The sequence below is a fragment of the Apium graveolens genome, chromosome 11, assembly GCF_009905375.1.
Source record: "Apium graveolens cultivar Ventura chromosome 11, ASM990537v1, whole genome shotgun sequence".
NCBI lineage: Eukaryota > Viridiplantae > Streptophyta > Magnoliopsida > Apiales > Apiaceae > Apium > Apium graveolens.
This window is the reverse complement of record NC_133657.1, coordinates 67,727,768-67,871,946: the sequence shown is the minus strand read 5'-3', so window position 1 is coordinate 67,871,946 and position 144,179 is coordinate 67,727,768.

Here is a 144,179-nt window from a genome sequence, read left to right as displayed (position 1 = left end):
CCTCAAACGTGAAGCACTCCACCGGTATCCACCAAGAAAACGACCTTCAGGAGGAGGAGGAGGTGGAGAGAATTAGGTTTTTCTAAAAATTTGGGTTTTTGGATTAGAATAAAAATAGGGTTTATAATAGTATATTTATAGGCAAAATTTTCAGCTGAAATTTTCCCATAAAATATTATTATTATTAACCCATTTATTATTCTCATTAATAATTAAAACACCTTTTAATTATTAATCCTTTTTCTAAACACTTTAGAAATAATTCTCTCTCTTGATTTAATTTCCAAAAATTAAATTCTTAATTAATTATATTAAGAACTTTTCTTAATTAATTTATAATCAATTAAATCTCATTTAATCAATTATTAAATTTGCAAATTAATTATTTATTTCATAAATAAATAATTATCAGCCATTATTAATTAATTCCTCCACCATTAAATCATTCTCTTTTATGGTGTGACCCTGTAGGTTCAATATTAAGCTGGTAGTAGAAATAAATAATAATAAAACTATTTTATCATTATTTATATAAATTCTCTAATTTATTAAATATGATTAATTAATTAATCATATTTATTCTACATCGTGAGGGATACTTTTCAGCATATCGCGACTATCCGGATAATACGAATTCACTGCTTAGAATACCAAGAACCTATTCAGCGAATAGTTACCGTACAATAAACTCCTTCTACCCTACAATGTCCTGATTAAATACAAGGCATGGATCTCGTGTCGAGCCTATCTAATTTAATCACTTGCTTTCCATTTACTATGCTTAGTTCTATGCAAATTAGAAATTCCTTTCTAATTTCATTCACTCTGGCCAGAGATTCCTGAACTAGCATAAGTGGATCAGCCTTGAACATTCGCTTCCTTCACTGGAAGGGGTAGATCCTTTATTGATCATACACTATCTTCGTGTACAAATTCCTATACCCAGTAGAGCCCTAATAATTGTCCCTGGAGACTAAGAACTAAACCAAAACATAGTTCAGTGTACACAAGATGACTATGATGACCTCAAGTCTAAGGATACTTGTACAACTATCACTATGTGAACAACTGCTGACACGTGAGTGAACTCCATCAGTTGTTCAGCTGTGCGAGTCATGTTCAGTGAACTTATTGTATAATAAGCACCTACATACTAGCTATAGTGTCACCACACAAATATCTATGAGAACAGACATCCTTCATAATGAAGCAAGCATAGTATGTACCGATCTTTGCGGATTATTAATTACCAGTTAGTAATCCTATGACCAGGAACTATTTAAGTTTAGAGTTATCATCTTTTAGGTCTCACTATTATGATCTCATCATAATCCATAAAAAGCTTTACTCTAAACTATGGTATATCTTATTTAAACACTTAAATAGATAGAGCCCGTAATATAAACAAAACAAGTCTTTTATTAATATCAATGAAATCAAAACAGATTACATAAAAGTTATTCCTAAATCCTAATACATGATTGGACTTAGGACATATTCCTTTCAATCTCCCACGTGTACTAAAGCCAATCACTCTGGTATCTAATACCCATCTTTTCTTTATGACGATCAAAGTGACTTTCATAAAGTAGCTTTGTGAGTGGGTCTGCTATGTTGTTATGTGTGTCAACTCTATTTCAATACAACACAAGAAATGTTATCGCGCTCCCACTAACCCTTTTGTAGACACATGGTTCATCTATGTTTTTCAAAAAATCAAACTCTTTGATTGTCTCATCAAAACGGATGTTCCATCTACGAGAAGCTTGCTTTAAACCACATATGGTTCGCAGCAGCTTACACACTAGGTTTTCATTTCTCTTGGAAAGAAAACCATCTAGCTATTTGCCAGATCTCATAGTCGTAGTAAGCAGCATTCGCAAGCAAAATCCGAACTGATTATAACAGGGCTACAGGTAAAAGGTTTCATCAAAGTCAATCAATTGCCTTTGTTTGAATCCTTTTCCCAAAAGCCTGGCCTTAAAGGTCTCCACCTGGCCATCTGGTCTAATCATTCTTTTGTATCCCGTATACATAGATTTCATTCCGGATTTCATGGCACTATGCCATTTCACTGAGTCAACACTACTCATAGCCTCATTATAGGTCACAGGGTCGTCATCATCAATGATCGACAACTCATTGTCATTCTCAATGACAAGGCCATATTACCTCTCAGGTTAGCGAGACACTCTCCCTGACCTACGAATGGGCTGTTCCACAGAAAGTTGTTCAGTCAGAACAGGTGTTTCCACTTGATCCGTAGTAGTTTGTGCTTCTTAAACTTCATCAAGTTCAATTTTGCTCCCACTGTTTCCTTCAAGGATAAACTCCTTTTCCAAGAAGGTAGCATGTCTGGAGACAAACATCCGATGATCGGTGTAAAAGTAATACCCTAAAGTCTCTTTAGGATATCCCACAAAACTACATTTTACGGATCGATATTCCAGCTTATCTGGGTCAACTTTCTTGACATAAGCTGGACATCCCCAAATCTTAACGTGTTTAAGACTCGGTTTCCTTTCTTTCCATATCTCATACGGAGTTTGAGGAACAGATTTGGAAGGCACCTTATTCAGTAAATATGCTGAGGTTTCCAATGCATAACCCCATAGGAATACTGGAAGATTTGCATAGCTCATCATGGACCGAACTATGTCTAACAAAGTTCAATTTCTCCTTTCAGATACCAATCTGGAGGCGTCCACTGGGAGACTATACCATTTACTTTGAGATAATCCAGAAACTCTCCATTCAAGTATTCACCACCTCGATCTAATCGAAGAATTATAATACTATGTTTGGTTTATTTCTCCATTTCATACTTATACTCTTTGAACTTTTCAAAGGCTTCAGACTTGTGTTTCATCAAACACATATCCGAATCTAGATCTATTATCCATGAAAGTAATGAAGTATGAAAATCCACCCATGGCTTGCGTAGACATTGGTCCACATACATCTGTGTGTACCATTCCTAGCAAATTTGCAGCCCTCTCTCTATGTCTACTAAATGGAGACTGCAGTGCCACAATGAAGTGAGATTTTCATCATCCCTTTTCTTTTATTAGTTTGTTCAATCTGAAGTAAATTATGTCACATTTATACAGACCATTATTTAAAGTACCACGTCCATAAAGAATATTATCTCTAAGAATAGAACATTCATTATTCTCAATAATAAATGAAAATCCAGCCAAGTCTAACATGGGAATAGAAATAATATTCCTCACAATCGAGGGAACAAAATAACAATTATTTAAAACAATAGTCTTGCCCGTAGGCATATGTAAATGAAATGATTCTACATCTTCAGCAGCAACTCTTGCTCCATTTCCCATTAGTAGAATCACCTCCTCTTCCTCAAGAGTCCTACTTCTCCTTAGTCCCTACAACAAATTGCAGATATGAGAACCACAGGCGGTATCTAATACCCAAGTAGAAATTTGATTTAATGACATATTCACTTCTATCATGAACATACCTGAATCAGAAACGGTAGTCTCACTACCCTACTTCTTCTTCAATTCTGCAAGGTAAACCTTGCAGTTCCTCTTCCAGTGCCCCACCTTGTTACAGTGAAAGCAAACAACTTTGCTCTTGGGGTCTTCAGCTTTTGGTGGAACCGGCATTTTCTCACCTACTTTCTTCTTCTTGGAAGGGTTCCTTCTCTTTTTCTTAGGATTGGAACCTTCACCAATTAGAAGAACAGAACTCTTCTCAGGGGGAAAATTTGATTCCGCAGTCTTCAACATGTTGTGGAGTTCAAGCAGGCTGACATCCAACTTATTCATGTGAAAGTTCACAACAAACTGCGAGAACGAACTCGGAAGCGATTGCAAGACAAAGTCTTGGCTCAGCTCCCCATCCATGGCAAAACCAAGTTGTCCAAGACGTTCAATCAAATTGATCATCTTAAGTTCATGGTCATTCACAGATGATCCCTCAGACATCCTACAACCGAATAGCTCCTTCGATATCTCATATCGAGCTGTCCTCTCTGCCACATCATACAACTCTTGTAGATGCATGAGGATAGTGTGAGCATCCATATGCTCATGTTGCTTCTATAGCTCAATGTTCATGGAAGCTAGCATGATGCATTGAGCAACATTTGCATCATCTATCCACTTACGATACACAACATGTTCATCATTATGTGCATCACTAGCAGGTTCAGTAGGCTTAGGTGAGTCAATCACGTATTCCAGCTTCTCAATCCTGAGAACAATTCTCAAGTTTCGAAGCCAGTCAGCATAATTAGGACCAGTCAATTTGTGAGCATCCAGTATGCTCCTGAGTGATAGTGCAGAAGACATAATGTATATTGTAAATCTGTAAATAATAAACACATAACAACACTTAGCAAATATTCGATTTCATTTTAAAACACTATATGAATCGGGTTTTTATTCATAAGTGGCTCCCACTAGTTTACCTAATTTATTCAACCCCCTACGTGAAAAATTAAGCATTCATAATGCTAGTGGGAATATGGATCCTATATTCCATTACACAACCTCGGCTGTGGCACGAACCTCCATGTAATGTTCAATAGGTAGACAACTCTTGTCAATTACATCTTATGTTATTCCCAAATCAAACTTTAGCCTCTTGAATAATTGAGTCACGGCTGTGGCACGACAAACTCAATATTCTAAGTCAAGTCTAACCCAACATTCTGTACAATTGAATCAGTCCCCAAAGGCCCACGGCTGTGGCACGTACCGACCTTTAGATTCTTATTCAATGTACACATCTCTATGTAATAGACAAGTATTTCTTATTTCGAAATCAAAGCCCTCGGCTGTAGCACGAACCGACAATGATTCAAAAATAAGAACTACTTTCTATCATGTTGGAAGGCTATGACCGACACAAGCCCGTTGTATCATTGGCCAATTACTACTTGATATTATTTAATTTTAGAGGGATTATATTACGTTACAATCATAATCGTATGATAAAGAGATTCTTCCTTTAAAATTAAATATTTCAAATCAATAATCGATAATCAGATGATTCCCAGATCGGGTGAAGCATTGTCAAGAAGCGTCACTTAATAACCCTTTCTTACAGATAGAAATCTGTTGTTGACGGAATCATCCTTTCTCTCATATCGAAAATTCATATTCAATTACGTGTTTCATAAACACAAGAATCTCATGATTGTATTCATAATATTATTATTAAGGTTATGAAACAATTTCACTATACTAGGTTGTCTAACAAACGTCTTATGTTCATTTAAGTTCACCTAAATCTATCATCGCATGATAAACTAAGCATATATCACATATATCAACATGAATAAACATCAAGGTAGGCATGTTATATCATCTAGCATATTGGTCTAAGCATTATACATCTCTATGTATCACATGAAGCATTTAAAAGCAATTAAAACAGTCAAAAACAGCTTTAAAACACTTCTGTTAGCTATAAACAGTTCGAAACAATTTCTTAAACTATCATATAATATACCATTAGAAGCGTCTGGAAAAGACGAATCCAACGGCACCAGGCACGCCCAATTCTGAGCTCCCACGCGCCCGCACGCGCCAAAACAACATCTCCCACGCGCCCCCACGCGCACACGCGTGTCCGACTCCCGTCCACGCGCCCCCACGCGCACACGCGCCCGAAACCCTGTGCTGACGTCAGCATGACGTCATCTGATGACGTCAGCATGACGTCAGCATGTCATCTGACCTTTGACCTGCGCGTAGCAGACACGCGCCGCGCGTGGGCCTGAAGCGCGTGAACCCCACGCGCGCGTGGCAGACGCGCGGTCCTTCGCCTTTTTCACCAGTCGCCGTCTTTTCTCGTCTCGAACACCGTGCCTGACATCTGTTCTTTCTTTCCGTGCATTCAACAAACAGCAACAGAACAACACAAATATATATACATAATTGAATATATATATATATACTTATCTAATTACGAATTATTAATGATACAACTTCAAAAATTCATAATAAAAAATCTATATATCATAAAATTATGAAAAAACTACCCAGACGATCTACAACACTTGTAGAACCCAGATCAACATTCAAAATTATTCTAAGAAATGATTTCTCATCACACAAAATTAATCCATAATATAACTTGTAAAATTCATAATTAATTCATACAAGCACATAAAATTCTGAAATTTTTACCACAGATCTATATGCATACAACCTAAGCTCTGATACCATTGTTGGATTTTAATCACAGCGGAGGCATGGTAAAACACTTTTACACATATAAAATCCAAATAAAAGCATATAAATCGTGATTAAAACATATGAATCGATTACTAACCTTTAATAGCGATCCAAAAGCAACGATCGGAGATCCTTAGCAGCTGCTCCTCAAACGTGAAGCACTCCACCGGTATCCACCAAGAAAATGACCTTCAGGAGGAGGAGGAGGTGGAGAGAATTAGGTTTTTCTAAAAATTTGGGTTTTTGGGTTAGAATAAAAATAGGGTTTATAATAGTATATTTATAAGCAAAATTTTCAGCTGAAATTTTCCCATAAAATATTATTATTATTAACCCGTTTATTATTCTCATTAATAATTTAAACACCTTTTAATTCTTAATCCTTTTTCTAAACACTTTAGAAATAATTCTCTCTCTTGATTTAATTTCCAAAAATTAAATTCTTAATTAATAATATTAAGAACTTTTCTTAATTAATTTATAATCAATTAGATCTCATTTAATCAATTATAAAAATTTGCCAATTAATTATTTATTTCATAAATAAATAATTATCAGCCATTATTAATTAATTCCTCCACCATTAAATCATTCTCTTTTATGGTGTGACCCTGTAGGTTCAATATTAAGCTGGTAGTAGAAATAAATAATAATAAAACTATTTTATCATTATTTATATAAATTCTCTAATTTATTAAATATGATTAATTAATTAATCATATTTATTCTACATCGTGAGGGATACTTCTCAGCATATCGCGACTATCCGGATAATACGAATTCACTGCTTAGAATACCAAGAACCTATTCAGCGAATAGTTACCGTACAATAAACTCCTTCTACCCTACAATGTCCTGATTAAATACAAGGCATGGATCTCGTGTCGAGCCTATCTAATTTAATCACTTGCTTTCCATTTACTATGCTTAGTTCTATGCAAATTAGAAACTCCTTTCTAATTTCATTCACTCTGGCCAGAGATTCCTGAACTAGCATAAGTGGATCAGCCTTGAACATTCGCTTCCTTCACTGGAAGGGGTAGATCCTTTATTGATCATACACTATCTTCGTGTACAAATTCCTATACCCAGTAGAGCCCTAATAATTGTCCCTGGAGACTAAGAACTAAACCAAAACATAGTTCAGTGTACACAAGATGACTATGATGACCTCAAGTCTAAGGATACTTGTACAACTATCACTATGTGAACAACTGCTGACACGTGAGTGAACTCCATCAGTTGTTCAGCTGTGCGAGTCATGTTCAGTGAACTTATTGTATAATAAGCACCTACATACTAGCTATAGTGTCACCACACAAATATCTATGAGAACAGACATCCTTCATAATGAAGCAAGCATAGTATGTACCGATCTTTGCGGATTATTAATTACCAGTTAGTAATCCTATGACCAGGAACTATTTAAGTTTAGAGTTATCATCTTTTAGGTCTCACTATTATGATCTCATCATAATCCATAAAAAGCTTTACTCTAAACTATGGTATATCTTATTTAAACACTTAAATAGATAGAGCCCGTAATATAAACAAAACAAGTCTTTTATTAATATCAATGAAATCAAAACAGATTACATAAAAGTTATTCCTAAATCCTAATACATGATTGGACTTAGGACATATTCCTTTCAATCTCCCACGTGTACTAAAGCCAATCACTCTGGTATCTAATACCCATCTTTTCTTTATGACGATCAAAGTGACTTTCATAAAGTAGCTTTGTGAGTGGGTCTGCTATGTTGTTATGTGTGTCAACTCTATTTCAATACAACACAAGAAATGTTATCGCGCTCCCACTAACCCTTTTGTAGACACATGGTTCATCTATGTTTTTCAAAAAATCAAACTCTTTGATTGTCTCATCAAAACGGATGTTCCATCTACGAGAAGCTTGCTTTAAACCACATATGGTTCGCAGCAGCTTACACACTAGGTTTTCATTTCTCTTGGAAAGAAAACCATCTGGCTATTTGCCAGATCTCATAGTCGTAGTAAGCAGCATTCGCAAGCAAAATCCGAACTGATTATAACAGGGCTACAGGTAAAAGGTTTCATCAAAGTCAATCAATTGCCTTTGTTTGAATCCTTTTCCCAAAAGCCTGGCCTTAAAGGTCTCCACCTGGCCATCTGGTCTAATCATTCTTTTGTATCCCGTATACATAGATTTCATTCCGGATTTCATGGCACTATGCCATTTCTCTGAGTCAACACTACTCATAGCCTCATTATAGGTCACAGGGTCGTCATCATCAATGATCGACAACTCATTGTCATTCTCAATGACAAGGCCATATTACCTCTCAGGTTAGCGAGACACTCTCCCTGACCTACAAATGGGCTGTTCCACAGAAAGTTGTTCAGTCAGAACAGGTGTTTCCACTTGATCCGTAGTAGTTTGTGCTTCTTAAACTTCATCAAGTTCAATTTTGCTCCCACTGTTTCCTTCAAGGATAAACTCCTTTTCCAAGAAGGTAGCATGTCTGGAGACAAACATCCGATGATCGGTGTAAAAGTAATACCCTAAAGTCTCTTTAGGATATCCCACAAAACTACATTTTACGGATCGATATTCCAGCTTATCTGGGTCAACTTTCTTGACATAAGCTGGACATCCCCAAATCTTAACGTGTTTAAGACTCGGTTTCCTTTCTTTCCATATCTCATACGGAGTTTGAGGAACAGATTTGGAAGGCACCTTATTCAGTAAATATGCTGAGGTTTCCAATGCATAACCCCATAGGAATACTGGAAGATTTGCATAGCTCATCATGGACCGAACTATGCCTAACAAAGTTCAATTTCTCCTTTCAGATACCAATCTGGAGGCGTCCACTGGGAGACTATACCATTTACTTTGAGATAATCCAGAAACTCTCCATTCAAGTATTCACCACCTCGATCTAATCGAAGAATTATAATACTATGTTTGGTTTATTTCTCCACTTCATACTTATACTCTTTGAACTTTTCAAAGGCTTCAGACTTGTGTTTCATCAAACACATATCCGAATCTAGATCTATTATCCATGAAAGTAATGAAGTATGAAAATCCACCCATGGCTTGCGTAGACATTGGTCCACATACATCTGTGTGTACCATTCCTAGCAAATTTGCAGCCCTCTCTCTATGTCTACTAAATGGAGACTGCAGTGCCACAATGAAGTGAGATTTTCATCATCCCTTTTCTTTTATTAGTTTGTTCAATCTGAAGTAAATTATGTCACATTTATACAGACCATTATTTAAAGTACCACGTCCATAAAGAATATTATCTCTAAGAATAGAACATTCATTATTCTCAATAATAAATGAAAATCCAGCCAAGTCTAACATGGGAATAGAAATAATATTCCTCACAATCGAGGGAACAAAATAACAATTATTTAAAACAATAGTCTTGCCCGTAGGCATATGTAAATGAAATGATTCTACATCTTCAGCAGCAACTCTTGCTCCATTTCCCATTAGTAGAATCACCTCCTCTTCCTCAAGAGTCCTACTTCTCCTTAGTCCCTACAACAAATTGCAGATATGAGAACCACAGGCGGTATCTAATACCCAAGTAGAAATTTGATTTAATGACATATTCACTTCTATCATGAACATACCTGAATCAGAAACGGTAGTCTCACTACCCTACTTCTTCTTCAATTCTGCAAGGTAAACCTTGCAGTTTCTCTTCCAGTGCCCCACCTTGTTACAGTGAAAGCAAACAACTTTGCTCTTGGGGTCTTCTGCTTTTGGTGGAACCGGAATTTTCTCACCTACTTTCTTCTTCTTGGAAGGGTTCCTTCTCTTTTTCTTAGGATTGGAACCTTCACCAATTAGAAGAACAGAACTCTTCTCAGGGGGAAAATTTGATTCTGCAGTCTTCAACATGTTGTGGAGTTCAAGCAGGCTGACATCCAACTTATTCATGTGAAAGTTCACAACAAACTGCGAGAACGAACTCGGAAGCGATTGCAAGACAAAGTCTTGGCTCAGCTCCCCATCCATGGCAAAACCAAGTTGTCCAAGACGTTCAATCAAATTGATCATCTTAAGTACATGGTCATTCACAGATGATCCCTCAGACATCCTACAACCGAATAGCTCCTTCGATATCTCATATCGAGCTGTCCTCTCTGCCACATCATACAACTCTTGTAGATGCATGAGGATAGTGTGAGCATCCATATGCTCATGTTGCTTCTATAGCTCAATGTTCATGGAAGCTAGCATGATGCATTGAGCAACATTTGCATCATCTATCCACTTACGATACACAACATGTTCATCATTATGTGCATCACTAGCAGGTTCAGTAGGCTTAGGTGAGTCAATCACGTATTCCAGCTTCTCAATCCTGAGAACAATTCTCAAGTTTCGAAGCCAGTCAGCATAATTAGGACCAGTCAATTTGTGAGCATCCAGTATGCTCCTGAGTGATAGTGCAGAAGACATAATGTGTATTGTAAATCTGTAAATAATAAACACATAACAACACTTAGCAAATATTCGATTTCATTTTAAAACACTATATGAATCGGGTTTTTATTCATAAGTGGCTCCCACTAGTTTACCTAATTTATTCAACCCCCTACGTGAAAAATTAAGCATTCATAATGCTAGTGGGAATAGGGATCCTATATTCCATTACACAACCTCGGCTGTGGCACGAACCTCCATGTAATGTTCAATAGGTAGACAACTCTTGTCAATTACATCTTATGTTATTCCCTAATCAAACTTTAGCCTCTTGAATAATTGAGTCACGGCTGTGGCACGACAAACTCAATATTCTAAGTCAAGTCTAACCCAACATTCTGTACAATTGAATCAGTCCCCAAAGGCCCACGGCTGTGGCACGTACCGACCTTTAGATTTTTATTCAATGTACACATCTCTATGTAATAGACAAGTATTTCTTATTTCGAAATCAAAGCCCTCGGCTGTAGCACGAACCGACAATGATTCAAAAATAAGAACTACTTTCTATCATGTTGGAAGGCTATGACCGACACAAGCCCGTTGTATCATTGGCCAATTACTACTTGATATTATTTAATTTTAGAGGGATTATATTACGTTACAATCATAATCGTATTATAAAGAGATTCTTCCTTTAAAATTAAATATTTCAAATCAATAATCGATAATCAGATGATTCCCAGATCGGGTGAAGCATTGTCAAGAAGCGTCACTTAATAACCCTTTCTTACAGATAGAAATCTGTTGTTGACGGAATCATCCTTTCTCTCATATCGAAAATTCATATTCAATTACGTGTTTCATAAACACAAGAATCTCATGATTGTATTCATAATATTATTATTAAGGTTATGAAACAATTTCACTATACTAGGTTGTCTAACAAACGTCTTATGTTCATTTAAGTTCACCTAAATCTATCATCGCATGATAAACTAAGCATATATCACATATATCAACATGAATAAACATCAAGGTAGGCATGTTATATCATCTAGCATATTGGTCTAAGCATTATACATCTCTATGTATCACATGAAGCATTTAAAAGCAATTAAAATAGTCAAAAACAGCTTTAAAACACTTCTGTTAGCTATAAACAGTTCGAAACAATTTCTTAAACTATCATATAATATACCATTAGAAGCGTCTGGAAAAGACGAATCCAACGGCACCAGGCACGCCCAATTCTGAGCTCCCACGCGCCCGCACGCGCCAAAACAACATCTCCCACGCGCCCCCACGCGCACACGCGTGTCCGACTCCCGTCCACGCGCCCCCACGCGCACACGCGCCCGAAACCCTGTGCTGACGTCAGCATGATGTCATCTGATGACGTCAGCATGACGTCAGCATGTCATCTGACCTTTGACCTGCGCGTAGCTGACACGCGCCGCGCGTGGGCCTGAAGCGCGTGAACCCCACGCGCGCGTGGCAGACGCGCGGTCCTTCGCCTTTTTCACCAGTCGCCGTCTTTTCTCGTCTCGAACACCGTGCCTGACATCTGTTCTTTCTTTCCGTGCATTCAACAAACAGCAATAGAACAACACAAATATATATACATAATTGAATATATATATATACTTATCTAATTACAAATTATTAATGATACAACTTCAAAAATTCATAATAAAAAATCTATATATCATAAAATTATGAAAAAACTACCCAAACGATCTACAACACTTGTAGAACCCAGATCAACATTCAAAATTATTCTAAGAAATGATTTCTCATCACACAAAATTAATCCATAATATAACTTGTAAAAATCATAATTAATTCATACAAGCACATAAAATTCTGAAATTTTTACCACAGATCTATATGCATACAACCTAAGCTCTGATACCATTGTTGGATTTTAATCACAGCGGAGGCATGGTAAAACACTTTTACACATATAAAATCCAAATAAAAGCATATAAATCGTGATTAAAACATATGAATCGATTACTAACCTTTAATAGCGATCCAAAAGCAACGATCGGAGATCCTTAGCAGCTGCTCCTCAAACGTGAGCACTCCACCGGTATCCACCAAGAAAATGACCTTCAGGAGGAGGAGGAGGTGGAGAGAATTAGGTTTTTCTAAAAATTTGGGTTTTTGGGTTAGAATAAAAATAGGGTTTATAATAGTATATTTATAAGCAAAATTTTCAGCTGAAATTTTCCCATAAAATATTATTATTATTAACCCGTTTATTATTCTCATTAATAATTTAAACACCTTTTAATTCTTAATCCTTTTTCTAAACACTTTAGAAATAATTCTCTCTCTTGATTTAATTTCCAAAAATTAAATTCTTAATTAATAATATTAAGAACTTTTCTTAATTAATTTATAATCAATTAGATCTCATTTAATCAATTATAAAAATTTGCCAATTAATTATTTATTTCATAAATAAATAATTATCAGCCATTATTAATTAATTCCTCCACCATTAAATCATTCTCTTTTATGGTGTGACCCTGTAGGTTCAATATTAAGCCGGTAGTAGAAATAAATAATAATAAAACTATTTTATCATTATTTATATAAATTCTCTAATTTATTAAATATGATTAATTAATTAATCATATTTATTCTACATCGTGAGGGATACTTCTCAGCATATCGCGACTATCCGGATAATACGAATTCACTGCTTAGAATACCAAGAACCTATTCAGCGAATAGTTACCGTACAATAAACTCCTTCTACCCTACAATGTCCTGATTAAATACAAGGCATGGATCTCGTGTCGAGCCTATCTAATTTAATCACTTGCTTTCCATTTACTATGCTTAGTTCTATGCAAATTAGAAACTCCTTTCTAATTTCATTCACTCTGGCCAGAGATTCCTGAACTAGCATAAGTGGACCAGCCTTGAACATTCGCTTCCTTCACTGGAAGGGGTAGATCCTTTATTGTTTATACACTATCTTTGTGTACAAATTCCTATACCCAGTAGAGCCCTAATAATTGTCCCTGGAGACTAAGAACTAAACTAAAGCATAGTTCAGTGTACACAAGATGACTATGATGACCTCAAGTCTAAGGATACTTGTACAACTATCACTATGTGAACAACTGCTGACACGTGAGTGAACTCCATCAGTTGTTCAGCTGTGCGAGTCATGTTCAATGAACTTATTCTATAATAAGCACCTACATACTAGCTATAGTGTCACCACACAAATGTCTATGAGAACAGACATCCTTCATAATGAAGCAAGCATAGTATGTACCGATCTTTGCGGATTATTAATTACCAGCTAGTAATCCTATGACCAGGAACTATTTAAGTTTAGAGTTATCATCTTTTAGGTCTCACTATTATGATCTCATCATAATCCATAAAAAGCTTTACTCTAAACTATGGTATATCTTATTTAAACACTTAAATAGATAGAGCCCGTAATAAAAACAAAACAAGTCTTTTATTAATATCAATGAAATCAAAACAGATTACATAAAAGTTTTTCCTAAATCCTAATACATGATTGGACTTAGGACATATTCCTTTCAGTATAGACACTATGAGTTCTTAGTTAAGTCGTTTGGGTTAACCAATGCACCCCCAGCCTTTATGGATTTGATGAACAGATTGTTCAAAGAGTACCTAGATATATGTGTGATAGATTTTATAGATGATATTCTGATCTACTCAAAGACAGAGCAAAAACATGCAACACATTTGAGGATAGTCTTGGAAATCTTGAGGAATGAGAAATTATATCCAAGTTCTCGAAGTGCGAGTTTTGGTTGAGAGAAGTTCAGTATTTAGGACATGTGGTGAGTAGCAAAGGAGTTTTAGTTGACCCTGCCAAAATAGAGGCGGTATCCAATTGGGAAAGACCAACTAGCCCAATGGAGGTTAGGAGTTTTGTGGGTTAGCAGGATATTACCGAATATTCGTGCAGGATTTTGCTAAGATAGCCGGTCCACTGACTAGACTTACCCGGAAGACAGAAAAGTTTGTATGGACAGAGAAATGTGAGGAAAGTTTTCAAGAACTGAAAATGAGGCTGGTGTCAGCACCAGTGCTTGCTCTTCCCGATGGAAAGGGAGAGTTTGTAATATACAGCGACGCATCACTTAAAGAATTATGATGTGTACTGATGCAGCACGACAAAGTTATAGCGTATGTCTCTCGGCAATTGAAGGAATATGAGAGCAGATACCCTACGCATGATCTAGAATTAGCAGCCATAGTGTTTGCCCTGAAAATTTGGAGACACTACCTATATGGTGAGAAATGCGAGATCTACACTGACCATAAAAGCCTTAAGTATATTTTCACTCAAAAGGAACTGAACATGAGACATAGGAGATGGTTAGAGTTTATAAAAGACTACGACTGTGAAATTTTGTATCACCCGGGCAAAGCCAATGTGGTGGCTGACGCCCTTAGTAGGAAGGAAAGACTCAAGATGATAATGACATCGGAGGAGTTGATTAAGGAATTTGAGAAGATGCAAATTGACGTAAGGATAACCGGTAGGGGAACAGAAGGATTATTTGAGATTAAGCTAGTACCGTAGTTGACCGAAAAGATACGAGTATGTCAGGAAAAGAAGATGAATGAAGAAAGAGGAACCTTGACCGGTGAAGAAGTGAGATGCGAGAAGGATGAGAAAGGGATCATGAAGTATGCGTCCAGAATTTGGATTCCAAATGTGCAAGAATTAAAGGATGAGCTGCTGCACAAAAGGCACAACTCTAGATATTCAATCCACCCAGGAAGTACAAAGATGTACCGTGACCTTAAGGAATATTATTGGTGGCCTAACATGAAAAGAGAAGTAGCAGAGTGGGTCAGCAAGTGCTTGACATGCCAGAGAGTGAAGGCTGAACATCAGCGACCTAGTGGACTATTACGACCCCTAGAGATTCCGGAATGGAAATGGGAGCATTTTGCCATGGATTTTGTGACAGGCTTACCAAGAACAAAGACCAATCATGATGCCATATGGGTTATCATAGATAGATTGACCAAGTCCGCACACTTCCTACCAATCAACGAAAGATACACCGTAGACAAGTTGGTAGATATTTACTTGAAGGAAATCGTAGTAAGACACGGCGTTCCTGTAGCCATAGTGTCAGATAGAGACGCAAGGTTTAATTCCCGATTTTGGAGAAGCTTCCAGGAATACATAGGCACCAGACTAAACATGAGTACCTCTTACCACCCCCAGACTGATGGACAAAGCGAAAGTACTATTCAGACCCTAGAAGATATGCTACGAGTATGTGCCATTGATTTCAAAGGAAATTGGGATGACCACTTACCCCTGATCGAATTTGCTTACAACAATAGCTATCATGCTAGCATAGGAATGCCCCCGTATGAAGCTCTTTATGGAAGGAGATGTCGCTCTCCCCTATATTGGGATGAAGTTGGAGAACACAAGATATTAGGACCGGAGTTAGTCCAGCAGACCAGAGAAATGGTAGGACTCATCAGGAAAAGACTGGTAGTAGCCCAGGACAGACAAAAGAAGTACGCCGACCAAACCAGGAAGGATAGGGAATATAAAGTAGGAGATTATGTGCTATTGAAGGTATCTCCGTGGAAAGGAGTGATGAGATATGGAAAGAAAGGGAAGCTGATTCCCAGATTCATAGGACCCTTTGAAATATTGAGGAGAATAGGACCTCTAGCTTACGAGCTCGCCTTGCCTCCTAATTTGCAACAAGAACACAACGTGTTCCACGTGTCCATGTTAAGGAAGTACCATGCAGATGCACGACATGTAATAGAATACGAGCAGGTAGATTTACAACCAGACCTGACCTACATTGAGCAACCAGTAAGGGTAATGGACCAAAAAGAGCAAGTATTGAGGAACAAGACTTTGAAGTTGTTTAGGATCTTATGGAGAAATCAAAATGTCGAAGAGTCAACTTGGGAACTTAAAGATGCAATGAGGAATATATATCCCCACTTATTTTCTAATTGATTCCGGGACGGAATCCTTGTTAGAGGGGAAGACTGTAATAACTCGAATTTTTGAGACCTTGTAAAATATTTAATGAATAGTAACCCCGACGGACGGGAAAAATTTTTGAGCCCATACTATGTAGTGCATGAGAAAATGAGTTTCGGAATTGATATCACGACTATACGTATCGAATGAGTGTTTGTAAAGGCTATTAGTTTTCGAAGAAAACGAACTTTGAAAAATGACCGTATTTACGACTCATCGAGGAGTACGGGAATCAAAATATAATTACGAGATTAAAACCCTACGGATTTATATTCAAGTAGGATAAATAAAAATATAAGGAATAAATACGAAAGGAATTACATCGTGAACCATTTACGAGTAAGTATTACGAAGAACGTTTAAGTAACCGAGCGAACGCGTAAACGATTAAATAAATGTAACGCACTAACTAAACCATGGTAACGAAGTAACCATAGTTACTTCATCAAATAGTGAGCTAACCATTAGGATGATAAAGCTAGCTAGCAAAATAGTGTGCTAAGGAAGCTAACCTTGTAGTTTAGCTTGTATCCTGGTAAGCTATTAGGATTTATCCCTAAGATATGTAACCAAGAATCAACTTAGAATGCTATACTAGGAGAATAAAATCAATTGCAAAGATATCAACTCATTTTCCTAGAAGCAACCTAGCAAAGCATCCAAGAGAAGCAACCAAGAGTAGTATAAATACCCCCCTTGGAAGCTCCATTCGGCCCTAATGAAAAAAAAGGAGAAATCAAATTCAAATCTCCAAGTTCTAGCTCTTGTAAAATCACCCATTTAATTCTAAAGCCTCCTAGCAATTAAACTAAGGTAAGAAAACTCTTTCATCTCTTTTTATCAAGGTTTGATGGGTGAAATAAATTCAAAAAACTCACTAGTGAATAGTGTGAATAGTAACCTCTCTTTGGTTTCTTGATTTCAATGGTGGTTTTAGGTTCTAAATATCATACTAAGCACTTTCAAGCCTCCCCCATCCTTAAGAACACATCTCAAAATTTCAAGAAAGGTAAAAATCTTTGGCCCAACTTTATTTAAGATTCATTTTTAAGATCCATTTAGTATGTGGTAGTAAACCTGGTGTAATGAGTGTTATTGGTGAAATCTTGATGATTAAGTTAAGAAGATTTAAGGTTGGTTGTTGTTGCCTCAAGAATATGATGTTCTTGATAGGAGTTTGTGTGTTGATGATGATATGATGATTGTTGGTGGTTGTGTTAAGAGTTAGGGCGTAAACGAAACCCCGATCGTAAACATAACTTCGTTAAAACCAAAAAATCGTAACTTTAAGTTTCTGCAGAGAGTACTGAAATTTTAAACTGTAGTTTCTTGAAAAATAACCTTTGTTTAGGATAGAAAATGTTATAAGGATCGTTTTGGCGCTTGAATCACTTGATTCCGATTTACGGATCAAAAGTTATGGCTATTTTAGTAAAAGTGATTTACGCGACAAAAACTGCTACAAATTACGAACTTTGAAAATATAAAGGATAGACTTAAAAGTGTTCATAAATCATGAAATATTTACAGAGAGTAACACATTGAGTTTCCTAACTTCTATAAAAATTTCAAGGGAAAATAATGATTTCCCAATTTTATAAAAATGTCGGAGCCGACACCGCGCGAGTAGAAATCATAAGAATCCATAAGCGAAGCCGACGACGATAATGAGAATCAACCTACGATACTTAGAAAAATGAAGTGACCATAATGTGAATATGACTTAAAGGAATAATAAGGGTAGTATAAGTTGAGAGGATGCATAACAAGTAGCGCATGAGTGCGAGTTGCCGTAAATTAGAACGGGACCTAACGAAATGAATTGTGTTATGGTTATAGATTTCCAAGCGGAACCTAGAGCATCCTCCACCTCGAGATACCCAGGAAAGTTTACAAACCCAACTCCATTTTTACTATTGTGTTATGAAAGGATTGTTTTACTATCATTGTATAAATACCATGCTTGCCATGATACATAGTTGTTGAATTTCGCATAATATAGCGATGTTGTACGATAAAGTATATATCGTGAAATGTTATTTCGCTTTAAGCGTGATGTATTATATAAGACCGAGAATCGGTCAGGATATAAGATAAAACCCGGGAATCATTTCCGGTGATATTATAGGACGGTTATAAGTCCATAGTAGTACATTTTTTTAAAGGGACTCATCGTCCACTTACGAAACATTAAAACACCTCGAACTTCTATTAAAACGATTTTCCCAACGATCATATTCCCTTAACTATACTTTATTGTTCGAATAATAAATACTATATACTTATTCCTTATTATGGGAGTAGTATACTCCGATGATTAAATATTTCAAAACCGATTAATCATTATAGATTAATTAATTATGTAGACATAAACTAGTTGAGGAATATTATTTTAAATACTCTTTTGAAGAGTAAACTCATTCGAGGTTTAATTATTTATCGATCATCATTTAATTATTTATTATTTATGAAAGAGTTTATTATTGATTTAAAAATCATAGATCCTGATTCAAAACATACTTTTTGATTTCAGAATATCATTCAAATAATTTCATATTATCGGAGAACATTATCCCGACTTATTTAATATTTTGAATATAGTTTCAAGGAGAAACTTTTCCCCCTTATTTAATTATCTGTTGACAACGGTCAACTGACATCCTTAGTACTTCCTCCGAAACTTTTGGAAGTACAATATATATATATAAAGTAAAGCTATTCCTATCAACAAGCAAAACGCTTGGAGGAACTTCGATGTGGTTCGAGTTCTCGAGATATGATAGGATTTCCTAAAGGACAGGGGGGTAGGATCCAAGTACTTCATGTATTGGATAGACTACTGGTACCGTAGGAGACGGTACAATATGTACCTATGGACCTGCGAAGTGTGTGTATACCCGAAATGAGGACACATAGCCCGTATGCGGCAAGGGTGATAACCAAGATGTGAAGGTGTCATCCCTCTACTAGTAGAAAAGGTTACTATTATCGTATTACGACTGATCATCATATACGGTGGCTGCAACGAGTGTCCTAATTCTTCCAATTGGAATTGTGATGTAATACCGTAACCCAAGCCTAGGTGCTGGGATTACTATTAAGGTATTCGCAGGATATTAAAATCCCTTAAAGAATTGGTTTCATAAGAAGGTGTGTATTACCAAGGAAAACTATTTTCGAATAAAACGTAATTATCATAAATGATGTTATCATACAGTCATTTCCATACTGTACATTATCATGTTGGGCATTATAGCTCACACTTGTTTTCTTAAATTGACACAACACAACAGTGAATCAAGATGCCTGTCATGAGAACCACAGCCAGGAAACGGGTAGGAAATGGGCAGCTGTTCCGTAGATTGTTTGGTGTTGTACCACAGGTAGTCAGAATAAGTTGGATTAGTTTTCAGTTGTTTATAGTTCGGATTATTTATAAGTATGAAGGTAAGAAACAAGAAGCGTATATTTGGCCGGCGGACTAGCTTTACTTAAAGGTCACTCCCCAGTAAGATTAATTACTTTTGGGTTGTAATAAATATCACTTGATGGTTGACTATTACTCTAGTTATGATGGTTCGTTTCCAAGACAATAACCTGTAAGTGTGTGTGTGATAAGTGTGGGGTCGTGAAGCATGAGTATTTATATATTGTAGTGTGAGTTGTGTGAGTTTAGATGGCGTGGCTTCCGAGACTCCTGACCCCGGGTTTTGGGGCGCCACATATCATCAGTCTCAAAAACAAGGGTAGTCTGGGGTACCTTTTGTTCAGCATTATTAGCCTTTGTATCAGTATTTGTCATGAGAACATAGTTGACACCATCATCTGAATCTGATGAATCATCCCAGTTTTTCTTCTTTGAGATTAAGGCTTGTTTCTTCTCAGCTTTTGATTTTCTGCAGTCAGCTGCAAAGTGTCCAATTCCATCACAGTTGTAGGATCTTTCCTTTGACTTGTCAGATTTTCCAAACTTTGATTCCTTCCTATCAGTGTTTCTTCTATCATTCCTCTTATCAGAGTTTGAGGAACTGGAACCTTTTCTGGAAAACCTTTTCCCTTTTTTCAAGTTCTTTTATATCATCTTCTTGAAGCTTTTAACCAATAGAACAACTATTTATTCCATGTCTTCATTGTTTTTATGATCATTGTTAGTATCTAATTCACTATCAGTATTTGAGTAATCATCATCAGAGTTTGATGACTCAGTATCAGACTTTGCAATCATAGCTTTTCCTTTGGAGTAACCTTTTCTCCTAGCTTTCTCCTTTGGATTCTCTTCAATTTTAAGTGCAACTAGTCTAGACTTGGATCCTTTTCTCTTCTTCTTTTCTCGATCTATAGTTCATGACTTTTCAGTATACCATAGATCTCATCTAGAGGTGTTTCATCAAGTTCAAAATTATCCCTTTTTGATGTGACCTTCTCGTCCCACTTTTCAGGGAGTGCAAGTAGAAACTTCAAGTTTGAGTCCTTTAAATCATATTTCTTGTCGACAGGAGATAGGTCATTCTACAGCTTCTGCAATCTGTCATAGATCTCAGTTAAGGACTCATTATCACTTGAGTCAAAGTGCTCATATTCTTGAGTAAGAATTGTCCTCCTGTTCTTCTTGATAGCAGTAGTACCTTGACACTTTACTTCTAAAGCATCCCTAATTTCCTTTGCCATTTTACATCCAATTACCATATTGGACATAACACTATCAAGACTGCTATGCAAGATATGTCTGACTTTTTCATCCTTCATAATAGATGAAAGATCTTAGGAGTATAGTCCTTCTTGTTTTTATCAACCATCTTTTTTGCTTCTCCTGCTACAGCAACAACTACCTTCATTAGTCTATGAGGACCATCATAAATCCTGTTCAAGTATTTAGGCTATGTTTCTTCCAAGCACATGGACATCCCAACTTTCCAGATTGGATAATCATGTATCTTCAGGATTGGAACCTTGATGGCTTCATACCTACTCATATTACTGCTAATCAGTGAAGTGGTTGGGGGTGGTGGTAGTGGATTATGTGGTGCTTCCTTATCTGCCATTAAAGATTGATTTTCAGATCTTAAAATGTTTGTATGTCAATAGAAAGCTCCGATACCAATTGTTAGGTCCGTAATGAACTCTAGAGGGGGTGAATACAGTTTATGCAAACAATTCGATAATGCTTTAACATAATCAATAGTTTTTATATTAACAGATAAAAACTAATTACAAAAGTACTCTCTCAAAGGATGAACAATTATCCTTGAGAATTGTTAGGTTATGCGAATGATATATCAATGTACGTAATGCTTAAAGCATAAACCTAATATGTGTTTTATATAGAGCACAGTTACACAATCAATAAGGAATCTTATATTATTACAATAAGGAAACCTATTACATATCCATGTATGATTGCTTTTGAGATAAAGTCCTTCACCGCCGTGAATTTATGCTTTCCTTTTCCTCCTCAAATATCTACTGACGTGACAAATCTTGATGACTTCAACTGCTAATCATCAAGTACCGATATAAATACGGATGACGTCACTCTTCTGTAAATAATGATATTAAGTCCTGATAAGAACTCCTGATAGTTTATGTCATGATATCATCAATTATATCTAACAAATACTAAAGGACCTTCATCACTGTCAGTATCTGAGGATTCATCAATAACACTTCTTTCAGCCCTAGTTTCCTTTTTCTTTTCAGCCAAAGCCTGTCTAACCCTAGTTACTGATGGGATATGCTTCTTAATGCCAGATAGCTTCTTTTCTCCACCTTGTAACTCTTGTATTTTTGGTGAAGGTGAAACAATCCTTGAACTTGATTATCCTCCTGACATATCAGCCTCAGCTGGTTGTTTAGTTTTTACAACTAATTCCTTTTCAAAAGAATCAGAGGTTGAAATGTGTTTGGGTTGGTATTTGGAAACAGAAATGCTTGGGTCAAGAAAAGGGTTGGATGTGCCCTGTTCCACAGTGTCAGGATTTTTTAAAGAATATCAGTGTGGTATCTTTCTTTGTAGAAATTGCCACATCTAAAAAGGTAATTAGCTCCTCCTGCAAACTTTTCTTTCATTTTGGCTAAATCATGCATTAATTTTGATGTAATTTGAAATATAAATACAAGCTCATCATTGTCAAAACTTACATCAGGAAACAAATAGGTATTGAATTATTTGCAGAAACCTAGTATACCCTATCACACCATCCTTGGCACTCCATCTAGCTATCAGGAATTGCTAGACTTTAGTTCCATAATCAAATGCATGACCAAAGATTAAAGAATAGCCTAATTGCACAGATACTAGAGGCAGTGCATCAAAGTTGGATACCTTATTGAGAAGAGAAAAGCACGCCTAATGCATTTAAAATAGAATTTCCATTCCTTTATGAGCTTTGTCCTAAGAGCTCCCTAGCCTTGGTGAATTCTGTGCTAAGGCCAATGCCCTTACAAACTCAAATAGAGCGTTGGTATATGTCACCACTATTGTTTTACCATTCAATAAAGGTAGTTTTAAAGCCTTTTCAATAACATCAGCTGTAATCTCATACTCCTTCTCATCATGAGTGAAGAATATTGTCCCCTTTGTAGGATTAATTCTGGCAATAAACCAAATATGCATGATTTATTTAAACCAAACTCGAGAAGGGGATGTTAAAGCATGCCCAATTTCACTTTGCTCAAGAAACTCTTGAATCATATGAAAATCAGAATGAATGTCAGCATGATTCAATTGAGATTTAAAGTTATTGACAACAAAAGTTTGATCATGCATGTACTTAGTAGAAGCAAACTTTGAAACTGAATTAGTATTTTCCATTTGAAAGAATTAGGGTTTCATAGAAAAATTCAAGTTTGAAAGTTTTACAGAGAGAAGGAAGAAGGTGAACAATTTGTGTGTATTGTGTATATTGAGAATATGAGTAGTTTTGTCAAAAACTGGTAGAGATGTAATTACAGAGGAACTGTGTTCTATGAGGTTGCGCCCTTTCCTTTTTAGGAAAGAGGGAAAGCCCTAATTTACCTCAATTTAGGTATTATTTGCCTTAATTGATATCATTTTACTTGGATCTGACCCGAATATTCTTTGTCCCAAATTTTAGGCATAGCAACTACCCCACAAATTCCATATATCATTGAAAAATGGGAGTTATAGTTGTGAGTTCAACTGTGATTTAACTCACAGATACCACCATACCTTCTATTCCCACCACTTCAACTCAAAAAATAATAGACCTAAACCAACCTTTCACATCTGTACAACCTTCACACATTCTCTCTCAGTGGCTACAAGATAGAAAATCTCAAACCCAAACTATAGATGAGATGGTGATATATCAAATTAAGGGGTTTGCTAATATTGCTCCGCAATTACTCACATCAAACATGAAAAACCAAGACTATCAAGCCATCTTTCTTACCTATAGGGAGAAAGTTGAAAAATAGCAAGACAAGATTGTAGATGAAGCTGACAGAGATGGAAATGTGGATGCCTGGCTCTTCAAAACCTTTTTAATCAACATGAAGGAGGCACTTTCCAGATTTAGGGAGGAGTACATCATTATTCTAGGCAGCAATGCCAAAATACTCACTCCACAGGAGGCCTATAATGCCATCACAGGAGCTGGGCCATATATGGAAAACTATAAACCTAATTCTTAAAGTCAGCCAACTAATGGCACGGCTCAACCTAATTCTCCTGAGGACGCACCTGGTGAGAATTTTCCAGCTTTGCATGATGGATGAATTTCTTCGACGATGATACATACCAACTCTCCATTTCTCCAGAACACTCCCCAATACCATATGAACATTGTGAAGTTTTTGATAGTGAGATAGATATTGATTGGAGCAAATACAAGGTTTGTTCAGAAGCTGTAAAGAACTGCTTCAGGAAAGAATAGGGGAAGCTTTTTTGCATAGGTATGTCATCAAGTTGTTCAAATGAACAACTGGATTAGGTGATGAAGTTTTATAACATGGAGAGTATTTGGGCTTGCCCTATTAGCATTGTGCACCCCCGCTTATTCAATTATGGAAGGAATTTTAGAATACCTAGGATGGTTACAAGCCCAAAACCGGTGTCACTTGGAGTGGGCGCGCCCTTACATCCCTATTTTAGGGAAGTTATTGAGTTATATGATGTAGCACCACTGCAGCTCTCTCCAAACAGTTTCAAGCTAGTGTGTTAGGTCACACAACACTGTAGAAGGGGGTTAAATATAATGTAGAATACAATCAAATTGATTTAAAGCACAAGTAACATAAAATAGATGTATTCGATATAACAAACTCTGTTACAATGGAACTGTTCTCTCTCAGTGATGAACAAATATCACGAGAGCTGCTAGGTTACAATATATGATCTTCTCGATGATCGTAACTCTTATAGAGTAAACTTATGTCTGTGTTTATATAGACACACAGTTACAAGATAACTTCTAGTTAATATGGAATATAATTCTATCTCCTAAAATATATCAACCAGATATCTTATATAATTCTTCTAGTCCTCGAACTCTTTCCATGCATATCTTATTCTGTATTAGTTTCGATCTTCTTTCCTATAAATCAGCTTCCTTCCTAAACTGTTAGTTCTCCAGTACTTAAGTTCTGATATCCATCTTCTGATATTATCTTCTGATAATCTATGTACTGATATCCTTAAGTCCTGACTTCCAGTAAGTCCTGATTTCAGTAAGAACTGATATTTCCTGTTAGTTAAGATCTAAAAACTAAACATGAAACATATTAGATATGACATCTCAAATATATCCAACAATCTCCCCCAACTTGTAAATTATGCAAGAATATACAAGTTAATAGATTTGATGATGTCAAAAACATTTAAGTTCAAATGCAATAAAAGTTTAACAAGACTATAAATTACAACTTACAAAATATCCAGCTTTACCAACATCACTGAATCAATATGAATCCATAATGATTCTTAACAAAATCATTTATCAGATTATCTTCAGCTTTCTTCAGAACATCAGCTAACTGTGCTTTGACCTGCATCAGTTCTTCTTCTTTACTGTCACCAATTTGATAAATGGCTGTTCTGAGAGCTTGAATGGATGTTCTTTCAAGTCCATCACCAAGTCTGATAACCTTAGGATGTGAAGAGTTTTCATTATAACATAAGCATCTTCCTTTCAGAATAACTTCCACCTTAGCAGAATTCTTCAGCATAGGAATTTCTCTTCCATCACCTTCAGTAATCATTGGACTGTAATGAGAAGTCTTTGTACCAGAGATTCTGAATAGATCTCTTATAGCCTTCAAAATATATTCTGACCATCTTCTTGTAACATCAGATTTTACTTCCAAAAGATAATGAATATGTTGAAGTTCTCTGATAGACTTCTTTAATACATCAGAATCAGCTAATCTATAAGTCCTTCCATCATCGAGAAATAAGATTAATTTCTCTTTCAGATTCTCCTTATCATGAGCATCTATCACAACTTGAGCAGACAACACCTTGTCAAGGTGCCTTTGTTTGATTTGTTCATATGGTTTCTCTGTCAATATGAAAGGATCTCTTAGAGTAACATCTACTCCTATTTGAATCTTCTCTTCGTCAGAACCTAATCTAGCTCTATCTCTAGGTTGCTTGGCTTTCAACCCAAATGTAGCAAGTTGATTAATCATGAGATTGGATTTGTTCAACTGGAGTAGCTTTTTTCCATAACAGCTTCTTCTTATCATCAATTGTCAATTTATTCAAATCAACTTGAGCATTGTCAGCAGTTGATGTCTTGATAGCTTGATCAGAATTTGTTGTTTCTTCTGTACCTTCCTGTCCTTTATTCTGAACAACAACTTGAGCAGTGTCAAAGGTTGTTTTAGAATCTTCACTTATCTTTCTTCTTTTCAGAATTTGAACAGTTTCATCTTCAACAAGATTATCATCAGATACTTGAACCATTTTACACACTGGTTTCATCAGATCTTGAGAAGTTTTCAAGTCCAGTGACTTGGTTGGTTCATCAATTTTTCCTTTCCCTTTGTCTTTGGGATTACTCTCAGTCTGTGATCTAGTTCTGAACTTTGAAGTTTCAGAATTTGACTTTTCCTTGATCACAATGCCCTTTTCCTTTGGCCTTGGAGGTTTCTTTGCATCAGAAGCTTTAGACTTAGGATTTGTCTTCTCAGAAGCAAATCTAGCTTCTTCCTCCTTGAGAGTTTCTAAATCCATTCCTGGATTGTGTTTCAGAAATAATCTTTTTGCTATCTCCTCATCAAGTGTCTGGATTTTAAGATCTTTGTAATAAACAGTAGTCTGCTTCCCCTTTAACTTCATAGTTTGCAAGAACTTCTGAGAGTCTTCAGATCCTGTCTGAATCAGAATATCAAAACTTGATATCAGACTTTGCTTATCACCGCTTGACTTCAGTCTTTGAGCATTCACATCATCAGAACTTGACTTGTTCTGAATAGAAGATTTTCCTTAAACTTTTCTTTGACCTCTGCTCTTTTCAGAGTTTTCCTGGTCATCACCTTTATCATCATTTTTCTTCAGTTCTTGAGTAGGTGAGCATTTGGACTTAACTACCTTCTCCCCCTTTTTGGCTTCATCAGGAAGTAAGAGAGAAAGAAGAAGTTCAACTGAAGATTGGAATTCATCAAATTGAGCTTTCTGAGAAGCTTGATTAACCAGAACCTTAGCAATTTGGGAAAGTTGCTTCTCTTGAGTTTTCTCAATGGCTGCAACTTTTTCAGAAATAGGTATGATATACCTGTTTTTGTCAAGGTTGAGCACCTGATCGAGCTTATCAGCTTGTTCTAATAGTGTATCAACCTTTTCATGAGTAGCAGTATATAGACCTTGAAGATGTTTTGTAGACAGAGCTGTGATCTTGAGTTGTGTCTTGAAATCAACATTTGTGAGCAACTCATCAGCTTTTGTAATATGCTCTGTCAGAATTTTAGAACATGGAATAAAATCTGATTCATTCCACTTCTTGGTCCACTCAACACCTCTGTGAGTATCCTCCCAAGGAATAGGTGCTTCCTTTTCAACAAATTTCTTCACCAATTCTTCCTTGCCCAGAATAGGTACTGGAGTCTCAGCAGAAACACTGTCATCAGAACTTGAGGAAGACTCATTCTGTTCTGAGAGCTCAACAGTGTGTGAAGCAACTGGAGATTCAGGAATAACATCATCTAAATTCTGATCAGCAGAATTTATCTCCATAGCTGGTGTCTTTAATGTAGATGGAGCTTCCAGATAAAGAACTTTAGGTATATTCAAATTATGAATATCTATTTCAGAATTATCAGTTTGTTCTTTAGAATCATCTGTAGCTTTAATAGGAGAGATAGGAGGGGTAAGAACTGTGTCACTAGCAGTGTCTTTGGCTTGAGCTGGAAGGGCTGCAATAATAATTGGTTCTTATGAGATCAGAGATTCCTGATCCCCTTCCTCAGCTTCTTCAGTATCTTCTAATATAGCCGTAGCCAAATACCTCCTTGCCTTCATTTTATTTAATCTCCTTGCCAATGAAGGAGTTGCTTCAGCAGCATCAGAATTTACAAATTTCCTTTTCAAAGTATCAGAACTTTGAGCTGTTGTTTCTTTCTGAGAAGTAACATTCTTAGCTTCAACTATCACAGGTTCAGATGTATGAACTCTTGCTTCAATTGTTTGCTCTTCACTCTCAGACTCATCTCTGAGAATCATCTTCCTTCTCTTTTGTGGAGGTTGAGGAACATACTTTGTTCTCTTAGAAGGTTTGGAAGATGAAGGTCTGGTTTTTTGTGTTGATGGTTGAGAAGTCTGAGGTGTTTGTGTAGAGGTGGTAGGTGCCGATGGTTGAGGTTCTGATGGTTGGACATCAGGATATAATGCAGTGTATTTCACCGGATCATAGATTATTAAGGCTTGTTTGACATATAAAGGTATTTGGAGGGGTCTCAACACAGCCTTCTTATTATCAGTAGATAATAAGTCGTTAAAAGCTCTTTTGGCTAGTTTGAATGATGCAAGTAATTCATGAGCTACTTGGGGCTTATTATCACAACAAAAGCTATAAATAAGCTACTTGGGGTATGAAGACAGTCTTCCGTCATCCTATCCCCAATAAAACCTAAAACATCACTTGCATAATCAAAATTAGTTTGATTAATGAGAGCATACCCGATTTGTTGACTCAGGATGGGGATGGCATCAAAATTAGAACATTTGTTTGCAAAAGCCTTGGTGATGCAGTCAAAGAAGAAACTCCATTCCCTCTTTATGTAAGGTCTCTTCAATTGACCCAGCTTGGCCAATGTCCTTTCATACCCCAGACAGGCCATCATATTTTAAAGAACTGGCTCCTCAATAGTGGAATATGTGCAGTTCTCAGGCAGCTGCAGTGCTTGGCGTACTGTAGCCAAAGTTACGACATGCTCGTCCTCCCCTGATGAAAAGATTATACTTGGGGACCCTTGAGCACCATCATCATCATATACTCCACTTCTCCAGAACTTCGGAACTTGAGTTCCAGACACTGTATCAGGTTGGGTTAGAGCGTACCCAATATCAAAATTAGTGAGAAAATCCTGAATGAAGTGAAGTTCCGATGGAGCTTCAGCCTTGCAAAAAATGGCAGGGTAGTAGTTAGGAACAAAGTTAGCTCCACTGAAAATCACGTCTTTTGGTGCCATCTCTGTAGAAAATTAAGTGAGACAGGGAGTGTTTGCAAAGTGTTTGATAAAAGTCCTGAAAGAAAACCGCTTCAGAGAATATTAGAGAGAGAGAATAAGAGAGATGAAAAATAGAAAAGTAAATAAAAGACTAGAAAATCTTTTCACTCCCATATATATACTCTATCCACTCTACAATTATATTTTTTAAGCATGGGATACACTTTACACCTGGCAACCCATGAATAGTCAGTAAAAAGTTAAAACAGGAGTTAATGGGCACGTAAAATAGGCAATAATTATCGTGCACATGTAGTTATTCGAAACCAACACGTTAACCACTAACCCATAATGATTATGACTATTTTTAACTTACCCAAATTTATTCTGATTTAAATATGACTGTTTCAGATTTTACCACAAATAAGTCAAGTAAAGAAAAATGCCACGTAAGCATCAAAGATTCCATCAGGATTTAATATCAGAACTTAACTTATATCATATTTTAACAGTCATCAGAACATGGCTTTTGTACTCAAATAGTGAATATCTTTTTATGTGATTCCTCATACAAATACTGACTTGTTTTCTTCAGAGTTTAATCATCAGAACTTTCATCAGAACTTGTCCTCAGAATTTATGCAAATGACACTTAACTGTTTTTCAGAAACAAGTTAATCACCACAGTAATTTTCATCATTCATATGGAGTGAAAGTGTTTGCATTCAGCAAAATATCAGATAAAGATTAAAGTCTGATCAACTTCAGTACATCTTAGAAATAAGGCATAACTAAGAAAAATGCTTAAAATCTGTCATCAGTCATGATGTCTACTATAGAACAAATTTATACAAGAGTCCACCTCAACTATTTCTGCTCATTTTATGCATCTTTTGAAATTCCTTTTTACAGTGGCTTCTCAGTGTAAGTGAGTCACGACTGCTTATCAGAATTTATGCTATTATCAGAGTATTTCTCCAGTAATCATAGTTTTTTTTTGCTTTTCTAATGCATATTACTTAATACCAGCAATGCACTTAGGTCTTCCCTTCCATATTTTTACTCTAGATCTCAAAAGAGTACATGACTTTTATTATTTTCTTTTCTTTTCTTTTGATAAGTGAGGCTTATCAGCACTTAGTTCATTCTTAAGATTTACTGACATCAGAATTTGACAGATAAGAAACAAGAATCTAGTTTGTGACTTAGTAATAAGAAGTAAACTTGACTAAGCTCAATATCAGAATCTGCTTGTGTTAATGAGTTTCCACATAAACAACTAATTTAAACATGGGATTTCTAGTATGTTAAAGACTACTAGGTCAGCATCTAGCACAGTTATCCTCATTGGATTGAATAGCCACAGAACGTTCAAAACACTTATCAGAGTATATAAATCCAAATTAGATAACAATCAGTATTTAATGAATTTTCAAATTAAGCACATATTACATATAGATATACAATCTGTAAACACTGATCATAAAGTCTGATGCATGAGAACAAAAACTAAGCAGATTTAGAGAAAGAACCTGAAACCATTCCAAGTTCATTTACCAATCTTATAAAAGTAGCTTCACATAGTGGTTTTGTGAAGATATCTGCTAGCTGTTGATCTGTTGGAACAAAATGTAATTCCACTGTACCTTCATCCACATGTTCCCTTGTGAAATGATACCTAATGCTGATGTGCTTTGTCATTGAGTATTGAACTGGATTACCTGTCATAGCAATAACACTTTAATTATCACAGTAAATAGGGATTTTAGAAAATTCTAACCCATAATCCAGTAACTGATTCTTCATCCAAAGAATCTGTGCACAACAGCTTCCTACAACAATATATTATGCTTCTGCAGTTGATGTGGAAATTGACTTTTGTTTCTTGCTAAACCAAGAAACCAATCTGCCTCCAAGAAATTGGCAGCTTCCACTAGTGCTTTTCTTGTCTATTTTGCATCCTGTAAAATCTACATCTGAGTAACCAATTAGCTTAAAATCTTATTCCCTAGGATACCACAATCCTAGATCAGCTGTACCCTTAAGGTACTTGAAAATTCTTTTCACAGCTAATAAGTGAGGTTCTCTTGGATCAGCCTGAAATCTTGCACAAAGACAGGTAGCATACATGATATCAGGTCTACTTGCAGTTAGATAGAGTAATGAACCAATCATACCTCTGTAGTTAGTAATATCTACTAATTTACCAGTATCCTTATCTAACTTGGTTATAGTGGCCATGGGAGTGGATGCAGTTGAACAATCTTGCATTCCAAATTTCTTCAGTAAATTTCTGGTATACTTGGATTGACAGATAAAAGTGCATTCTTCAGTTTGCTTAACTTGAAGGCCCAGAAAATAGCTGAGTTATCCCATCATACTCATTTGGTATCTTGACTGCATCAGCTTTGCAAACTTCTCACACATTTTGGAATTAGTAGAACCAAATATGATATCATCAACATATATCTGTACCAAAAGTAAGTCCTTTCCATGGTTGAGGTAGAATAAAGTTTTGTCAATTGTGCCTCTGTGAAATCCACTTTCCAGAAGGAATTGAGCTAAAGTCTCATAACATGCTCTTGGAGCTTGCTTAAGGCCATAAAGTGTTTTGTCAAGCCTGTAGACAGGATTGGGAAATTTAGGATCTACAAAGCCTGGAGGTTGTTCAACATATACCTCTTCTTCCAATTCTCCATTGAGAAAAGCACTATTTACATCCATTTGAAAGACTTTAAACTTCTTGTGAGCAGCATAAGCCAAAAAGATCCTTATGGCTTCTAATCTTGCAACTGGTACAAATATTTCATCATAATCAATACCCTCATGCTGAGAGTAACCTTTAGCAACCAGCCTTGTTTTATTCTTTGTAATTATGCCATCACTGTCAGTTTTGTTTCTGAACACCCATTTTGTACCAACAATTGATCTATTCTTTGGTCTTGGCACTAGGGTGTAGACTTTATTTCTTTCAAATTCATTTAACTCTACCTGCATTGCTTGCACCCAATCAGCATCTTGAAGAGCTTCTTCCACTTTTTTTGGTTTAGTCTGAGATAGAAAAGAATGATAGAGACATTCATTTGAAGTTGCAGTTCTAGTTCTGACACCTGCTTCAGGATCTCCAATGATTAAATCAGGTGTATGTGCTTTAGTCCACTTCCTTGCAGATGGAAGTTGATCTCTAAAACTGGATCCTCCCCCATGATCCATGCTGTAACACCCCCAAATCCGGGGTCGGGGATTCGGGTTGTCACGAGTTCCATTTCCCTTAATAATACTTAACCTTAACAATCAACCAACTGCTGCGTACTGTGACCCCACAATATACACACACACACCACAAGTTATAGTCTCAGAGATGAATACCAAAAATAACACAAGTCATTTTACTCCACAATTATAAACCATTTCACCTCAAAAGCGTTTCTGAATAATTTATATATTCTTTGCCATTATTACAATTCATAATATACATAAGTCTGGTTCATCAATAGTTGAAAGCCTAGCCTATTGGTAGTTCCTACCTCAGCTACGACGGCATCAACGCTTCCAGAAAACTGCGGAACGTTTCCTAACCGCTTGCGAATTAGAAGCTTGGTCCTGTTCATCTTTTCTATCTGTTGTTGTGTGATGAAAGAAGAAAGCAAGGGTGACCAACAAGCCCACCGAAATAATATGTATCATAATTAACAATATATGAGCATTCTCATAGTACTCATGAAAGTCTTGGTCAAGAAGAAATGAACCAAGTTGATATCTTAACACGACCAAGTCGCAAAATATTCAGTATATATATATACATATATACTTCTCACAATCTTTGAAATCCTCTGACATGTATAATATACACAGAGTTCCAGTTTATAACTGTATAAAAATATCGTTGCAAGGTGATCTCATATATCTAACCTTGTCTCAACGTTTTTCTGAAAATCTTTGTCATTCACAAGATAATCAATAACTGGATATAAGTTGAAAAGATGAAGTTACAAGATACTCCAATATACTTATATCTTTTCCGAATACTACTTGAACCACCACCGTTCAAGGTATAAACAGTTTCAAAAGTTCATCACATAGATGAGATTATAAGATAAGACTTGAATAGATTCAATCCTTGAAATGTTGTTTAAAAAAAATGAAGTTACGAGATACTTCATTCGAGGGAAACATCATTATAACCGTTTGACCCCGTCAATGCCTCAGCAACCACCCATCCGTAGTTCGATCGAATGCTCCGGGTAGTGTTGCAGAAATATCCAAACTGGATGATGAACTCATTACGGGAGTTTGCCGCGCCAGGAAGACCACTTACAATGATTAGTCGCAGTAGTGCAACCCCACCATTTTCTACATGTAGAGGAGAACTTGTCGGATTTACTTGTCAACCGAACACTGGACTCCTAAGGAATGGACCGTCTTAGCAGAACTTCCAGGACATTTGGGCCAATATAAAAAGGTTGGGCCGGCGCCACTCGACCACTTACGCCACTCCTAGTTCAGATGAAATCCATGACTCTGAAACGTAAAGCTTGTCCCCCCTTTCCCCAAGTAGAAACTTGTTGATACGGCTCCACCAAGAAGTCGTTTGGAAAGGAAAACTCACCGATATTTCCCAGGAGGTGCCTGTTAATGGATTAACTTGTTCTAAGAATTTTACTTCCCGAGTGTTGGGTAAGTAATCAAAAACTCTTTTATCAAAACAGCAACCTTGTTGCGAATATAAAACACACCACAGAGCCGGATCCCTCAGGTTTTGAGCGAGTATTTAAATCCCCTTCGAAAGAAGGATCTTAAATATAAAAATGAGTTTTGGGATCCGTCCTACCTTTTAAAATCATTTTGAAGACTCGAAACATTTTAAAGAATGGTTAGAGTAACGCCGATTTAATAAAATAAATCAGTCCCGATATGTTAGAAAGTATCTGAATATTATTATTTAAATAATATTCCCATAAGGATGATCCTTATAAAAGTAATCGAGGTAGGAGTTTTAAAACTCATACTTGAAATGAATAATAAATAACCAAAGATATACTTATACGAAAGAATGATCTTTATTTGAATAATCGAAAATAAGTTTGATTATCGAAACATTATTCTTTACTAAAATAAAGAATATTATTTAGTAATAAGTAGAGTCATAAGTCCTCAAATGAATATTCAATATAATATTCATTAATAAAAATAAAGTTATCGAATAAACCTTATTCGATTAGTAGTTTTGAAAACTATATCTATATATATATATATATAAATATATATAATACACTCGGGAACATCGACTCCCGGTTTTAGAAAATGTTCACCTTTTGGTCCCCTATACTAAGGGTATACGCAATTACTGCTTATCTCTAGCATAGGTATTATGCAACTATAAGCTTTGGAATCAACAGATAGATATCAAGATTACGAAACAGACATGCATATATCCCATATCAGCATGCTCCAATATATATCGCAAGATTTGCTAATTAACCATCATGCATCTATCACAAGATAATGCATATACATATATACATCACAACAACAGTATAACGGGTAGAAAAATTGCCTGAGCGACTGGGGGTGGTAAAAGGCCTTGGACGAGCCTGGTAACCTATAAACACCATATAAGTTGGAATTAAACCAAAGCCGCTTAAGAATCTACACTTTAACCAACTAGACTCTCACGCTCGCTTTTGCGCTTAATGATTCACTTAAGTTGCTCGAGTACCCTCGGCTCCACCATTTTTAATAAATTAACCATTACGAATTTTAAGGCGATTCTTTCGCGAGTACTTTAACAACTTCCTAATACACATTACATAATTGTTTCGTAATCCAATTAATCTTTTAGGGGCCTTAACCAAGGTTTCAAAGTAAGGCGAGGGGTAATGGTCCGTTCGCGAAACACCGTTACTTAAAACGGTTGTTTCTCCTAAACCGTACATCGGATTCAAGTGAACCACATATCAAAACGAAGCTCGTAACATGAACTATCTAATAATGGCAATGGTCAGTTCATGGCAGTGAGTGTTCTGGTGCAAAAGTTAAGCACAAAACAGTCTAAGGTAAATCGTGCATTACGACGGCTATGTTTACGCGATTACCAAAGTTTAAACTACCCCAATCAACCACAAATCAACCACAAATCAACCCATAACCACAAATACCACCAAACTTCATCCAAACCTTACTAACTCAATCCATAACCTCATGATTTTTCCAACTTATTCAATCTCAAACAAGAGCTACTAACTATACTTAAGGTTTATCAACCACAACCAAGATTTATAACCCAAAATCATTATAATTCCAACCAAACTCTAAACATACAAGAATCATGCTCTCATGAACTATAACAAACAAAACCAAACCTAATACTCAAAGTAAAGTTAGGGTTTGGAGGGGTTATACCTTCCTTGGAGTGAATAGAGTAGCTAGGAAGCCTTAAGAAGCCTTGAGATAACTTAGGAATGCTTGGATCTTAAAGGAAATCAATGAAAATAAAGTTAGAAATCTTGAAAACACTATTCATCATCTTCTTCCTTGATTTATTGGAAGAGATTCATGAAGAAATAGAAGCTTAAACTCCTAGGATATGCTTATCTAATCATAAGGGACCTTGGGTAATTACCTTACAAATTAACAAAGCTTGGATCTTGATTTTTGGAATTTTTCTTCTTGAAAATAGTAAAGAAGCCGAGAGCAATGTTCTTGGGAGGGTTTGTTATTTGTTGAATGTATTTGTGGTGGAAAAATGAAGTGAAAGGGGATATTTGGATGATTTGTTTATTGATTAAAGTGAGTAGAGTATGACTAAGCATGACATCATCCTAGTGACTTCATCTTTTGCCACTTGAAATCACTTAGTGGTGGAAGCATCTTCTTATGCTAATCCTTGCTTAATTGCTTGATTATCATCCATAATCCTTGAACTAATCTCTCTTGCATTACTTGTCGTTTAATTGTTTTATGACTCGTTTATCGTTTGTTCTTGCTAATCGTTTGAGGGATCATATCCGGGATCTTATTACTTGGGTTCCCCTAAACCTTTCTCAATATATTATATTCCTTTTATGATCCTCTCCTATAATCCTTGAATTTAAATCCTTTTAATCATGTTACCTTATACTCAATTCTTTCGGTATCTGGTGGATTTTCGGGAAAAATCAAAGTGTTCGAATTTGGATTCTGACGATCTTTACATACACTTATATACCATATAGAGTACTAATACGATCTTAGAATTTCCATAACAGTACTCCTATATAGTGTGGTCTGATAATTTTCCTTAATCAGCATCATCCGCAAAAGTTACTATTCATCCGTGTTTTAAAAATTCTAAAAAAATTGGGGTTATTACACATGCTGTCTCCATCGGCATTTTCTGATGCTCCCCCTGTAGTTACGCTCTCTGAGACTTCAGAATATGAATTTGATTTTTCAGGAGTTGAAGAATCAGAGCTTCTAGAATTATCAGAATTTGGCTCATCAAAACTGGATGAATCAAAACTTGAAGAGTCAGTGACAGGTTCTGATGTTTCTCGAGAGTCTTGAGATGTGGTAGGATCTTCAGATTACTCCCCCTGGACAGGTGCATTTTCCTTTGGAGTTGTTACTACAGTTTCAATCACATTAGAACTTAATCCATCAGAACTTACAAGATCAGAATTTTCAGAATCAGAATTTAAATCTTCATTCTCAAATCTCAGCTGACCATGATCATCAAAATCTTCAAGTCCAGTAATCTTCTTATCATCAAAAGAGACATTGATAGATTCCATGACAACTCTTATTTTTAAATTGTAGACTCTGAAGGCTTTTGTGGAAATTGGATATCCAACAAAAATTCCTTCATCAGCTTTTAGATCAAATTTGGAAAGCTGTTCAGGATGAGTCTTAAGAACGTAACACTTGCAACCGAATACATAAAAGTATTTCAGATTTGGCTTCTTCTTCTTCACCATTTCATATGGTGTTTTTCCATGCTTGTTTATGAGTGTTGCATTTTGTGTAAAACAAGTAGTCTGCACAGCTTCAGCCCAAAAATAGGTTGGTAGCTTTGCTTCATCAAACATTGTTCGTGCAGCTTCAATGAGAGTCCTGTTCTTTCTTTCTACAACTCCATTTTGCTGTGGAGTTCCAGGTGCAGAAAATTCCTGTTTGATTCCATGATCTTTGCAGGACTCTTCCATGATTGAATTCTTGAACTTAGTGCCATTATCACTACTTATGATTTTAACAGAATCTTTGATCAATTTACCCAGCTGTCTGACATGATCAATTAGGGTAGATGCAGTTTCAGTCTTCTTGTGCAAGAAGTACACCATGTGTACCTTGTGAACTCATCCACTATAACTATAGCATATTTCTTCTTTGCAATAGACATGACATTGACTGGACCAAATAGATCAACATGCAGTAGGTGATAAGGCTCAAGAATTGATGACTCAGTTTTGCTCTTGAAAGAAGATTTTCTTTGTTTTACCTTCTGACATGAATCACAAAAGCCATCAGGAGCAAATGCTATTTTTGGTAGTCCTCTCACAAGATCTCTCTTTACAAGCTGATTTATATTGTTGAAATTTAAATAAGAGAGTTTCTTGTGCCAATTCCAGCTTTCTTCAATTGATGCTCTACTCAACAGACAGATTGCAGAACCATCAGTACTTGTTGAAAGTCTGGCTTCATAAATGTTACCATGCCTGTATCCTTTCAAAACCACTTTGCCTATTGAATTACTTATAACTTCACAGTGTTCTTCAAAGAAATCCACATGATAACCTCTGTCACAGATTTGACTTATACTCAACAGATTATGTTTAAGTCTTGAGACCAGAGCTACTGATTTAATGATGACATTCCCAAGATTGATCTTTCCATATCCCAGAGTTTTCCCAATGTTGCCATCTCCATAAGAAACTCCTGGGCCAGCTTTCTCCACAAAGTCTGATAGCAGGGCTTTATTTCCAGTCATATGTCATGAACATCTACTGTCCAGAACTAGGATGTTCAACCTGTTGCCCTGCAATCACAAAGACCACTAAAGGTTAGTTTTAAGGACCCATACTTGCTTGGATCCTTTGGACTTTTTAAGTTTGTTAACATTTACAGCGGATTTAACATCAGACTTTATGCTAACAATTTTCTTATCAGTATTAACATTATCATACTTTGCATCATACTTTACACTAGAAGGAATTAAAGTAACTTTCTTCAAAGAAGGTTTTATCTGATAATAATCATAGTACAAACTATGATATTCCTTACAAGTATAAATGGAATGCCACACACTACCACAATGAAAACAAGGATTTTGTGGCTTAAACGTAACAGACTGACTCTTAACTCCTGACTTAGAAGGTAAGGAGTTTATATTCTTATTCTTCCTGCAAAAAGAAGCCAGATGATTAGAATTTCCACAGTTATAACATTTCTTTCTAGGAGCATTAGGAACATGCATATAATTGTTGCTTTTATTCACACCTTCCTTTCCATTCCTATTTTTCCTAGCTTCCTTTACCTTGTTTACACTGGTAATCTCTTTCAGCTTATGTTTAAGCTGCTTCTTTGTCATTAAGCATATGTTAACTTCAGTTGGTTTATCCTGTTCTAATTTTTCAGAAGTTGACTCTGCTATCACTTATGTCTCAACATCTTTCATCTTTTTAGAATCAGACTTTACAGTTTCAGTTACAAATTTAACATGATTTACCTTTGTCTTAGTAGTCTATTTAACAATAATTGGCTTAACTTGTTCAGTTCCTTTTTCACATTTCTCATCTCCATAACCTAAGCCCTCTTTCCAATTCTCACTACTTAGTATATTCTGAGTTGTTCTGCTAGAGTTAGTCCAAGTCCTGATAATCTCTCTCTCCTTTTCTAACTCAGTTTTTAGAGATTTATTCATTTTTAACACTTCATCTCTCACATAGAAAGCATCATCTCTATCCTTCTGAGTTTGATGAAACATAACTAACTCTTTTCTAAATAATCATTCCTCTTTTTAAAAGCAAGATTTTCAGAAGTTAATCTTTCACATGTTAAAGTTTGATCTCTATAGCTAATAAACATGGTTTTAAGATATAATCTCAACTCAGTAATATCATCAGTATGAAAGGCATAAGTTGTTTGAGGTTCCTTTAACTCAGCACTATCAGAACTGCTATCAGCATTTGCCATCAAGGCATAGTTCTCCTCATCTTCAGAATCTGAGGTGTCTGTCCAGCTTTTCTTCTTTGTGACAAGTGCCTTGCCTTTGTTACTCTTTCCTTTTTTGCATTCAGGAGATTGTGGCCTTTCTCACCACAGTTGTAGCATTTGACATTTGAGTAATCTCCTCTGTCAGACTTTCCTCCTTTGCCTTCAGATTTTCTGAAGCTCTTCTTATCAGAACTTCTACCTTTCTTGGAAAACTTCTTTCCTCTTCTGAATTTCCTATAGGCTATCTTTGTGATACCCTTCACCATAAGAGCACACAGCTTCATCATCTCTTCATTAGCATCTACTTCAGGTAGACTTTCAGTTTCTGAATCATCATCATCAGAACTTGATGATTCTGAATCAGACTTTATGATGAGAGCCTTTCCTTTTCCTTTCTTTGAGATAGCCACTTTGGGGGATTCCTCCTCAGCATTAAGAGCAACTGTTCTTGACTTTCTCCCACGTGTCTTGCTTCTTTGATCCATCTCAAGTTCATAAGTCTTGAGCATTCCATAAATTTCATCAAGATTAGTTTCATCAAGAGCATAGTTATCTCGTATAATAGTAGCTTTCAAATCCCAACTTTCAGGAAGAGCTAAAAGGAATTTTAGATTTGAATCTTCAATGTCATATTCCTTGTCCACCAGTGACAGATCATTCAAGAGTTTGACAAACCTGTCATATAAGTCAGTTAATGACTCATCACTTTTCGAGTTAAAGTGATCATACTCTTGAGTGAGTATAGTCCTCTTATTTTTCTTGATTGCATCAGTTCCCTGACACCTTGTCTCCAAAGCATCCCATATCTCCTTTGCAGTCTTGCAGTGAATTGCCCTATTTGACATGACATTATCAATGGCACTATACAGCAAATGCCTTACCTTAGCATCCTTGGCAATAGATGAGATATCTTCAGTTGTGTATTCACTTTTCTCCTTTGGTACGGTTTTGACTGGCTGATCTGCAACTACAAAAGAGAGATTGGTTGGATTATGTGGTCCTTCATTAATTATGTCAAGATATTCTGGATCTGTAGCTTCCAGAAACATAGCCATCTTCACTTTCCATATGGGATATTCAAACGGTCTCAGCATGGGAACCCTGATAGTCTCATATCGACTATGGGTTTGAGTCTTTGGAGTTTCTTCAATTTTAGCGGGCTTGGTTGGATTTTCTGCTTCTTCAGACATGATTGTTTTGAATCTTTACTGTATGTGTGTCAACAGATAAGTTCTGATACCACTTTTTAGGTCACACAACAGTGTAGAAGGGGGTTGAATACAGTGTAGAATACAATTAAATCGATTTAAAGCACAAGTAACAGAAAATAGATGTATTCGATATAACAAACTCTGTTATAATGGAACTGTTCTCTCTCAGTGATGAACAAATATCACGAGAGCTGATAGGTTACAATATATGATCTTCTCGATGATCGTAACTCTTATAGAGTAATCCTATATCTGTGTTTATATAGACACACAGTTACAAGATAACTTCTAGTTGATATGGAATATAATTCTATCTCCTCAAATATATCAACCAGATATCTTATATAATTCTTCTAGTCCTCGAACTCTTTCCATGTATATCTTATTCTGTATTAGTTTCGATCTCCTTTCCTGTAAATCAGCTTCCTTCCTTAACTGTTAGTCCTCCAGTACTTAAGTTCTAATATCCATCTTCTGATAGTATCTTCTGATAATCTAAGTCCCGATATCCTTAAGTCCTGACTTCCAGTAAGTCCTGATTTCAGTAAGAACTGATATTTCCTGTTAGTTAAGATCTGAAAACTAAACATGAAATATATTAGACATGACATCTCAAATATATCCAATATAGTGTCAGCACTTCTTATCCCTTATATTGATTTTAAATTTCCGCAGCCAATCATGGATGAAGTAAGCCACTTTTTCAGTCTTCGAAAATCGGACCATGGCTACTACTATTAGGTGGTTGACAAACAACATAACAAGAAATGATTCTCTTATAGAAAAGTGAGTTGTGAGAAAGGTTGGAAAGAGAATTTCTTCTATCTTTATGACGTTCCTAGAATCAGAATTTTAATCAACATCTCCCCGAGTAAGGACGTTCCAATATTTCTATCCTTTTCTTCCTTGCTTTTCCTTTATTCTTAGTTTTTTATATATTATTTTTAAAGAAACCATTTGTAAGAGAGCTTGAGGGCACGCCTAAAGCTCGTGCTGAAACCCTGCTCAAAATTGCTAATGAAATATGGAATTTGAAAATGTTAGTTATAGGACTAACTTAATATAGGATGGGATTCTTTCTGACCGAGTTGGAAGAAAATGTAAATATGTAAGGTATCCCAGTCTCCCATGTTGTAAATATTGATAGTGATAATGATGCTAAAGAAGGGGCATAGGAAACTGAAGAGAGTATCCTCCAGGATGCATCTCTCTTAAGTCAGAACCCCTTAGAGCGCACCTTATTGTTAGGGCGCGTCCTCTACTTGACTTGGCTGGTTTTTATATTTTTATTGTTTTACTTAACGTTATTTTCTCATAACATCATATCCATTCTAGCATCACAATCCACTTGCACTTTTTTCACTATATACTTTATAGTCATGTTATATTATTTTATCATCTCTTTTATCCGATACTTTTTTTAGGGCACACCTTTAGCGTACTAATATTTTTTTTGTTTGTTTTGCCGATATGGCACCTCCCGGAATTCCCAGGTCATTAGGGGTGTGTCCTGATAACAAGCCAAAGCCAATGTGCAAAAGAAAGATGCATCAAAAACTTCAGCTCCCACTCCCATTTCTATTCCTCAGTCAACTCCTATTCTAAAAAGGAATATTAAGGATTTGACTGATGAAGCTAACAAGAAACAACAAACAGAGGATGTGTCATCTCAAAGTCATTCTTCTATTTTGGGGCAAGTTGGTCCATTTGCTTCTCTGTATGTATCTGATGAAGATATTAAAATATTAGAGGAAATGAACTTAGAGGATGCAACCAAAGTATCAATTCAAGCCTTTACTCAATTGATGTTCCATTCCAACCATTCCCTTGGCAAGATTATGGAGGATAAGGCGCGCCTTGTCAGTCTTCAAGGGGACAACAACATTCTTTAGAATAATCTTAAAGATAAGAACCTTTTTCACTCTAAAGATATCAAAGACAAAGATTTACATATTTCTTTCTTGAAAGGCGAGGTAGAAAACCAAGGCACCCAACTCAAGCTTATTAATGAAAGGATTCAAAGTCAAGTTGTTGAAATTGGCGAGTTAAAGAGAGAATTGAATATCTTGAAGACCAGCATAACAACAGTTGACCTGATAAGAAGAGGGAGATAACTGATGAAGCCTTTTCTTGTGGCTTTCATCATTATCATGTTGGGTTTGTGGCAAACGACCCTGACTACTCCTTCGAGAACTTTGGGGAGGAAATGGTAGCTGAGATGGTGGAATTCAAGCAGAAATACGTTGTTGAATAAGGAAAGAAGGGTTGATTTGGGTTTTTATGAGGATGAAGATGATATGGGCGCGCCCAAAGATGGTAATGTGCAAGATGAGGGCCCGCCTGATGTAAAAACAATCACCCCTCTCCAAGTTCTTCCTCATGGTGAAGATAATCAGGGTATGCCCTAATTGTGCCTTTCTTAATTCCAATTTAAACTTTTTATTATCTCAGTACTTGAGCTGCCAACACTCTTTTGATGTTGTGCAAATTTTCTAACTCAAATATTTTTGTTGTTGACCTGTGGTTTTCCCTTTAAAACTAATCCACATGTTTTTATACCTTACTTACTGCATGATTTTTTATTTACTCGCATGCTCTCCTTAGCATGCATTATTTTTCCTAAGTCAATAATGCCTTGTTCTGAGCACTTCTACCATCAGGGCGCGCCCAAAAGTTATTTCATTGTAGCTTGTATAAGAACAACCTTTCTCTGGTCATATTTAACTTTTACTTAAAATATAAGGAAGCAATGTCATATGCATAATTCACAGAACTAAGATATTGTATTTTTTCTGAGTCGCCTCTTCTCTTCAAGTAATCATTTTTTACTAATACATTTTTCTTTTTGGCGCTACTACCCTAAGGTCGCGCCTTATAGCCGTTTTATGACAAGTATAGGTACAATTTTGTCGGGGCGCACCTTTACTTTATTTATAAAGTAGAGAACAAAAATATAGAATTTTCTTTAAATTTTATTCATAATGCGCTCTAGCGTAGAAATTACACCAGTCCCCTGCCCACTATGCTCTGTGGGGAATTTATTTGAAAATTTGATAAGCTAACTAGTTCTAAGGTAAGTAGTTACATACACTACCCCCTAAACTAGGAGGAATCTATTAATTTCTAGTCTACTACTGCTTTATTAAATCTACTAAGAACTAATATGGAGCAAGGGGCCTAAGCCGCACCTGACTGATAACACTTTCATGAATGCTCTCTATTCCAAGCTCATGGGATGATCTTCGCACTCAAGTCTTCTAGGTGATAAGTTCTCTTCCAAAGTATACCCTTGATTTTATAGGGTCCTTTCCAGTTAGCTCCAAGCACTCCATGTCGAGCTATCTTTGTATTCAGTTTTACCTTCCTTAGAACCAAACCACCAACTTTGAAAGGTGTAGACTTTATTTTCTTGTTAAAATATCTTGTAATCCTCTGCTGATAAGCTACAAACTTTACTTGTGAGTTAGTCCTAGCTTCCTCCAATAGGTCTAAGTGAAGTTTTTTATTTACTTCAGCTTCCTTCTCATTGAAGAAATCTCTCCGAAAGGATCCAGCCCCTACTTCCACAGGGACCATGGCTTCGTATCCATAAGTCAGCATAAAAGGTAATTTACCTGTAATTGGCCTAGGTGTTGTATTGTAGGACCAAAAAACTATAGGGAGTTGTTCTGGCCAATCACTTTTCTTTTCTTCCAACTTTATTTTTAGAGTATGCTTGATAATTTTGTTTATAGCTTTAGTCTGACCATTGCTCTACGGATGATAGACTGTAGCAAAATCTTTCTTGATATGCAAGTCGTCACAGAGCTTTTTTAATTATTTTCTATCAAACTGTTTCCTATTATCTAATATGAGCTTATACGGGTTCCAAATCTGCAAATAATTGAATTAAAAACAATGTCCTTGAATTTCTACGTTGTAAACTTTGCCATGGACATAGCCCCTGCCCACTAAGTAAAATAATTAACAACCATGTCAGCATACTTAATACCCCTATTTGCTTTTGGGAGTTCTCAAATAATATCGATCCTCCACATAGCAAAGGGTCAATGACTCGTTATTGATGTCAAAGAAGCTGCTGGGGCAGTAGAATAGTTGGCAAACTATTGGTAGTGATTGCATGCTCGAACAAACTTAAAAGCATCTTCCTTCATAGATGACCAATAGTATCCTTGTCGCAGAACTTTTTTAGCCAGAGAACCACCCCCGAGTGGTTGCCTCCCCTCATGTACTTCCCTAAGGATATAGTTACCTCTTTGATATCAAGCAATTTAGTAGAGGTTGATTATAACCTCTTTTAATCGAGATACCGTTATACTCCACATATTTTGCAACTTGGTAGGGAAGGCGTCGGGCTTGGCCTTTGTCCTCAGGCAAAGTTCCCATGCGGATATAATTATGTAATGGAGTCATCCAAGTTTCCTCTTGAATCTCTTTAACTTATAGTACTTCTACTTCAAGAATACTTGGAACTTCTTGAATTCCCAACGGAATTTTCCCGAGCATTACACTTTCCATCTGAGAACCCATTTTGGCTAACACATCTGCATTGCTATTTTGTTCTTTCGGCTCGCCCTCCAGCCTAACATCACCTAATATTCCAAGAAAGCATTGCACACACCTCATGTAGCGCTGGTACGAGGTCCTCGAGTTTGGAACCCTCCATTAACCTGATGAACTACTAACTCTGAATCATTGCAAGCTATCAAATTTATAACTCCTACTTCCAATGCCATTTTTAGACCATTGATTAGGGCCTCATATTCAGTATCATTACTCGTGGCGCGGAACTTAAAATAAATGGCACTCATCAGATGATGCCCCTTCGGAGTAATTAGAACAATTTCGGTGCCAGCCCCATCATTGTTAATGGCTCCATCTACATGGAGAATCTACCAAGGTTGTGTGAACTCTTATTTCACAATTCTCGAGATATTCTCATGTGAAGAAAGTTCAGCTAACACTATAGCTCTTCGATCAATTTCAGAATCAAACTCAAGTAAAAAATTGGCCAAAGCTTGACCTTTGATCGCCGTTCGAGGATAATATTCTAAGTCAAATTGCCCCAACTCAATCACCCATTTTAACATTCTTCGAAATGACTTCGGCTTATACAAAATTTGTACTAGAGGATAAGCGGTACGAACTTCTATCTTGTAAGATTGAAAGTATGGCCATAACTTCTGAGAAGCGAGGATGAGAGCATAGACTAACCTTTTCATGCTTGTATACCTGGTCTCAGCATCCAACAATCTCTTGCTCACTTAATAGAACGTCGATTGATGACCTCCTTCTGCCCTAACTAAAGTTGCACTAATTTAATATTCTGAAACTTTAAAGTATTAAATTAAAGTTTCTTCATCCACGGGTTTTCAAATATAGGAGGACTCCCAAACTGTTCGGTGATCTTTTGAAAAGACTCCTCGCATTATGGGGTCTAAACAAAGTCTTTTCCCATACCCTTAATGGTTTTGAAGAACGCTTTGCACTTGTATGAGGATTTAGAGACAAAATGGTTCAGAGCTGCAATCCTTCCTATTAGGCTTTGTACTTGCTTTACACTGGCGGGGGCTTCATATCTAACAAATCTTTGATCTTAGCTATATTTGCTTTGATTCCTCGATAATTTACCATGAATCCCAGAAACTTCCCTGATACTACTCCAAATACACATTTTTACGGGATTAGCTTCATCCTGTATTTCCTTAGAATGCAAAACATTTCATCAAGGTATTTTATATGATCTCCAGCTTCTTTAGATTTTACCAGCAAGTCATCTATGTACACCTCCATTATTTTCCCTATCTTCCTTTTGAACATCTTATTTACTAATCTTTGATATGCGGCCCCAGGATTGATAAGACAAAAATGCAATCTGATATAATAATAATATAATCTTTTGTCGGTAATAAATGAGGCATGTTCTTGATCGGGGCCATACATGGTAATTTGATAATATCCAGAGTAAGCATCCATGAAATTCATCAAAGTGTGTCCCATAGTGGCGTCTACCAACTGATCGATTATTGCCTAAGGGTATCTATCTTTCGAGCATGCCTTGTTTAGATCAGTGAAGTCCACACAAGTTCTTCACTTCCCATTAGACATCTTTACCAAAATCGGGTTTTCCAGCCATTCTCGGTAATAGGATTCTTTGATCAATCCAACCTCTAAGAGTTTCTTTTTTGTTTGGGATGAATGTTCAACCGATGGCACATGAACTATGTACCAATCCCAACCATATCTGAGTAGCTCCAGAAAAACACAACAAGATTTGCCAAGAGAAACTTTAAGATTTCTTCCCTTAGCCTTGGCTCTAACTGAGAGCCAGCCTTTAAAATTTTTCTTGGATCCTTATCATCAACCGGGATAGAAATAACATCTCCAGCTGGAAAAGAAATGCTTGGATCCTAGTCAAGGTTTTGGTTATTTAAGCATTTTAATTTGATTTGGGAAGGCACACCCTCTCTAAGGGGGGCATCAACTTCGCCTAGTGTGACGCCCTCCAAACCCAGGTTAAAAGTTTGGGGTTCATAACACACACAAACACAATATATAAACCTATATATGACATATTATATGCAATGACCCTATTTTACACAACCACGGATCGCAATAGGTTAAAGTATTAAACAAGCCAGAACCTTACTTAACATTACTTTGTACCAAATCCCAACTGGTTTAACTTACAACTAATAATAAAACATCCTTACAAACTTGCAAAATTCAAAATTAAAGCATAAAGCTTCTGCTAGCTCGATCTGCAAGTCATAATAACAATAACTGAGGTTAAATAATGATCAATTGAAATGATTCAGAGGAATCTCCTACATTGACACATATCTCTACCCCTCTATATCAATCAGAGTTCAAATCCTCTAGCCAATCATCCAAGTCAAGATTGGTCTAAATAGGAGACCTATATTTAGAAACTAACTTCTTCTTCCCTTTCCTTTCGTTTAAAGGGACATTGTTAATTGAAGAATCACTTGATTAATCAGACATGATTGATTTATTTGTATACTCTCTAACAAGGCGCGCCTCAAGCGCAATAAATTCTGGGATCGTATGAGCATCTGGGAAATCATGTTTAACATGAGTAATTGGCGGAGAATAAATTCTCAACCTTGTGCAAAATTCTTCAAAAGGATGAAATGGTGAAGAAGGGGACGCGTCCTCATTTTCCAGCTGTCAAAACATACAGGAAATTCTATTGAGGGCGTGTCCAAAAGGAAAATAGGTACATCAAAAAATAGGGAGAATACATGGAAACAAGAAGGGGTTAAGGCGCGCCCTATAGTCATGAGACGTGTCCTAAAACTATTTATTAAAAAGAAGGTCAGGAGAAAATTCAAATTCTACTAGGGCACGCCCAAAGTATAATCTTCATCCTATATTTACTATAAGGCATGTCCTCAACCTAAACTATGCATAATCTATATCAACATAACGGTTGGAATTCTAATAAAAAGTTTTAAATTTCTGAAGCCTACAATTTCAGATCAAAATTATATATACATAAAATACATACATATATATACATAAATTATGAAGAACACAAGCGGTGAAAGGCGAACAACCAATTTCATATTTATAAAGATCTAATAAACAAAATCAAAGAAGAAGAAAAGAATTTCATACCTTTGAAGATTATAGATGGATTGAATGGACTGAAAGCAAGAAATGATGGTGGGAAGAGACACTTTCCTATTATTAAGACTTCAACGGCGCCGATGATCCTTTTAGAGAGAAAGTAAGAAGAAAAAAGTAAAGTAAGAAGTGAAAAGACTTTTACTTATATTTATAGGTGAAATAAATAGCTATACGCACGTCTCCCACGCTTTATGAAAGAACCCCTTTTAAAGGTCATGCCCTATCAAGAAGGCGCGCCCTTAATACCAGATGACTTGTAAAAATTTCTAAGACCAAGGCAGGTTGGAAAATAATTAATCAATTCAAATAAATAATAAATAAATAAATAAATAATTTTCGAATTTCGGAAAATAATTTTGAAAGTTAGGGCGCGTTCTCTTGTATTGCTTGGCCAAAGATGAACTTCACATAAACTTTTTAGATAGAGTCCTTGGATACATGGAGCTTTTGGGAGGACAATGTATGTTAATTGCTAATATATTTTTTGCAGGTACTCAATTGAAGAACTCTCTCCCGTAATAGAACCACAGGAAGACGGTGTCCGTGGTTAGAGACCTCCAAGGGTATGTATCACGGCCTCAACCCGGGGTCAGGAGTTGACGTCATCAATCACAACCATAAGATAAACAATTCAATAACAGGATATAACTACGACCCCTTTTCCAAGATCTTTTCCAGGTTTAAGTATGACTTAGGTTACTCAACTAACACAACCAGAATTACCTTACATAATCCTGACCACTAATTCTATGCAGCAACTCAACAGACCTCATCTGGTCTGTACACAACTACCTCATAGGAGCCTGACACAAAAGGAGCGGGAACTTTACCCTGACTACCGCGCAAGAATCTCCTAGGCATCTGCAATATATATAAAATATTCTGCAAGGGTGAGCAATTGCTTGCTCAGCAGCACCACTATATGAATAACAAGTAAAATAGTTTAAAGTAAAACAGTTATAGGAACATAATTAATAACTTGCCAGAAACATGTAAAACAGATATAAACTGGATATCAAAACTAACATGCTCTGTAAAACAAGATCAACAGTCGTGTGCTGTGCATAAAAACCATAGTTCAATTTTAGCATGTTATTTCCATTTTCAAACCTTCCGTTCCATTACAGGAACCATAAAACCATCTGTCCCGTTACGGGGACCCAAAATCATTTGTTCCTTTACGGAAACCATAATTCTTGTCTCATCACAGGACCTATAAAACTTGTTCCTCTCCGGGAACCTCAAAATCACTTGTTCCATTACTGGAACCACAACATCATCTATCTCAAAAACGTTGATTTGTAAACAATTTCAAAACTGAATCAATCAAATCTATTGGACATTTAACGGGTGAAGATAGCTGATCAGTCTACCCTCACCGGAAAGTGACTAGCGGCCGTCCAGAAATAGAATGTGTTCCGGAACTTGGGAAAAGACTAGCTAGGTCTTTCCCCCACGCTGGACTAATCGGTTAAACAGAATTCCCAACCCAATTAGCCACTTACGCAACCACATGCTGGGCCGTTACCGAATAACAGGCCTCTTACGCAACTCCAATAGATCAACTGAATTCCCTTTTTGTCTCTTTCCAAAATTCCACGATATAGGTGGATCAAAACCTTCCACGACATAGTGGATTAAAACAGTCTCTTTATCCCGTTTTCAAAAATCAATATCACCTATCTCTTTTTAAAATCATTTTGTCACAGCACACTATTCAAAACTCTTTTCATTTAAATCACGTTTAGAGATAGGTGTTTTCAGAAGTTACTTTTCCCCAAAACATAATTTTAAACAACATTTTCAAGTACAGGGGATACATAACTTAAAACGTTTCCATTCGATTACGAGATTAAAACATTAGCTATTCACGTATACTGAACCATAAAAGAATGGTCAGGGGTACTTGCCTTGCAGAGCTTTACAACTGATACTAATTGACTCTGAGCCGACTTGGACGCTCAAGCTTTATCGCTTTACTATTTGACTATCCTGGATCCGACCTCAACGCTCAAGCCCTTTGCTTAGGAAACTCGTTGTGCTTGTCGACTAATCACTAGGTTATCTTTAGTTTGACTTCAATTTTTTAAGTCCTTCGACTAGAACCTACAGATCCGAAATACCCTACGTTAGACGTCTAGGTATGCTTGACATATCCTCGCTATCAATTCTACCCGAACGATATCATAACCCGGCTCGTACTATAAAATATTATTAAACACATAATATACGGTTTCACATTTGCGAATTATGGTTGGAGGTACGTTTGGAAAATGTACATTATTTTACAGGGTTTGTTTCTATCTTGCAAAATATTTCACCAACTGAATTACATACGACTAGCTGTTTGAGATTTGGGTTCCAAAAAAGTTAACTTAAATAGGTGGAACCAAATTTATTATTAATTAATTGATAATAAGATAAACCAATTAACATATATTAATAAATTTATCATAGTAACGCTTAATCAAGTATGACTCAGGTTCACAATAATCCAAAATTAGTTTCTTTTATCAGGAATTAAATTTGTCAAATAATATATATATATATATATATATATATATATATAAATAATAAACGGATTGATAGATAGTTCCTATAATTAAAGGATACGTTCCGAATTTCCAAAATAATCTTCCGGAAATCGGGCAACACCTCTTCTAATTATTAACATACCGGTCGATATTACATCGACATCAACAAAATCACCAAAATCACCAACACTACAAATTTTCAATAATCCAACCAAACAACTACTCGAATCAATACTTTACTAGCAACCACACATTTAAAACCGGAATAAAACATCAATTTCGGGTTTGTTAAATCTGAAAATTTTAGACCTTAATATTTATATCAACTATTCTACAAAAATACTGACACAAAACCTAATCAAATATACACCAACATTCAAACAAATCAAATCCAAAACACGTTAATTCACCGAATAACTCAAGAATCTCGAAAAAGACTGTCGCTAACTATTTCCTTTCAACACAGATTCGTAAGCAAAAGCATCAGCCACGACCGCCGGCTCGCCGGGTTCATCGTCGGCGGTCGACTGACCTCCGATCGACCGCAAATCGTGGGTGTTTGATCGAGGTCGAGTCCCCTGTCTGCCTTGAATCAACACAGTATTCACATAACAACAATAATCTTCAATTGCTAACATCAAAACCTTGAGTTTAAATTGAAATCGAGTTATACATATATGTATGTATATATACCTGCTATGGAGAGAGATTCAGGGAGGTAAATAAAGAAAAAGGGAAGGAAGAATTGGAAGAAGAAGGAGTAGGGGTCGATGGAGGGGGACACGGAAGAGACTGGTAGAAAAGGGGAAAAACGAGAGAAACAGAGTGAAGTGAAAGGAGGATAAGAGAGATGAGAAATTGATTCTGTATATTTTTTTATTATTATTATTATACTAAAAAATCTTCCAAGCATAGAAAATGTACAGAAGGTTTGACACGTATCAATTATAATTTCTGAGAAACAGACACGTATAAATAAGGATAAATACGAACTTTCTGCGGCCTGGTTTTGCCCCACAATTTGTTTTTAAAGAATAAACTTGCAGGTAAAAATAACCCGAAAAATTGCCAAACTAATTTTAAATATCTCAGAATAATAAAATAATAATAAAATAAAAATATCATAATTTTTTTAAACCATTTTTGAATCGCACGTCATACCCGCATTTATCAATTAACGAACCGAGCTGCACTTAAAATAATTATAGAAAATCACGAAAGTAGTCTTAAAATATTATAAATATCCCGAAGTTAATAAACACATAAATTTCGAAATTTTAAAACAAATTTTGAAACACAATTGATACCCGCTTTTTAATAACTAACGAATCAACGCGCGGGTGAAATTAATTCAAAAAATTCCCAAACAAATTTCAAAATTCTCAGAATAATACGAACTTAATAAAATATAAGTTTCATAACTTTTGAATATTTCCATAATTAAATATGAATTTTATAATTAAACGTACTCATAAAATCATTTAACGATAAATAATTAATGAAATATTGATTTCTCAATTTTATAAAGTCCTAAAAATAATTATTGAAATTATAAAGTCATAAAAATAATTTTAGAGACAATCCAAGTATTTATGGAAATAAAACTACAATAACACCATTTTTAACAATGATACAAAATCATACAATTCATTAATTAACCACACAATTCAATTCCATACACTAGTAATCACATACACATAGTGACAGAGTAATAACCCACTGACTGAACCCACACAATCATTTTATTTAATTATTTATTCCATAATTATACATTTAAATAATAAATAAAATATACAGGTCGTTATATCCTTCCCCCCTTAAAAAGATTTTGTCCTCAGAATCTGACTTAACCAAATAAGTGATGATATTTGTCAAGCAATCCCGACTCTAACTTCCAGGTATACTCTTCGACTCAAGGATTTATTCAAGGCATACTCACCATAGACATAAATTCATTCTTAGGGATTCGCTCTTTAACGAACTAAAATTTGAATCGATCGTTCCACACAAAACAAATTTAGATGAGAGCCCCTTGACTCTCAATCAGCGACTTAGTTCAAATCAGGTACATATCGCCTTATCATTGACACGCATAACATATTATTTATATATACTGCGACTGCGGCGGTGATACTAACTTATAGACAACTTTACCTATATTCTTTATACCTCGAATGGTTCAATACAATTAGGACTTTATTTGCCCCTTATATTCAAACTTAACCAATCTCTTCCAAGGTAAAACTTTTGCCTATACCACGATCCTCATTCTATATATTCATGTTCATTTCTTCTCTTCTATTCAAGACATCGGTCCCTAAATGGACCTTGCTTGGTTGGTAGTTACTCAAACAGCTAGGCTCCTGACCAGGACTTCATACTCTTAAGATTTGATATACAATTGCTACCGTTCAACCCTTCGCGACATTATTTAGGTTTTCACCTTGGCCTTACTTAGCCCTTAGATGGGCGAGGATGTTATCAATAAATACGATTATAACATGCTAGTACTCCTGATACACCATATTCCTTAATTCCTTATAGACAACTGATACACTCGTTACTCTGCCTATTATCACCAAAACTTACAGCGTTCATAACTCATTCTAATTACAATCTTTAGTATGTCCTCAGGCTTACCTTTAGCTGACAGTAGTCTGATCTTAGGTCTTCCCTCTAATATCCCTTATATGCACTAGTTACGCCTTATCTTCTTGCTTATGTCCTTGAATACTTATTCCAATATTAGCTTCCTTAGATATTATCGTTTGCTTCTTCCGGTAATCAATTATTGCCCTGGTTCCTTATCAGAGTCTTGAGAAGCTAAACTTTTAATCACATTACAAGTCTTAGCCTTGGCTATATTGGACGTCAAACCTTTTGATGCACTATCTCTCATGCTATCTCGGGAAGTACTTCTACAATTCTTGGCAACATGTCCTACCTTGCCACAGTTATAACAGACGACTCCTGGATTTTCCGCCTTACATTCTGACGCATAATGTCCCTTCTGACTACACCTAAAACATTCAGTATTTGCTTTACACCTTCCACCATGTCTCTTACCGCATTGCTTACACTCCGATATAGGCGATTTAACCGAATTGGCCTGATTAGGGCTGGCTGAGGTGTTACTAATTCTATTTAAAGAAATACTTTTTTCTCTAAATTCTTTATTCTTACTCCTTCCGACCTTTTTATGAGACTTCTGACTGGATCCTTCTTGACCTGATGCTTCTTCCATATCATCAATCTTTCGCTTCTTATCTTCTCGTTCTCTAGCGGCTAACTTCTGATCAAATTCAATTACTAAGGCGGCCTGAACTACGGAAGGATACGTCTTGAGTTGTAATGCCACCACTCCACTACGAATTTTAGGCTTCAATCCTTGTTGAAACCTCCTTGCCTTCTGAGCTTCAGAGCACACATAATCTGGTACAAATCTAGCCAACTCTATGAACTTAGCCTCATACTCAGCTACACTTCTGTCACCTTGCTTCAGTTCTAGAAACTCAATTTCCATTTGGGTCCTCACACAGTCAGGAAAATACTTTTCCAAAAATAACTCAGTAAACCTTTCCCATGGAAGAACAAGATTAAAAGCTTTCTCCATCTCTTTAAACCATGCTCCAGCAGCTACTAGATTAGGTTCACCTTTAAACTCGGGAGGGTTAACATTCTGAGAGGATTTGAAACTAGCACTTTGGTTCACTCATTGTTATTGCTGCTGCAACAGTAGTTGCTGCTGCTGAACCTGTTGGATTTACTGTAACTGTTGTTGCTGCTGCTGGCGCAACAAGCCTAGAATTTCATTTATAGCTGGACCCTCCATAAAACTACTACTGGTTCCTTTAGACTGGGTAGCTTTCTTGGGTGGCATCTTCCTGAAATATATAAATGAGTTTATTCAATAACAGAAATATTTGACAAAAGGTATAACTGTTTAAACGGTGCACCTGTATCAGGAAAATGCTGCCCAATCACAGTACCCATGTCTTTAATATCGGGGTCCATTTACAAAAGAAATTTAGATTAGCATCATTAGCAACAATAGCAGTAACAGAATCAACAATAGTTCAAGAAGTCTAAAATACAAAGTAACTAAATACCGTAGCACGGTTCCTCAATATAACAGCAACTAACTAACTTCCCATCACTACTCAAGTACAACATCTAAATTTCTCCAACATACCACAAAAGTTGGCTGAATATATTAGTCACACACTATGTAGAACAAACCAATAAATCGAGTCAAGCTTAAGGGACACTGACTCTACTAAGCGTCATCGTCCATGTTTCAACCAATCCTTCTTCTAAGGATGATTTCTTGTCACCCGAAAGTAGCCCATCTGTTGGATTTTAATCGCAGCGGGGGCATGGTAAAACACTTTTACACATATAAAATCCAAATAAAAGCATATAAATCGTGGTAAAAACGTAGGGATCGATTACTAACCTTTAATATGCGATCCAAAAGCAACGATCGGAGATCCTTAGCAGCTGCTCCTCAAACGTGAAGCACTCCACCGGTTTTTACCAAGAAAACGACGTTAAGGAGGAGGAGGAGGTAGAGAGAATTAGGTTTTTCTAAAATTGGGGTTCTAATAAAAATAGGGTTTATAATAGTATATTTATAGGCAAAATTTTCAGCTGAAATTTTCCCATAAATATTATTATTATTATCCCATTTAATATTCTCATTAATAATTAAAACACCTTTTAATTATTAATCCTTTTTCTAAACACTTTAGAAATAATTCTCTCTCTTGATTTAATTTCCAAAAAATTAAATCCTTAATTAATAATATTAAGAACTTTTCTTAATTAATTTATAATCAATTAAATCTCATTTAATCAATTTTTAATTTTGCCAATTAATTATTTATTTCACAAATAAATAATTATTAGCCATTATTAATTAATTCCTCCACCATTAAATCATTCTCTTTTTATGGTGTGACCCTGTAGGTTCAATATTAAGCCGGTAGTAGAAATAAATAATAATAAAACTATTTTATCATTATTTATATAAATTCTCTAATTTATTAAATATGATTAATTAATTAATCACATTTATTCTACATCGTGAGGGATAGTTCTCAGCATATCGCGACTATCCGGATAATATGAATTCACTGCTTAGAATACCAAGAACCTATTCAGTGAATAGTTACCGTACAATAAACTCCTTCTACCCTACAATGTCCCGATTAAATACAAGGCATGGATCTCGTGTCAAGCCTATCTAATTTAATCACTTGCTTATCATTTACTATGCTTAGTTCTATGCAAATTAGAAACTCCTTTCTAATTTCATTCACTCTGGCCAGAGATTCCTGAACTAGCATAAGTGGATCAGCCTTGAACATTCTCTTCCTTCACTGGAAGGGGTAGATCCTTTATTGATCATACACTATCTTCGTGTACAAATTCCTATACCCAGTAGAGCCCTAATAATTGTCCCTGGAGACTAAGAACTAAACCAAAGTATAGTTCAGTGTACACAAGATGACTATGAAGACCTCAAGTCTAAGGATACTTGTACAACTATCACTATGTGAACAACTGCTGACACATGAGTGAACTCCATCAGTTGTTTAGCTGTGCGAGTCATGTTCAGTGAACTTATTCTATAATAAGCACCTACATACTAGCTATAGTGTCACCACACAAATGTCTATGAGAACAGTCATCCTTCATAATGAAGCAAGCATAGTATGTACCGATCTTTGCGGATTATTAATTACCGGTTAGTAATCCTATGATCAGGAACTATTTAAGTTTAGAGTTATCATCTTTTAGGTCTCACTATTATGATCTCATCATAATCCATAAAAAGCTTTACTCTAAACTACGGTATATCTTATTTAAACACTTAAATAGATAAAGCCCGTAATAAAAACAAAACAAGTCTTTTATTAATATCAATAAAATCAAAACAGATTACATAAAAGTTATTCCTAAATCCTAATACATGATTGGACTTAGGACATATTCCTTTCAAAATCCCACTTGTACTAAAGCCAATCACTCTGGTATCTAATACCCATCTCATATTTATGACGATCAAAGTGACTTTCAAAAAGTAGCTTTGTGAGTGGGTCTGCTATGTTGTTATGTATGTCAACTCTAATTCAATACAATACAAGAAATGTTACCGCGCTCCCATTGACCCTTTTGTAGACGCATGGTTCATCTACGTTTTTGATAAAATCAAACTCTTTGATTGTCTCATCAAAACGAATGTTCCATCTTTCGAGAAGCTTGCTTTAAACCACATATGGTTCGCAGCAGCTTACACACTAGGTTTCATTTCTCTTGAAAAGAAAACCATCTCGCCATTTGCCAGATTTCATAGTCGTAGTAAGCAACAATCGCAAGCAAAATCCGAACTGATTTTAACAGGGCTACAGGTAAAAGGTTTCATCAAAGTCAATCCATTGCCTTTGTTTGAATCCTTTTGCCACAAGCCTGGCCTTATAGGTCTCTACCTGGCCATCTGGTCTAATCATTCTTTTGTATCCCGTATACATAGATTTAATTCCGGATTTCATGGCACTATGCCATTTCTCTGAGTCAACACTACTCATAGCCTCATTATAGGTCACAGGGTCGTCATCATCAATGATCGACAACTCATTGTCATTCTCAATGACAAGGCCATATTACCTCTCAGGTTGGCGAGACACTCTCCCTGACCTACGAATGGGCTGTTCCACAGAAGGTTGTTCAGTCAGAACAGGTGTTTCCACTTTATCCGTAGCAGTTTGTGCTTCTTGAACTTCATCAAGTTCAATTTTGCTCCCACTGTTTCCTTCAAGGATAAACTCCTTTTCCAAGAAGGTAGCATGTTTGGAGACAAACCCCGATGATCGGTGTAAAAGTAATACCCTAAAGTCTCTTTAGGATATCCCACAAAACTACATTTTTACAGATCGTTATTCCAGCTTATCTGGGTCAACTTACTTGACATAAGCTGGACATCCCCAAATCTTAATGTGTTTAAGACTCGGTTTCCTTTCTTTCCATATCTCATATGGAGTTTGAGGAACAGATTTGGAAGGCACCTTATTCAGTAAATATGCTGAGGTTTCCAATGCATCACCCCATAGGAATACTGGAAGATTTGCATAGCTCATCATGGACCGAACCATGTCTAACAGAGTTCGATTTCTCCTTTCAGATACCAATCTGGAGGCGTCCACTGGGAGACTATACCATTTACTTTGAGATAATCCAGAAACTCTCCATTCAAGTATTCACCACCTCGATCTAATCGAAGAATTATAATACTATGTTTGGTTTGTCTCTCCACTTCATACTTATACTCTTTGAACTTTTCAAAGGCTTCAGACTTGTGTTTCATCAAACACATATCCGAATCTAGATCTATCATCTATGAAAGTAATGAAGTATGAAAATTCACCCATAACTTGCTTAGACATTGGTCCACATACATCTGTGTGTACCATTCCTAGCAAATTTGCAGTCCTTTTTCCATGTCTACTAAATGGAGACTGCTGTGCCACAATGAAGTGAGATTTTCATCATCCCTTTTCTTTTATTAGTTTGTTCAATCTGAAGTAAATTATGTCACATTTATACAGACCATTATTTAAAGTACCATGTCCATAAAGAATATTATCTCTAAGAATAGAACATTCATTATTCTCAATAATAAATGAAAATCCAGCCAAGTCTAACATGGGAATAATATTCCTCACAATCGAGGGAACAAAATAACAATTATTTAAAACAATAGTCTTGCCCGTAGGCATATGAAAATGAAATGATTCTATATCTACAGCAGCAACTCTTGCTCCATTTCCCATCAATAGAATCACCTCCTCTTCCTCAAGAGTCCTACTTCTCCTTAGTCCCTGCAATATATTGCAGATATGAGAACGACAGGCGGTATCTAATACCCAAGTAGAAATTTGATTTAATGACATATTCACTTCTATCATGAACATACCTGAATAAGAAGCGGTACTCTCACTACCCTTCTTCTTCTTCAATTCTGCAAGGTAAACCTTGCAGTTCCTCTTCCAGTGCCCCACCTTGTTACAGTGAAAGCAAACAACTTTGCTCTTGGGTTCTTCAGCTTTTGGTGGAACCGGCGTTTCTTCACCTACTTTCTTCTTCTTGGAAGGGTTCCTCTTCCTTTTCTTAGGATTGGAACCTTCACCAATTAGAAGAACAGAACTCTTCTTAGGGGGAAAATTCGATTCCGCAGTCTTCAACATGTTGTGGAGTTCAGGCAGGCTGACATCCAACTTATTCATGTGAAAGTTCACAACAAACTGCGAGAATGAACTCGGAAGCGATTGCAAGACCAAGTCTTGGCTCAGCTCCCCATCCATGGCAAAACCAAGTTGTCCAAGACGTTCAATCAAATTGATCATCTTAAGTACATGGTCATTCACAGATGATCCCTCAAACATCCTACAACCGAACAGCTCCTTCGATATCTCATATCAAGCTGTCTTCCCTGCCACATCATACAACTCTTATAGATGCATGAGGATAGTGTGAGCATCCATATGCTCATGTTGCTTCTGTAGCTCAATGTTCATGGAAGCTAGCATGATGCATTGAGCAACATTTGCATCATCTATCCACTTACGATACACAACATGTTCATCATTATGCGCATCGCTAGCAGGTTCAGTAGGCTTAGGTGAGTCAATCACGTATTCCAGCTTCTCAATCCTGAGAACAGTTCTCAAGTTTCGAAGCCAGTCAGCATAATTAGGACCAGTCAATTTGTGAGCATCCAGTATGCTCCTGAGTGATAGTGCAGAAGACATAATGTATATTGTAAATCTGTAAATGATAAACACATAACAACACTTAGCAAATATTCGATTTCATTTTTAAAACACTATATGAATCGGGTCTTTATTCATAAGTGGCTCCCACTAGTTTACCTAATTTATTCAACCCCCTACGTGAAAAATTAAGCATTCATAATGCTAGTGGGAATAGGGATCCTACATTCCATTACACAACCCCGGCTGTGGCACGAAACGCCATGTAATGTTCAATAGGCAGACAACTCTTGTCAATTACATCTAATGTTATTCCCTAATCAAACTTTAGCCTCTTGAATAATTGAGTCACGGCTGTGGCACGACAAACTCAATATTCTAAGTCAAGTATAACCCAACATTCCGTACAATTGAATCAGTCCCCAAAGGCCGACGGTTGTGGCACGTACAAACCTTTAGATTCTTATTCAATGTACACATCTCTATGTAATAGACAAGTATTTCTTATTTTGAAATCAAAGCCCTCGGCTGTGGCATGAAACGACAATGATTTAAAAATAAGAACTACTTTTCTATCATGTTGGAAGGCTATGACCGACACAAGCCCGTTGTATCATTGGCCAATTACTACTTGATATTATTTAATTTTAGAGGGATTATATTAAGTTACAATCATAATCATATTATAAAGAGATTCTTCCTTTTAAATTAAATATTTCAAATCAATAATCAATAATCAGATGATTCCCAGATCAGGTGGAGCATTGTCAAGAGGCGTCACTTAATAACCCTTTCTTACAGATAGAAATCTGTTGTTGACAGAATCATCCTTTCTCTCATATCGAAAATTTATATTCAATTACGTGTTTCATAAACACAAGAATCTCATGATTGTATTCATAATATTATTATTAAGGTTATGAAACACTTTCACTATACTAGGTTGTCTAACAAACGCCTTATGTTCATTTAAGTTCATCTAAATCTATCATCGCATGATAAACTAAGCATATATCACATATATAAACATGAATAAACATCAAGGTAGGCATGTTATATCATCTAGTATATTAGTCTAAGCATTATACATCTCTATATATCACATAAAGCATTTAAAAGCAGTTAAAACAGTCAAACACAACTTTAAAACACTTATGTTAGCTATAAACAGTTCGAAACAATTTCATAAAATATCATATAATATACCATTAGAAGCGTCTCGAAAAGACGAATCCAACGACACCAAAATCGCCCAAATCTGAGCTAGCACGCGCCCGCACGCGCCGAAAGAAGCTTCCCCACGCGTCGACACGCGCACACGCGTTGTCAGGCTCGTGTCTGAACTCCGCCCACGCGCGCCCACGCGCCCACGCGCTTCACGCGCCCAGAACCCTACGCTGACGTCAGCATGCCGTCAACATGACGTCACCAGCGCGTGTCTACCACGCGCCGCGCGTGGCACGCCAGTGCGTGAGCCCCACGCGCGCGTGGTCGATGCGCGGTCCTCCCCTCTGTTTTTCAGCAGTCGCCGCCGCCTTTGCACAGAAAACGAGCCTCTCTCTTTTCTTTTACTGACAGCCGTGCCTGACTGTCTTCTTCCTTTTTCCGTGCAGCATTCATCACAGCAACAGTACAGATATAACAGCAGATGCATAATATATATATACTTACAATTTATATATATATATGATTATTTAATTACGAATTTAATTGTAAGAACTTCAAAAATTCATAATAAAAAATCTATACATCATAAAATTATGAAAAAAATACCCAGACGATCTACAACACTTGTAGAACCCAGATCAACATTCAAAATTATTCTGAGAAACGATTTCTCATCAGACAAAATTAATCCATAATATAACTTGTAAAAATCATAATTAATTCATACAAGCACATAAAATTCTGAAATTTGTACCACAGATCTATATGCATACAACCTATGCTCTGATACCAATGTTGGATTTTAATTATAGCGGGGCATGGTAAAACACTTTTACACATATAAAATCCAAATAAAAGCATATAAATCGTGGTAAAAACGTAGGGATCGATTACTAACCTTTAATATGTGATCCAAAAGCTACGATCAGAGATCCTTAGCAGCTGCTCCTCAAACGTGAAGCACTCCACCAGTATCCACCAAGAAAACAACGTTAAGGAGGAGGAGGTGGAGAGAATTAGGTTTTTCTAAAATTGGGGTTCTAATAAAAATAGGGTTTATAATAGTATATTTATAGGCAAAATTTTCAGCTGAAATTTTCCCATAAATATTATTATTATCCCATTTATTATTCTCATTAATAATTAAAACACCTTTTAATTATTAATCCTTTTTCTAAACACTTTAGAAATAATTCTCTCTCTTGATTTAATTTCCAAAAAATTAAATCCTTAATTAATAATATTAAGAACTTTTCTTAATTAATTTATAATCAATTAAATCTCATTTAATCAATTATTAATTTTGCCAATTAATTATTTATTTCACAAATAAATAATTATTAGCCATTATTAATTAATTCCTCCACCATTAAATCATTCTCTTTTTATGGTGTGATCCTGTAGGTTCAATATTAAGCCGGTAGTAGAAATAAATAATAATAAAACTATTTTATCATTATTTATATAAATTCTCTAATTTATTAAATATGATTAATTAATTAATCACATTTATTCTACATCGTGAGGGATACTTCTCAGCATATCGCGACTATCCGGATAATATGAATTCACTACTTAGAATACCAAGAACCTATTCAGTGAATAGTTACCGTACAATAAACTCCTTCTACCCTACAATGTCCAGATTAAATACAGGGCATGGATCTCGTGTCAAGCCTATCTAATTTAATCACTTGCTTACCATTTACTATGCTTAGTTCTATGCAAATTAGAAACTCCTTTCTAATTTCATTCACTCTGGCCAGAGATTCCTGAACTAGCATAAGTGGATCAGCCTTGAACAATCTCTTTTTCTTCACTGGAAGGGGTAGATCCTTTATTGATCATACACTATCTTCGTGTACAAATTCCTATACCCAGTAGAGCCCTAATAATTGTCCCTGGAGACTAAGAACTAAACCAAAGTATAGTTCAGTGTACACAAGATGACTATGAAGACCTCAAGTCTAAGGATACTTGTACAACTATCACTATGTGAACAACTACTGACACGTGAGTGAACTCCATCTGTTGTTCAGCTGTGCGAGTCATGTTCAGTGAACTTATTCTATAATAAGCACCTACATACTAGCTATAGTGTCACCACACAAATGTCTATGAGAACAGACATCCTTCATAATGAAGCAAGCATAGTATGTACCGATTTTGCGGATTATTTATTACCAGTTAGTAATCCTATGATCAGGAACTATTTAAGTTTAGAGTTATCATCTTTTAGGTCTCACTACTATGATCTCATCATAATCCATAAAAAGCTTTACTCTAAACTATGGTATATCTTATTTAAACACTTAAATAGATAAAGCCCGTAATAAAAACAAAACAAGTCTTTTATTAAAATCAATGAAATCAAAACAGATTACATAAAAGTTATTCCTAAATCCTAATACATGATTGGACTTAGGACATATTCCTTTCACCATCAACCATTGATTTACTTTTCCTGAAGCTATAATTCCATCATTAGGTCCTGAACTCTCACGGTTACCATTATTCTTAAATGATATCCTGATATAGGACTCTCGTTCTTCTCAAAAGTCGCTCTTACTTGCTTTCCATAACGAGGACCATCTAATCGTAGAAATTCATTACCATAGAAAATCCAATAAAATTTCCGGCTCGAGGGAATCGAATAAGAAGAAATACTGAGGAAGATGTAAGTATGACTGGGAGCAACCATACAAGTACATAAGATGGCCAGTCTTAGTACCATACGGTCACAACACATAATTCGGTGGCGTCCCACCAGACCCTTTTGTCACATAGACAAATGGTCAATTCATATGCGTTGTTTGCCCCAATCACCCGAAAAAGTCACCAAGGAAAGAAACAATATTCATATAAGAAATTCACAAATAGAAATGGAAGAATCTGATCTGTAAGGAGATCCACAGAACCCTAAGTAGCTTACCTCGGGTTCACAACTTTCTCACAAGAAAGATAAACAACTTATAAAATAAGAAACAATTACTCTGAAGATAAAAATACATTTCAAGGAAGGAAATAAAAGAGTTCAAAGATATCACCTCCCGTTCTAATCCACATTCACTACCAAACTTAGTCGTTATAACAGCCTCTGACTATTGTCACGCTATCCGAACTCACCGAGGTCACACAATCAGTCCAATAACATTCCTTGACACAGAAAATGCGATATTTAAAATTAACGTTGGCGTCTTCTCAGCTAACACAACAAGAGCCCGCTCACTGCTGAATCCTCGTAATCAAACTTGTTTTCTCGAGGGAAAACTAGAAATCTCTATCGAACGTTACTAATAATACATATACGAAGGAAACGTACTCTAGGTTAGGGCAGTTACAGTCAATCCTTAATAAACGTCAGGGTTACGTCTCTGAAACCCTTGACTAAACTCATAGACTCACTCCTCTGATTGAGTTGCTGACTTACATCTATCTACAAACCTTTCTTCACTCTTTTGACTCCATTCTTAACCTAAATCAGGGACTCAAACCTGTAGCTCTGATACCAACTGTGACGGCCTCAACCCCGGGGTCAGGAGTTGACGTCATCAATCACAACCATAAGATAAACAATTCAATAACAGGATATAACTACGTCCCCTTTGCTAAGATCTTTTCCAGGTTTAAGTATGACTTAGGTTACTCAACTAACACAGCCCAAATTACCTTACACATTCCTGACCACTAATTCAATGCAGCAACTCAAAATCACTCACAGGACCTATAAAACTTGTTCCTGACCACTTTATGGAAACCATAATTCTTGTCCCATCACAGGACCTATAAAACTTGTTCCTCTCCGGGAACCTCAAAATCACTTGTTCCATTACTGGAACCACAACATCATCTATCTCAAACATGTTGGTTTGTTAAACAATTTCAAAACTGAATCAATCAAATCTATTGGACGCTTAACGGGTGAAGATAGCTGATCAGTCTACCCTCACCGGACAGCGACTAACGGCCGTCCAGAAATAGAATGTGTTCCGGAACTTGGGAAAAGACTAGCTAGGTCTTTCCCCCACGCTGGACTAATCGGTTAAACAGAATGCCCAACCCAATTAGCCACTTACGCAACCACATGCTGGGCCGTTACCGAATAACGGGCCTCTTACGCAACTCCAATAGATCAACTGAATTCCCTTTTTGTCTCTTTCCAAAATTCCACGACATAGGTGGATCAAAACCTTCCATGACATAGGTGGATTAAAACAGTCTCTTTATCCAGTTTTCAAAAATCACTATCTCCTATCTCTTTTTAAAATCATTATGTCATAGCACACTATTCAAAACTCTTTTCATTTAAATCAAGTTTAGAGATAGGTGTTTTCAGAAATTACTTTTCCCCAAAACATAATTTTAAACAACATTTTCAAGTACATGGGATACATAACTTAAAACGTTTCTGTTCCATTACAAGATTAAAAAATTAGCTATTCACATATACTGAACCATAAAAGAATGGTCAGGGGTACTTGCTTTGCAGAGCTTTACAACTGATACTAATTGACTCTGAGCCGACTCGGACGCTCATGCTTTATCGCTTTACTATTTGACTATCCTGGATCCGACCTCAATGCTCAGGTCCTTTGCCTAGGAACCTCGATGCGCTTGTCGACTGATCACTAGGTTATCTTTAGTTCGACTTCAATTCTTAAATCCTTCGACTAGAACCTACTGAGCCGAAATACCCTACGTTAGACGTCTAGGTATGCTTGACATATCCTCGCTATCAATTCTACCCGAACGATATCATAACCCGCCTCGTAATATAAAATATTAATAAACACATAATATACGGTTTCATATTTGCGAATTCTGGTTGGAGGTACGTTTGGAAAATGTACATTATTTTACAGGGTTTGTTTCTATCTTGCAAAATATTTCACCAACTGAATTACATACGACTAGCTGTTTGAGATTTGGGTTCCAAAAAAGTTACCTTAAATATGTAGAACCAAATATATTATTAATTAATTGATAATAAGATAAACCAATTAACTTATATAAATAAATTTATCACGGTAACGCTCAATCAAGTATGACTCAGGTTCACAATAATCCAAAATTAGTTTCTTTTATCAGGAATTAAATTTGTAAAATAATATATATATATATATATATATATATATATATATATATAATAAACGGATTGATAGATAGTTCCTATAATTAAAGGATACGTTCCGAATTTCCAAAATAATCTTCCGGAAATCGGGCAGCACCTCTTCTAATTATTAACATACCGGTCGATATTACATCGACATTAACAAAATCAACAAAATCACCAACACTACAAATTTTCAATAATCCAACCAAACAACTACTCGAATCAATACTTTACTAACAACCACACATTTAAAACCTGAATAAAACATCAATTTCAGGTTTGTTAAATTTGAAAATTTTAGACCTTAATATTTATATCAACTATTCTACAAAAACACTGACACAAAACCTAATTAAATATACACCAATAGTCAAACGAATCAAATCCAAAATACGTTAATTCACTGAATAACTCAAGAAACTCGAACAAGACTGTCGCTAACTAATTCCTTTCAACACAGATTCGTAAGCAAAAGCATCAGCCACGACCGCCGGCTCGCCGGGTTCATCGTCGGTGGTCGACTGACCTCCGATCGACCCCAAATCGTGGGTGTTTGATCGAGGTCGAGTCCCCTGTCTACCTTGAATCAACACAATATTCACATAACAACAATAATCTTCAATTGCTAACATCAAAACCTTGAGTTTAAACTGAAATCGAGTTATACATATATGTATGTATATATACCTGCTATAGAGAGAGATTCAGGGAGGTAAATAAAGAAAAAGGGAAGGAAGAATTGGAAGAAGAAGGAGCAGGGGTCGATGGAGGGGGACGCGGAAGAGACTGGTAGGAAAGGGGAAAAAATGAGAGAAAGAGAGTGAAGTGAAAGGAGGATAAGAGAGATGAGAAATTGATTCTGTATATTTTTTTTATTATTATTATACTAAAAAATCTGCCAAGCAAAGAAAATGTACAGAAGGTTTAACACGTATCAATTATAATTTCTGAGAAACAGACACGTAGAAATAAGGATAAATACGAACTTTATGCGGCCTGGGTTTGCCCCGCAATTTGTTTTTAAAGAATAAACTTGCAGGTGAAAATAACCAGAAAAATTGCCAAACTAATTTTAAATATCTCAGAATAATAAAATAATAATAAAATAAAAATTTCATAATTTTTTTAAACCATTTTTAAATCGCACATCATACCCGCATTTATCAATTAACGAACCGAGCTGCACTTAAAATAAATATAGAAAATCACGAAAGTAGTCTTAAAATATTATAAATATCCCGAAGTTAATAAACACATAAATTTCGAAATTTTAAAATAATTTTTGAAACACAATTGATACCAGCTTTTTAATAACTAACCAATCAACGCGCGGGTGAAATTAATTCCAAAAATTCCCAAACAAATTTCAAAATTCTGAGAATAATACGAACTTAATAAAATATAAGTTTCATAATTTTTGAAGATTTCCATAATTAAATATGGATTTTACCATTAAACACACTCAGAAAATCATTTAAAGATAAATAAATAATGAAATATTGATTTCTCAATTTTATAAAGTCCTAAAAATAATTATTGAAATTATAAAGTTATAAAAATAATTTTAGAGACAATCTAAGTATTTATGGAAATAAAACTGCAATAACACCATTTTTAACAATGATACAAAATCATACAATTCATTAATTAACCACACAATTCAATTTCATACACTAGTAATCACATACACATAGTGACAGAGTAATAACCCACTGATTGAACCCATACAATCATTTTATTTAATTATTTATTCCATAATTATACATTTAAATAATAAATAAAATATACGGGTCATTATAGTATGCCTGGATGGAAGGCCTCCTTCTATAATCAATGGGTGTCCTTTTTGGAAGACTTCGTAGTATCCTGCACTTTGCACCGCTTGGGATCACTTGTCCTGCAATCAGGTAAGGGCTCCTTATTCGGGGAACAAGGATGCATCTAATATTTGGGGTAAATTATGGTTATGCCTGCTTCCACAGACTAGAGAATTAGCTAGTAGCAGAGGGTTATCCTCAGCCGAGGAGATGCCTTAACCGCAAAGTCTCGAAACCGTAGACGAGCCTTGGGCCTTTCTGGTTAAGCCTCATTGGAGGACATTCCTAAAGATAGTAAAAGACGGTTTCCAGTAGGTTTCATACTGGGCCTCAAGAGGAGAAATCTAAGCCCATTAGGTTTCTTGTTCCCCAAGAACTAGGCTGGCTTAATTCCCTATTAATAAGGATATGTAGAAAAGTTGCAAAGGTTCAGAAGTTGGGAGCGCAAAGGAGCCACAACTAACCCAAAGCAATTTCTGCCACTATTACACACAACCACCACACCCTGTTCAATTTTTCCATGAAAAACCACCTTCATATATCTTGTTTCCAGCTACGAACCTAGAATTTTGTTGCTATCAAATTTCTCCGCCAACACACATTAAACAATAAGTTAAAATAATCTTATAAAAGTTATAATTTATAAAACAAACAGAGGAATGATTGGTGCATTACTGTATCTAACTGCAAGTTGACTAGATATTATATATGCAACTTGTTTGTGTGCAAGATTTCAGGGCTAGCCTAGAGAACCTCATTTGGTTGCAGTAAAGAGAATTTTGAGATATCTAAAGGGGACTCAATCTCTTGGTTTATGGTATACAAGAGAATCAGACTTTAGTCTGATAGGTTTTTCAGATGTTGATTTCGCCAGATGCAAAATTGACAGAAAGAGTACCTCAAGTGGATGTCAGTATTTGGGTGGAAGAAATAAAACTACTTCTTTACATCTACAACTGAAGTTGAATATATTGCTGCAGGAAGCTATTATGCTCAGGCCCTTTGGATGAGAAATCAGCTTTTGGACTATGGATTCTCTTATTCAAAAATCCATATCTACTGTGACAATCAAAGTGCAATAGCTATGACAGGAAATCCAGTGCAACACTCTCTCACAAAACACATTAGTATCATATATCACTTTATTAGAGAACATGTCATGGAAGTAACAATTAAGCCTCACTTTGTTCCAACTGCTCAACAAGTAGCTGACATCTTCACCAAGCCCTTACTAAAAGCAACATTTGCAAAGCTCATACATGAACTTGGAATGATCAACTATAAGAAGAAATGTTCTATCAAATCCTGATTATACTTATCAAATCCCGACATACCATGTCCTGACAAGGTGAGTTAAATCCTTACATGGACAATCAAATCTTAATGAGGTATGTCAAATCCTGACAGGTTGAATCCTTAAGAGGTAATCGAATCTTGATAAGCTCAAATACTGACTTTGAGTATTTTGTGAATTTGTACAATTATATTCCGTAATTGATACTTGATTTAATTCAGTTTATTTGAGAGTTATTTTTTTTCTTAATATGATAGTTGTTTGTATTTCAAATAATGTGTTAAGGTAATTGCTAGTTTATAGGCGTAGTAACACACAACTGTCCCTTAAAAGTCGTGCAACATTAACTAGTTAACACATTATCTGGTCCCATAATAATTCCATCCAATTAAAAGTTGCTTCTTCTTAAGAAATTATTAGAATTGGATATTCACTTTTAATTTAAAAAACCAAGGTTAGGCTGTTGATCTGTCCCGTACTAACCCCGAGCAAGGCACACAGCTCTGCTCTATATACTAGATACAAGGCACACATTGGCCTAATACAACCACGAATCTGGTCTGACCACGAATCTGGTCCATATTTAGAAAACCATCCAATTCTATGATAATTCAATATGATAAATAATGTAATTCAATAAAAAAGAATCATAATTAACATTGATAAGATATTTGTCCCAAAGCTTAATGTAATTCATGAGTACCGTAAAGGTATATCAAGGTAAGTAAGAAGAATGGATTCAAGCCTATAGAAGAATCGGGTAATAGATGATCAATGATTTAATGGTTACATAAAGTTTAGTTCTTTGATGGTACAAGGTATTGTAGAATACATGAGTTCCTGTATGTTCAAGCAGTTCTATTTCAGTGTTTGCTATTTGGTGTGAATGTATTTGTATAATAGTATCGTATTTGAGTGGTTTAGTATCTGGGAATTCAACAATCAATAGTTTACAATAAATAAGGCTTATAGTTCAAGTATCAAGCGATCTGGTCAGGGTTTAGGGTTAAGCAACTCAACTATCACATGTCGCTGTATGATATAACTTACTCATATTCAAAACACTTGCAATATAAAACAAGAACTGATCAGGGTACTTGCAATATGTCTCAAGAAATTTAGGGAATACTTACCTTATCTCAACTTATTTCCAACTTCACTTGCACTCGTCTATCGGTTCTACTCACTAATTACTTGCTTTCCTATCTTATGCCTCGCTTCCTCTGCTAAACATCACACGTATCTATGAATACTCAATCTATTTTCATTCTAATCGTCACATAGACATAACAAGCTTCTATCTACCCTTCGTTTCACCCAAATCCAACTTATGGATTGAAAGTTATGGCTAAAAGAGTCAAACAACGATCACATAAGAATATATCACATCAATCAGGTATCACATAGCACATAGCACATAAGGTATTCGATAAAAATAATTTTGCAAAGAAGGTTCGGGGTTAAAATGATATCTCTGACATTTAATACAACTTTTTGAACATTTTTTGAAATTAAAAGGGGTAAATTCATGTTATAATTAAATAACAAGGTCTGAATACCCGAAAATGGCTTTAAAATCATTTGTAAATAATTATAAAGCATTAAACATAATTTAGAAAAATATTCTAAAGCTCGAAACTATTTTTTGGAATTTGAAATCAATTAAATATTCAACTAAAATTAATTAAATTATTTAATCAATTAATATTTAAATTAATTAACCAATTAAATAAATAATTATTAACTAAAATAATTAATTAAGTAATTCAGGTTTATTTCCGAATTTCTAAATACTTAAAATGAATTTTTGAAAATTAAAAAAGAATTTTAGAAATTAATGTTAGATATATTTGAGATGTCATGTCTAATATGATTTGTGTTTAGTTTTCAGAACTTAACAACAGGACAAATCAGGATTTACAGAATTCAGGACTTACTGGAAGTCAGAACTTAATATCAGAACTTAAGGTCATATCAGAACTTAAGTGCGGGAAGACTTTCATATAAGGAAGGAAGCTGATTTACAGTAGATCGAGACTAAAACAAATGAAGATATGCATGGAAAGAGTTAGAAGACTGGAAGACTTGTAGAAGATATCTGATTGATATATTTTAGGAGACAAAATTATATTCAATATTAATTAGAAGTTATCTTGTAACTGTGTACTATATAAACACAGACTTAGGTTTACACTATATGTGTTATCATTATCGAGAAGATTATACATTGTAACCTAGCAGCTCTTAGTGATATTTGTTCATCACTGAGAGAGAACAGTTCTAGTGTAACAGAGTTTATCATATTGAATATATTTGTTTACTGTTACTTGTGTTCAAAATCGATTTGATTGTAATAACACTGTATTCAACCCCCTTCTACAGTGTTGTGTGACCTAACAATTGGTATCAGAGCTTATCTGTTAACACACATACAGTAAAGATCCAAAAAATCATGTCTGAAGAAGTACAAACTCCAACCAAGCCCACCAAAACTGAAGAAATTCAAAAGACTCAAACCCACAGTCGATATGAGACTATTAGGGTTCCCATACTGAGACCTTCTGAGTATCCCATATGGAAAGTGAAGATGGCTATTGTTATTCCCTAACAATGCAACAAGAATTACAGAAGGGGGTTGAATGGAATTCTTGAAACTTTTTCACAAAGATATAAAATGTTTTATCTTAATAATATATAACTGTGGAAATTGATTTGCAAATGGCGGAATAATAACTTGGAATGAATCAATACACAAGTAATTAAAAACACAAGTCTTTAAAAACTTTCTGGTGGATTTGAATGTATCCACCAGAGATATATATATTATATCAAGAGAACTTTGTGTAGCAATTATCTCACAGCTGCTTACAAATATGAACAACTAAGTTTGTAGAGAAATGCTAGGAATACAGCTTACAAATGTTTCTCTGAGAATGATAATCTTGCTCAGTTGCTTAGTGTTCTATTTGCTACTTCTTGGTTTATATATCACCAAGACTATAAAGTAATAAGACAAGATAATAAAACAAAAACTATCAAGTCTAATACTATGCTACTTCATTACTCTATTCCAGCATCTTTGAATATCTTCATAATAGCATGGAAATGGCAATGCGTCTTTGTTCTCTAAAACCCAGTTGAATAGGCTTCCACATTCCATTTGCATACACTCGACGCATGTGACTGTGTTGTCACTGTCAACAGATGTTTGAATTCTTTATCCGTCGGGTTCATGATCATCCGTCGAGTTCATGATCATCCGTCGAGTTCATGATCATCCGTCGGGTTGTCTTATTGATCATCCGTCGAATTGCATTGTTGTTTATCCATCGGGTAGCAATCTGGAACTTGACTTTATTTCATTTATGCAGAATTACAAGACATCATCTATGTACAATTAATCAACCTATTCTGCCTATCTAGTTAAAGTCAACATGACTTGAGTACTACTTACAGAATCTAAACAATGTGTATGCAGAAATGTGCTACAGACTTATTGTTACACAAGCTACTCACTCGATGGATAATAAATCATCATCCGTCGAGACTGTATTGAGTCATCCATCGGAACTATAATCCTTATCCGTCGAGTGCTAGATTTTTCACTAAGTAAAATCTACTAAGGTGTTTTGTTAATGAAATCATCAAGTTCACAACATATTCACAACAATCTCCCCCAATTTATGTCTACTGGAGTTGTAGCCATAAATTAAGAGAAACTTGATGATAACAAAACACCCTAAAAATACAACTTTAAAAGGAAGTAGATAGTACTGTAAAGTGCTTCAAATAACAAAATGTACAAAGTTTTGCTCACAGTCATTTTCAAGGTGCTCCTCTAGCCTGAGCAGATTAAACTAATTCCTTGAAGGTCTGGATCTCTTTCCAAGCTTTCTGTTGTTTTCTTCTATCTGATTTTGGAGCTGTCTGTGGAATTCCAGTTCATCAGATTCTGAGAGATTTAGCTTTATTGGTCTTCTAATCTAAAAAATCTTCTAACTCCTTTGTCATCCATGAACTCCATCAGCCAGTAGGGACTTAGATGCACTCTACTTCATGTGTAAGGAATAGTTAGAGTCTTTGGGAGTGCATCTTTAGCTCTAATACTCCTCAGTTCTTCAATCTTCTTTAGAACCAGTCTTCTTGCTTTTACATTGAAGCCAAAGTTCTTCTTGAAAGATGAATAAACTTTTATCAGCACAGATTGGCTTTCTTAAAGGATCCTGTGAAGTGGCCATTGAATCTCTTTTCCTCCCTTGTACTTGAAAACTAACCTTTCAGGTAGATTCCTGTAGGCGTCAATCCCTCTAACTTCTTCCAGTTCATCTAGATAGAGGTTAAGGTCAGAGAATTCCTTGATGTCATATAAGTACAAGTAATCTCCCTTGTTGGCTTTAGATTGAGCTTTGACTAGAGATTTGGATTTGAGAGGTGACAGCTTCACTTTCTTGACTGCTCTTGATTTTGTTCTCTTTGGCTTGTTAAGGATTGGCAAATTGAAGTCAGGAATTGGTAGACTCTCCCAGTCTATTGGTTCATCCTTAGGCATAATAGGTTCACCATGAATGTTCCTGTAAGGATCCACCACCTTAATGTCTTCAAATACCACTGAGGGTTTAGGTGCTTGAGTTGTAGTTGGAGTGGATTCCTTGGGAAAATGATCCTCCAATTCCTTACCAACAAAGTTCAGTTTCCTTTTGGTTCTTTTGGCCAATTCCTTGTATTTTTTAGATTTCTTCTGTTGTGGTTCAACTTGCTTATTTGGATCTTGAGATTTAGTGATTTCAGATGGCTGCGTAGGAATTTGTTGTGTTGGTTTCACAGCTTGTAGCTTGGCCAAGATAGTAGCTTGCTCTTTCTTTTGTTTAGCCTTTTTAGAATCTAGAATAGCTTGCTTCATTTCTTACTTCAATCTTGCCTTTTCTTCTTTCTTTGCTTGAGCAAATTGAAGATGTCCAGCCACCACACAAATTTTTTCCCATTCCTGAAAAATTTAGCAATTCTCCTTTTTAAGGCTGAATCAGTTGGATCCTTGTAGAAGGCAATTGACCTTGATAACAGTTTCTTCTCATCAGGCTTAGGTGTCTCATACATTGTATCCAAAGGGTTCTTTAATGATGATTTTGGATAGTTCGCCCTTGGCTTCAGAATTATTTCAGCCTTTGGAGATTTGATGCATGATGGTTGTTCCCTTTCCAGATAGTTCATGCTCATTCCATTCACAGAGATTTGCCTGACTTGAGAGTGATGAATGGCTGACTTTTCTGGCTTCTTTACTAGCCCAAACTTCTTCTGAATGTCCACATCAATCTTCTCCCATTTTATTGGCTTCAACTGCTCCTTTTCAGCTACTCTTAAATTGGCTGCTGCTTTATTGATCAGATCAATACTGTCTGTTACTGGTGGCTTGGTGAAAGTAATTGCAGGCACAATTACTTTACTGATTTGAATGTGAAGCTTCTCCCCCTCACTTGGTCCTTTCTCCCCCTCTTTGTGATCATCAAGTTGAGTAGAGGAGGAGGTTTGTGCAGCCACCAATTTCTGAAGCAAGTCTGTCTGTTGAGCTTGATACAGATGAATGGATGTTAAAGATGCTTCCATAGCTGACATTCTTGTATCCAAGGCATCTATCTTTGTGGCAAGATCAGAATTTTTCCTGAGTTGTCTCTTGATGTCAAGCATTGTAGCTTCTGGAAGCTTAGAATCCATTTTGTCAGAAATAGCCTTCTTCATCTCATCAATATCTCCTTTGATGGTGTTGACATCTCTAGCATGTTCGAAGCATTGAATTTGTTGTAGTTGTAGAGAGGCAAGATGTGCTTGAAGAAGCTTCTTGATGTTGGCATTTGTAGTGGTTTGAAGAGCAGAATTTGTCTGATTTATGAGTTGGATCAGGGTTATCTTGAAGTAGTGTTCATCACAATATTTTGAAAATGCCCATGTTGGCATGCCTGATCTTGAACTGGAACCTACTTCTCCCCTATGTCCAATGGCTCTTCTTCACTATCTCCACCTTCATCTCCAAAGAAATCTGCTGAACCACCAGTATCATAATCAACATCACCAGCTGTAGAGGGCAAAGCTGTGATGGCATCCTTAGCTCTTAGCATTGACTTAGCGGTATGCACCAAATTGAGCATCCTTTCTGCATTGTCATTGCCCTGTTCAGCTAGAAGTTGATAAGCTGGAACAGGGTGAGTAAATGCATCAGCATCAAGGGAGTTGGAATCTATAACAGCTTGAGGTTGCTAAGATAGTCCCTCCCTGTCTGCATCCTGGACATTCATTAACACACTAGCAATGACATCCATCCTTATAGCTCCGGTACCTGCATTTCTCTCTTGTTCTCTCTTTTGTTGCATCAGGGTCTCACCTTGGCTCCCCGCCCTCACACCCTCACCTTCACCATCTAAGGTGGGACTTCTCTCACTCTCTTTTCCAATCCTGAAGAACTGGATTGCTAATTTTCACTCTTATCCTCCCCTTTTTCCTGGGAGCAACCCAGACTCTCACTCATAACACTCTCTTCCCTCAATCCTAAGAGTGACTGTACAACCACTAAGTCTTCTACACTAGAGATAATAGATGAAGTTTGAAGTTGTGCAGAGACACCCGACGGATGAGAAATATCCATCGGGTTAGCAGTTTGACTATCCGACGGATAAATGTTGTTAAGCTTATCCGTCGGGATACAATCACTACTCGACGGATGAGCAATATCCATCGAGAGAGTAGAAATGAATGAACTTGGAATTGAAACTATTATGGACTCTGTACTGATTGATGAGATTTTGGGCACAGATATTTCAACAGTTCCTGAAAGAATTGGCAAGTGAGCCAACAAATCATCCAAAAGATGATGCTCACTTGTACTAGATTTTGGCTTCCCCAACAAAGTAAAAGAAGGGGAATCATGAATTGATGTGTTGATCATATCAACATCCAGAGAGTTTGTGGGAGAATTTGGTGTTTGAGGTGCTTCTATAACTAATGATTTTGGCTGTGACTCCACATTTGTTGGAGCCATATCAAGCTGAATTTGTGAAGGTGCAATGACTGTGTCTGTAGCACCAGTTTGCACATTGTGTGAACCCTGTGCATCCCCAAAGGTTTTTGATTTCTTCTTTCTGGAATAAGTTTGGGGTGAGCTAGTGTCCCTTATCCTTTTGACTTGTGCTCTTAGTTGAGAGCTTTGTTCAATAGTCACATCCTTTTGGGAGGATGCAACTAGAAATGAGCTTTTATCCTTATTAATCACTGCAGTTTGTTGGGAAACTGCAGTGTGGCTAGGCTGGGAACCACTCATTTCTCTATCCTTAATTTTAGAGTTTCTTTTATATTCACCCTGTCCCTCACCTACCTTTCCCACCTTCACACTCCCCTCTTTGGGTTTGGTGGATTTTACAACTGGCATCTTTTGAGAGATACCAGATGGGGCTTTCTTTGATTTGGATTTTGAAATTTTTGATGGTTTAGTAGCTTGGGTAGGCAACTGTTGGGTCATTGACACAGTTTCCATAGCTACACTAGAATTCAATGAAATCTATGAAGTTGGAAGAGTAGGGACAGATGAACTTACCTCACTTACCTGAGGTGTTTCCCTGTGATGATTTGCCCTGTTTAAATATGCAATAATTCTTCTCTCTTGAACCCAACAATCTAATTTGTTGTTTGGGTTCTCAAGCACAATTTCCTCAGAGAGGTGGTTAGCTAGCATCATGAAAAATCTAGCATAATAAACATTTTTACCCCTCTTATTTAACTACCCTAATTTAAACCCCAACTCAAACAAAACAAGATCACTAAAATTAAAGAACTTATCTGTAACTAGCATGTAAAGCATGTTAAGCATTGATATATTGACAGAATCAAAATTACTGATTTTACCAGAAAAGACCTTGGTAACTGCATCGCACATGAAACTCCATTCTTTCCTAAGACCCAACCTCCTAATATCACTTAACTTAGAAATAGAGAGTGCATAGTTCATGGAATTAAGCATATTAACAATATCAGTATCTGTGTGTGATGAGGTCATAATATTATCAGGAATTTTGAAACATGCTTTAATAACATCACTATTGATACAGAATTCCTTACCTTTAATGGTGAGTGTGATGGTCTTATCAGTAGAGTTGTATGTAGCAGTAGTCCACATCTCTTCAACAACCTCACAGAAGATGGTGGGTGATTCTAGCATTGCATAGCTGAGTTTGCAGTTCTTCACAAAATCCATCATTTTGTGGTAGTCACTTGAATGTTGAATCCCCTTGTTTACTAGAGCCGTGAAGTTGTTCTTCTCATAGATGTATCCAGTTTGTGACATGATCTTGACTACTGGTGCCATTGTTAGAGACTGGAAATTGCAGAGATAGAGATGATAATTGCTTTCGAGAAAGAGAGAGTTTAGAGCAGATAATTTGAGAATGATAAAAGAAAAGCAATGGAAATGAAATAAGATTTTATACTATCTCAAAAAAAGAAAACTCTAAAAAATAATAAAGTAAAATAAAGTAACCAATGAAAATTGCCCAAAATAGCCGTTTAAAAATAAACTGTAAAAATTCCTTCAATTATCCGTCGTGTTATACTTATAAACTGTAAGTATACTCGATGGATAATGTTCAGAGAATAAACGGCTAAGATTCAGAAAATTCGATAGATGAGGATAAACTATTATCCGTCGAGTTATAAAATATTCTAGAAAAATAATTGATTTTTATTTACAAACAGTATTCCGACGGATGATCAAACTCGATGGATAAAGATCATCCGTCGAGATGTAAATTCTGACTTAGCCAAAATTCCATCTAAGACTGAAAAATCAATTAAATTTCTAGCTGCATTACAACTTACAAATTATCTGAAGAGATTTAAGAGTAATTTTGCATACTTAACTCACTTACCAACCTTGAAAAGGTGGATTCATCCAATGGCTTGGTAAATATATCTGCAAGCTGCTATTCACTTGGTACAAAATGTAGTTCCATAGTACCATTCATTACATGTTCCCTTATGAAGTTGTACTTGACGTCTATGTGCCTTGTCCTTGAATGTTGTACTGAATTTTCAGTGATGGCAGTTGCACTTGTGTTATCACAGAAAATGGGAATTCTTTCCACTTGCAGACCATAGTCTAGCAATTGGTTTTTCATCCACAAAATATGTGCACAACAACTGCCAGCAACAATATATTCAGCTTCAGCTGTAGAAGTAGAAACTGAATTTTGCTTTTTGCTGAACTAGGACACAAGCTTGTTTCCTAGAAATTGACAGGTTCCTGTTGTACTTTTTCTATCAATTCTACAACCTCCATAATCTGCATCTGAATAACCAATTATATTAAAACCAGAATCTCTAGGGTACCAAATGCCAAGTTTTGGTGTTCCCTTGAGATACCTGAAAATTCTCTTAATAGCTACTAAGTGAGATTCTCTAGGATCAGCCTGAAATCTAGCACACAAATATGTAGCAAACATTATATATGGCCTACTACCTGTTAAGTACAGAAGTGAGCCAACCATGCCCCTATAACTTGAAATATCCACAGACTTTTCAGTAGTGTTTAATTCAAGCTTAGTTGCAGTGGCCATGAGAGTTTTGCAGATGTGCAATCCATTAGATCAAATTTCTTTAAAGATCATAAATGTATTTAGTTTGTCTAATGAATATTCCATCACTAACTTGCTTAACTTGCAAACCAAGAAAGTAAGTTAGTTCTCCCATCATACTCATTTCATACTTATTCTGCATCAATTTAGCAAACTGTTTGCAAAGTTTTTCATCTGTAGAGCCAAAGATAATGTCATCTACATAAATTTGAACAAGTATACTAGAGCCATTAACATTTCTAGTGAAGTGATTCTCTAGAAGAAACTTTGACAAACTTTGACAATAGCCCTTAGCAACCAGTCTAGCTTTGTTCCTGACTACTATGCCATTTTCATCCATCTTGTTTCTGAATAGCCATTTGGTGTCTATTGGATTCTTTCCTTTAGACTTGGGCACCAGCTTCCATACCTTATTCCTCTCAAATTGGTTTAGCTCCTCCTGCATAGGTAAAATCCAATCAGGATTCAACAAAGCTTCTTCTACCTTCTTTGGTTCTTCCTTAGAAAGAAAGCTGATGTATAGACATTCTTCTTGAGTTGCTCTCCTTGTTTGAAGTCTAGAAGATACATCACTAATGATGAGCTCAAAGGGGTGATCCTTTGTCCATTTCCTTTGTTGAGGTAGATTAGCTCTAAATGAAGAGGCATCATTATTGTCTTGATGTGTAATTGAGTTTTGATTGTTAGAAACTCCCCCTGAGTTAATGGATCTTTGATTTGAGAAGGGAGAGCTTTCTGTAAGTGATCTATTCTGACTTCCAGCTTATTTTGATGACGCGACGGATGGTGAATTTTGAGTATCGACGGATGAGGCTGGTTGTCTCCCGACGGATAAGGCAGATTGTCTCCCGACGGATGAAGCATTATGCAACTCGACAGATATTGAATTTTGTGTTTCATTTGTGTAAGTCATATGTCATAGCCTATTTGTATATTCGAGGATTTAACTCAACTCAAATAAGAATGTAATAAGTAAATAGTGGATCTACCGTCAAAGAGATCTCGCAAAGTAATATATGTCAAAGGATTCAGAGACAAGGTTCATCTACAGACTTGAGGAATTAATTCACTGGAAGAAGTTCAAGAAATTGATCATGCCTCAGTGATATAAATCAAGAGTGTGGATTTAATCAAGTGACAGAGATCTCGTCAGAGTATCATTAATTACAAGGATTTAATCTGAAGAAAATCAGAGTATCAAAGTCAACACATGAAGAAACGTCACGGAAGTTAGTCACTCATGAACCAGACAGTACATCGAGTGTCAACGTTGAAGTGGTGGAATTGATTCATAATTTTCAGTGATTTTCAGAAGATTTGCAGAAGAATGGTTGCTGCTCAAGACTAGAATTAATTCTCTATTAATTAATTAAGTCATCTAATTTAATTAAGAAAATAAATTATATCTGCGAAGAATAATTTATTTATTAATTGAATTAATTGATTAATTAATTCTGAATTAATTTTAGGAATTTTCAGAAGTTTAATTGGTTTAAAAACAGTCTTAAATCAGCAAGACAATTGAAAATGAACTAGCATGACAATCTGGATTGTCATACCGATTGTCATGCCAAGTCATTTCAATTGTCATACCGAAAGTTACACTAGGAAGGAGATTGTCTTGCTAGTTCAACTGATTGTCATACCGATAGTCATTGTAGTTCAATCAGATTGTCTTGCTAGTACAATTGAAAGTCCTACTGAAAGTCTTGCTGAGCCAAAGAGATTGTCCTACCGATTGTCATTGCAGTTCAAGTAATTTTGTTGGATTGCATACAAAAAGAAAAAGAAGCAGAAGACATTCACTCACTGAAAAATACAAGAACAAAAGAGCAGCCGCCTTGAAATATTAAATCATCTTCTCTGCAGAAAATTCAAGATCAAATTTCTAGTTTCCAAGTTAAATCCAAACCACTAGAAATCTTTATCTTGTTCTTGTGTAACAATCTAGCAGATCAAAATCCCTAGAACTTAATCTCAAATTGCGTTTAGCACTTGATTCTAATTATTACAAAAATAGAAAAAGTTCATGTCGAATTTATTCTAGATTTGTGATAATTAATTTGAGATTAATTCCTTGTAATCGATACAGTTGTTGTAACACCTTTCAAGTTTAATAATATTTTTATTTAACTTGAATTTTGTTTCACATTTTTTATTCCGCATTTTATTTGATTATTCGGTACTGTTTGTATTCAACCCCCCTTCTACAAACACATTGGGACCTAACAATTGGTATCAGAGCCTTCTGATTAACGAACAAATCAAGATCCTAGACTTTTGTGATTTTTCAACTCCTTGAATTTTTATTCATTCAAAAATTCATAATGACTTCACAAAAAGTTGGAACCGTTAAAATTCCACAATTTGATAAAGAGAATTATATTATGTGGAAGAAGAAGATGCTCTTATTTTTACAAGTGGCAAATCCCAAATATTCAAACTTGTTAAAGAAGGGGATAAAAACTCCGATGGTTATTGAACCAGAGGTGATAGTAGATGCTGTTGTGATTACCAAAGCTAGAACATATCCAAAAGAGCCTGAAGATTTTACTCCTGCTGAGAAGGAAGAAGCCTCCTTGGATGCCAGCCTTCAATTAATATTAATTGATTCCCTTGATCCCTTGATGAACAGACATGTGATGAACTGTAAAAATTCCAAACACATGTGGGAAACTATTGAGGTGATTAATGAAGGCACAGAGGAAGTTAGGGAGAACAAGTTGGAGATCCTAACCTCTGAGTATGAATATTTTAAATCAAATCCAGGAGAAGGAATTACTGAAGTGTTTGAGAGGTACAATGCGTTGATCAACAACCTGAACATAAATGGGAAATATTATTCAATCAGGGAGGTCAACAAAAAGTTCCTTTTAACACTGCCAACTCATCTTGAACATAGAATCACTGCCATTAGAGAAGCTAGAGATCTGAGTGAGATTTCTTTGGACAGGCTCTATGGAGTGTTAAAAACCTATGAGTTGGAGCAGATTCAACAGAAGGAAGTCTACGGGAAGGATAGAATGGTCAGCACATCTACTGCACTTGTAACTGAAGGTCAACAACAACAGGAATCTCAACAATTGGAGAGAATGGTACAGTGTTCCAAGGCTGAGGAAAATATGTTAGTAGCAGAATATGATCCTCCTACTACAAATCAATCAAGTGATGATTTTTATTCCTTGGAAGAGCTGGAGCAATTGGAAGATGAGTCAATGGCCCAAATTGTCAAGAGATTCTCCCATGTCAGATTCAAGAGGAATCCCAAGCTTAAGTACAAGTCCAACTACAACAAATTCCAGAAAGGTGGATCTTCATCCTCTAACACCAGCAGTGGTGGATACAAAACAGGGATGGTTGATCGGAGCACCATTAGATGCTATAACTGCAATGAGTTGGGACACTTTGCCACAGAATGTAGGAAGACAAAGCAAGTAAGAAAGAACTCTGAAAGGGCTTATCTGGCAAAGGGAAGAAGCTGGGATGATACTGATAGTGAAGATGAAGAAGAAGGAAATCTTGCTCTTATGGCTGTTGATGGAAAAGCTTCATCGTCAAGAATAGAGGTAAAACTTTCTGATGCTGAAATGGTTTATCATCTAAGAGGTAACTTAGATTGTGCACGTCGTGCTAATGAACTGTTAAGTTTACAGATCACAGACCTTGAGAAAGAGGTCAATGAATTAAGACTTGTGCATATTAATCAAGACAAATTAAAAGAACATGTATCTTTTCTAGAGAATAGAGTTGACTGTTATAGAAAACTCGAAACTATTCTCAAAGACAAGATCACCGGTCTTGAGACTAAGGTTAGAGCCTACTTCAATTCTTGTTCGAAGGCTAAAGAGTTCTACAGTAAGCAAGCTGTTAATCAAACATCTGGAATAGGTTATGATTACAATGCTGCTATTGGAGAATTAGGCATAAACTCCCCTCCTCATGTATGTGCTAAAGGGAGGGAAGTACCATATGTGCTTAAGGGTGTTGATGAACCCCTCTATAAAGCATCAATTGCTGAACCATTTGATGCGACCTCTTCTGTTATTCAAGAAGAAATACGTGCTGAGGATCATGCTAATGAGAAGATTGTTTCCAAGTCAAGTGAGTCGAAAGTTCCAGTCAAAGTTGTGAAAGTAACTGAGACTAACTCAGATACACATGAGTTGGATAACAATAATGCCATGTCTACCATGCATAAATTGCCTGCTGTTAATCACTCTCATAAAGCATGTGGTGTTGCTAATTGTATCTCTTGTGCTTTTAATATGATGTATGCTTATTTTAATGGTAAGCATGTGTCTAATGATAAGACTACTCCTCGTCAGCATGTGAATAACAAGAAGCATGATAGGTCTAAGACTGCTAGTCCTTCTAAGGCTAGAAAGGAGACATTTGTGCCTAAGCTTAAACAGAAATTTGTTAAGGCTATTTACAAGGTCAAATGTTCAGTCATTGAGGATGTTGAGATCGTTAAAATTAAAAATGTTGTTTTGCCTGACAAAGGACAATTCTACAAGTATGCCGGGCCCAACCAAGTTTGGGTTCCGAAGAAGGTCTAATCCATTTGAAGTGCAGGGCAGTATACAGGTGTAACCGGTAGTATGGATTCTTGACAGTGGATGATCAAGACATATGACCGGAGACAGAGCCCTGCTATCAAATGTGGATTGAGAAAGCTGGCCCCCTGGTTACCTTTGGAGATAACAGCAAAGGTTTATCTGAGGGATATGGCTGTTTGCAAGCTGGGAATGTTATCATTGTAATTTTGTATATTATGCTAGGTTATTATCAGGAAGCAGTATCTAACATATAGCACCAGTGACGAGACTTGAGAATATTACGACATATCAGACACCTGCTGCACATTACACTTGGAATTGTACTCTAGTAAGATGTGTACAAGTGTACTCCTGTTTGGTGAGTCAAAAGAGGAAGTCAGTGCACCACAGTTCATGGACTTTGCAGCTGCAGATCTATTGGACTATGCAATCTCTTCTTCACAATCTCATTTTAGGTTGGTATGAACTAGTATACTGCTCAAGCAATCGTCAAGGACATGGTATGGCACTCTAACAGAAGTTATCATTTTATATGAACTAGTAGAGTCGTCATATTTATAACTATCTTATCACTAGGCACAATCATATTATTTTATATGTGCAGTGGTATATTGTTTATGCAACATAACAATTAGTATCTAAAGTACTTGACAAGTATCGGTCAATGATATGTTGTTAACATTATGTTGCAGATATTTGTAAGCTTTTGACATGAATGAGAATTACTTAGACTTTACCCTAAGTGATCAATGTTTTATCAAAAACTCATTCATATTGAAAAACAAAATCAAACTTCTTTCTACATTAGTGATTTCTTATTTCATGTAAAATCTTTTGAAATCACTATTGTAAATCATTTTCTCTCTATTACCATATGTTCTGTGTTACAGGTTCAGTCTCCAATGACTTTCTTTCATTAACAGTCATGAGGTTGAAAACCCACAACGTCTATCCCAGACTGTAAAGACAATCACAAAAACAGAACCAACCAACACTCTCTTATCACTAAATGTAGTATGAATGAGCGTGAGGGAGATAGTGCCTTAGTGCACCACATAAGGAAGGTTCTGTAGTCAACCCAGTAGCTCTGTCTCCTACATAGATGAGTAGTATTTAAACCGAGACAACTGCTAGCTCCCATACATCTTCTCAAAAAGATGTAATGGTTGAAAAGGCACAAAAACAGTTACTAGATTCATTCTCTCAACAGGGTGCGTCTATTGAAATTTGCCTGTCGGCCAAGGTATCCGATGTAGTGTCACCACTTCAAACATAATCAATTCTTGATGCACAAGGAGAGGTTACACACACAAAGGATGAGTTGACGGAAAAAAGAGTTTCGACCATTTTAAGGTCAGATTCGATTGTTCAAGGTTCGTTAATGGACCAATTGCCTTTATAGGTGTTAGGAGAGGATATTGATCCAAAAGCCATATGTCAGTGGTCAGTGTCTACCTCCCCAGGCTTAAATCCCCTGGATGTATCTGCGGATAGTGGATCTGACATAGGTGCAGATCGGCAACTTGTTGACAATGATTCAGATATTACCTGATGAGTCACAAGGAAATGTCTTCACAGACATTAGAAGGGAACTTTGATCTTTATGCTAAATTCGTTGGATCATTGTTTACCTTCCCAGAATTCAAATCTGGAACCCTAAAAGGGAAACTAGCAACTTGTAGATTATGACTCAGATTGATCTGACGAGTTTAACAAGGATGGGGATTTGCGAACTCCCATTGCACCACCTGTGACCTCCTTAAAGATGGCTAATGTGATTTTCCTTGCAGGTACAACTGGAATATGGAGCTATGAAAGGAGTGATACACTTGTGAGAAAGAGTGTAAACACGAGTGGAGAGAAGAGTGAAACACATGTGAGGTACACTAAACAGAATCACACACTCACAGTGAGGAAGAAAGAGAAACTTCTTGTTATTTTTTTTCCAACCAAGTGAAATATGAGAACTCCTTCAGACGACGGCATACATTCCTTCTTTAAGGGGGAGATAAAAGCTTAAGTAATAGTTTGGAGGATTCCTCAACTAAGGGGGAGAAATAGCAGAGAGGAAGAAAAAGATCATATGTACACTACACCACACCATTGTTGTTTGTAACTACGGATCCTATTGTACGGGAGAGGTGGTAAACACAAGGTGATTTTCTAGTAAGGGAAGAAGCTGTTTTCAAAAGGGGAGTACCATTGGTTTTTATCTGCGGATCTTATTGTACGGGAGAGATGGTAAACGAAGGTGATCTTCTTTAATCAGTTGATTCTCATAGGGGGAGAAGCAAGAGAGATATGGGCTTCTCAACAGGAAATGTGGTTGTACAAATGAAGATGGAACTACTTGAAGATATGTTCAGTCTAGAGGAACATCTACTTGGAATCTGGAAAATGTTAAATCTGGTCCAGAAATTTTCTACTATTTACTTTGTATTTCTTTTTATATCTTTTTCTTATTTGTTAGTTGAGTTATCCTCTAGGTATTTGTGTGTTATTGTCCAACAAACAAATAGGGGGGGATTGTAAGTCATATGTCATAGCCTATTTGTATATTCGAGGATTTAACTCAACTCAAATAAGAATGTAATAAGTAAATAGTGGATCTACCGTCAAAGAGATCTCGCAAAGTAATATCTGTCAAAGGATTCAGAGACAAGGTTCATCTACAGACTTGAGGAATTAATTCACTGGAAGAAGTTCAAGAAATTGATCATGCCTCAGTGATATAAATCAAGAGTGTGGATTTAATCAAGTGACAGAGATCTCGTCAGAGTATCATTAATTACAAGGATTTAATCTGAAGAAAATCAGAGTATCAAAGTCAACACATGAAGAAACGTCACGGAAGTTAGTCACTCATGAACCAAACAGTACATCGAGTGTCAACGTTGAAGTGGTGGAATTGATTCATAATTTTCAGTGATTTTCAGAAGAATTGCAGAAGAATGGTTGCTGCTCAAGACTAGAATTAATTCTCTATTAATTAATTAAGTCATCTAATTTAATTAAGAAAATAAATTATATCTGCGAAGAATAATTTATTTATTAATTGAATTAATTGATTAATTAATTCTGAATTAATTTTAGGAATTTTCAGAAGTTTAATTGGTTTAAAAACAGTCTTAAATCAGCAAGACAATTGAAAATGAACTAGCATGACAATCTGGATTGTCATACCGATTGTCATGCCAAGTCATTTCAATTGTCATACCGAAAGTTACACTAGGAAGGAGATTGTCTTGCTAGTTCAACTGATTGTCATACCGATAGTCATTGTAGTTCAATCAGATTGTCTTGCTAGTACAATTGAAAGTCCTACTGAAAGTCTTGCTGAGCCAAAGAGATTGTCCTACCGATTGTCATTGCAGTTCAAGTAATTTTGTTCGATTGCATACAAAAAGAAAAAGAAGCAGAAGACATTCACTCACTGAAAAATACAAGAACAAAAGAGCAGCCGCCTTGAAATATTAAATCATCTTCTCTGCAGAAAATTCAAGATCAAATTTCTAGTTTCCAAGTTAAATCCAAACCACTAGAAATCTTTATCTTGTTATTGTGTAACAATCTAGCGGATCAAAATCCCTAGAACTTAATCTCAAATTGCGTTTAGCACTTGATTCTAATTATTACAAAAATAGAAAAAGTTCATGTCGAATTTATTCTAGATTTGTGATAATTAATTTGAGATTAATTCCTTGTAATCGATACAGTTGTTGTAACACCTTTCAAGTTTAATAATATTTTTATTTAACTTGAATTTTGTTTCACATTTTTTATTCCGCATTTTATTCGATTATTCGGTACTGTTTGTATTCAACCCCCCTTCTACAAACACATTGGGACCTAACAATTTGTAGTGGATTTTTCTGCATTATCCTTTGATACTATTTCTTGATCACTTTCATCATCACTGTCATCACTAACCATCTCCACATTGTCAAATTTGAGGCTCTCATGGTAATCTCCATCTTGCAGTTCTTCAATCTTTTTATCATCAAACACAACATGTATTGATTCCACAACAATGTTGGTTCTTAGATTGTAGACTCTATATACTTTACCAACAGCATATCCAACAAAAATTACTTCATCTGCTTTAGCATCAAACATCCTATTCTGATCAGTTTGATTTCTTAAGATGTAGCATTTGCAGCCAAAGACATGAAAAAAATTTAGAGTTGGTTTCTTGTTCTTGAACAATTGATAGGGAGTCATGCATTTTACTTGATTAATCAGACAAATATTCTGAGTGTAGGATGCAGTATTTACAGCTTCAGCCCAAAAATATGTTGGTAATTTAGATTCTTCAAGCATTGTCCTGGCAGCTTCAATAAGTGATATGTTCTTCCTTTCTACTACTCCATTTTTTTGTGGAGTTCTTGTTGCTGAAAACTCATGCAAAATCCCATTTTCTTCATAAAATGCTCTCATGACAGAATTCTTGAACTCAGTTCCATTGTCACTCCTGATTCTTCTAACTTTGAAATTAGGAGGATTATTGACTTGCCTTATGTGATTGATGATGATTTCATTAGCCTCATCTTTAGACTTTAGGAAATATGTCCAAGAGAACTTTGAGAAATCATCTACAATTACTAGGCAAAATCTTTTCCTTGAGATGGACAACATATTGACTGGCGCCCTCCAAACCCGGGTCAGAGGTTTGGGGTCCACACACACCTTATTAATAACCTGCTTATAACAATAATAAAGATAATAATAATAAGCAGTGACCCTACTTACCAACTACCACGGACCGTAATAGGTTAAAGTATGCATACAAGCCAAACATACACTTATATTACAAACCGTTCAAATCCCAACTATTCAAACTCAGAACTGAGTATAAACATTATTACAAACGTTTACAAACTTATATTATTCCAAAAGAAGCCTACTAGCTCAACTCGATCAACCTGAACCCCTAGCTCTCGCGTTGGACTGGGGATCCACGCTACCAACTGGTTCCTTTTTAACTGGAAAAGAACATAAACAACATCGCACAAATGAGCTAACTAGCTCAGCAAGTCACAATGACAAAACTGAACTGAGAATAATGATCACCAAGTGAAAATTGTTACGATATCAAGTGAACAATGAATTATGATTTAGAATTGGATATTATATTTTAAGTTTAAAAACCAAGGTTAGGCTGCTGATCAGTCACGCACTAACCTCGAGTAAAGCACACAACACTGCTCTAACTACTGGATCCAAGGCACACAATGGCCTAACTTGACCATTATATGGTCTGACCACGAATCTGGTCCACAATTTTATAAAAATAATCCAATTCTAACATAATAACAGAATAAGCAGTAATAAACAATAAACAGGATCATTAACAACATTGGACGTTCAATAATGAAAATGGTTTCAATCTGCATAAAGTTCAATATGGCATTTCCAAAGCTTGGCTGTTAGGTAATGAAAGAATTTGATAACAAAGGAATCAAAGTTTCAGGGATTCAAAAACTTGGTCTTTTAAAGCATAAGATGTTAGGTCACACACACACTGTAGAGGGGTGAATACAGTGTATAGTACACTCAAATCGAACTTAAAGAACTTGAGTAACAGAAAACAAACTTTATTGAAACAATGAACTCTGTTACAGTATGGAACTGTTACCTCTCAGTGATGAATAACTATCACGAGAGCTGCTAGGGTTATATATAATAATAACTTCGATAATGATAACACTTATAGTGTAAACCTTATGCCTGTGTTTATATACTACACAGTTACAAGATAATCGCTAATTGATATGGAATATAATTCTGCTTCCTAAAATATATCAATCAGATATCTTCTATTCCAAGTATTCCATTCTTCACGGAATTACTTCTTCATGCATATCTCTTCTTATGTTTTATCTCTATCTTCTTTCCTTTAGTCAGCTACTGTCCTTATCTGATTGTCCTTCAGCACTTAAGTTCTGATATCTATCTTCTGATGATTATCTCCCGATAATATAAGTACTGATATCCTTAAGTCCTGACTTCCAGTATAAGTACTGATCTATCCTGTTCACACAAGATCTGAAAGCTAAACATAAAACATATTAGCCATGACATTATCAAATATATCTAACAATCTCCCCCAACTTGTAAATTAACAAAATATACAAGTTAAACAGATATTTGATGATGTCAAAAACATTAAGTACAAATGCATGAGAAATAGACTAGATAACTACAACTTACAGTCCTTAAAGTTTTACCAATTTCAACTTCTGATAACAACTTCAATCTGTATAAATATCAGAATTTAAGCAGTTGTAGATCTTCGACTTGGCTTCATTAACTTCTGATCTCTCTGATATCAGGAGTTGTTCTGAGATAGTTCTTCAACAAACATTTCTCAGCATATCTTAGTTCATCAATCATTCTCCTTTTAACACCTTTAAGCTCTGCAGTATCTTCACCAGTTTGAAAGATTGCAGCTCTGAGATCATTAATCTTTGCTTTCCTTAACTCCTGGTCTAGTCTTATGACATAAGCTTTGTCAGATTCAAGATTGAATTCAAGTCCCTTAATACCAAGATATGTTCTGATCTGTGCAGTATTAGGTTTCATATCAACAATATCCCCATTGTGATCTCTGTACTTTGGAACATATCTGCTGTCAGACTTAACATAATAAAGCCTTTTCTGTCTCTGAATCTGTTCTTTTAAGTAGTTTGCAGCAGTCTCTGTTATTCTGTCATCCACTTGAAGTAAGAAAAGTACATGCTCCAATTCTTCAAAATACTTCAAAGGAATGGCATTTTGTCTTATATGATAAACCCTACCATCTGTCATGAAATACAACATGATGTATTCTTTCAAGTAGGTATGATAAACCATCTATACAGATTCTAGTTGATTCAATCTCTCAGGAGTTGCTCCAATACCTGGTTCACTCAAGGAAGTTGGATCATCTGTAGTGTTGTGTACTCTTCTTTCATCAGCACTTCCCAATCCAGTTTTATCTCTAGCTTCCTTTCCAGTAACTACTCTTGCTTCAAAACCACTTGAAGTAGTCTTCAAAGATTGAGTCTGTTTTGCTTTAGTGAATCCTGGTAGGAGTGTTTTAGCTCTATTTTCTGATATCAAGTTAACTTGAGCACTGTCAGAGGTTACTTGCTTCTTCTGAATATCAGAACTTACAATTTCTTGACTCTGAACAACTTGAGCCATGTCAGAGGTTGTTTTAAGAACTTTTCTTGAAGTCAGAGCAAGATCATCTTTTCCATCAGTAATTTCTTCTTCATCAGGAGGTACATAAGGCTTGATAGGTTCACCAACCTTTTCTTTACCCTTGGATCTTGGATCTATCTGTGGTTGTGATCTAGCCAAAGTTTCTTCAGTATGTATCCTTTCTTTGATCACAATGCCTTTAGGTTTTGGAAGTAACTTTTTACCAGAAGCTTCAGATTTAGATGTGACTTTCTCTGATTTAAGTCTGGCTTCTTCTTCCTTTAAACTTTCCAAGTCCATCCCTGGATTTTCTTGAAGAAATAACTGTCTTGACATTTCCTCATCAAGATCTAGAAGTTCATCAGAACTTATCCTTTTACCAGCAGCAGAACTTATTCTTTTCCCAGTATCAGAACTTGTTCTGTGACTAGCTTGTCTTGATGTAAACCTTCTACCTTGACTATGACCACTACCCATTCCAGAGTTTCCTTGGTCATCTTTTCCATCATCCTTTCCTTGCAGTGTCTTGTTGGTTTTGCATTTGGACTTAATTACCTTCTCCCCCTTTTTGGCATCAGCAGGTAATAAAAGAGAGATAAGTAATTCCACTGAGGTCTGGATTTCAGTAAGTTGCGATTGCTGAGAAGCTTGATTTGTCAGAATTTGATCAATCTGAGCTTGTTGTTTTTCTTGAGTTTTCTCAATATAAGCAACCCTGTCAATGGTAGGTTGGAAGAACTTTTTCTTATCAATTTTCCAAACTTGTTCCTGTTTGATAAAGTTCTCCTGAATCTTGTGTAGCTCTGCATGAGTGTTGGAATGAAGACCTTGTAGATGTTTAGTACTCAATGCAGTGACTCTAAGCTGGGTTTTAAAATCATCATAATGTAACATTTCATCAGCTTTAGTCAAGTGCTCAGCAAGATGTAAAGCATTTGGAACACATGAAACTGAGTTCCATTCCTTAGTCCACTCCTGACCTGCAGGAGTTTCACTCCAAGGTACTGGTGCATCCCTGATAACAAACTCCTTTACCAGTTCAGACTTAAGAAGAGTCAGTGGAGGAGTATGTCCTGAAGTACCTGCTTCATCAGCATCTACAGTTGTAGCAGCCTCACCAGTATCTTCAACATTTGCAGCATCAGAACTTAGAGAATCAGTATCTTCTGATAAGACAACAGTGTGAGTAGCAATGGAGGCTTCAGCATCCTCTAATTGCTGATCTGATACTAAGTTCTGATCAACAGCCATATCCTGATGCTCACCTAAAATATGATCATCAACATCGTGATGCAGAGAAGGTGTTAGTGATAACTCAGGAGTTTGAACAGCATCAGTAACAGGTGTTGTGGAAGGATCATTTGCTGTTGGAGCTTCTAAGAAAAGTATTGCAGGCACAACCAGGTTCTGAATATCAATTTCAGCACTTGTGCCTGGATCAACAAGAGACACAGAAGGTGAATTAGCCTTGTCAGATACAGGTTCCTGAGATGGAGTTGATGAAGAAGAAGTGACTGGAGCAAATTCCTTGTTTTGTGAGATCAGAGATTCCTGATCCCCTTCCTTAGCTGCTTCCTCCTCATCATCTGAAACTGGCCTTTGTGCCCTCTGTTTCTTGTACTTCCTTGTTGATTTGGATTCCTTGGGAGTTTCAGGAACCGTCATACGTCTAAGCCTCTTGAGAAGCCTAGAACCCCCAATTGCAGAATCCTTCTGAGAAGTTGCCTTCTCAGCTTCATAAACCACAGGTTCTGAAAAAGGAATCTGATCCTCAGAATCTGATTCATCTCTCAAAGTAATTCTCCTCCTCTTTTGAGGTGTTTGAGGAACAATCTTTGTTCTCGTTGGCTTAGAGGATGTGGGCTTCACAGTAGGTGCTGAAGAAGAAGGTTGAGCAGTCTGTGAAGTGAAGAGATAGGATTTGAGATAAGTTCTGAGGGTAGGTTGAGTAGAATGAGAGGTAGGTACTGAGGTTGATGGATTTTGGATATGGTGAGTTGGTTGAACATTTGAGTAAACAGATTTGTAAGTAGCAGGATCAGCATTTACCAGAATCTGTTTCACAGACTGAGGAATCTGTAATTGTCTCACCATTGATTTCTTTGTGTCAGCATTTATCAGGTCGTTAAAGTACCTTTTTACAACCTTAAAAGATGGGGTTTGAGTGCTGACTAACTGGGGTTCAGCAGTACAATACGTATAAATGAGTTGATAGAATCTAGCAAAATAAACAACATCTCGATCCTCTGTCGTCCTATCCCCAATAAAACCAATTATTCCAGTTGCAAAATCAAAATGAGTTTGATGGATAATAGCATACCCGATGTGCTGACTTAGAATTGGGATGGCATCAAAATTTGAACACTTGTTGCCAAAAGCCTTGGTGATGCAATCGAAGAAGAAACTCCATTCTCTTCTGATACTAGCCCGTTTCAACTGTCCAAGTTTCGTCAGACTCTTTTCATATCCCAAATCAGTCATTAACCCCCGAAGTTCTGATTCCTCTGGTATAGAGAAGGTACAATCTTCTGGAAGATGTAATGCTCTTCGTACTGTACCAGGAGTGACTACATAGGATGAATCACCCACTTGGAAGATAATACTGGGAGTTCCTCGTTTACCACCATCATCAAAAACTCCAGTCCTCCAGAACCGTAGAACTTGTTGACTGGAAAATAATTCAGGCTGAGTTAAGGCGTACCCAACCTCACTATGTGCAAGAAGATCTTGCACAAAGTGCAATTCAGATGGAGCTTCAGCATGATCAAGAATTGCAGCATAGTTGTTTGGAACAAACTTTGCTCCATCAATGATTAAATCCTTTGATGCCATGTGAAAAAATATTGAAATTCAAGTATGCCTGTTAGGTGTTTGAGATAATGTCTGTATGAAAAACCAACGTGAGAAAGAATGAGAAAGAGAGTAAAAGTAAGAAGAGAGATAAAGTATAAAGAAAATAAAAGATTAAAGAAATCTTCTCTCTGTTGTTCTTATACTCTGAAAAAAAATGTTACCGTTGGACACCTGTCAGACATGCAGTAATAACGGATAGTTACTGGGCTCGAGAAAACAGTAATCATGACTTACCCATTTGCCGAGTTTCAAGGAAAAACCGTTCCATTTATCAAGAGACACAGTTTTAATTCAAAATTTAAACCGTTAGCACTGATTGAATTATTTTTCACTGCAACATTAATATTCTGAAAATGAATCATGTTAAAAATGACCGAGATAATTTCGATGAATAAGTACTGACAGAGAATCAGAACTTAAATAAAGACAAAATTTAAACGGTCATCAGAATATCAAGCAGGATTTAACAACACAAGATAAAATAACTCAGAGACAAAATCTTGAAGTAAAAACAGTTTTCATTAATATATCAAGTCAATACATATATAAAATAGAAATTACATCAATACAAGATTTTCCCTAAGCTTCTAATCCTAACGTCAACAGCTTTAGTCCTAGCTAAGAAGCCTGATAAAGCTGAGGATGAAGAAGAACAGGAAGAAGACGAGATTAAGTCATCTTCCTCTTCCTATCTTTGACGAACAAGATGGCGAGTCGTATGATTCGCTCTTGCTGACGGATAGCTTCCCGCCTTTCCTCCTCCAGGCGCTCCAGATGGCGATGATAATCCATCTCGAAGAATAGAAGGTGAGCCATCACCTCCTGTGGGACAGAGTCCCAGATCTCCTCAGGAATGGCTGTTATATGCCACTCCTGCTGCCAGTCGGCACAACTGAGCTCCATTGTGAAGGTTTGCGTGTTCAAAAACATGTTGTATCGAACCATTGTGTTTTTGACAGAAGAAGGAGGATAAGTGTGTGAGAAGAATGTGATGGAAAGACTGATGTGAAGTGGTTGTTTATATAGGCAAAAGAATGCCAAGAGACGCAGAGATATTTAATGCTGACAGGTAGAATTAATTCTACCTCGTCTCCCTAGACTTTGAAAAAGAATAACAGTCATTGGAAAGAGGAATCATGGTCTAGACCGCACAAGACACAAGAAACAGTAGACTGTTCAAGTACAAAACCATTAATCCTAATTATAGTGACTATTAATCTTCCACTTCAACATATGCGAGTACAAACTGAGACTGTTGTTAAATTTCATTCAAGGATAAGCCAAGTAAAGGATTAGACTGAGAAATCAGAACTTAGACCTATACCAGAACTTAACAGTCATCAGAACATAATTTCTTAACTCGAAAAAAATGCTCATCTTAGTAACTAGAACTTGTCCTCAGAATATGTGCAAAAATGACACAATGACTGTTTATCTAAAATAACAAAGACCACCACATAAATTTTCATCATTCAGATGGAGTGATTAGTGTGTGCATTGAGCTAAATAACAGATAAAGAGTAAAGTCTGATTCACTTCAGTACATCTTAGAAATAAGGCAGAACTAAAATTTTGCTAAAGAGCTGTCATTATCCTGAAACCTACTGATGAATGAGTTCATGCTTGAGTCCACCTCAACTGTTTTGTGCTTATTTTATGCATCTTTTGAAATTCTATTTTACAGTGGCTTCTCACTGTAAGTGAGTCACGACTGTTTATCAGAATTTATGCTATTATCAGAGTATTTCTCCAGTAATCATAGAGTGTGAAAAGTCACCAAGAAAATATTTTGCTTTTCTAATGCATATTTACTTAATACCAGCAATGCACTTGGGTCGTCCCTTTCACATTTTTACTCTAGATCTCAAAGGAGTACCTGATTTTAATCTTTGATCTTTTTGCTTTTTCTTTTGATAAGAGAGGTCTATCAGCACTTAGTACATTCAGCAGTTTTACTAGTATCAGAACTTAACAGATGAGTAGCATTATTCTAATTTGTGACTTAGTAATAAGATATACAAAGTAAACTTAACTAAGCTCAATTATCAGAATTTGCTAGTGTCATAAGATTTCCACTGAAATAATTACTTCTTCCATGGAATCATTTGTTTATTGAAGATTACTAGGTCAGTATCTAGCACAGTTATCCTCATAGGATTGAATAATTACTGAAACAGACATATCACTTATCAGAGTTTAGAAACATATATCAGACAACAGTCAGTACTTAAAGACATTTATCAATTAAGCACAGAATACACAATGAGATTAATTCTGTAAATACTGAGCATAAAGTCTGATAACACAGAACAAGTCTAAGCAGATTTAAAGAAAGAACCTGAAACCATTCCAAGTTCATTTACCAATCTTGTAAAAGTAGCTTCACATAATGGTTTTGTGAAGATATCTGCCAACTGTTGATCTGTGGGAACAAAATGCAATTCCACTGTACCTTCATCCACATGTTCCCTGATGAAGTGGTACCTGATGCTGATGTGCTTTGTCATTGAGTGTTGAATTGGATTACCTGTCATAGCAATAACACTTTGATTATCACAGTAAATAGGGATTTTGAAATATGTTAACCCATAATCCAGTAACTGATTCTTCATCCAAAGAATCTGTGCACAACAGCTTCCTGCAGCAATATACTCTGCTTCTGCAGTTGATGTGGAAATTGACCTTTGTTTCTTGTTGTACCAAGAAACCAATCTGCCTCCAAGAAATTGGCAGCTTCCACTTGTGCTTTTCCTGTCAATTTTGCAACCTGCAAAATCTGCATCTGAGTAACCTATTAGTTTAAAATCTGATTCTCTAGGATACCATAATCCCAGAGCAGCTGTTCCTTTAAGATACTTAAAGATTCTTTTTACAGCTGTTAAGTGAGGTTCTCTTGGATCTGCTTGAAATCTTGCACAAAGACAGGTAGCATACATGATATCAGGTCTACTAGCAGTTAGATAGAGTAGAGAGCCAATCATACCTCTATAGTCAGTAATATCTACTGATTTACCGGTATCCTTATCTAGTTTTGTTGCAGTGGCCATTGGAGTGGATGCACTTGAACAATCTTGCATTCCAAATTTCTTTAGCAAGTTTCTGGTGTACTTGGTTTGACAAATAAAAGTGCCTTCCTCATTCTGCTTGACTTGAAGGCCCAGAAAATAGCTAAGTTCCCCCATCATACTCATCTGATATCTTGACTGCATTAGTTTGGCAAACTTCTTGCAAAGTTTGGCATTTGTAGATCCAAAAATGATATCATCAACATAAATCTGGACCAGAAGTAAGTCCTTTCCATGGTTGAGGTAGAACAGTGTTTTGTCTATTGTCCCTCTGTTGAATCCACTTTCCAGAAGAAACTGAGCTAAAGTCTCATACCATGCTCTAGGAGCTTGCTTAAGTCCATAAAGTGCTTTATCAAGCCTGTAGACATAATCTGAATGTTTGGTATCTACAAAACCTGGAGGTTGTTCAACATATACCTCTTCCTCCAATTCTCCATTGAGAAAAGCACTTTTCACATCCATTTGAAAGACAGTAAACTTTTTGTGAGCAGCATAAGCCAAAAATATCCTTATGGCTTCTAACCTAGCAACTGGTGCAAATGTTTCATCATAATCAATTCCCTCCTGTTGAGAATATCCTTTTGCAACCAGCCTTGCCTTATTTCTTGTAATTATGCCATCCCTGTCAGTTTTGTTTCTGAATACCCACTTTGTACCAACAACAGATCTATTCTTTGGTCTTGGCACTAGGGTCCAGACTTTGTTTCTTTCAAATTCATTCAACTCTTCCTGCATTGCTTGCACTCAATCAGCATCTTGAAGAGCTTCTTCTACTTTCTTTGGCTCAGTCTGAGAGAGAAAAGAATTGTATAGACACTCATTTGAAGTACCTATTCTAGTTCTGACACCTGCATCAGGATTTCTAATTATCAAATCAGGTGTATGTGATTTTGTCCACTTCCTTGCAGATGGAAGGTTTTCTCTAGAACTGGATGCTCCCCCATGATCCATGCTATCTTCATTTTCATTTTCTGATGCTCCCCCTGAAACTATGCTCTCTGAGTTGGATTCTTCAGTATTTAGATTTTCAGCACTATCAGAACTTGGCTTATCAGAACTTGACGAATCAGAACTTGAAGAGCCAGATGCATGTTCTGATGTTTCTTGAGATGTGGTAGGATCTTGAGTATGCTCCCCCTGCATAGGTGCATCTTCCTTTAACGTAGTCACCACAGTTTCAATAACATCAGATTTTAATCCGTCAGAGTTTGTAGTATCAGGACTTAGATTGTCAGGTTTTTCAGTATCAGAATATGAGTCTTCATTTTCAAATCTCAGCTGATCATGGTCAACGAAATCTTTAAGACCAGCAATCTTCTTGTCATCAAAAGAGACATTGATAGATTCCATGACCACTTTTGTTCTCAAATTATAGACTCTGAAGGCTTTTGTGGAAAGTGGATATCCAACAAAGATTCCTTCATCAGCTTTTAGATCAAACTTTGATAGCTGTTCAGGATGAGTCTTGAGAACAAAACACTTGCATCCAAATACATGAAAATATTTTAGATTTGGCTTCTTTTTCTTCACCATCTCATATGGTGTTTTTCCATGCTTGTTAATGAGTGTTGCATTTTGAGTAAAACAAGCAGTCTGCACAGCTTCAGCCCAGAAATAGGTTGGAAGCTTTGCTTCTTCAAGCATTGTACGTGCAGCTTCAATGAGAGTTCTATTCTTCCTTTCAACAACTCCATTTTACTGTGGAGTTCCAGGAGCAGAAAATTCCTGCTTTATTCCATGGCTTTTGCAGAACTCTTCCATTATCAAATTCTTGAACTCAGTGCCATTATCACTCCTTAAAATTTTCACAGAATCTTTGACCATTTTATCCAGCTGTTTGACATGATCAATCAAGATAGATGCAGTTTCACTTTTTGTGTGCAAGAAATACACCCATGTGTATCTGGTGAACTCATCCACTATGACCAATGCATACTTCTTCTTTGCAATAGACATGACATTTACTGGACCAAATAGATCAACATGTATAAGATGATAAGGCTCAAGAATTGATGATTCGGTCTTGCTCTTGAATGAAGATTTTCTTTGTTTGGCTTTCTGACATGAATCACAAAGACCATCAGGAGCAAATACTGTGTTTGGCAATCCTCTCACAAGATCTTTTTTGACCAGTTCATTTATATTGTTGAAATTTAAATGAGAGAGTTTCTTATGCCAATTCCAGCTTTCTTCAATTGATGCTCTACTTAACAGACAGATTGCAGAGCCATCAATACTTGTTGAAAGCTTAGCTTCATAAATGTTACCACGTCTATATCCTTTCAGAACAACTTTGCCTTTAGATTTACTCACAATTTCACAGTGTTCTTCAAAGAAATCAACATGATAACCTCTGTCACAGATTTGACTTATACTCAGAAGGTTGTGTTTAAGTCCTGAGACCAGAGCTACTTCTTTAATGATGACATTCCCAAGATTGATATTGCCATATCCCAATGTTTTTCCAATGTTGCCATCTCCATAAGAAACACTTGGGCCAGCTTTCTCCACAAAGTCTGATAGCAGGGCCTTATTTCCAGTCATATGACTTGAACATCCACTGTCCAGAACTAGAATATTTTTCCTGTTGCCCTGCAATCATAAAGACCACTAATTATTAGTTTTAAGGACCCAGACTTGCTTGGATCCTTTGGTCTTATTAAGTTTGTTAACATTTGCAGCGGATTTAGCATCAGAGTTTATGTTAACATTTTTCTTATCAGAATTTACATTATCAGACTTTGAATCAGAATTTATACTAAAAGGAACAATGGAAACTTTCTTCAAAGAAGGTTTTATTTGATAATAATCATAGTACAAACTATGATATTCCTTACAAGTATAAATGTAATGCCATAAACTACCACAATGAAAATAAGGATTTTGTGGTTTGTATCTAATTGACTGACTCTTAACTCCTGATTTCGAAGGTAAGGAGTTAATATTCTTATTTTTCCTGCAAAAAGAAGCCAGATGGTTAGAACTTCCACAGTTATGACATGTTTTCCTAGGTGCATCAGGAACAGGTTTATAATCATTACTTTTATTCACACCTTCCTTTCCATTCCTATTTTTCCTAGGTGATTTTACCTTGTTTGTATTCTTGACAACTTTCAGCTTATGCTTAAGCTGCTTCTTTGTCATTAAGCCTATGTTTACTTCAGCTGTCTTTTCCTGTTTTAGTTTGTCAGAAGTTAATTCCTCTTTAACTTCTGATTTCTCATTATCAGACTTTACAGTTACAAACTTAACAGGTTTTAACTTTGGCTTTTGCTTAACAACAGGCTTAATTTCTTCAGTTCCTTTATCATTCTTATTTTCTCCATAACCTAAGCCCTCTTTCCAATTTTCACTACTTAGCAAATTTTGAGTTGTTCTGCCAGAGTTAGTCCAAGTCCTGATTATCTCTCTTTCCTTTTCTAACTCAGTTTTTAGAGATTCATTCATTTTTAGCACTTCATCCCTAACATAAAAAGCATCATCTCTATCCTTCTGAGTTTGATGGAATATGACTAACTCTTTTTCTAAGAAATCATTTCTTTTCTTATATGCAAGATTTTCAGAAGTTAATCTTTCACATGTTAAAGTTTGATCTCTATAGCTAACAAATATGGTTTTAAGATATCTTCTCAACTCATTAATATCATCAGTATGAAAAGCATAAGTAGTCTGAGGTACCTTTGTTTCAGCAGCTTCAGAACTGCTCTCAGCACTTTCTTTATCAGCATTTGCCATTAATGCATAGTTCTCCTCACTTTCAGAGTCTGAGGTGTCTGTCCAGCTTTTCTGCTTTATGACAAGAGCCTTGCCTTTGTCACCCTTTACCTTCTTGCAGTCAGGAGATATGTGGCCTTTCTCACCACAGTTATAGCATTTAACATTGGTGTAATCTCCTCTGTCAGACTTTCCTCCTCTTCCTTCAGATCTTCTGAAATTCTTCTTATCAGAACTTATGCTTTTCCTGGGAAACTTCTTTCCCTTCCTGAACTTCCTGTATGCAATCTTTGTGATTCCTTTCACCATAAGAGCACACAGTTTCATCATCTCCTCATCAGCATCAGTCTCAGGCAAGCTTTCAAAATCTGAGTTATCATCACTCTCAGAACTGGATGACTCAGTATCAGACTTTATGAAAAGAGCTTTACCCTTGTCTTTCTTTGAGGAAGCTGCTTTGGGAAATTCTTCTTCAGCCTTAAGAGCAACTGTCCTTGACTTTCCTCCTTTCCTCTTGCTTCTTTGTTCCATCTCCAACTCGTGTGTCTTGAGCATTCCATAGATTTCGTCAAGAGTTGTTTCATCAAGATTGTAGTTGTCTCTTATTGTCGTTGCCTTCAAATCCCAGCATTCAGGAAGAGCTAACAGGAACTTAAGGTTTGAATCTTCAAGATCATACTCTTTATCAACCAGTGACAAATCATTCAAAAGTTTGACAAATCTATCATATAAATCATTCAATGACTCATTAGTCTTTGAGTCAAAGTGTTCATACTCTTGAGTGAGTATTGTCTTCCTGTTCTTCTTAATTGTGTCAGTTCCCTGACATCTTGTTTCCAGAGCATCCCATATCTCCTTAGCAGTCTTGTAGTTGATTACCCTGTTTGACATTACATTATCAATGGCACTATGCAGTAAGTGTCGTACCTTAGCATCCTTAGCAATTGATGCTATGTCCTCAGCAGTATAATCACTCTTCTCCTTTGGTACGGTCGTTGCTGCTTCACCTGCAACTGCAACAGCGAGTTTGGTTGGTTTGTGAGGACCTTCCTTGATTCTATCCAGGTATTCTGGATCTGTTGCTTCCAGGAACATGGTCATCCTTACCTTCCATATGGGATATTCAGATGGTCTCAGTATGGGGACTCTGATGGTCTCATACCGACTCTAAATTTGTGTCTTTGGTGGTTCCTCAGTTGTGGTAGGCTTAGTTGGAGTTTCTGTGTCCGACATGATTGTGTTTGGATCTTTAACTGTATGTAAGTTAACAGATAGGCTCTGATACCAATTGTTAGGTCACACACACACACTGTAGAGGGGTGAATACAGTGTATAGTACACTCAAATCGAACTTAAAGAACTTGAGTAACAGAAAACAAAATTTATTGAAACAGTGAACTCTGTTACAGTATGGAACTGTTACCTCTCAGTGATGAACAACTATCACGAGAGCTGCTAGGGTTAAATATAATAATAACTTCGATAATGATAACACTTATAGTGTAAACCCTATGCATGTGTTTATATACTACACAGTTACAAGATAATCGCTAATTGATATGGAATATAATTCTGCTTCCTAAAATATATCAATCAGATATCTTCTATTCCAAGTATTCCATTCTTCACGGAATTCCTTCTTCATGCATATCTCTTCTTATGTTTTATCTCTATCTTCTTTCCTTTAATCAGCTACTGTTTTTATCTGATTGTCCTTCAGCACTTAAGTTCTGATATCTATCTTCTGATGATTATCTCCTGATAATATAAGTACTGATATCCTTAAGTCCTGACTTCCAGTATAAGTACTTATCTATCCTGTTCACACAAGATCTGAAAGCTAAACATAAAACATATTAGCCATGACATTATCAAATATATCTAACATAAGATACAATGGGTTAAATGTGTAAGCAATTTGGTTCAGTGTTTGATATTTAGTTTGTATGTATTTATGGAGTAGTATTGTATTTTTGAGGTTCGTATTTGGGTATACCACAATCAATGGTCTAGAAAGAATCAGTTTTACGGCTCAAGATCAATAATTGGAATCAAGGTTTAGGGTTCAGTGCTTCAAAGCACTTGCAATATAAAACAGAACTATCAATCACAATAATATCCCGAGAAAGTTCAGAACACTTGCCTTGTACTAGCTTACTACACTGCACTTGCTCTCAATCACCACTGTCTTACTCTTTGACTACCTGTTTCCCATTCCTACGCCTTGCCTCTTCTGCTCACATATCATAAGCATCTATCATTATTCAACTCATACGATTCTATTCGACACATACTTCTATCTACCCTTCGTTTCACCCAAATCCGATTAACGGATTGAAAGTTACGCAATAAACAAGTAAACATCGAATATACAGACCGACAGTCAACCAACAAGTCACATATATCACATAACACGTCACATAATCAATGATATAACATTTATAGAGAAGTCTCGGGTCATAAACATGCTTTCAGGTACTTAAAATGATTTTTAAAACATTTTTCAGAATTAAAACGGGTCGTTGGATCAATTTCTGAGTAATAAACAGGGTTCGGTTCGCCCATTCTGGCTTCAAAACAAATTTAGAATAATTATCAAGCCTTGAAAATAATTTAAAATAATATTTTAAAGCTCGAAACTATTTTTCGGAATTTTTAAATCATTTGTAAATAATTAAATCTAATTAAATAATAATTTAAAATCAATTAATAATTAATTAAATCAATTAATCAATTAATTTTCGAATTAATTGACCAATTAATCAATTAAAAATTGACTGAAATTAATTAACTAATTAATTCAGATTTATTTTTGAATTAAAAATAATTTTTAGAATTAAAATAATAATTTTTGGAATTTTCAGAAATTAAAATCGAATTTTTATAATAAAAATAAATAGGAAATATGATTTTTGAATAATTTTAAAAAAGGAATCCTATTTTTGAAAACTCTGGAAAGTTCAGGGACTGAACTTCATCGTTTTCAAAAGATGAGGTACTAAACTGCAATTCTGACAGGGGTCGCCGGGAAAACGTCGGGGGTGGCCGGAGAACACGTTCCCGGCATCCTCACCCCACCACAAGCTCCAGATCACATCTACAGACAACCAGGAATCGATTCATGCAATCAAAACATACCAATAACCCCATACTTGGCCGGAAATTGGCCAAGAACATCGCCGGTTTCCGGCGAAACATTGAAAACTTAAAAAGACAACTCCCTACGATTCAAGCATCCTCTGTTAACGAGCTATATACCAATCGATTGCAAATTTCATAAGGAACATAATCCACTATAAATCAACAGCTAATAACCCCTAAATCAAAAAGGCCCAAATTTCAATTGAAAACATTCATACGGGTTATAAACCCTAATTTTGAAATTCGAGAATTAAACCCACTTTTGAGCATGTTATTGAACTCCAAATCAGACGTATGACATATGAAAATCATCAGGAAAACAAGCTCTACAACATGCAATCATCAAATCATACAAACAATCATCCGTAACAAAATTCATATTTTTAATAAAAATAATTCGAAAATAAATAAATTTTCAGAAAATAAACCTTGATTTCTGCAGTGATATGGAACACAGAATCTGGTAGTACTCCTTGAGACCTTCGATTTGGCTACTCCAACTTTTCCAACTGATTTCAACAACACCTTGAAATTATAGTTTGATTCTCAGAAGGTCTTATGAATTTAGGGTTTTTCTCTGGAAAATTATATAATTAACTGTCTGCAAATGATTTTGATACGAAATAAAATACGGTAAAAGGCTATTTATAATTACGGAAAATTAGTATCCCGTTGGATCATTCCGGATATAAAACGGTATGTTTATTTATAAAAAAAACTGATCCAAACGGTATCGCTTTTCGGGATAATTATCCAAATTAGTACAATTTGTACTGCGGTCTTGGTCTCAGCGCCTGGTTACACGTACTACGAGGTGATAATTGGGATAGTTTAATAAAAAACTCCCGTTTATCGAAAATACGAGTTTTATTGATTTACCGAAACGAATATTGTATCGAAAATGTTGCGCCGGGACCCGCGCAGGGCAAACCGTACGCCGGATCGAAAATGTCGAAACATGGAAAATGCTCGAAATATTACAATTAGGTTAGGAAGGGGTTCTCGGAAGAGTTTCGGGTTCTAAAAACGTAACAACGGATGACGTCGGTTGGTTTCCGTTTTTATATAATAGATTTTAAATACCCGGAAAAAGATTTTATAAAATTCATATGATTCCTGTAAATTCATAAATCAACATAAAAATAACTAGAAAGATATGAAAATTATCTATATTTTATTTTGGACATATAAAAATTAAAATACTCAATTAATAATATTTTTAAACATCCAAAGACATTTAACACTTAACAAATAATTCACAGAATAGATACGGAACACATATAATAATTATTTAATAGCAAAAACAATTAAACGATATATCCCGGATATTACATCCTTCCCCCCTTAAAAGGATTATGTCCTCAGAATCTTCTAAGAAAACAAATGAGGGTACTTTTCTCTTATATCACTTTCTAACTCCCAGGTTGACTCTTCAACCTTTGGGTTTCTCCATAACACTCTTACTAGATTTACCACTTTATTCCTCAATACCTTTTCTCTTTCCTCTAGAATCTCTATCGGACTCTCTACATATGACAAATATGCCTGAAGCTCTATTGGCTCATATTCTATTACATGTCTGGAATCTGGATTATACTTCTTAAGCATTGATACGTGAAAGACATTGTGAATGTGCTCCATGTGCGGAGGCAACGCCAATTCGTAAGATACTTTGCCAACGCACTTTAGAATCTCAAAAGGTCCGACATATCTTGGGCTCAGCTTTCCTTTCTTTCTAAACCTCGTTAGTCCCTTCCACTGTATACTTTCAGTAATACCAAGCTTCCTTCTTTGAATTCCATGTCTTTCCTTGACTGGTCTGCATATTTCCTTTGACGGTCCTGTGCGGCCATTAATCTCTTCTGGATAATTTCAACCACTTCCTTTGTCTGCTGCACTAATTCAGGTCCAAGTATTTTACGTTCTCCTACTTCGTCCCAATACACTGGAGATCTACATTTACGTCCATAAAGGGCTTCGTAGGGTGGCATCCCGATACTGGCATGATAACTGTTGTTATAAGCAAATTCTACCAGAGGTAAATGCTCGTCACAACTTCCTTTAAAATCAATAACACAAACACGTAACATATCTTCAATCGTCTGGATCGTTCTTTCACTCTGGCCATCCATTTGTGGGTGGTAAGCCATACTCATATTCAGTCTTGTTCCTAAACATTCTTGAAAACTCTTCCAAAATCTTGAATTAAATCTTGGATCTCGATCAGATAGAATAGACACTGGAACTCCATGACGAACTACAATTTCCTTCAGGTACATATGGACCAACTTGTCGAGCGAAAATCTTTTATTTATAGGCAGAAAATGAGCTGACTTGGTAAGTCTATCCACTATAACCCAAATGGCATCATGATTAGCCCTTGTCCTTGGTAATCCAACTATGAAATCCATGGCAATATATTCCCACTTCCACTCTGGAATCTCCAATGGTTGTAGCAATCCACTTGGTCTTTGATGTTCGACTTTAACTCTCTGACATGTATAACATCTGCTAACCTATTCCGCAATTTCCCTCTTCATATCTGGCCACAAATAATTCTCCTTTAATTCTCTGTACATTTTGGTACTCCCTGGGTGGATTGAATACCTTGAATTATGTGCTTCCAGTAAAATTTCATTCTTCAGCTCCGTCACTGGTGGAATCCAAATTCTTGAAGAAAACCTAAGAATACCTTGATTATCCTTCTGCGTGCACAATTCCTCACCTACCAAACAATTTATATCTTGATCCATTACATCTTCCTGACACTTCTTTATTTTCTCTAGCAACTCCGGCTGGAAAGTCATACTATACACTTTTGCTTCATTAGGCCTGCAAACTCTAATCTCCAATTCCAGTTTCTAAAATTCCTTGTATATCTCTTCAGGTACTGATAACACATTTAACTTTTCCTTCCGACTCAACGCGTCTGCTACAATATTCGCTTTACCAGGATGATAATTAATCAAGCAATCGTAATCCTTGATCATTTCTAACCATCTCCGTTGCCTCATATTAAGCTCCTTCTGTGTGAATATGTATTTCAAACTTTTGTGATCCGTATAAATCTCGCACTTTTCTCCATACAGATAATGTCTCCAAATTTTCAAAGCAAAAACTATGGCTGCTAGTTCCAAATCATGAGTAGGATATTTCTGTTCGTGTGGTTTCAATTTCCTTGACGCATACGCAATCACCTTATCGTGCTGCATTAGAACACATCCTAGTCCTTTATGAGAAGCATCGCTATAAATTACGAAATTCCCTTGATCGTCTGGAAGTGACAGGACATGTGTCGTAATTAATCTTCGCTTTAATTCCTGAAAACTTTCTTCGCATTTATCATTCCATATAAACTTTTCATTCTTCCGTGTAAGCTTTTTCAAAGGTGTGGCAATCCTTGAAAATTTTTGAACGAATCGACAATAATATCCCGCTAATCCCAAGAAACTTCTTACCTCGGTGGGTGTTCTCGGTCTTTCCCAGTTTGTAATTGCCTCGATCTTTGCTGGGTCCACTTTGATCCCTTCATTACTGACTATATGTCCTAAGAACTGAACTTCCTGTAGCCAAAACTCACACTTCGAGAACTTAGCATATAACTTCTTTTTCCTTAGAATCTCCAAAGTTGTTCTCAACTGTTCCGCATGATCCCCTTCCGCCTTTGAATAAATCAAAATATCGTCTATAAACATAATAATGAACTTGTCCAAGTATTCCTTGAAAATTCTGTTCATCAGGTCCATAAACGCTGCCGGGGCATTGGTCAATCCAAAAGACATCACTAAAAATTCGTAATGTCCATACCTTGTTCTGAAAGCTGTCTTCGGTATATCTTCTGGCTTAATCTTCAGTTGATGATATCCCGATCTTAAATCAATCTTGGAGAAGTACTTGGCTCCCTTCAGTTGATCAAACAGATTATCTATTCTGGGTAACAGATACTTGTTCTTGATTGTAAGCATGTTGAGCTCCATATAGTCAATGCACAGTCTCATGCTTCCATCTTTCTTCTTGACAAATAATACCGGTACACCCCACGGGGACACACTGGGTCTGATTACTCCTTTCTCTAACAGCTCTTGCAATTGCTTCGCTAGCTCTTTCATCTCAACGGGCGCCATTCTATACGGGGCCTTGGATACCGGTTCTGTTCCAGGTGCTAAGTCGATTGCAAACTCAATTTCTCTATCTGGAGGAAGTCCTGGTAACTCGTCGGGAAACACGTCTGGAAATTCATTCACTACTGGAATATCTTCAAGTTTCGCTGGCTCCTGACTTCTATCAATCACATATACCACGAAATGCTCGCATCCTTGCCGTATTAACTTCTTGGCTTGAATCATCGTCAAGAACTTCTTTACTTGTTTCTGGCCCTTGAACGTTACTATTCTTTCGTCTGGCGTCTTCACCATTACCTTCTTATTTCGACAATCTATCTGGGCATCGTGCTTAGATAACCAATCCATTCCTAAGATAAAGTCAAATTCTCCTAACTTAAATGGTATCAAATCTACACAAAACTTACTACCAGAAATCTCAATCTCACAATTCCCACAAACTTGATTAACAGATACTCGTTCTTGATTTGCTAATTCCACAGTCATTATTTCATTTAAATATTCAACTGGGCAATTTAACTTGCTAATAAAATCTTGTGAAACAAACGATCGAGTTGCTCCCGAATCTATTAACACTTTAGCACATAGAGAATTCACATAAAGCGTACCTGCCACGACATCCGTATCCTGGATAGCATCCTTCACAGACATGTCAAAAACTCTAGCCCTTGGAGTCTCATTCACTGCTGGGGTAGACCCCATAATCCTCAATGCATTACTGACTGGGGCTGGTGTCTTGCAATCCCTGGCTATATGTTCTGGCTTTCCATATTTAAAGCACATAAATCCAATGGCTGGAACCTTCACTGTTGGATTCCGGATAGGCTGATCCTTACTTGCTGGCTGATTTCGGCACTCCCTTGAATAGTGCCCTTTCTGATTGCACTTGAAACAAACTACATTCAACTTATTACAAACTCCTCCATGCTTCTTCCCACATACCTGACAATCTGGAAAAGTTAATCTCAACTGATTTGGTTGATTCACATTAACTTGACGGTTGCCCTGGCCTCCGTCGCTTGCATTTTGTCTCCTGAAATTAAAATTCCTCCCTGGCTGAAACTTGCCCTTCTTAGAATTTGGAAACTTCCCTGGTTGTGACTGACCTTCATTCCCTTCAAATTTCCTTTTCTTGCTTTCTTTCTCCTTCTGTGACATCTCACTCTCTGTCTCTGCGATCATAGCCTTCTGTACAGCTCCTGCATAGGAATCTAATTCAAAAGTGGCTACCTTCCCTCTGATCCATGGCTTTAAACCTTGCTGGAATCTCTTAGCTTTCTTCCTATCAGTATCCACATATGACGGCACATACCTTGACAATTCTTCAAACTTACTCTCATAGTCCGCCACCGACATATGCTTTAGCTCTAAAAACGTCAGCTCCATCTGGTCTTGGACAAACTGAGGAAAATACTTTTCTAAAAACAACTCCTTAAACCTTTCCCAAGTAATAACATCTGTTCCTTCCAACGTATTCACCATCTCCCACCAATAGGTGGCCTCATTCTTCAAATAGTAACTTGCAAACTCAACCTTCTGTTCTTCCTTGACTTTTACTAAGGCAAATGCCTTTTCTATCTCCTTTAACCAAACATTTGCTTCAATCGGCTCTAAGGAACCCTTGAATTCTGGTGGGTTTATTGCCTGAAAAGTTTTGAAAGTTACCTGGGGATTGGTCTGTCTTTGTTGTTGTTGTGACAGGTGAACTGTTTGTTGGGCCAAGATTTGGAGAATCTGGACTATTGCTGGGTCTATAGGTCCTGGGTTTGCATTCCGGTTTGTATCATCTTGGTTGTTATTATTGTTGTTGTTGGTTTCTTCATTCTGGGTGTTGGTGCGGGTATTTCTTCTGGGAGGCATTTTCTGTAAAGAATTAAACAACTTATTTAGCTTTTAAATCAAATCCTTTGCATAAAAGAAAAGTTTTGTAAAACAGAAATATCTCTTTTTGAAAACAGTTGTAACTAAGTAAATTGCATGTTTCTTTACAGAATATAAACAGTTATGGGAAACAGGGTACATGGTATCACAGGGGTATAACTGGTGTAATAAATAAAGTAAAGTAAAACAGGTGCAGTAAAGTAAATGACAGTGCTGGAAAGGAAAAGGTACTAATATATATAGATCAAAAGTTTTGGGTAGTACAAGCGTAAAGATGCTTCGGAAGTAAAAGCAAAAGGGTACAACAACCTACTCACTAGTCAACATAGCTAGTCTATAAATACAACCCAAAAGTCTATTGATACACACTACACACTACTGTACATACTACACAACCATAACAACACTGCTCAGCATCTCTGGATCTCTGACTCAACTCCAAGGAAACTCTAGTCCTGCCAGCCTCTCAAAGTCCTTCATCACCTCAGTAGCCCAGCCCATCAATGCATCAGGGCCTCTGTCAGGTAATGTAGCTCCATGTAACCTAGCCTCAAGAACCCTTCGTGTCACATGAATCTCCTCTCGAAGCTCCCTTACACCACGATCAACATCTGTAGTCCTAATGATATGCTGTAGCTCTCGGATCTGGGCCAATAAGGAATCACGCTCCAGTAGAAGAGCCTCATACCGATAGTAAGGAACTGGGGGCAATATAGACTGGAATGGGGCACTCGCAACTGAATGCCCAGTAGAATCTGAATCTGCTGGTGGAGGTCCTCTGATAGGTGGTCTCATGCCTGGGGGTGGAATAGCCTACAATGGTACGGGCTGCAACACAGGTTGAGGTAGAATAGCCAACACTGGTGGAACAACATGACGTGGGTCTGAAGACGGTCCTCCAACTAAAGGCTCTGAGTGATCAATTGATACGGGGATGAAAGAGTCGGCCATCGCTGATATCTGAAATCATGTCGCAATATAAGAATCTCGAATTATGACGTGAATTACACTAATACATGTTATATTATAGCACTCGTCCTCTCGACGTTCTATCTTTCTATTCCTTACTTCTAATCCTAACCCTCTACCCATTCCCGTCAATCTAGGCTTGTGTCAGTGACTTATAACCTGTAGCTCTGATACCAAACCTATGGCGCCCTCCAAACCCGGGTCAGAGGTTTGGGGTCCACACACACCTTATTAATAACCTGTTTATAACAATAATAAAGATAATAATAATAAGCAGTGACCCTACTTACCAACTACCACGGACCGCAACAGGTTAAAGTATGCACACAAGCCAAACACACACGTATATTACAAACCGTTCAAATCCCAACTATTCAAACTCAGAACTGAGTATTAAACATTATTACAAACGTTTACAAACTTGTATTATTCCAAAAGAAGCGTACTAGCTCAACTTGATCAACCTGAACCCCTAGCTCTCGCGCTGGACTGGAGATCCTCGCTACCAACTGGTTCCTTTTTAACTGGAAAAGAACATAAACAACATCGCACAAATGAGCTAACTAGCTCAGCAAGTCACAATGACAAAACTAAGAATAATCATCACCAAGTGAAAATGGTTACGATATCAAGTGAACAATGAATTATGATTTAGAATTGAATATTATATTTTCATTTTAAAAACCAAGGTTAGGCTGCTGATCAGTCATTCACTAACCCCGAGTAAAGCACACATCACTGCTCTAACTACTAGATCGAAGGCACACATTGGCCTAACTTGACCATTATATGTTCTGACCACAAATTTGGTCCATAATTTTATAAAAACAATCCAACTCTAACATAATAACAGAATAACCAGTAATAAAAAATAAACAGGATCATTAACAACATTGGACGTTCAATAATGAAAATAGTTTCAATCTGCATAAAGATCAATATGGCATTTCCAAAGCTTGGCTGTTAGGTAATGAAAGAATTGGATAACAAAGGAATCAATGTTTCATGGATTCAAAAACTTGGTCTTTCAAAGCATAAGATACAATGGGTTGAATGTGTAAGCAATCTGGTTCAGTGTTTGATATTTAGTTTGTATGTATTTGTGGAGTAGTATCGTATATTTGAGGTTCGTATTTGGGTATACCACAATCAATGGTCTAAAAAGAATCAGGTTTACGGCTCAAGATCAATAATTGGAATCAAGGTTTAGGGTTCAGTGCTTCAAAGCACTTGTAATATAAAACAAAACTATCAATCACTATAATATCCCAAGAAAGTTCAGAATACTTGCCTGGTACTAGCTTACTACACTGCACTTGCTCTCAATCACCACTGTCTTACTCTTTGACTACCTGTTTCCCTTTCCTACGCATTGCCTCTTCTGCTCACATTTTATAAGCATCTATCAATATTCAACTCATACGATTCTATTCGACACATACTTCTATCTACCCTTCGTTTCACCCAAATCCGATTAACGGATTGAAAGTTACGCAATAAACAAGTAAACATTGAATATACAGACCGACAGTCAACCAACAAGTCACATATATCACATAACACGTCACCTAATCAATGATATACCATTTATAGAGAAGTCTCGGGTCATAAACATGCTTTCGGGTACTTAAAATGATTTTTAAAATATTTTTCGGAATTAAAACGGGTCGTTGGATCAATTTCGAAGTAATAAACAGGGTTCGGTTGGCCCATTATGGCTTCAAAACAATTTTACAATAATTATCGAGCCTTGAAAATAATTTAAAATAATATTTTAAAGCTCTAAACTATTTTTCGGAATTTTTAAATCATTATTAAATAATTAAATCTAATTAAATATTTATTTAAAATCATTTAATAATTAATTAAATCAATTAATTAATTTTCAAATTAATTGACCAATTAATCAATTAAAAATTGACTGAAATTGATTAACTAATTAATTCAGATTTATTTTTTAATTAAAAATAATTTTTGGAATTCTCAGAAATTAAAATCGAATTTTTATAATAAAAATAAATAGGAAATATGATTTTTGAATAATTTTAAAAAAGGAATCCTATTTTTGAAAACTCTGGAAAGTTCAGGGACTGAACTTCATCGTTTTCAAAAGATGAGGTACTAAACTAAACTGCAATTTTGACAGGGGTCGTCGGGAAAACATCGTGGGTGGTCGGAGAACACGTTCCCGGCATCCTCACCCCACCACAAGCTCCAGATCACATCTACAGACAACCAGGAATCGATTCATGCAATCAAAACATATCAATAACCCTAGACTTGGCCTGAAATTGGCCAAGAACATCGTCGGTTTCCGGCGAAACATTGAAAACTTAAAAAGACAACTCCCTACGATTCAAGCATCCTCTGTTAACGAGCTATATTCCTCTGTTAACGAGCTATATACCAATCGATTGCAAATTTTATAAGGAACATAATCCACTATAAATCAACAGCTAATAACCCCTAAATCAAAAAGCCCCAAATTTCAATTGAAAACATTCATACGGGTTATAAACCCTAATTTTGAAATTCGAGAATTAAACCCACTTTTGAGCATGTTATTGAACTCTAAATCAGACGTATGACATATGAAAATCATCAGGAAAACAAGCTCTACAACATGCAATCATCAAATCATACAAACAATCATCCGAACAAAAATTCATATTTTTAATAAAAATATTTCGAAAATAAATAAATTTTCAGAAAATAAACCTTGATTTCTGCAGTGATATGGAACACAGAATCTGGTAGTACTCCTTGAGACCTTCGATTTGGTTACTCCAACTTTTCCAACTGATTTCAATAACACCTTGAAATTATAGTTTGATTCTCAGAAGGTCTTATGAATTTAGGGTTTTTCTCTGGAAAATTATATAATTATCTGTCTGCAAATGATTTTGATACGAAATAAAATACGTTAAAAGGCTATTTATAATTACAGAAAATTAGTATCCCGTTGGATCATTCCGGATATAAAACGGTACGTTTATTTATAAAAAAACTGATCCAAACGGTATCGGTTTTCGGGATAATTATCCAAATCAATACAATTTGTACTGCGATCTTGGTCTCAGCGCCTGGTTACACGTACTACGAGGTGATAATTGGGATAGTTTAATAAAAAGCTCCCGTTTATCGAAAATACGAGTTTTATTGATTTACCGAAACGAATATTGTATCGAAAATGTTGCGCCGGGACCCGCGCAGGGCAAATCGTACGCCGGATCGAAAAAGTAGAAACATGGAAAATGCTCGGAATATTACAATTAAGTTAGGAAGGAGTTCTCGGAAGAGTTTCGGGTTCTAAAAACGTAACAACTGATGACGTCGGTTGGTTTCCGTTTTTATAAAATAGATTTTATATACCCGGATTTTTTTTTTATAAAATTCATATGATTCCTATAAATTCATAAATCAACATAAAAATAATTAGGAAGATATGACAATTATCTATATTTTATTTTGGACATATAAAAATTAAAATACTCAATTAATAATATTTTTAAACATCCAAACACATTTAACACTTAACAAATAATTCACAGAATAGATACGGAACACATATAATAATTATTTAATAGCAAAAACAATTAAACGATATATCCCGGATATTACAGACTGGTCCAAACAAATCCATTTGTAGCAGTTGTAAAGGTTCTTCAATTGTTGAATCAAGCTTCTTTCTGAATGATGCTTTGATCGGCTTTTCTTTTTGGCAGACATCACACAATCCATCCTTAGAAAACTCCACTTGAGGAATGCCTCTAACCAGTTCTTTCTTTACTAGTTCATTCATGGTCTTGAATTTTAGATGGGATAGCTTCTTGTGCCATAACCAACTTTCATCCTGACTTGCTTTGCTGAGAAGACAAGTAATAGATTCTGCATGTGATGAGTTGAAGTCAGCTAGGTACACATTTCCTTTTCTCACACCAGTGAGAACCACTTTGTTGCTCCTCTTGTTAGTCACAACACAGTCTTCTAAGTTGAAGGTTACTAAATTGCCTTTATCACAAAGCTGGCTGATACTCAACAAATTGTGCTTGAGACCATCCACTAAGGCAACCTCCTCAATGATGACATTGTCTTTTGAAATCAAGCCATATCCCAGAGTATAACCCTTGCTGTCATCTCCAAAAGTAATGCTTAGGCCAGCTCTCTCCTTGAACTCTGTGAGCAGGGTAGAATCACCAGTCATGTGTCTTGAACAACCACTATCCAAGTACCATAGATTCTTTCTGTTTCCCTGCACACATCAAAATCAAATCAAGTTGATTTTGGTACCCAAGTTTCCTTGGGTCCTGCCTTGTTAGCTTTCTTTTTTTGTTTCTTAGGCTTTATCTCATTTGACTTGGGGATATCAGATTCATCCTTGGTCATTTGAGTTGGACCTTTGAAACCATTCATTACAGTAGAATTATCTTGCATATTTTGATTAACAGGGAATGGCATGCTATTAGTAAACATGTTATTCCAGTAAGGCATTCTAAATGGCATTTGTGGCATACTAAATACAGCATAATAAGGCTTAGGTGCAAATGGCATATTAGCAAACTGTGCATTCATATTCTGTGTAGACATAGCATTCATAGGCATAGAAGGCATGGCATTCATGTTGGGAAAGTGAGATGGCACAGATATGGGAGTAGGCATGGCAGGTTTGCAATTAACAGAAAAATGATTTACACTACCACACTTGACACAGATTTTTCTAAGGAGTATATTTATCAGGTGTGTAGTTATTGTGTTTGGTAACCCCTACTTTACCATTTCTATTATTTTTCTTTTTAGCCTCTGTCTTAATCTCAATCTTTTCCAGTCTGTCACTCAATTGCTTGACAGTCATATGACCAACATTAGCCTTTCTCTCCTTCTTCACTTGACTGGATTCTCCTGGAACAAAATTCTTGGAAACTGATCCATATTTCTCATTTAACTTGACAAGTTTGGCTTTACTCACAGGCTTGCTCACAGTCGACGGATGAGGATTTATATCACTCGACGGATAACCCTTTTTGCTATCCGATGGATGACCCTCATCATCCGTCGAGTCTACATCTGTTAGCAAACCTTCCACCAAATTGGATTCCAGCTTCTCCTTATTCTTCTTCCAGGCTGCATCACAAAAGGACTCAATACCTTGAACTTTGGTGATTTGAGCATGAGCATCTCTAGATGTTTTCCATGCCTTAATCACCTCTTGTTCTCGTTCAAGCTGCTTCTTCAATATCTCTTCTTTCTTCATGGACTCAGTTAATTCATCCTTAGCAATTTTACACTCAATTCTTAATTTTTCAAATTCAATGAACTGAGACTCTAGCACATTATTCCTCTCACTTAAAAACAAGTTGTTTTCTTTAATTTTAGCATTTTCCTTGGTAAGAGACTTAAGTGTAACACGCAAATGATATAGTTCTGTAGACATGTCATTTATTGCATCATTACACTCAGCTTTAGATAAATGTGCAAGGTTAGTGGTGATTACCTGATTGCTTGAAGAACTTGTCTCTGTTTCATCAGACTTGGCCATTAGGGCTAGATTGACATAGCTGACATCCTCATCCTCATCCAGACCATCTATTGCCCAGTCATTTTCCTGTGTAATGAAAACCATTTCCTTTTGTTTGAGCAACTCAAAGTATTTCTATTTATAATCCACAGGCTCAAACTTCTTTTTGTTGGAATCTGACTTTCTACACTCACTGGCAAAGTGCCCTGCTAAGCCATATTTGAAACATTTAAATTTTGATTTATCCACCATGTTTCTATTTGGCTTAGCTGCTCCAAAGTTCTTCTTGAACTTGAGCTTGGCAAATCTTCTGGAAGAAAATGCTAGATGTTCATCAATATCTTCCATGTCATCTTGGCTCAAAGAATCTTCATTTTCTGCTACCAGCCCCTTGCCCTTATTTTCACTGACCTTTGAAGTTGATTCAACAGCTTCCATCTTAATCTTCTTCTCTTTCTCTAACTCAGCAACTAGTGCAATGGATCCTCATTTCTTCGTTCCTCTCTCCATCCTCTCATCTTGCTCTATTTCAAGCTCATAAGTCTTTAGGATGCCATATAGTCTCTCCAAAGTAAACTCCATATAATCTTGAGAGTTTCTCAATGAGACTGTCATCGGTTTCCATTCCTTTGGAAGAGATCTAAGGAATTTAAGATTGGAGTCTTTTTTCTGATAGAACCTTCCATGCAACTTTAGAGCATTTAGTAGTTTTTGAAATCTACTAAAAATGTCAGTGAGAGACTCACTATCTTCACTATGAAAATGCTCATATTGCTAAATTAGCAGCTGCATCTTATTTTCCCTGACTTGTTCAGTGCCATCACAGATAATCTATATTGTATCCCAAACATCCTTGGCATTTTTTCAATTGATGATGTTATCAAACATATCACCATCAACTCCATTGAACAAGATATTCATGGCCTTCTTATCTTTCCTGACTTGTTCAATATCAGGATCAGACCATTCATGCCTTGGCTTGGGGACAGATGGCTCATTTCCAGTTGCAGCTCTCATTGGCACATGAGGACCTCTTTCTATGCAAACTACATAGGCCTCATCTTGAGAAAGTAAATGAAGATGCATCTTTACCTTCCAATGATGGTAATTATCTTTATCCAGAAAAGGAATCTTGACTCCAACATCCTTCTTGTTCATCTTTAAACTCTTTGTTTATCAAGAGCTTGCTCTGATACCAATTGTTATTCCCTAACAATACAACAAGAATTACAGAAGGGGGGTTGAATGGAATTCTTGAAACTTTTTCACAAAGATATAAAATGTTCTATCTTAATAATATATAACTCTGGGAATTGATTTGTAAACGGCGGAATAATAACTTGGAATGAATCAATACACAAGTAATTAAATACACAAGTCTTTAAAAACTTTCTGGTGGATTTGAATCTATCCACCAGAGATATATATATTATATCAAGAGAACTCTGTGTAGCAATTAGCACACAGCTGCTTACAAATATGAATAATTAAGTTTGCAGAGAAATGCTAAGAATACAGCTTACAAAATTTTCTCTGAGAATGATAATCTTGCTCAGTTGCTTAGTGATCTATTTGCTACTTCTTGGTTTATATATTACCAAGATTACAAAGTAATAAGACAAGATAATAAAACAAAAACTATTAAGTCTAATACTATGCTACTTCATTACTCTATTCCAGCATCTTTGAATATCTTCATAATAGCATGGAAATGGCAATGCTTCTTTGTTCTCTAAAACCTAGTTGTATAGGCTTCCACATTCCATTTGCATACACTCGACACATGTGACTGTGTTATCACTGTCAACAGATGTTTGAATTCTTTATCCATCGGGTTCATGATCATCTGTCGAGTTCATGATCATCCGTCGGGTTGTCTTGTTTATCATCCATCGAATTGCATTGTTGTTTGTCCTTCGGGTAGCAATCTGGCACTTGACTTCATTTCATTTATGCGGAATTACAAGACATCATCTATGTACAATTAATCAACCTATTCTGCATATCTATTTAAAGTCAACATGACTTGAGTACTACTTACAGAATCTAAACAATATGTATGTAGAAATGTGCTACAGACTTATTGTTACACAAGCTACTCACTCGATGGATAATAAATCATCATCCGTCGGGACTGTATTGAGTCATCCGTCGGGACTATAATCCTTATCCGTCGAGTGCTACATTTTTCACTAAGTAAAATCTACTAAGGTGTTTTGTTAATGAAATCATCAAGTTCACCACATATTCACAACAACTATGTTTCTGGAAGTTACAGATCCAGAATACATTGGCAGAATTAATGAAGGACCATATAAGCCTACCAAGCTCTCTATTGTAGTTGCTGATCAACTAGCAAAGACCATACCAAAGGAGAAAGGTGAGTACACAGCTGAAGACATCTCATCTATTGCCAAGGATGCAAAGGTGAGGAATTTGCTGCATAGTGTCATTGATAATGTCATGTCAAACAGGGTAATTCATTGCAAGACTGCAAAGGAGATATGGGAAGCTTTCGAGAAAAGATGCCAGGGAACTGATGCAATCAAGAAGAACAGGAAGACTATACTCACTCAAGAGTATGAGCACTTTGACTCAAAAGCTGATGAGTCTTTAACTGACTTATATGACAGGTTTGTCAAACTCTTGAATGATCTGTCACTGGTGGACAAGGAATATGATCTTGAAGATTCAAATCTAAAATTCCTTTTAGCTCTTCCTGAAAATTAGGATTTGAAGTCTACTACAATAAGAGACAACTATGATCTTACTGAAACTACTCTTGATGAAATTTATGGTATGGTGAAGACTTATGAACTTGAGATGGATCAAATGAGCAAGAGGCATGGAAGAAAGTCAAGGATAGTTGCTCTTAAGGCTAAGGAGGAATCTCCTAAAATGGCTGCCTCAAAAAGGGGCAAAGGAAATGCTCTCATCATAAAGTCTGATTCAGAGTCATCATATTCTGATGATGATGATTCAGCAACTGAAAGTTTACCTGAAATAGATGCCGGTGAAGAGATGATGAAATTGTGTGCTCTTATGGTGAAGGGTATCACAAAGATAGCCTACAAGAAATTCAGAAAGGAGGGTTTAGAAATTCTGAAGGTAAAGGAAAGTCTGATAGATGAGATAACTCAAATGTCAAATGCTACAACTGTGGTGAAAGAGGCCACATATCTCCTGACTGCAAGAAAGGAAAAAGTGATAAAGGCAAGGCACTTGTCACAAAGAAGAAAAACTGGACAGACGCTTCAGATTCTGAACATGAGGTGAACTATGCTTTGATGGAAAATGCTGATAGCAATCCTGAAACTGCTGAATTGAAGGTACCTCAAACAACTTATGCTTTTCATACTGATGATATTACTGAGTTGAGATTATATCTTAAAACCATGTTTATTAGTTATAGAGATCAAACTTTAACTTGTAAAATATTGACATCTGAAAATTCTGCTTATAAAAAGAGAAATGATTATTTAGAAAAGGAGTTAGTTTTTCTTCATCAAACTAAGAAAGAAAAAGATGATGCTTTATATGTTAGAGATTAAGTGTTAAAATTGAATAAATCTCTAAAAGCTGACTTAGAAAAGGAAAGAGAGATTATCAGAACTTGGACTAACTCTGGCAGAATAACTCAGAATCTATTAAGTAGTGGAAATTGGAAAGAGGGCTTAGGTTATGGACATGATAAAAGTGAAAAAGGAACTGAACAAATTGAGCCAATTATTGTTAAACAGAATGCTAAGTCAAAGGTAAATCCTGTTAAGTTTGTAGCAAAAAATGTAAAGTCCGATTCTAAAAATATGAAAGAGTCTGTGACAGAAGTCAAAAATAAGTTAACTTCTGACAAATTGAAATAGGATAAACCAGCTGAAGTAAACATAGGCTTAATGACAAAGAAGCAGCTTAAGCATAAGCTGAAAGAGATTAGGAATGTCAACAAGGTAAAGAAAGCTAGGAAAAATAGGAATGGAAAGGAAGGTGTGAACAAATGAAATAATTATATGCATGTTCCTAATGCTCCTAGAAAGAAATGTTATAACTGTGGAAACCCTAACCATCTTGCTTCTTCTTGCAGGAAGAATAAAGATATAAACTCTTTACCTCCTAGATCAGGAGTTAAGAGTCAGTCTGTTAGGTTTAACCACAAAATCCTTGTTTTCATTGTGGTAGTTTATGGCATTCCATTTATACTTGTAAGGAATATCATAGTCTGTACTATGATTATTATCAAATAAAACCTTCTTTGAAGAAAGCTACTTTAATTCCTTCTAGTGTAAAGTCTGATGTAAAGTATGATATAAATTCTGATAAACAACATGTTAGCATAAACTCTGAAATTAAATCCGCTGCAAATGCTAAAAAACTTAAAAAGGCCAAAGTATCCAAGCAAGTCTGGGTCCTTAAAACTAACCAATAGTGGTTTTGTGATTGTAGGGCAACAGGAAAGATATCCTAGTGCTGGACAGTGGATGTTCAGGACATATGACTGGAAATAAAGCCCTGCTATCAGATTTTGTGGAGAAAGCTGGCCCAGGAATTTCTTATGGAGATGGCAACATGTGAAAAACTCAGGGATATATCAATATCAATCTTGGGAATGTCATCATTGAATCAGTAGCTCTTTTCTCAGGACTTAAACATAATCTGCTAAGTGTGAGTCAAATCTGTGACAGAGGTTATCATGTAGATTTCTTTGAAGAACATTGTGAAGTTGTAAGCAATTCTTGAGCCTTATCACCTACAACATGTTGATCTATTTGGTCCAGTTAATGTCATGTCTATTGAAAAGAAGAAATATGTTATGGTTATAGTGGATGAGTTCACAAGGTACACTTGGGTGTATTTCTTGCACAAGAAGAATGAAACTGCATCTACTCTAACTGATCATGTCAGACAGCTGGATAAGTTGGTCAAAGATTCTGTTAAAATTATAATAAGTGATAATGGCACTGAGTTCAAGAATTCAATTATGGAAGAGTTCTGCAAAGAGCATGGAATCAAACAGGAATTTTCTACAGCTGGAACTCCACAGCAAAATGGAGTTGTGGAAAGAAAGAACAGGACTCTCATTGAAGCTGCACGAACTATGCTTGATGAAGCAAAGCTACCAACCTACTTTTGGGCTGAAGCTATGCAGACTGCTTGTTTTACACAGAATGCTACACTCATAAACAAGCATGTAAAAACACCATATGAGATGGTGAAGAAAAAGAAGCCAAATCTGAAATACTTTCATGTATTTGGATGTAAGTGTTTTGTTCTTAAGACTCTTCCTGAATAGCTGTCAAAATTTGATCTAAAAGCTGATGAAGGAATTTTTATTGGATATCCACTTTCCACAAAAGCCTTCAGAGTCTACAATTTAAGAACAAGGGTTGTCATGGAATCTATCAATGTATCTTTTGATGATAAGAAGATTACTGTACTTGAAGATTTCAATGATCATGATCAACTGAGATTTGAAAATGAAGATTTAAATTCTGATTCTGTAAATTCTGATGACTTAAACTCTGATCCTGTAAGTTCTGACGGGTTAAGTTCTGATGTCATTGAAATTGTGGTAACAACTCTAAAGGAAAATGCACCTGTCCAGGGGGAGCAAGCTGAAGATCCTACCACAACTCAAGACTCTCAAGAAGCATCAGAACCTGTCACTGGCTCTTCAAGTTCTGATTCATCAAGTTCTGATGAGCCAAATTCTGATAATTCTGGAAACTTTGATTCTTCAAATCCTGAAGGATCTAACTCAAATTCTGAAGTCTCAGAGAGATAACTACATGGGGAGCATCAGAAAATGCTGATGGAGATAGCATGGATCATGGGGAGGATCCAGTTCTAGAAATCAACTTCCATCTGCAAGGAAGTGGACCAAATCACATATACCTGACTTGATAATTGGAGATCCTGAAGCAGGTGTCAGAATTAGAACTGCAACATCAAATGAATGTCTCTATCATTCTTTTCTATCTCAGACTGAACCAAAGAAAGTGGAAGAAGCTCTTCAAGATGCTGATTGGGTGCAGGCAATGCAGGAAGAGTTAAATTAATTTGAAAGAAATAAAGTCTGGACCCTAGTGCCAAGAGCAAAGAACAGATCAGTTGTTGGCACAAAGTGGGTGTTCAGAAACAAAACTGACAGTTATGGCATAATTACAAAGAACAAAGCAAGGCTGGTTGCTAAAGGCTACTCTCAACAGGAGGGTATTGATTATGATGAAACATTTACACCAGTTGCTAGATTGGAAGCCATAAGAATCTTTTTGGCTTATGTTGCTCACAAAAAGTTTAAAGTCTTTCAAATGGATGTGAAAAGTGCTTTTCTCAATGGAGAATTGGAAGAAGAGGTGTATGTTGAACAACCTCCAGGTTTTGTAGATTCAAAATTTCCAAATCATGTCTACAGGCTTGATAAAGCACTTTATGGCCTTAAGCAAGCTCCAAGAGCATGGTATGAGACTCTAGCTCAATTCCTTCTGGAAAGTGGATTTTACAGAGGTACAATTGATAAAAACACTGTTCTACCTCAACCATGGAAAGGACTTACTTTTGGTACAGATATATGTTGATGATATTATATTTGGTTCTACAAATGCCAAACTCTGTGAAAGGTTTGTAAAGCTAATGCAGTCAAGATATCAAATGAGTATGATGGGAGAACTTAGTTATTTTCTAGGACTTCAAGTCAAGAAAAATAAAGAAGGTACTTTTATCTGTCAATCCAAGTACACCAGAAATTTACTCAAGAAATTTGGAATGCAAGATAGTTCAACTGCATCCACTCCCATGGCCACTGCAACCAAGTTAGATAAAGATACTGGTTCATCAGTAGATATTACTAACTATAGAGGTATGATTGGCTCTTTACTCTATTTAATTGCTAGTAGACCTGATATAATGTATGCTACCTGTCTTTGTGCATGATTTCAGGTTGATCTAAGAGAACCTCATTTAATAGCTGTGAAAAGAATTTTCAAGTACCTCAAGGGTACAGCTGATCTAGGATTGTGGTATCCTAGAGAATCAGATTTTAAGCTAGTAGGTTACTCAGATGCAGATTTTGCAGGATGCAAAATAGACAGGAAAAGCACAAGTGGAAGCTGCCAATTTCTTGGAGGCAGATTAGTTTCTTGGTTTAGCAAGAAATAGAAATCAATTTCCACATGAACTGCAGAAGCAGAATATATTGCTGCAGGAAGCTGTTATGCACATATTCTTTGGATGAAGAATCAATTACTGTATTATGGGTTAGAATTTTCTAAAATACCTATTTACTGTGATAATCAAAGTGCTATTGCTATGACAGGTAATCTGTAATAACCCCAATTTTTGGAAATTTTTGAAACCCTTATGAATAGTGTTTTTGCTGAATGAGAAAACTTTTCATGCCACACTATGTAGGGGTTCTGTTATGGATATTTTAAGATATTAGTATTCCATAAAGTAAATAAGTGTATGTAAAGATCGTCAGAATCCAATTCCGAACACTTTGATTTTTCTCGAAAATCCACCAGATACCGAAAGAATTGAGTATAAGGTAACATGATTAAAGGGATTTAAATTCAAGGATTATAAGAGAGGATTATAAAAAGGAATATAATGTATTGAGAAAGGTTAAGGGAACCCAAGTAATAAGATCTCGGGTACGATTCCTCAAACGATCAACGAGAAAGAGAGTTAAGCGAACCGTAAAACAAATAAACGTCCAAGGGGCAAGCACATGCAAGTAACATGAGAAGGAAGCTTCTAATATAAGCTAAAACATGTGGTTAGAAGCAAGGTGACATCATCACACCACAAGAATGAGACATGTGGCAAAGTAGTGATGCAAGCAATGACATAAGCAAGTGAAAACAAGATATTTAGCCAATAATTAACCACAACCATGCATTCTTTGCACAAATATCAAGGCAAGACAAGCAAGCAAAATCTCTCCCCCATTTCTTTCTTCTTCCATTCGGCCTTTTCAAGAAATAAAGAAATAGATTTTCAAAACTCAAGTTCTAGGCCATGGAAAATTACAAGGTTTGTTTCCTTGGATCCTATATTTCATAACTTAGTTATACCATGAGTTTAAGATCAAGATTCCATGGTTTGCATAGCTAATCCACTCATCAAAGATGATGATGAATAGTAGTGAATAGTAACTTACTTTGATTTTCTTGATTTTCATGAAAGCTTAAGGTTGATTAAGCATAGATCAAGGTTCCTAGAGGCTTGTTAGTGACTACCCACTCTCCAAGGAAGGTATAAACTCTTGAACCCTTAGTTTTAAGTTTGGTTTGTTTGGATGATAATAGTGCTTAGATGAATGGGTTTAGTTTGATGTTGATGGATGTTGGATTGTTGTTGAATTGGTGATGATTTGGTGTAGTTTAAACTTTGGAAATCGTTAGGTTATAGCCGTCGTAATGCCCGATTTTCTATAAACTGTTTTGTGATTAACTGTTGGACCCGAACACCCACTTCTATAAACTAACCACTTCCATGCTTAGATAGGTTATGTTTCAAGCTTCGTTTTGATATGTGGTTTGCTTGAATCCGATGTACGGTTTAGGAGAAACGACCGTTTTACGTAACGGTGTTTCGCGAACGAACCTTTACCCCTCGCCTTACTTTGAAACCTTGGTTAAGGCCCTTAAATGACTAATTGGAGCATGAAACATTTATGTAGAGTGTGTTAGGCAGTTGATAAGACACTCGCGAAAGAATCGCCTTAAAACTCGTAATGGGTAAATTATTAAAAATGGTGGAGCCGAGGGTACTCGAGCGACTTAAGTAAATCGTTAAGCGCAAAACGAGCGTTAGAGTCTGAGTCGGTTAGAGTATAGATTTACAAGTGACTTTGGTTTAATTCCAACTTACTTGTTGCTTATAGGTTACCAGACTCGTCCCGAGCCATTCGTAACCCCCAGTCGCTCAGGCAAGTTTTCTACCCGTTATACTATTGTTGTGATGTAAATATATGTATATGCATTATCTTGTGATATTGCATGATTGTTATTAGCAAATTTTGCGATATATTGGAGCATGCTGATATGGTATATATGCATGTCTGTTTCATAATCTGGTTATCTATATGTTGATTTCAATGCTTATAGTTGCATAATACCTATGCTAGAAATAAGCAAGTAGTTGCGTATACCCTTAGTATAGGGGATAAAAGGTGAACATATTTCTAAACCGGGAGTCGATGTTCCCGAGTATATTATATATATATATATATATGGATATAGTTTTTAAAACTATTGATCGAATAAGGTTTATTCGATACCTTTATTTTACTTAAATGAATATTATTTTGAATATTCATTCGAGGGCTTATGACTCAGTTTATTTTATTATTTGAATATTATTTGAATATTCATTCGAGGGCTTATGACTCAGTTTATTTTATTATTTGAATATTATTTGAATATTCATTCGAGGGCTTATGACTCAGTTTATATTATTATTGAATATTACTTGGATATTCATTTGAGGATGTATGACTCCTTTATTTTATGAATATTATTTATAGTATTCATTCGAGGTATTATGACTCCGCTTATTACTTAATAATATTATTTATTGTATTAAAGAATAAGGTGTCGATAATCAAACTTATTTTTGATTATTCAAATAAAGATATTACTTTCGTATAAGTATATCTTTGATTATTTGCTACTCGTTTCAAGTATAAGTTTTAATACTTCTACTTCAATTATTTTTATAAAGATTATTCTTTATGGGAATATTATTTAAATAATAATATTCAGATATTTTCTAATATATTGGGACTGATTTATTTTGTTAAATCAGCATCACTCCAAACATTCTTAAAAATGTTTTGCGAGTCTTCAAAATGATTTTTAAAAGTTAGAGCGGATCCCAAAACTCATTTTTATATTTAAGATCCTCCTTTCGAAGGGGATTTAAATACTCGCTCAAAACCTGAGGGATCCGGCTCTGTGGTGTGTTTTATATTCGCAACAAGGTTGCTGTCTTGATAAAAGAGTTTTTGATTACTTACCCAATACTCGGGAAGTAAAATTCTTGGAACAAGTTAATCCATTAACAGGCATCGCCTGGGAAATATCGGTGAGTTTTCCTTTCCAACTAGATACGACTTCTTGGTGGAGCCGTATCAACAAGTTTCTACTTGGGGAAAGGGGGGACGAGCTTTACGTTTCAGAGTCATGGATTTCATCTGAACTAGGAGTGGCGTAAGTGGTCGAGTAGCGCCGGCCCAGCCTTATTATATTGGCCCAAATGGCCTGGAAGTTCCGCTAAGGCGGTCCATTCCTTAGGAGTTCAGTGTTCGGTTGACAAGTAAATCCGACAGGTTCTCCTCTACATGTAGAAAATGGTGGGGTTGCACTACTACGACTGATCATCGTAAGTGGTCTTCCTGGCGCGGTAAACTCCCGTAATGAGTTCATCATCCAATTGGATATTTCTGTAACACTACCCAGAGCACTTCGATAGAAAGGCTACGGTTGGGCGATTGTTGAGTGTTGGCAGGGTCAAGTTTTCAAAATGATGTTTGCATCAAATGAAGTATCTCATAACTTCATTTTATTTTGATGATATTTTAAAGATTTAATCTATTCAAATCTGGTCTTGTAGTCTCATCTATGTGATGAACTTTTGAACTAATTATAACTTGAACGGTGGTAGTTCAAGTAGTATTTAGAAAAGATATAAGTATATTGGAGTATCTTGTAACTTTATCTTTTAAACTTATATCTAGTAAATGATTATCTTACGAATGACAAAGACTTTCAGAAAAACATTGAGACAAGGTTAGATATATGAGATCACCTTGCAACGATATTTTTTATACAGTTATACACTAGGACTTTGTGTATATTATGCATGGAAGAGGACTTCCAATATTTTGAAAAGTATATATGTATATATATATACTGAATATTTTGCGACTTCATCGCATTAAGATATCAACTTGGTTCATTTCTTTTGACCAAGACTTTCATGAGTACTAAGAGAAGGCTCATATACTATTAATCATTATACATATTATTTTGGTGGGCTTGCTGCTCACCCTTGCTTTCTTCTTTCATCACACAACATCAGATAGACAAGATGAACCGGACCAAGCTCCCGATTCGCAAGAGGTTAGGAGACGTTCCGCAGTTTTCTAGAAGCACTGATGCCGCCATAGCTGAGGTAGGAACTACCAATAGGCTAGGCTTTCAAATTTTGATGTATCAGATTATGTATATAAATGAATTGTAATAATGGCAAAGAAATGTAAATTTATTCAGAAACCTGTTTAAGGTGTATTGGCATATAATTGTGGAATAAAACGACTTGTGATTATTTTTGGATATTCATCTCTGAGACTATAACTTGTGGTGTGTGTGTTTATTGTGGGGTCACAGTACAGAGTAATTGATTATTTATTAAGATTGGGTGTTGTTAAGGGAAATGGAACTCGTGACAACCCGGATCCCCGACCCCGGATTTGGGGGTGTTACAGAAATGGTATCAGAGCTAAGCATTATAAACCTCAGAGATGATGGGACGTTAAGATAATAAGTTAACTAAGATAATAAGAACTCTTGCCAAGTTCATAGTCGGGCTACCTAACGTAGCACTGACAGTTAAAACCCTTATGGGAACCCTTATAAATATCGTGATAGGAGCGTAGTTCGTTATCGTATATGGTAGCGGGACTCCGAACCCTGAGGTTGAGGAGCAACATCGCGATGATATTTTATTACTAATTAGAGATCGGATTGTGGATCCGATAGAGTGTCCTAATGCAGGACCGGATGATGTTGATATTGAGGATTAGCGGTTGAGGATGTTGTCCTAGAAGGGATAGTTGTTGAGGAGGATCCCATGGAGGATCCTGACAGGATTGGATAAAGGACCACTGATGAATTGATGACCATGGTTTGGTCGACTACTAGAGGTAGGATTGGCCGGTCACTACCGGAGGTTCGTTCAAGTTGTAAAGATAGTAGCCCCTTTAACGCGGCTTACTCGTAAGACTGAGAAGTTCGAATGGACAGAGAAATGCGAGAACAGCTTTCAAAAACTGAAGCAGAGGTTGGTGATGGCCCCTATGCTGGCGTTGCCGGATGGAAAAGGAGATTTTGTGAAGTGTAGTGACGCTTCGCACAAGGGCTTAGGGTGCGTGCTTATGCAGCACGGTAAGGTAATCGCGTACATGTCAAGACAATTAAGGTAGTATGAAATTCGATATCCCCGCTCATGAGCTTAGGCTCGTGGCAATAGTTTACCCTAAAGATTGGAGGCACTACTTGTATGGAGAGAAGTGCGAGAATTACCTAAGCCATAAGTGCTCTAGTACATTTTTACGTAGAAAGAGCTCAACATACGCCAGAGGAGGCGGTTAGAGCTAATCAAGAATTATGATTGGGAGATTCTTTATCATTCGGGGAAAGCCAATATGGTGGCTGATGCCCTTAGTAAAAAGGAGAGACTCAAGATGATAATGTATTTTGGAGAGTTTATAAGAGATTTTGAGAAAATGGAAATAGTAGTGAAGGTAACCGGAGCCGGTACCGAAAAGCTGTTTGAGATAGCAATACAGCCCGAATTATTGGAAAAGAACATATTGTGCCAGTAAAAGTGATGAATGAAGGCAGAGAGCCAACAAATAGATATGAGATTAATACCGAGAGAGATGATAAGGGAATAATGAGGTATTCCCATAGAATTTGGGTTCCAAATGTTTAAGAGCTTAGAGATGAAATCTTAGATGAAAGCTAGTTTGAGGAATAAGAGTTAGAGCAAACCCTGAACGTGATAGTCAGGGAGGTTGCCACCAAGACAAAAAGGAACCCATAACATGATGAAGTGGAAAATGAGGATTTTAAATTAAAAGATGACCCCAATTATGGGGAGTAGGATGAAACATTTCATACTAAGGAAACAGAAAGTCGAGTAAGGAAAGGAGACCCGAGACGGTACTCCTATACGGCAATTCATGGACCTGTCTAGACAGAACTTAGACTATTATCCCCAACCACCACCTTGAGGAAACAATGTGGTGTGAAATTCTTTCAGGACCTCTAAGTCGCTAAGCTCTCAGAGTTCCAAGGAACAAGCTGACCCAGTCGAGGCAAGAGCCTGGCTAAAGGAAATAGAGGAATCATTTGAGATTCTAAATGATTGATGAACCACAAAAGACTATTTTGTCACTTACCCTCCTAAGAGAGAGACCACCCGCTGGTGAAAGACCAAGAAAGGCACGGAGCCAGAGGTTAGAATAAACTGATTTAAGTTCAGTCAATTGTTTTCGGGAAAGTAATTCCCAAAGATAAGGAGATAGTGTAAAAGCTTTGGAGCTAGAACAAAGGCAGACGAGTATGATAAATTATGAATCTAAGTTGTAAAAGTTGTCAAGATTCGTTCTGAGGACACGAATCCAGAATGACGGGATGTTTGAAATCAATGTTTATGTTGTGTTGGTCCATGAAATAATGATAAGAGAAAGGAAAATAAAAAGAAACTGAAGTGGAAAGGAATATAAAGGCAATAGAGTTTGAGGAATGATAAATGAATTGGGTATGAGGAAACCCTAAAGACTCGTAGCAATAGAAATAGAAAAAGTATGTAATCGTCAGGATGAGGGTGATTCACCATGAGTTAAAATTGTTGGGTGAAGGCATAAGAGATACATATATTTTATCCCCTATAAGTTGGGAGGATTTGAGGAAAACTTGAGATAGTTCGAAGGTTAAATATGAGACGCGGATAGACTGAGGAGACAAGGAAGTAAGAAATTAGGAAAATTGGATGAAGGAAGTGACCTTCAAGAATGTGAAGTGTAAGACCGGTGGCTTGATACCCAGAAAGGGAGACGCCAGGTATGAGAGATATCCCAACATTGAGGTGACTGTTGAGAAACAATAAAAGTAAATAAGGAATTATTAAGAAGAAGTTCACGTTGAACACGACCAATATCTTCCAGAACATCCTTGTTATCGTTACCAAATTAGGCAAGACAAGCGGATAACCGTTGTTATCTTTTGGAGGCCATATGGATTGACCTCAATATGAATAAGGATGCTATTATGAAGTTAGGTATAGACTATCAAGGTGGGAATGATGAATATGATAATCTATCAGGGATATATGACTTTATTTATCCATGGAAGGATGCTTGTACCTTTTTAAAGGTGGAATTAAGGATAGAACATCGGTAACTTAAAACGAATCCTAGGGGAATGCCTAAAGGTTGGCATTTCACCCTTAATAGGGATAGTATGAGTTTTGACAGTATGAATTGGAAAGGATTAAGGTAATAACAACCTTTAAGAATCAATGGAGAAATTTTTTCAGAAGTATATAGACAATGATTCTGGTATTAATAAATGGTATCTTGATATGCCCTGTATCTAGGGAATACAGGAGGAACGATTCAAGGATAACCTTAGAGGTTTTACAAGGAGAAAGGTAATATTCAAAATTCTCAAGAATAGAAATGTTGATAAAGGAAATATGACGTAATTATAATGATGCCAAGTGAGGCACGTGTTAAACCACGAGAAGGTATGGAACGAACCAGTAATGGTCGAAATTATTCAGGGAAATTAGGACTTAAGATAAAAGATGTTCTAAGTATGATTAAAAGTCAGTCGTGACAGTGATTAACCTCTAAAGACTGAGGCAATAACTTATGGAAAAATGGTGATAATTTTTTTATTTTTACTCATCAGACTTTAAAGAAAACATCTTCACATAAGCTGTGATTGAAATGAGATAGAAAATTATTTGGAGGTGGTTAAAATGACATTGACTGTAAGGAAATTTTACTATCAGGAAAGGCCAAAGAGGTGGCCGACACTTTAAAGGTAAAAAGATAATTATCGGCGCTCGTGCCAGGAGAATACAATGATAATGGTTAAAGCCGTGAAGATTGTATTATGATTTGAAAGATTGACATTCCTTCTGATGACTGTGCAATACCCAACCGTAATAGTAGTTGGTAAAGGTTTAATCTGTGTAATCGCCATGAACGGGCTATCTATCTTAGAAGGTCCTATCTTGAGATAAGCCAGGACCATGTTTCAAAAAGGACCAAACAAACCTTTGAGTTAAGTCTTCTATTGAAGGCATATGATTAAGAATGGTATTAACCTGCTATCGGTGCTTTGATTGAAACTCTTCTGCAATTTTATATGCTTCATGTCATGTATGTATGTCAGGATCAGGAGTGTACTCCATGAATCATGAATGGTGATTATGTTACCTCCTTAGAAGGATTTGATACGACATGTATGGACTCCGTATGGTTAGCTATTAAGACTTCATGGAAAATGAATGATGATAGTAGGTCAGTGGTGGACCATAGTAAGGCAACAATGATTCTGCGAGTATTGAGCTGATTACAACCGTGAGAGTTGTATTGGAATGGGTGTTGAGATTGAGTACCACTAATCGGGTCGTGGTAGTGTATAAGTTATCATTGATAGACTAATTAAGTAGAGTATCTACCTAGTGAATAATTATTCTTTCTTATCAATAGAGAGTCGTATTATTATACGAGGAAGGTTGCGGTGCAAGCATAGAATTCTAGTAATGATGATGTCTAGAATGAGATCCCAGATTCGATTTTCGATGTCGAGGGAGTTTCAAAGGTGATTGTGTATAAGCTCGAGGAAGAGTGTGGGTCCATAGAATGATGGACGGGATAGCGAAAATATTTAGGCATGGGAAATACGAGGCTATAATGCTTAATGTTGATTTATATACGTATATGATTTGTTCTCCTATGACAAACCTCTATAGTTCAGAGGTAGGTTCCAAGCCAGATATTTTGTGGCAGTATATTTTTTTCATATATACAATTCTCTTCAATTCGTTCTTTTCTCTTCTTTTCATTTCATGTAAGCTGAGAAGAACAACCCTTCCAGAAAGGGGAGGTATTGCCGAATGACTATCTATCTGTGTGATAGAAGCCTAGTAGGATACCAGCTATTGTTTAATTGCTTGTCAAGTACTAAAGGCTGACCACCTTCTGTACTAACAATGCGATATAACAAGTGTTCATAATCATAGTGATCTCTCAATAAATTCTTTTACTTCTATATGAAGGATCAAGCTTTCGAAAATAGAAACAGCTGAAAAAGGAGTAATAAAGTTGTGGTAGTATTCGAAATGGAAACACATTCGTGATACTAAGGTTGGCATGGTTATTAAAAGGTTATAGAACGCTAACGAGCAAAAGTATAACCAGTATAATATTAGGAACGGAAGGTAGTAGTGATTACGAACTGGAAAAGAATGGGTATTGAGAAGCAAAAGCTCTAATGTTAAAGCTATAATGAGAGTCTGTGCAATAGACTTGAAAGAATTTGGAATGATCACTTAACACGGATTGAGTTTTCTTACGACAATAGATCGTATGTCAGGTATCGAGATGTCGTCTTATGAGATCCTTGAGGGAAGATAACGTCGATCTCCCTTATGTTAGAATGAAGTTGTAGAGCGCAAGATGCTCAGACCAGCAGTGGTCCAAAGGACCAAGGATTTAATAGATTTAATCAGAGGACGGCTGGTAGTAGCCCAAGATGGACATAAGAAGTATGTTGATTTGACACGAAAGGACAAAGAATAGGAAGTAGGGGACCTAGTGTTGTTATAGGTATTCCCTTGGAAAGGAAGGATGAGGTTCGGAAAGAAAGGGAAGCTAAGTCCACGAATTGTTGGACCCTTGGATATATTAAGACATATTGGGAAGATAGCATATGAGCTAGCCCTACCCCCGAATATGTAGCAAGTTCATAACGTGTTCCACGTATCAATGTTAAGAAAATGTAATTCGGATGCCAGATAAATAGGGGCATATGAGTGCATAGACATGCAACCAGACGTAACCTATATGGAGCAACCAGGAAGGGTTATAGATCGAAAAGGGACAAGTGCTTAGAAGAAGGGTTATCAAACTAGTCAGAGTTTGGTGGTAGAACCACAATGTGGGAAAATTTACTCGAGAGTTAGAAAGTGCAATGCTAAGAGAGTATCCCTATTCATTTTCTATTTGATTCCGGGACGGAATCCTTTTAAGGAGGGGAGACTGTAATAACCCCAATTTTTGGAAATTTTTGAAACCCTTATGAATAGTGTTTTTGCTGAATGAGAAAACTTTTCATGCCACACTATGTAGGGGTTCTGTTATGGATATTTTAAGATATTAGTATTCCATAAAGTAAATAAGTGTATGTAAAGATCGTCAGAATCCAATTCCGAACACTTTGATTTTTCTCGAAAATCCACCAGATACCGAAAGAATTGAGTATAAGGTAACATGATTAAAGGGATTTAAATTCAAGGATTATAAGAGAGGATTATAAAAAGGAATATAATGTATTGAGAAAGGTTAAGGGAACCCAAGTAATAAGATCTCGGGTACGATTCCTCAAACGATCAACGAGAAAGAGAGTTAAGCGAACCGTAAAACAAATAAACGTCCAAGGGGCAAGCACATGCAAGTAACATGAGAAGGAAGCTTCTAATATAAGCTAAAACATGTGGTTAGAAGCAAGGTGACATCATCACACCACAAGAATGAGACATGTGGCAAAGTAGTGATGCAAGCAATGACATAAGCAAGTGAAAACAAGATATTTAGCCAATAATTAACCACAACCATGCATTCTTTGCACAAATATCAAGGCAAGACAAGCAAGCAAAATCTCTCCCCCATTTCTTTCTTCTTCCATTCGGCCTTTTCAAGAAATAAAGAAATAGATTTTCAAAACTCAAGTTCTAGGCCATGGAAAATTACAAGGTTTGTTTCCTTGGATCCTATATTTCATAACTTAGTTATACCATGAGTTTAAGATCAAGATTCCATGGTTTGCATAGCTAATCCACTCATCAAAGATGATGATGAATAGTAGTGAATAGTAACTTACTTTGATTTTCTTGATTTTCATGAAAGCTTAAGGTTGATTAAGCATAGATCAAGGTTCCTAGAGGCTTGTTAGTGACTACCCACTCTCCAAGGAAGGTATAAACTCTTGAACCCTTAGTTTTAAGTTTGGTTTGTTTGGATGATAATAGTGCTTAGATGAATGGGTTTAGTTTGATGTTGATGGATGTTGGATTGTTGTTGAATTGGTGATGATTTGGTGTAGTTTAAACTTTGGAAATCGTTAGGTTATAGCCGTCGTAATGCCCGATTTTCTATAAACTGTTTTGTGATTAACTGTTGGACCCGAACACCCACTTCTATAAACTAACCACTTCCATGCTTAGATAGGTTATGTTTCAAGCTTCGTTTTGATATGTGGTTTGCTTGAATCCGATGTACGGTTTAGGAGAAACGACCGTTTTACGTAACGGTGTTTCGCGAACGAACCTTTACCCCTCGCCTTACTTTGAAACCTTGGTTAAGGCCCTTAAATGACTAATTGGAGCATGAAACATTTATGTAGAGTGTGTTAGGCAGTTGATAAGACACTCGCGAAAGAATCGCCTTAAAACTCGTAATGGGTAAATTATTAAAAATGGTGGAGCCGAGGGTACTCGAGCGACTTAAGTAAATCGTTAAGCGCAAAACGAGCGTTAGAGTCTGAGTCGGTTAGAGTATAGATTTACAAGTGACTTTGGTTTAATTCCAACTTACTTGTTGCTTATAGGTTACCAGACTCGTCCCGAGCCATTCGTAACCCCCAGTCGCTCAGGCAAGTTTTCTACCCGTTATACTATTGTTGTGATGTAAATATATGTATATGCATTATCTTGTGATATTGCATGATTGTTATTAGCAAATTTTGCGATATATTGGAGCATGCTGATATGGTATATATGCATGTCTGTTTCATAATCTGGTTATCTATATGTTGATTTCAATGCTTATAGTTGCATAATACCTATGCTAGAAATAAGCAAGTAGTTGCGTATACCCTTAGTATAGGGGATAAAAGGTGAACATATTTCTAAACCGGGAGTCGATGTTCCCGAGTATATTATATATATATATATATATATGGATATAGTTTTTAAAACTATTGATCGAATAAGGTTTATTCGATACCTTTATTTTACTTAAATGAATATTATTTTGAATATTCATTCGAGGGCTTATGACTCAGTTTATTTTATTATTTGAATATTATTTGAATATTCATTCGAGGGCTTATGACTCAGTTTATTTTATTATTTGAATATTATTTGAATATTCATTCGAGGGCTTATGACTCAGTTTATATTATTATTGAATATTACTTGGATATTCATTTGAGGATGTATGACTCCTTTATTTTATGAATATTATTTATAGTATTCATTCGAGGTATTATGACTCCGCTTATTACTTAATAATATTATTTATTGTATTAAAGAATAAGGTGTCGATAATCAAACTTATTTTTGATTATTCAAATAAAGATATTACTTTCGTATAAGTATATCTTTGATTATTTGCTACTCGTTTCAAGTATAAGTTTTAATACTTCTACTTCAATTATTTTTATAAAGATTATTCTTTATGGGAATATTATTTAAATAATAATATTCAGATATTTTCTAATATATTGGGACTGATTTATTTTGTTAAATCAGCATCACTCCAAACATTCTTAAAAATGTTTTGCGAGTCTTCAAAATGATTTTTAAAAGTTAGAGCGGATCCCAAAACTCATTTTTATATTTAAGATCCTCCTTTCGAAGGGGATTTAAATACTCGCTCAAAACCTGAGGGATCCGGCTCTGTGGTGTGTTTTATATTCGCAACAAGGTTGCTGTCTTGATAAAAGAGTTTTTGATTACTTACCCAATACTCGGGAAGTAAAATTCTTGGAACAAGTTAATCCATTAACAGGCATCGCCTGGGAAATATCGGTGAGTTTTCCTTTCCAACTAGATACGACTTCTTGGTGGAGCCGTATCAACAAGTTTCTACTTGGGGAAAGGGGGGACGAGCTTTACGTTTCAGAGTCATGGATTTCATCTGAACTAGGAGTGGCGTAAGTGGTCGAGTAGCGCCGGCCCAGCCTTATTATATTGGCCCAAATGGCCTGGAAGTTCCGCTAAGGCGGTCCATTCCTTAGGAGTTCAGTGTTCGGTTGACAAGTAAATCCGACAGGTTCTCCTCTACATGTAGAAAATGGTGGGGTTGCACTACTACGACTGATCATCGTAAGTGGTCTTCCTGGCGCGGTAAACTCCCGTAATGAGTTCATCATCCAATTGGATATTTCTGTAACACTACCCAGAGCACTTCGATAGAAAGGCTACGGTTGGGCGATTGTTGAGTGTTGGCAGGGTCAAGTTTTCAAAATGATGTTTGCATCAAATGAAGTATCTCGTAACTTCATTTTATTTTGATGATATTTTAAAGATTTAATCTATTCAAATCTGGTCTTGTAGTCTCATCTATGTGATGAACTTTTGAACTAATTATAACTTGAACGGTGGTAGTTCAAGTAGTATTTAGAAAAGATATAAGTATATTGGAGTATCTTGTAACTTTATCTTTTAAACTTATATCTAGTAAATGATTATCTTACGAATGACAAAGACTTTCAGAAAAACATTGAGACAAGGTTAGATATATGAGATCACCTTGCAACGATATTTTTTATACAGTTATACACTAGGACTTTGTGTATATTATGCATGGAAGAGGACTTCCAATATTTTGAAAAGTATATATGTATATATATATATATACTGAATATTTTGCGACTTCATCGCATTAAGATATCAACTTGGTTCATTTCTTTTGACCAAGACTTTCATGAGTACTAAGAGAAGGCTCATATACTATTAATCATTATACATATTATTTTGGTGGGCTTGCTGCTCACCCTTGCTTTCTTCTTTCATCATACAACATCAGATAGACAAGATGAACCGGACCAAGCTCCCGATTCGCAAGAGGTTAGGAGACGTTCCGCAGTTTTCTAGAAGCACTGATGCCGCCATAGCTGAGGTAGGAACTACCAATAGGCTAGGCTTTCAAATTTTGATGTATCAGATTATGTATATAAATGAATTGTAATAATGGCAAAGAAATGTAAATTTATTCAGAAACCTGTTTAAGGTGTATTGGCATATAATTGTGGAATAAAACGACTTGTGATTATTTTTGGATATTCATCTCTGAGACTATAACTTGTGGTGTGTGTGTTTATTGTGGGGTCACAGTACAGAGTAATTGATTATTTATTAAGATTGGGTGTTGTTAAGGGAAATGGAACTCGTGACAACCCGGATCCCCGACCCCGGATTTGGGGGTGTTACATAATCCAGTTCAACACTCAATGACAAAGCACATCAGCATTAGGTACCATTTCATAAAGGAACATGTGATGGAAGGTACAGTGGAATTACATTTTGTTCCAACAGATCAACAACTAGCAGATATTTTCATAAAACCATTATGTAAAGCTACTTTTACAAGACAGCTGGTAAATGAACTTGGAATGGTTTCAGGTTCTTTCTCTAAATCTGCTTAGTTTTTGTTCTCATGCATCAGATTTTATGATCAGTATTTACAGATTGTTTTATCTTCATGTAATCTGTTCTTAAATTGAAATAAATTAAATGCTGATTATTATCTGATATGGATCTATATACTCTGATAGTGATTTGAATGTTCTGTGACTATTCAATCCAATGAGAATTACTGTGCTAGATGCTGACCTAGTAGTCTTTAACATACTAGAAGTCCCATGTTTGAATTAGTTGTTTATGTGGAAATTCACTAACACAAGCAAATTCTGATTTTGAGCTTAGTCAAATTTACTTTGTGTATCTTATTACTAAGTCACAAACTAGATTCTTGCTTCTTATTTGTCAAATTCTGATGTTAGTAAATCTTAAGGATGAATCTAAATGCTGATAAGCCTCACTTATCTGAAGAAAAGAAAAGAAAAGAAAATTAAAGTCAGCTACTCCTTTGAGATCTAGAGTAAATATGTGGAAGGGAAGACCTAAGTGCATTGCTGGTATTAAGTAATATGTATTAGAAAAGCAAATAAATTTTATTGGTGACTTTTCACATTCTCTGATTACTGGAGAAATACTCTGATAATAGCATAAATTCTGATAGCAGTTGTGACTCATTTACACTGAGAAGCCACTGTGAAAAAGAATTCTAAAAGATGAATAAAATGAGCACAAACAGTTGAGGTGGATTCTTGCACAAATTTATCCTATAGTAGACTTCATTATCAATGACAGATTTTAAGAACTTTTCTTAGTTATGCCTTATTTCTAAGATGTACTGAAGTATATCAGACTTTAATCTTTATCTGATATTTTGCTAAATGCACACACTATCACTCAATATGAATGATGAAAATCACTATGGTGATTAAGTTGATTTTGACAAACAGTTTAGTGTCATTTGCATAAATTCTGAGGACAAGTTTTGATGGAAGTTCTGATGATTAAACTCCGACGAAACAAGTTAGTCTTTGTATGAAGAATCACAGTAACAAACATTCATTTTTTGAGTACAGAACCCATGTTCTGATGACTGTTAAAATCTGATAATAGTCAAGTTCTGATATTAAATTCTGATGGAAACTCTAATGCTTACGTGGCATTATTCTTTACTTGACTTATTTGTGGTAAATACTGAAATGGTCATATTTAATCATAATATATTTAGGTGAGATAAAAACAGTCATAATCATTTAGGTTAGCGATAAACGTGTTTGTCTTGAAAAACTGCATGTGCACAGTAATTATTGCTTATTTCTCGTGCCCACTAACTCTGATTTAACTATTTACTGGCTGACAGGTGTACAAGTGTCAGTTTTACTTCTAAAAAGGACTGTTTAGTGGAGAGAGTATATATATGGGAGTTAAAAGATTTTCTAATCTTTTACCTACTTTTCTATTCTTAATCTCTCTTATTTTCTCTCTCTCTAATATTCTCTGAAGCTTTTTCATACAGGACTTTTATCAAGCACCTTGTGCACAATATATTTTCTCACTAATTTCTTACAGAAATGGCACCAAACGATATTATTTTCAATGGAGCGAAGTTTGTCCCCAATAATTACTTGGCTATTCTTAGCAAGAGTGAAGCCCCATAAAATCTTCATTTCGTTCAGGACTTTCTCGCTAACTCTGAGATAGGTTATGCACTGACCCAACCAGACACATTCTCAGGAACCCAAGTGCTGGAGTTCTAGAGGTCATATGTGTATGATGATGGTGGTGCCAATGGGTCTCCAAGTATTGTATTTACAATAGGGGAGGATGCCCATATGGTGACTTTGGCCACAGTTCGACAAGCACTCCATCTGCCAGAAAACTGCACATATTCAACAGTTGAAGAGCCAGTTCTTCAACAGCTAATGGCCAATCTGGCCTATGAGAAGACTCTGGCGAAGCTGGGACAGTTGAAGAGACCCCATATAAGGAGAGAATAAAGTTTCTTCTTTGAATGCATCACCAGGACTTTTACAAATAAGTGTTCAAATTTTGATGCAATACCAATTCTCAGTCAACAAATCGAGTATGCTCTCATAAATTAAACTCATTTTGATTATGCAAATGCTGTTTTAGGATATATTGGGGATATGATTACAAAAGATAGAAACACTGTATATTTTGCTAGATTCTGTCAACTTATTTATAGTTCTTGTTGTTCTGATGCACCCCAATTAGCAAGTGAGTTAATTTAACCATTTAAGCTTGCTAAGAGAGTATTTACTGACTTATTATCTACTGATAGTAAGAAAGCTATTTTTAGACCCCTCCAAATTCCCAAATCTGTCAAACAGTTTTTGGTAAACTCTGACCCGTCCACATACGCTGCTCTATATCCTGATGTCCAACCATCCCAACCTCCATCAGAATCTCCAACCACTGCACGACCAACCACTTCTCAACCTCAACTATCATCACATACAATCAGACATTCACCTTCCAGGCCAAAAAGAACAAAGTCTGCTCCTCAGCCTCTGCAAAAGAGAAGGAAAATGATTCTCCGGGATGAATCTGAAAGTGAATAGGAAGCACAGGTTTATGCATTAGAACCTGTGACAGTTGAAGCTAAAACTGAGGTTTTTCAGAAAGAAACAGAAGCTGAAGGGTCTACCCATCAAGTAAATGCTGAAGCTCAAAGTTCTGATACTTTGAAGAGGAAAAGAACAGTAAGTACTGATGATAAAGCAACTCCTTCATTGGCAAGGAGATTGAAGAAAATGAGGGCTAAGAGGCATTTGGCCAAGCCTCCATCAGAAGATACTGAAGACGTTGAGGAAGGAGATCAGGAATCTCTGATCTCAAAAGAGCCAATTATCATCGAATCTCTGCCACCTCCAGCTAAAGACAAAGACACTGTTCCTGATACAGTGGTTACACCTCCAGTCTCTCCTCTTCATGAAGATGTTAAAGTTGAAGATTCAGGATTAAGTCCTGAAATTGACATCAATAGGCTGCACATTCCTACTATTCTGTATTTGGAAGCTCCTACAGCAGCTGCGCAATCTCCAACTCATTCTCCAATCTTAAATGCTGATGATGAGATGCCATCTACACCAATTCTGGATCAAGAACCTAAAGATCAGAATTTAGATGAAGATAAAGCAGAAACTCATATAGCCTCACACACTGTTGTGTTATCAGAGGATAATGAGTCTTCATCAAGCTCTGAAGATAGTGTCTCAGTACATACTACAGCTCCGGTACTTCAAAAGGAAGCATTGGTCAAGAATTTTTTTGAACAGGATGCTCCTTTACCTTGGGATAAAACTCATAGAGGAGTAGAGTGGACCAAGAAGTGGAATGAATCTGATTTCATTCCAAGCTCCAAAGTCCTGACATACCATATTGGTAAAGCTGATGAGTTGCTCACAAATACGAATTTCAAGACAAACTCAAAATTACAGCTCTGTCTACCAAGAACCTTCAAGGTCTACACTATGCTACTCAAGAAAAGGTTGATAAGCTTCTTGAAAAAGCTGAAAAGCTAGATATAGAGACCGAGCTTGATAAAAAGAGGTTCATCAGACCTATTTCTGAAAAAGTCGAAACAATTGAGAAAGCTCAAGAGAAGCGACATGCCCAAATCTCTGAGGTTCTGGAAAATCAAGCTTCTCAACAGGCTCAATTGAATGATATTCAATCTTCAGTGGAACTTCTTCTCTCACTCCTATTATCAGATGATTCCAAAAAGAGGGAGAAGTTAGTTAAGTCCAAATGCTCTAATGATCAAATACTGAAGAAGAAAGATGATGAAGCTGATGACCAGGGAAACCCTAGAAAGGGTAGAGGTCAAGTTCAAAGTAAAGGGCAGAGCAGCAAGGTTTCTTCTAGGAAACTAATTACTGAAGCAAGCAAATCTTCTACTTAATAGAAGACAAGTTTTGAAGCTGCTCAAACTCAAAATCTGATAGCAAGTATTGAAACTCAAAATCTGATATCAAGTTCTGATGAGCAAAGTCTGATAAAGCCTAATGTTCTGATACAAGGTGGAAGTCAAGATTCTCAAGAGTTCATGCAAACTCTGAAGCTCAAGGGAAAGCAGACTACTGTCTACTACAAGGATCCCAAGATTCATACACTTGATGAGGAAATTGCTAGAAGATTATTTCTGAAGCATAATCCAGGAATGGATTTAGAAAATCTCAAGGAGAAAGAAGCTAGATTTAAAGCTGAAAAGAAAAATCTAAAGGCAAAAGCTTTTGTTGCAAAGAAACCTCCAAGGCCTAAGGAAAAAGGCATTATGATCAAGGAGAAGTCACAAACTGAGGCATCGAAGCCCAAAACAAGATCACAATCTAAGATTGATCCCAAAGACAAAGGAAAGGGAAAAGTTAATGAACCAACCAAGCCACTGGAAAGGAAAATTCCTCAAATTCTAATAAAGCCAGTGTGCAAAATGGTTCAAGTTACTGATGATATTCTTGCTGAAGATAAGGATGTTCAAACTCTGAAAAGAAAGAAGATTTCTTAAAAAACAAAGACAACCTCTGACAAGTCTCAAGTTGTTCAGAGTCAAGAACAACAAGCTATAACTGAAACAACAAGTTCTGATAAAGTCATCAAGTCAACCTCTGACAGTGCTCAAGTTGATTTAGACAAAATGGAAGTAGCTGACAAAAAGAAACTTCTGTGGAAAAATGTCAAACCATCAGATCCAAAGAAAAGCCAATTACTGTCTACTTTCATGGCTATTGGGTTAAATGCTAGAGAACCAAGAGACAGGGTTGGGCTAGGTTCTGATGAAGCTAAGATCATGACAGGATATGAAGTTGCTACTAGAGATCCATTTCTATTGACTGACGGATCTCTTGAAGATGTTACACAGAAACATCTTAATAAAGTTATATCTGTTCAAGTGGTACTGGATGCTCATAACAAGCACAATGTTAAGGAAAATCTGATTCTATATCTTGAAGATGGAAGGACATATCAAATGTCAGAATCAGATGTGCTAAACAAATCACTGAAAGAACTTCAATTCTTTCATTACCTTTTAGAAGTAAAGTTTGATATTACCAAGAGATGGTCAAATTTCATATTGAAGACCATCAGAGATAAAGCAAGAATTTCTGGTTCAAGGGTTACAGAATTCATTCCTAGTATTGATGAAAATGATGGAAGTGAAATTCCAATGAAGAAGAATTCTACTAAACTTGAAAAGATACTGAAAGAGAAATGTCTATGCTACAATGAAGATTCTTCTCATCCTAGGGTAATAAGACTGAATGATGGTTTAGAAAGAAACCATATCTCTGCTTTAAGGACTGCAATCTACCAGATTGGAAGTCAGAATGAAGAGATAAAGCAAGTCAAGACTACAATGTCTGAAGTCCTGAGGATTAAAGAAGAAAAGCTGATATCAAGCTTTGTCAAGAATCATCATGGATTCAAATTGACCCAGTGAGACTGGTAAAAGCTACAAGGACTGTAAGTTGTAGTTAGTTATTTAGTTAAACTCTTATTTGCATTTGTAAATAAATGTTTTTGACATCATCAAATCTATTAACTTGTATATTTTGCATAATTTACAAGTTGGGGGAGATTGTTAGATATATTTGAGATGTCATGTCTAATATGATTTGTGTTTAGTTTTCAGAACTTAACAGCAGGACAAATCAGGACTTACTGAAATCAGGACTTACTGGAAGTCAGAACTTAATATCATAACTTAAGGTCATATCCGAACTTAAGTACAGGAAGACTTTCATATAAGGAAAGAAGCTGATTTACAGTAGAAGATCGAGACTAAAACAAATGAAGATATGCATGGAAAGAGTTAGAAGACTGGAAGACTTGTAGAAGATATCTGATTGATATATTTTAGGAGATAGAATTATATTCCATATCAATTAGAAGTTATCTTGTAAATATGTACTATATAAACACAGACTTAGGTTTACACTATATGTGTTATCATTATCGAGAAGATTATACATTATAACCTAGCAGCTCTAAGTGATATGTGTTCATCACTGAGAGAGAACAGTTCCATTGTAACAGAGTTTATCATATTGAATATATCTGTTTACGGTTACTTGTGTTCAAAATTGATTTGATTGTAATAACACTGTATTTGTAACACCCCCAAATCTAGGGTCGGGGATCCGGGCTGTCACGAGTTCCATTTCCCTTAATAACACCCAATCTTAATAAATAATCAACTACTCTGTACTGTGACCCCACAATAAACACACACACCACAAGTTATAGTCTCAGAGATGAATATCCAAAAAATAATCACAAGTCGTTTTATTCCACAATTATATGCCAATACACCTTAAAAGGGTTTCTGAATAAATTTACATTTCTTTGCCATTATTACAACTCATAAATATACATAAATCTGGTACATCAAAAGTTGAAGCCTAGCCTATTGGTAGTTCCTACCTCAGCTACAGCGATATCAACGCCTATAGGAAACTGCGGAACGTTTCCTATCCGCTCGCGAATTGGGAGCTTGGTCCTGTTCATCTTTTCTATCTGTTGTTGTGTGATGAAAGAAGAAAGCAAGGGTGAGCAGCAAGCCCACCAAAATAATATGTATAATGATTAACAATATATGAGCCTTCTCATAGTACTCATGAAAGTCTTGGTCAAAAGAAATGAACCAAGTTTGATATCTTAATGCGATGAAGTCGCAAAATATTCAGTTTACATACATATATACTTTTCACAATCTTTGAAATCCTCTGACATGTATAATATACACAGAGTTCCAGTTTATAGCTGTATAAAAATATCGTTGCAAGGTGATCTCATATATCTAACCCTGTCTCAATGTTTTTCTGAAAATCTTTGACATGCACCAGATAATCATTTACTAGATATAAGTTTAAAAGATGAAGTTACAAGATACTCCAATATACTTATATCTTTTCCAAATACTGCTTGAACTAACACCGTTCAAGTTATAATGAGCTTTTAACAGTTCATCACATAGATGAGACTACAAGACAAGATTTGAATAGATTAAATCTTTAAAATATCATCAAAATAAAATGAAGTTATGAGATACTTCATTTGATGCAAACATCATTTTGAAAACTTGACCCTGCCAACACT